At 55.8% G+C, this 115779-nt stretch overlaps 1 protein-coding gene and 1 long non-coding RNA gene across 2 annotated transcripts; both read right to left on the minus strand.

Annotated features, from left to right (window-relative positions):
• Window positions 1–20236: 20236 nt before the first annotated feature.
• NIBAN1 (niban apoptosis regulator 1) lies at window positions 20237–92915 on the minus strand. The gene is made up of 14 exons (XM_040985366.1): window positions 92791–92915; window positions 62269–62399; window positions 60488–60619; window positions 59538–59652; window positions 56419–56583; window positions 33024–33139; window positions 30960–31064; window positions 30679–30841; window positions 29747–29934; window positions 27878–28039; window positions 25065–25175; window positions 23141–23248; window positions 22632–22743; window positions 20237–21420 (listed from the first exon to the last, which is right to left on the minus strand). Exons 1-14 carry the CDS (start codon window positions 92843–92845, stop codon window positions 20609–20611), a joined length of 2475 nt encoding a protein of 824 aa, XP_040841300.1. The 5' UTR covers window positions 92846–92915; the 3' UTR covers window positions 20237–20608.
• Window positions 92916–103697: 10782 nt separating this feature from the next.
• Window positions 103698–113855, minus strand: LOC121159799. The gene is made up of 3 exons (XR_005884444.1): window positions 113761–113855; window positions 111060–111068; window positions 103698–103709 (listed from the first exon to the last, which is right to left on the minus strand). It is a non-coding gene; the product is annotated as an uncharacterized LOC121159799 (long non-coding RNA).
• Between the last annotated feature and the right edge of the window lie 1924 nt (window positions 113856–115779).

A 115779-nucleotide genomic window follows, 5' to 3' on the forward strand; every position in this document is an offset into this window, starting at 1 on the left:
GCCGGGCGAGGAGACCCCCGGGTCCTACGCTGCTGGCGCGCTCCTCCCTCCCCGCCTTCCCTTCCTGGGCTCGCGCTCCGGGAGCCGTCCGGCCCCTCCCCGCTACGCAGGCCGCTTCCCTGGGCTGCGCGGAGTGAGGCGCTCAGTGTCCACGTCACTGCCGCGCAGCCCGCGCTGCCTGGGCCGACCGAGGCCGGCGGCCCGCCACGCTTCCGGCAGGGCTGAGGCGCGCTAGGCTGCTGACTGAGCTCATCCAGGCAGGGCTGAGGAGAGCGAGGCCGGGCACGCCTCGGCAGGGCTGAGGAGAGCGAGGTTGCCAGCCTGACATACCCTGATCCCAAGTCACTGGTGAGGAGAGAGATCGCCATCCTCAGGGAAACCCCTAGAACAGTAGTAGGGGTGTGAATGGAGTTTGGGGACAATCCTGGGGGCTCGGCTCAGTCAGCTCTGCACCATTGGGGTACCTGCACCCTATTTTGTAGAAACCTAGGGCTGAGCTGCACTCCACCAGCCTGTGACTCAGACAAGCACCTGCACTTGCTCAGGACTGCGAGCTGTCGCCCGGACTGCTCCTAAGAACTTGAAGGAGTCGATGGGGTCTCGGTGGCCACGCAGGCTGCTTTTCATGTGGTCATATAACGGACAGGTGGGGGAGCCAGGGACCTTTCTGTGGCCTCCAGGACCATGATAAACCCCGGACTAGAGCCCTGGCAACCTTCACCGCTTACCTCCTGACTACAGCTGAGACTCCTGACTCCTCGCTGTGCCTCCTCAAAATGCAATTGCTAACATGTTGCTTTGCCCTTGTTCCTGCTGTACTAGGGTTTTCCTGCTTCTAAATATCTGTTTCCACCACACTCACAGGAATATCCTTATGCCTGGCCCCAGGGCAGCCCCAGTATGTTCTGTGATCTACGGTAGAGCATCACCCCCTCCTGCATCACGGGCCGTGTCTTCCCAGCTGCCAGGCTTGTGTAGATTCTGCCTCTGGTAACTGTCAGGCCACTGCCTTCTTGCTCTTACTTGCACCCAATTGGCGCCTTTGTGACTTCCTGAGCCATCACGATGGCCGCCTGGGCCCCCCTGCACATGCCCACCGGGGGGAATCCAAGGACACCAGCAGGGGCTCTGCTCTCTGTCTCTGCCTTTACCCTGCCCTACCCTCAGAACCTACTCAGCAGCCAACTTCTCAGCCTCTCTGTGCCATGGCTCTGCCCATCCCCTCTGCTACACACCACCCAGCAAGGCCCAGCTCAGATGCTTCTCCACAGAACCTTCCAGGCAGAAGTCAGCATTCTGGGCTCTCCCTGCTGTGTTTCCCTCCTGGGCCAGTTGCTGAAGACTTCGTCCGCCTGGAGGGCCCTGGCTGGCTAATCAGTACAAGAAACCCAAAGCGGCCAACGCTGTGTCTCCCGATCCCCGCGTCTACAAAGTGGGGCGTTATCTGCTTGTGTGCCCTCTGGGAAAGCACATGAAGTCATCCTGGTGCAGTGTTTATGATTTTGCCCTTTTCACAGATCTGCAATCCTACACTGGCTCCTTCCTAGATCCTCTTCGGCAGCCGACATGATGAAGTTAGCAAAATAAATACCTGCGAGTTGGCTTGGCTGGGGCACAGAGAACACAACCGAAAGGTCAGCACCAATCACCTGGTAGGCGAAAGCCAAGCGCAAACAGAACGACAGTCTGTGACCTTCAGTTATGTTGAAAGGGAGTCAAGTCAATTATTTGGACTGAGTTGTTGGCAATAGCTCAGCCTTTACCTTCTTGATGTTCCAAGACTTTATAAAAGTCAAAGTTGATTATTAACATTAAGAAGCAATATCCTAACGACAAACTGGCCTTTAATGTTTAGCATTTTCAGGCATACTTGTTTGACTCCAAACTAGCACCATTTTTAAAGGTGTAATGAGAAAGCAGAATAGATTGTTTTTGCTGATTTTCTAGATAAAAAGCACCTATTTCTCCCCTACCTTGTTGAAATGCGATTTGTACCTAGTGATCGAGTCCACGTTCCCTGACCTCTGCCACACTGAAGCAGAAGAGCCAGTTTATCAAAATGCACACTGAAGACAGACCAAGAGGAGAATTAATTCACAAAGTGCACCTCCAAAGTAGACCCTTGGTGCAAATCATTATCAGTTCATGGACATGAGGAAAAAAGATTGGAAGTTTTAAGTAGGATGATGCGGGTGCTAGTCGAGAGAGCTTGATGTTGTGTCGGTGGCCAGAGCGCAGGTGGAAGCGTATGAGGAGAAGGGTACGGGCTTGTGAAGGACGCAGAGCTGACGAGCGAGAGCTCATGTGAGGTGGCAAGAATTATGAGCCACTGAGAAAGTGCCCTTTAGCTGGCTCAGAGCTTGTTTGCACAGCCTCCCAGCTTCTGTCAATATGTGTGGTTGCCTCCCTCCCGGATGTGTCAGAAGTCAGGGCACCGTGGGAGAACTGTGTGGGTTCTCACCCAGAAGCGGGAGGCACCAGGTGCTGGCGCAGCCCAGCTGTGAGAGCCACTCCTGCACAGCAACTCCCCACAGAGACCATTCCCTACCGCAGTCCGAGGTACTCCCAGAGCCCGGCATGGATCCGGGAGAGCCCATCCCCTACCGCAGTCCGAGGTACTCCCAGAGCCCGGCATGGATCTGGAAGGGAATTTGTCATTCTGCGTATCTCTTCCCTGTGGTTTGACAGCAACCCAGTCTTGGAAATAGGGAGCTAGCAACCCACGGCATGTCAACAGCTCCGAACTTGGAGGCCCCAGAAGTCCTTTGTCAAAGGCCCCTCTGTGTCAGAGGAACTTCCTAAGTTCCAAGAAAGGGAATGCCAAGGTCAGAGTACTGAGTGGTGCGTGGGAGGTCACTGTTACAGCTCAAGTAGATGGGCTCCAGCAACCCACCACCAAGCAGACCCTGAGCGAGTTCCCTCCTTCCTCTCCAGCACGACTGTCCAGGGCATTTGGGGAGTGAACCAGTGGACATGAAGTCTTTCTGCTTATCTCTGTTTCTCAAGTCATTCTTAAATTTGAAAGTAAGCCATTTGTGTATTGATTGAGAGTTCTCTGTTATCTATCTTCAACATTCTTATTTCCCAGAAACTCCAGTTGCATACCAACATATATATACATGTATATATATACATGTATGCTATACATACATAACTTTATAGCACATATGTGTATTTGTGTATATATGCACCTAATACTGCATTTTCAAACTTTCTTCTTCCTATCCTGTATGGCTTAAACAGAGTTATCTAAATTTGTGAAATCCCATTGTTTCTTGAACAATGTGGTCTCAATCGATATAAATACTGATGATAGTCCTTAAGTCCTTAAAAATCAGTGTTTCCCAGCTAGCTTCTCTAGCTTCAAGTCGTGTGAAAACAGCGCTTTATTTCTGTCTCTTCTGCAGATACACTGGAAGGTGTGGAAGGTTTCATTGAGGGTCTGCCTGGGTGTTTTTCACAAGTAGGCCTTTCAGTATTTTCATTGATGAAGCAAGAGTGGGCAAGCTTTTTCTCAGATGAAGAGTAAGTACTTGTTGGTTGCTCTGCAGATCAGTCTGTAATGCCTCCACGTGAGTGGACAGCCTCCACGTGCACATGGAAGGCCTCCACATGATTGGTCAGCCTCCACGTGCACATGGAATCCCTCCACATGATTGGTTGGCCTCCACATGCACATGGAATGCCTCTACATGATTGGTCAGCCTCCACGTGCACATGGAATGCCTCCACATGATTGATCAGCCTCCACGTGCACATGGAATGCCTCCACGTGATTGGTCAGCCTCCACGTGCACATGGAATCCCTCCACATGATTGGTTGGCCTCCACATGCACATGGATTGCCTCCACGTGATTGGTCAGCCTCCACGTGCACATGGACTCCCTCCACATGATTGGTTGGCCTCCACGTGCACATGGAATCCCTCCACATGATTGGTCAGCCTCCACGTGCACATGGAATGCCTCCACGTGATTGGTCAGCCTCCACATGCACATGGAATGCCTCCACGTGATTGGTCAGCCTCCACGTGCACATGGAATCCCTCCACATGATTGGTTGGCCTCCACGTGCACATGGAATGCCTCTACATGATTGGTCAGCCTCCACGTGCACATGGAATGCCTCCACATGATTGGTTGGCCTCCACGTGCACATGGAATGCCTCCACGTGATTGGTCAGCCTCCACATGCACATGGAATGCCTCCACGTGATTGGTCAGCCTCCACGTGCACATGGAATGCCTCCACATGATTGGTTGGCCTCCACGTGCACATGGAATGCCTCCATATGATTGGTCAGCCTCCACATGCACATGGAATGCCTCCACATGAGTGGACAGCCTCCATGTGCACGTGACTGCCCTGGAGAGCTGTGGTTCTGGAGAGTTCTTTCCCCTTGCCTCAGTGAAGAGGCGAGTCCAGCTGCATTGTGTAGGGAACGATGCTATGGTTAGTCCACTGCTCTAGATGAATGCGCTTTGGCTGCAGAACTAGCTCTTAAGCACCCAGCACCTTCGGAACCTCCCTAGACTCTGGAGCTTGCTCCTAAGTTTAGTCCTGCTCTGAGACCACAGGGCTCCTGGCTGTAATGTCTAATGTTAGTTTCTGATATTTCTCCGCATCACCTCACATCAATTCCCGCTGCTTTTCATCCCTCACACTCATGCCTACTCGTAAACAGGACCTTGGGCTCCTGTGTGGGTTCTAAACCTAGATCGGCTACTAGCCATTCACTGTAAATCAGTTTCTATAAAACTTGGAGTTTTGTTTTGTTCCTCTCAGTTGATGTGGTTTTTTTTTTTTATTATTATTATTATTATTATTATTTTATTACATTGCATCATGAGACACAGTTTTACAGGCACTGGGATTCCCCTCTCCCCTCCCCAAAACCCGCTCCCCCCCCCCATGGTGGATTCTTCCATCTTGTTTAGAGCCTTACAATTTTACAATTCTTTGATGTAGATCAGAAGCAGTCTACTCATATTGATTATTGATTCCTTGATTACTTCACAATATCTTATTGCATGAGATACAGGTTGTTTGGGGTTGAAATAATATTACTGTTTCAGATTGACATCAATTCATAACAACCACATCAACAACAACACCAACAACATCGACAACAAAGTATATCACCCTGAAAAAAAGTAACACCACTGAATAGCCAACACATGCATGGCAAAAAGGAAACACAGAAGTCTCTCGGGAAAAATGGTGCCATCATATACTTCATAAGCACATGATGAATTCTACTAGAGAATAGAGATTATTTGGAAGCAACCAAACTGAAGTAAAAACATCAAAAAACCAGCATAGATTGGACTGTTGGAGTTACCCTTTCCATGTTGGCTTCCTTATATGAGAGAGAATATATGGTATTTGTTCTTTTGTGATTGACTCATTTCACTCAGCATAATGGTTTCTAGTTGGGACCACCTGGTTGTAAATAGAATAATTTTGTTTTTCTTAATAGCTGCATAATATTCCATGGAGTAGATATACCACAGTTTCTTTAACCACTCTTCCTTGGACGCACATCTGGTTTGCTTCCACGTCTTTGCAATTGTAGATTGTGCTGCTATAAATATAGAATTACAGATCCCCTTCTCACAGGCAGATTTCACTCCTTTTGGGAATATTCCTAGGAGCGGGATAGCTGGGTCATATGGCAGGTTTATTTGCAATTTTCCCAGCACTCTCCATACTAATTTCCATAGTGGTTGTACTAGCCTACACTCCCACCAGCAGTGAAGGAGGGTACCTTTCTCCCCACATCCACGCCAGCAGGTGTTGTTATTCGAGTTCTGGGTGTAGGCCAGCCTCACTGGAGTTAGGTGGTACCTCAACGTGGTTTTCATTTGTATCTCTCTGATGGCTAGGGAGCCTGAGCATCTTTTCATATGCCTGTTAGCCATTTGAACCTGTTCTTCTGAGAAATGTCTGTTCATTTCTTTTGCCCATTTTGTTACAGGGTTGTTGTTTTTGCTGTCCCTGGGTTTCTGAAGCTCTTTGTAGATCTTGGATATTAGTCCCCTATCACTTGTGTAGTATGCAAAAATTTTCTCCCATTCTGTTGGTTGCTTCTTCACTTTATTAATTGTTTCCTTTGCTGTACAGAAGCTTTTTAGTTTGATGTAGTCCCATTTGTTCATTTTGGATTTAATTGCCTTTGCTTTGGGTGTCTTTTCTAAGAAGTCTTTCCCTGTTCCAATATCTTGGAGTGTGTTTCCTATATTTTCCTTTAATAGTTTGATGGTTTCTGCGTGTAAATTTAGGTCCTTGAGCCAGTTAGAGCTGATTTTTGTATAATGCGACAGGTGTGGGTCTTGCTTCTTTATTCTGCAAGCTGCTATCCAGTTGTCCCAACAGCATTTGTTGAATAAACCAGGTATTTTACCTGGATTGTTTTCCGTTTTCTTGTCAAAGATTAGGTGAGTATACATGTGTGGATTTCCTTCTGGTGTTTCTATTCTGTTCCACTGATCTTCTTCTCTGTTTCTGTACCAGTACCAGACTGTTTTGATAACCACTGCTCTGTAGTATGTCTTGAGGTCTGGAATTGTGAGTCCTCCAGTTTGATTTCTATTTTTCAGGATAGCTTTAGCTATTCGTGGTCTTTTGTGATTCCAAATGAACTTTTGTATCATCTTTTCTATTTCCGAGAAGAATGTTGTTGGGATTTTGATTGGGATTGCATTGAATCTGTATATTGCTTTTGGTAATATGGTCATTTTGATAATGTTGATCCTGCCAATCCAAGAACATGGTAATGTTCTCCATTTTTCAAGGTCTGCTTCTATTTCCTTCCTAAATGATTTATAGTTTTCATCATAGAGGTCTTTCACATCTTTAGTTAGCTTAATTCCTAGGTATTTAAGATTCCTCTCCTCTATTTTAAAGGGGACAGTACTTACAATTTCCTGCTCAGCCGTGGAATTATTTGCGTACACTAGCGCCATCGATTTGTGTTCATTAATTTTGTATCCTGCCACTCTGCCAAAGTCTCTTATGAGTTCCAATAGTCTCTTGACTGAGTCTTTTGGCTCCCCTATGTAGAGAATCATGTCATCTGCGAATAGTGATAATTTCAATTCTTCATTTCCAATTTCTATACCTTTAATTGCTTTGTCTTGCCTAATAGCTCTGGCTAGGACTTCCAAAACTATATTGAAGAGTAGCGGTGACAGTGGACATCCCTGTCTAGTTCCAGAATTTAGCGAAAAAGCTTCCAATCTTTCCCCATTTAGTATGATGCTGGCATTGGGTTTCTCGTAAATTGCTTCGATTATGTTGTAGAATGTTCCTTCTATGCCTATCTTGCTTAGGGTTTTTAACATGAAGTGGTGTTGGATTTTATCAAATGCCTTCTCTGCATCTATAGAGAGGATCATATGGTTTTTATTTTTCAATTTGTTGATGTGGTGTATCACATTTATTGTTTTGCGAATGTTGAACCATCCCTGCATGCCTGGGATGAATCCCACCTGGTCCGGGTGAATGATCTGCCTGATGTGTTGTTGGATCCTATTGGCTAGTATTTTATTAAGGATCTTTGCATCAATGTTCATCAAGGATATTGGTCTGTAGTTCTCTTTTTCTGTTGTTTCTCTCTCTGGCTTTGGTATTAAGGTGATATTAGCTTCATAGAAAGAGCTTGGGAGGATTGCCTCTTTTTCTATTGCTTGAAAAAGCTTGTGTAAGATTGGGGTAAGTTCCTCTTGAAATGTTTGGTAGAATTCAGCTGTGAAGCCATCTGGTCCAGGACTTTTCTTGGTTGGGAGGGCTTTAATTACTGATTCAATCTCAGTGCATGTTATTGGGCTGTTTAGATTGTTAATTGCTTCTTGTTTCAATTTTGCTGGATTGTATGTGTTCAAGAATCTATCCATCTCCTCTAGGTTTTCTGATTTGTTTGCATATAGTTGCTTGTAATAGGTCCTGATGATTCTTTGTATTTCTGAGGTATCTGTTGTTATATCTCCTTTCTCATCTCTGATACTATTGATGCATATTTTCTCCCTCCTTTTTTTGATTAGTTGAGCTAGTGGAGAGTCTATTTTGTTGATTTTCTCAAAGAACCAGCTTTTTGATTGATTGATCTTATGTATAGTTCTCTTGGTCTCTATTTGGTTTATTTCCTCCCGTATTTTGACAATTTCGTTTTTCCTACTAATCTTGGGACTCCTTTGTTGTTGAGTTTCTAGTTCTTTCAGTTGTAGGGTTAGCTGATTTACTTGGTGCTTTTCTAGTTTCTTGACATAAGCACTGATTGAAATGAACTTTCCCCTCAGCACTGCCTTGATTGTGTCCCATAAGTTTTGATAAGTTGTGTCGATGCCTTCATTTGTTTCAAGCAATTTTTTAATTTCTCCTCTGATTTCCTCTCTAACCCATTGCTCATTTAGTAACATATTATTCAGTCTCCACATGTTTGTAATTCTTCCTTGGTGTTTCGACTGCTTGGTCTCAAGCTTCACTCCTTGGTGGTCTGAGAAGATGCATGGTATGATTTCAACTTTTTTAAATTTGCTGAGGCTTGTTTTATGGCCTATAACATGATCAATTCTGGAGAAAGTTCCATGCACTGATGAAAAAAATGTGTATTCTCTGTCTGTAGGATGAAAGGTTCGATAGATGTCAACTAAATCCATTTGCTCTAGAGTTTGGGTGAGTTCTATTGTTTCTTTGCTGAGTTTCTGGCTTTTTGATCTGTCCATTTGTGTTAATGGGGTATTCAGGTCTCCCACTATGATCGTATTGGAGTTTATTTCTCCCTTTAAGTCCGTTAATATTTGTTTCATGTAGCTAGATGCTTTGGCATTTGGAGCGTAAACATTTAGTATGCTGATCTCTTCTTGCTGCATGCATCCTTTGATCATTATGTGGTATCCTTCTTCATCTCTTTTGACGCTCTTTACGTCAAAGTCCATGTCATCTGATATAAGAATGGCTACACCTGCTCGTCTTTCCTTACCATTTGCTTGGAATATCTTTTTCCATCCTTTCACTTTCAATTTTTTCTGATCTTTGTTGGTGAGATGTGTCTCCTGTAAGCAGCAGATAGTAGGGTTTTGTTTTTTGATCCAGTCCTCCAATCTATGGCGTTTGACTGATGAGTTTAAGCCGTTTACATTCAGAGTTATTATGGATAAGGGGCAGTTTGGTCCTGTCATTATGGCGATGTGTTGTTCTATAATTGAGTCGTTTGTTAGCCTTTTAGTGGGATGTTCTCCACATTTGCCTCTGTTTCTGCCGGGATTAGAACCGGCGCCCATATAGGATCCCGGGCGTGCAAGGCGAGGACCTTTAACCACTTGCGCCACCGCGCCGGGCCCAGTTGATGTGGTTTAAGAGGAGTAGCCTAAGGTTCTGGGTGAGGAATTGGGTTTATAGTTTAAAAAAAAAAAAGAAATAAATGCTATGAACAGTTTAACAAACAGTTTAGGCTTGTTTTTAGTACATAGTGCAGCCAAATTGTAGGAACTCGTGTGAAAATTAACTACGTCCTGACAACCCCATAACAAGCTAAAAGCCGAAGCTCCATGCCACCTTCAGTCTCACACACATGAGTCATACGCAGGGCGACAGGCAGGGAGGCAGCGATATGTGTGCTCTGTTCGCCAGGTCTCCATCCTTTGGGCTTCGGTAGTCATGACGTTGCATCAGAGAGTCACTGGGGATATGTGACAGTCCTAGAACTGGGACCCTGCTACCTTACCCACACCTCGGGCAGCCCACACGCTCAGGCTTTACCCAGCTCGTCCAGGCGAGGGTGGGAGGGTCCAACATTTCAGCCACTCCACACACTGTAAGTCACTAATCTGCAGAGCCCATCCCTAACGTGCATTATGGCAACAAGCCACTCATTTCAATAGCAAAGTGTCATTTTTGACATTGGTCTCTGTATTACATAGAGATTATTAGGAAAGTTTGAGAGGTGTAGCACCCACTTCCCTAGGGGTTCCCCCATCTTGGAACCTGAGCTTCTCTTTAGGATAGCTGACTCTCCTTGAGTGCTAACCAACCACAAATGTCAAACTATGTAGAAGAATTTTAAAGTGTATAAAATATTTTCAGAAAGTTCACATAAAATGTGACTTATGAAAAAAAATTGCATGGATTTTAAAAATTCTGCACCAAAATAAACATAATTCCATCTTTTCATGTGTTCTTTGAAATGCCCTTGTGTGTACAGACAGGATCAGGAACGCGAGGCTGGCATGAGCGTTGTGCTGGGTTTACAGCTGTACGGAGTGAGGTTCAGAAAGGGCAGAGCTGGGACAGAACTGTCAGCGTTTGCTGCAAGTCCAGACGAGCACCCCGGGGGGCGGTAAGTCCTGTTTCCTGCAGCAGTCTCACTTTTCAGGGGTGTCCGAGTGGGGGTCTCATGAGCAGCCCCCTGTCCTCCACTGCAGATGATACTAGCACGCCCGGCTCCACCAGGCGCTCAGATGAGGAAACCAAGCACAATAAACTTCCCCGGCCTGGCCTCTCCCTGCCCCCTCACTCCATTCTGAATAAAGCAGGGATAAAAATAGTCTAACTGGGTGGCTTCAGTTTAAGGAAAGGCATTTCAACAGGAAATACAAGTCTCTTCCCTCACCAAGAAGGGTGAAATACTGACTCATCGTGACATTGGACAGACTAAAATCTGTCATAACCTGTGACGAAGAGAAGATCAATATTGAAATTAAGCTGTATTTTCAGCCACATTTTCCTAAGAATATTCTAGCTCATCACATTTGATGTGTTTCCATTTGCATTTACCCTGAAACACTAAAGAGAAAAGTTTTACAATCAAGTTTTTACCACATTAGGTATGATGTAAAAATCTACATCTTTTAAAAAGATGTATTTACTTATTCTGAAACAGTTATGGATTGGGGGAGAGCAGGGAGACGGAGTGAGAGAAAGCTCCCATCCTCTAGTTCACAGAGCTGGGCCAGGCTGAAGCCAGGAGCCAGGAGCTTCATCCAGGTCTCCCCTGTGGATACAGAGACCCAAGTACTTGGGCCATCCTCTACTGCTCTGCCTGACACACTAGCAGGGAGCTGGATGGGAAGAGGAGCAGCAGAGACACGAACCAGTGCCCATGTGGGATGGCAGCATCTCAGGGGCAGCTTAACCCACTGTACCACAGCTCCAGCCCTGACACGTTGTGATAGGGTGAGATTTATCAGGCAGCTGCGGGAATCATTGAAAGCTTCCTTTGGACACACCAAGAATTTCCTCAAAGAGCATTCTTTCTCTTAGGCAAATCCCAGATCCCTTATAACCATGGTGACCTTTTCTGAAACACTGAGACAGCTGTGTATAGGTGTGAACAGGCTGGCACACTGGCTTTTTCTCAGTTAGGCTGCCCCGTGACCCCCAGTGAGAAGTGCTATTGTGTGGGGCAGGGCAACCCCAAGTCATGCATTACCCCATGACTGCTAGACTTCACTTGTCCTCCTGGGGCTGGTGGCCCACTCTAGGTAAAACTTCAGCGCTGGGGCCTGGTGTGGTAGCCTAGCAGCTAAAGTCCTTGCCTTGTATGCACCAGAATCCCATGTGGGCACTGGTTCTAATCCCGGCGGCCCAGTTTCCCATCCAGCTCCCTGCGTGTGGCCTGGGAAAGTGGTTGAGGACGGCCCAGAAAGCTTTGGGACCCTGCATCCGCTTGGGAGACCTGGAAGAGGCTCCAGGCTCCTGGCTTCAGGTCGGCTGAGCTCCGGCCGATGTGGACACTTGAGGATTGAATCATCAGATGAAAAATCTTCCTCTCTGTCTCTCCTCCTCCTCTCTGTATATCTGAATTTCCATGGTGTGTTCTTTCCCCGGTCAGTGCCGCTGCCGCAGGTCCCCGTCAGCAGTAGCAGGCTGGAAACACCAGGCGACCTGGGACTCAGAATGAAGGGCAGTTGTTTGCATTGTGTCTGAGCCTTGGTTAGATCTAATCTTTGTAAATTCCAGGAAACTTTCCCCTCCCGGAGGCAAGGACAAGAAGGAGACAACGGGATTCCGGTGGGTTCCCATGGCCGTGGCAGCGAGGGAAGTCTGGAGTGAGGAGCACTACGAAGGAAGAGGAACCGTGTGTGTGGAGTTCACACTTTCAATTCCACATCCCAACTCCTGTCGGTAACCAGCCTTCCTGAGAACGGGAGGAGCAAGGGCTCCTCGCACATTTCCTGCTCCTCCCAGCAGGAACAGGTCCGTTTCAAGGAGTTGCACGCAACTACTTTAAGGCAGACTCTTCTGGAGACGCAGTGAGAACGCACCGCCATGTGGTTTGCCAAGTGGCTGCTTGTACGTGGCGAGCGGTTACCGGACGGACAGGGATTGCTGAGAGAGGGAGCTGGTGACGCCATCTCTGCAGCCGCAGCATGCGGAAAGCTGCCGGAGACCTGCCTAACCGGCGCTGAGCTCTTGCCCACGTCCCGAAAACGCCCACCAGGTGTCTGTGGTGTCTGCGACAAGGGCGGGCTCACGGGGAGGTGTTTGAGCTGGGAAGACAAGAGTGCCTTGATCACATGTCCCGAGGAAGAAGATTCCATTCCTTCCTAATCTGATAAATGGGTGTTATCCTCAAACTCCCTCTCCTCGCCAGGACTGCAAGAAACGAGGGTGGCTGATGACTCCCCGGTCCTGACGTCATGGCGACAAGGGCTGTGTGTGGACATTTCTTCTTAGCCTGCAACAGACCTAGGAGGCCGGCACAGTTACCGGAGGGGCAGAGGCGCCAGGAGGCCCTGAGCCAGCTTGGTGGCCACGTGGCAGAGGCCAGCTTCAGGGCCAGCCCGTGGTCTGGCTCGGAGGAACACTTCCCAGAGGCACCTGCGGCTTTATAGAGCAAGACAAACAGCTGTAAATTAGGTCTGCAACATTTCTGCTACCTTCAAGTCATCAGGCTTTGATGTTTAAAAACCCAGAAAGTTCTTGTCCCCATGCAGGTCACAAAGTCAGGAGCACACAGACATCGGGGGGCACCTGGTTCAGACGTACACGCGGATGACCTCAAGATTCAGTGGAAAATAAGTGCCCAGAGCAAGCAGTCACTGAAGCTTTGTTATAGAAAAATAAAAGTCTTTTAAGGAGATGGTCTCCAATCTACATGAAGCTGTTTGAAAGCCATAGACACGGATCTGAAGCCATTGCTGACATGTGGAAGCCCCTTATTTGTCTCTGTCCTAAGAAGAACATGACCTGGGAGTTGAACCCATCTCTTTTTCATGTGCCATGGGGGACTGGGGTTCATACTTCGGTCATGAGGCCTGGCGAGGCAGGCGGAGTGTCACAGGCCCAGCTGCCTCCCACTTCTGTCCCTGGACAGAGCTACAGGGTGACAAGTCCCAGGAGACAGGCTGATGACTTCGCCAACCCCTGCTTTCTTTCCAGTCATCAGATGTAGAGTGAAGTTGCAGATAACAATTTTGGTCTCTTCCTAGATTTTTTTTAAAGATTTATTTTAATTTTTATTGGAAAGTCAGATATACAGAGAGGAGGAGAGACAGAGAGGAAGATCTTCTGTCTGCTGATTCACTCTCCAAGTGGCCGCAACAACCGGAGCTGAGCCAAACTGAAGCTAGGAGCTTCCTCTGGGTTTCCCGCGTGGGTGCAGGTCCCAAGGCTTTGCCCGTCCTCGACTGTTTTCCCAGTCGCAAGCAGGGAGCTGGGTGGGAAGCGGGGACTCTAGCCCCTAGTCTACCGTGCCAGGACCTGTTCCTGGATTTCTAAAATAGATTACTTATGCAAAGCTGATCGCCACTGGGCTTTGAAGTTTGTGTTTTCCACCGCTGGTTGGTTGAGTACCTTCGTACTATAAGTAAGTGATGGGATCTCCTTGGAGAGGTGTTTCAAAACCCTCAATATTTTGACTGGGCCTTGGAGGAGATTTCTCAACAGCGGAGACAGCCCAGTTTATCTTAGCGTCAGCTGAATTTGTGCCCTCCACATAAGGTACATGGAAACAATACATTGCTGCAGAGGCTGCAGGGCGGCTCCTTCTGTGAGAGCTGCAGGCCGGTGCTGCTAAGGGACACAGCTGGCAGCAGCAGCTGCCCTGGTGACTAGGGTAGCCCATGGAGCAAAGGAACTGACAATGGAATGTGGGATCCGTTAGAAAGTGCCAGAGGGCTGACGGGTGCAGAGGTCCGTTTGGGGACATTGCTTGATTTGCCGGTCTCCTGCTTGAGAGAGCAGGGAGCTCTGAGTGCCATCCCCAAGCCCCCGGGGAGCAAGAATGTTCCAGAGACGTCTGTCTCCACTACCACCTCACCAGCGTGCCTAGGAGCCCAGGTACCAACCAGGCTTGCACACCCGTGGAGCTCTCATTGCACGCCCCGAAAGCTGGTAATACACCTCATCAGGCTCTTGGGCCCTTGAAGTGTGGCTAACACACAGGGATTTGGGGGTTTTCTTCTGGGATGCAGGGTTCCAAAGATTTGCAATGTAAAAAGAAAGTAAAATGTTGATTTTACTAATGTTGATGATGTGTTTAAATGATACTATTTTAGGTACGTTGGTTCCATAAACCACGAGAAACGTGGATGTCAATGTGTTTGCATCATTTTCTCCCCATTCCTGTTGGTGCGTGTCTGGCTACTTTACATCATCAAACTTTCCACTTAGCGACAACTCGCTTGGAAGGTCCTAATCCCTTCAGCCTATCTAAAGCAGATCTAACCCCTGCCTCAGCAAGTGCAGCTGGGCTCACATGCCCCGCTCCTCTCTCCCCAGTCCCAGGCTCTCATCCAGCACCAGGGCGTCCGTACCAGCCAGTCCGCTCTCCACCACTCTGCCATGCACATTTGCAAGGAGAGCAAGAGGCATCAGGAGAGGGGGCGCTCACTCACCAACTGGCCTCTCTAGGACTTCATCTGCATGCAATCCTCATTTGAATGCCAGGGTGTGCCAGAGACACAGGCAGACCCGTTCCAACAGACTGAGAAAGCACCACGGAAAATGGATGGCATGATTTCTGATGATGCAGGAAAATTTACATGATGTGAATTGTCTCATCATAATGGTGAGTGACTTTCGTTTTAACCAGAAGGGGTTCTTTACCAATAAAACAGCAGCCACACGTGTGATCTGGTCGTTTCACCTCCACTCACGGTGCGGCTCGTGCCGCCCTTTGAAGCTGGCCTCGTCGTGTGTCCCGTGTTGGCCCCCAGTGCTGAGGTGATAAAGCAGGAGTTAGGACTTTGGCCCCCCGGATTCCTTGAATCTGTCCCTTTTGGCTTCTTGAAATGCTGTTCCTGGAAGGGACGCTGATGTGGGACGGCCAGACGGAGTGACCAGCCCAAGCCAACAGCAACTCCCTGTGCCCTACAGGAGGTCGCCTTAGACTCCCCAACCCCGGTGGGTGGCAGCTGACCCCTGAGCTTGGGAAGTGCCAGCTGTCATTTCAGCCAGGCAGGAGATCACTGGACTCACTCTTCCTTCATCAGGAATTACTGTTACTACAGCTCCCCACTCCTATCGCTCAGGTCTCCGTCCTGGCACTCCCACTCCAACCAGAGGCCTTAGGGACTTTTCTCTAACTTTTCCTTCTGCCTGGAAAGCTATTACCTGAGATAACCACCTGCTCTCTCTCTCACCTCCTTCAGGTCAGTGACACCTGGGGGAGGCTGAGGGATTCCTAGAATGCGCATTTTACCCCCTGGCCACTAGGATGCTCTATTTTCTTCAAATGCTGTTGCCCTTTCTTTCTGAGTCTTGCATTGGTTATTGTTGGGAAATGCTAACATCGTCCTCCATCCCTCTTGGTACCTTAGGGCATCTTTACGAGGCGTTGATGGGGGTCTGAGCCAGTAGGGCCGCGGTGCAGCGGGTTAGATCACTGCTTGGGATGCCAGAGGCCCATCTGAGTGCTGCCTGGAGTCCCAGCTGCTCCACCGAGCCCCACCGGAACTCAGTGCTCTGACTTCCCGCTGATGCAGCCAGCTCAAGTAATTGGGTCCCTGGCACCCACCGGGAAGGCCAGGATGAAGTTCCTACGTCCAACCCTACTGTTGTAGGCATTTGGGGGGTAAAGCAGCAGCTGGGGGATACAGTAGATTCCATCTTCCGGACCAAAAAAAATAGGACTTATTTATTTTTATTGGAAAGTCAGTTACACAGAGAGGAAGATCTTCCGTCCACTGACTCACTCCCCTAGTGAATGCAATGGCTGGAGCTCAGCCAATCCGAAGCCAGGAGCCGGGGGCCTCTTCCTGGTCTCTGATGCAGGTGCAGGGTCCCAAGGCTTTGGACCATTCCAGACTGTTTTCCCAGACCACAAGCAGGGAGCTGCATGGGAAGTGGAGCAGCTGGGACACAAACCAGCACCCACATGGGATCACGTGTAAGGCAAGGACTTTAGCCACTAGGCTACCACACCAGGCTCCTCCAGTCAAATCTTAAAAGAAAAAAGAAACAAGACAAGTCCGTGTCTACTCCCAACCCCCATGACCTGCAAAGGTGACCTTCCCTGGGTAAAGGATCTCAAGGTGGGGAGCGCATCCTGGGCTATCTTGGGGAGACTGTGAATGAGTGACCTGATAAGGAAGAGGAGAGAAGCCAACAGAGAAGGACGTGTGCAACACACTGGCAGACACTGGAGTCACAGCACATGCCAAGGCGTGCCTGGGCCCTCGGAGCCAGGAGATGCCCCGTCTTTGCACACGCTGCCATTCTCGGGACAATCTGAGCATGTCACTTGGCCTCCTGGTCCCAGGGCTGACTCTGCCCGGAACAGAGCAGTCAATTGCATCACAACAGCCCCAAGCTAATATCTTGAGGAAGGCTTTCAAGCAATATAAATTGAGTGCGTCCTGCAACTCTCCCAGCCCCTACCTCAGCCAGAGATGGGGGATGGGGCAGTGGGTGAGCGGAGGGGGGAGACCGAGTTCTGTGTCATGTCACCTCCTGTTGTCAGTTGGACCCACATTAGTGCCCACAGATCCTCCCTGCGAGTTTGAACCAAGAGTCATATCTATTCTGACCACTTCCAAGAACCGAGCATCAGTTCCTGCAGCCCTTGATGCCTTACACCCTAATTTATCATTCAAAAAGGAAAAGAAAGAAAGAGAGTAAGACAGAGAGAGAAAGACAGAGAGAAAGAGAGAGAGAAAAGCACTGAGGGCCCTCAGGCTCAGGTCTGCGTTGGGGGGAGTCCCCTGTGGGCAGAAAAGGGGAGACTGGAGACAGCAGCTCCGACAAGGGATGACAACGGGGCAGACCTGCCGGGCGTTGTGGATAGCACAGGACAGAAGACACGAGGACGCGGCCGTGGCGTTAGCGGCCGAGATGTTCCTGTCACCATAAGCTCTCCTCATTGATTGCAGGGAGGTTTTGCTGCCGCACTGAAGGAAGCACTGAGAATGGCCAGCCAGCACGCAGCCAACATCCCACATTTAATGCACATCAGAGCAGGCGCCACAGGAGACACCGCTTCGGGTCTGGGAGTGAGGGGGGCCGAGGAGAGGAGCCCCCACATGTTACGGTCCCAGGCTCCCACACTGGCTGACAGCACACCTACAGCCAAGCCAAAGGGTGCATCCAGGTCTCCCACGTGGGACGCAGAGGCCCAAAGACGTGGACCATCTTCTGCTCTTCCCAAATCATTCGCAGGGTGCTGGATCGGAAATGGGGCAGCTAGGACAACACTGGTACCTATAGGATCTTCTGGCATTGCTTCTTATGCCACACTGCTATTCCACCAGTGGCTCAATTTTAAGTTTATTTTTTTGAGAGACAGATGTCAGAGAGAAGGACAGACCAAGAGACATCTTCCGTCTGCTGGCTCACTCCCCATACACATGAAACAGCCAGGGTGGGACCAGGCCTCCACTGCACCGCGACCCCCATCCTCACCTCAGCCTTCTCAACAAGATCTCACCTACTTGGAGACAAGGAAAATACATATGCAAGGGCTCACAGGAGCTGGGGGACCAGCAGCTGCCTAGGTGACCAGCCCAGAGAAAGTTCCAAGGTCTTGGAGGAGGAGATGGTGTGAGGAAAAGCTCAAGGACCTGGCAGGCACCAGGCTTTGGTGAAAGGCACCGGAAGCACGACGGAAGTGCCAGGACATACTTCAACAAGAGACTCAGCAGGGGCTGTCTGGGGCAAGCGCGAAACATCAAAATGTAAGCCATCCAACGCCCACCGACACCAGGGCCTGGCCTGCAGCCTGCTGCCCGACCGCAGCCATGCCAGGCTCCCGGATGGCAGGAGACTGCCCTGCCTCTCCTTGGCCACTCTCCTTGGCCAGAGGGATGTTTGCTCACAAGAGGAAGCCAGCCTGTTTCACATCAACGCCATATGGACAGCTGATCAAGGGGGAACATTTTATTGGTGGAGTCCACACATGGTTATAAAGTGCTGCTTTCAGGTTAGTGGCTTTACAAAGGCTGCAGACCAGGGCTGCCAACCCTACACACGTGCCCGTGCAGCTGCCCCCTTCTGCATGGTCAGGTGAACGAGCCCTTCCTCCTCCCGGGGTTACAGCTGCGACGTGGCACCACTCGCCTGGCAGCCTTCCTGTGGGATCCTAAACACTGTTCGAGATCTCCCCTTCCTGACAAAGCCAGCTCTGAGCCCCTTGGTGACACATCCGGGAAGGCGAGACCTACAGACCCACAGCACCCCACCCCGACCTCCACGGGAATCATGTCCCCATCGTCTCCAAATGCCTTCTTTTTGGAAGGAGAGTTGAGGCCGCAAGTTGTGAGTCACTGTGGCCTCTGCTCCAAGCTGTGAGGAAGCCATGGTGTGCCAACCTCCTCCCCTTAGTGGAAGGTCTGTGGAAACAGAACTGACTCAAAGTGCAGGGGTTGCCAGAGACCGAGTCGTGTGCGCCTCCAGTGACGGTGCCCACTGCACCAGCGGATGCCAGCTGCCCTGCTCCTGTCTGCAAACCAAGTGCAGAGGCCACACAGACTCCATGTGGGAGGAGCCAGGCCAGCTCCGGGGTGCTCGAGGCTGATCCCCTAACATGTGAAAGCAACCAGTGCCAGTGCCCTGTCCCTCTGCCAGGGCCAGCCGCCCAGCTTACCCAACACATTGTTTTGCAAACTACTGGCCTGCAGCTTTCCAGGCACATCCTGTGCTTAGTCCCTGCTGGCTCCCTGGGTGGTCACAGCAGGGTGCTGGGTGCCACCAGGGCAGTTCCCTGCCACCTTGGGACTACAAAGAGCTTAGTTTGGGGGGCTGAGAGTGGGGACAGAGCAGGGAGGCCAGCTCTTCAGGCTGGGGGCAGGCCTCATGGGGCTGGGCCCATCCCTCCCGCTCCTGCTCTGCTGGGCAGTGCACCAGGCCAGCTGCTCCATGGACTTCAGACTTGGTTTAAGGGGAGACTCCACAGGCCAAGGGCTGGGCTCAGACCTGCTCCCCACCTGGCAGCAGGCCCTGGCCCCCTGAGGGTGCGGTGTTCATAACAGCTGAGCAGCCGGCACCGTGCCAGCCCTGTGCTGGAGCCAAGGGACCAGGGCCGAGGGCTGGGCAGCACTGGGAGGTGGGGCGGGATGTTCAGCAGCTGAGGGCCAGGCAGGGTCAGGGGAGAGGTGGGGCAGGACGTGGACAGCGGAAGAGCGAGGCGACCAGAGCGAGGGCACTCTGAGGGTCGGCACCATCCTGCCATGCTCACCACAACCCAGGGGGGATGTTTTGCTTCCTGGTTCAAAGATTAAATCATGAGAACTGACTTGAGTCTGTCCGAGCGGCAGTGGTCCAAAGCAGACACAGGACCTGATATTAGCACTCGTGAGAAGACACAAGAAGACACAGGACCTAGAACTGGAGTTTTTTGAAAACAATCTGAAATTTTCTGAAGGAAAAATAGCCAGTCTTTTCAATCTCTTTAACATCGGTGGCCAGCAGTCATGTCCTCAGAAGACACACTTGTGCCCACTCTGGAGGGTGGGCCACCCCGGGCCCAGGGTGCCCAGGTGCCCAGGGTGCCCGTGGCAAGGAGCATCTTTGGGCCTCTGTGTTGCCTTCATGCACTTATTTCTGTGTTTGGTCACTGGGTGAAGGGAGAGGAAGCCGGCCATTGGAACTGGGCACTGCCACCCTTTCTTCGTCTAGGTCACTGGGGACTTCTAATCACCCTGTCTGTTGTTGTGTCTTTTTTGTGGCTGAAGCCAGCAGGGTGCAAGGGATGCAGTGGCTGTCTGAGAATAAACTTTGGGGTGAAAGTCCAGCCATGTTCTCTGTGCGTTTCTGGCTGATCTCGAAGGGGCACGCCTGCACGGCCAGTGCCCCGTGCCGCTTCCGAACTTCCTCAAGAGGCCATCTGTGGGCAGGAACCACGAGCTGGGCAGACAGTCCACAACCCTGGGCTTCTCAGCGGTGACACCTGTCTGCACGAGGCCCGCCTGAGCTGCACACCCCATTTCCTCGGGTCCCAGGGCTGCAGAGAAGCCAGCAGACTGGACAGTGATGTTCAGAAGCTCAAAGCGTGCAGGGCGTTCACCCCCGTGGCGGGCAGGGCATTCACCCCCGTGGCGGGCAGGGCGTTCTCCCCGCGGTGGGCAGAGTGGCCCAAAGCGGCTCCATTACAACGCTAAGCAATAGTTTTTACAAATGCCTCAAAATTGGTTTGGCTACCACCTTGGGGCACCCATACCTGCAGCAGGCCCCTCAGTGAGAAGGCTGCCCTGCAGAACTCTCCTGACCACCTTCCCTCTCGCCTGCATCATCCGTGGGGGTGGGGTCCACGTCTACCACCCACTGGCATGCGTGAGCACCGGCTGCCTTGGCTTCCTCTGGGCCCATGCTGCCCACAGCCGGGGTGCCCTGGCTCTCAGCGCCCAGGGCCTCTGTTCCCTCATGGGCATCCTGCGGGGAGGCCCTGGCTATGAGCTCCTGCTCAGGGGGGCTGTGGGTGAGCACTCCAGGGCCTGGCTGAGGCTCAGGTGGTGCCTCGGGGGTCTCCCAGCATTGTGGTCCGGGGAGCAGGTCAGGGGCAGTGGCCTGGTGGTGTGCTGTGTGCTCTGTGGCATTCTCTTCTTCCTGGTTTCCTGGGGAGTAAGAGGCCTCCTCTTCTGGGTCCCTGTCAGCCATCTGCACTGACTCCACCAGCAACTTTCTGAGCTCCTGCAGGGAGCCCGAGGTGGATTCTGGTGGCCTCAGGGAAGGTTCCAGGTCCTGGGGGTGCCCCGTGGACCCCGACCCTGCCCCAGCCTCTGCAGCAGCGGGAGCCTCCTGCCTATCCCCACCAGGGGCTGGGGGTCCAGGCTGCACCTCCTCCTTGGCCTGGCTGCCAGCACCCTGATCCGGGCCCTCGCTCCCGGGGACTTCCTGCGGTGTAGCTGAGGCTCGCCGGACAGGGCTGGCCTGGTTGGACCCAACTGGGGTTTTCAGATCAGTCAAGCTGGAAACACTCTCGCTGGGCAGGGCCACTCCCTGCTCAAACAGGTTGTGTTTCTTCAGTACGGCAGCTTCCCCGATCACTGGAGATCCAGACACAAAAGGCCGTATTAGTACTCCCATCACCCACGCCCCTGGCCCCTGAGAGCTCTCAGGCCCGTGGCCCAGCTCCCAGGTGGCCCCCACAGCTATGGACGCCCATAGGCACAGTCCAGACCCCTAGCCTCAGCTCTGGCCACTCAAGTACCTGCTGTGGCATGAGGGAAGTATGACCGTCATGGGCCCCCCAGGTGCCTTGGGGAGGATTCTTGGGCATCAGTGCCTGCCAAGGCACCTCCAGGCCAACCCTGACCTTGCACTCAGTACTACGCACATGGAGCTGAGAGCATTTCGACCTGCAGGGTCTAAAGTGCAGACAAAGTTCACAGGCAATGTGAGGCACCAACAGCGCCCCTTGTGGGACGTGAGAAACTTGAGTTCCGTGCAGGCACACAGTTTTCAGAAGGGTAGTAAATGAGTGACATGAGAAAACTGCCCATTTCTGGGGCGGAAATGAACTGAATTCAGTTTTGAAGCCCCTTCCTGGCACATCCAGCTTTGCTCTGGAGGCCCCAGAGGCTGATAACACTACACGGGGCGGGGTGCCACTTGTCTTCTAGACTCAGCACAGCTTTCCAGCAGCTGCTGGCACTGCCACCAGCCCTGTCGCCAACGTCAGTGCCAGGGAGCAGGAGCTGCAGGTGTCCACGTGGGCTGGCCATGCCACTGAAGTCCTTGCTGGATCCCCAGGGATTAGCTGCTGTGACCTGGGCTCTGTGCTTGGCTGGTGTCCTCTGGGGAGGGCTCTCTGGGGCCAGCTGCAACCCAGACCCACAGCACACTCTCCTCAATGCTATTCTGTAACTGTGACCCCGGCAGGGCCTGGCTGCACAGGCCCCCAGGACCCAGTCCTGGCCAGGCCAGCAGGTGCCTCCGCTGTGTGGCTGAGCTGAGGGAAATGTGGAAAAGCCTGGTCCAGGAGGGGTCACGCACTGTGTGTACAAGGAGCCCGCATCCTCTTGCCCTGCCTGGAGGAGTGCAAGGCCCATGGCTGTTCACCAGGGGCCCTGGTGAGCCTGCAATGCCAATCTCACAGAGCTTGTGCCTGTAACCAGGAGGAAACTTGATGCTGAAGGGGCCAGCCTGGGCCAGGGCAGGGTCCTGCCTGCTTCCCTCACCAGCAGCCTGGGCCAGGGCAGGGTCCTGCCCCCACCAGCAGCCTCCCCACTCCCGGGGCACCTGCTGGTCTCCTTACCTCTCAGGACTTCCCCCAGGAGGAATTGCTGCAAGACCTCCTCATAGACACTCTCCACCTGGATCATGCAGGAGTGGTCGGCAAAGATGAGCTGCTCATACTTGTGCAGCTCCTGGAGAGGAGAGGAGGGGTGTGAGGGCCGGGAGGACCCCTGGTGGGGTGAGGCCCAATGCCTGTGGCGGCTTCTGACGGCTTAGTGGTCTCCCTAAACACTGGAGCTGACGTGCTTCTGTCTTTGTGCTCCTTCAAGTCCACACGCCACAAGGAGGGCCACCTTGTTCCCTTGGGCAGTGCCATGAGTCCTGAGCCTGGCTCCAAATGCCACAGTGACCCTGCAGGACTTTGTCGACCTGGCCGCTTCCTGATTCTTATAAATTCAGTCTGGGTAGGAGTGTGGAGTAGTCTATTTGCACACTGCCTCTGGTTGCAACAGAAGCAATCATGTGTGGCTGGCTAAGGACTCCGTGGGACCCACAGAGGCAAATGGGGCAGGGGCGCCATCCCCTTACCGGTCTGCAGGTGGGTGCTAGAGCCTTCTGCACCGTGGGCAGCGCGATCTGCAGCAGGGCTTCCTGCAGGAGCTTCTTGCGGACAGAGCTGCTGTCATGGTCGTATTGCTGCCGACAGAGAAGCACACACAGCTCAGCTGGGCCCCACACCAGCCACTCAGGTCCCAGGGCTCAGAGACCTGCCCTCTCCAGGATGGACAGCACCCCATCTGCTTGTCTCTCCCACAGGCACAGCACAGCCATCTGTCTAGGCCATCAGAACCGGGTGCGGCAGGAGCGAGCTTGCCTGCCATCGCCCTATCCCAGCAGAGCCCATGGGATCCAGCCTCTCTCGGTTGTCCCTGTGTCCCGCCAGCAGGTCAGTGGCTCAGACCACTTCCGTGGGGAAGAGAGCAAGTGGGCCCCTCTCTATGGCACACTTCCCACACTGATGCAAGCCCCCCTGCACTCTGCTCTGAGCACCCCAGGCCAGCGCCAAGCTGCAGTTCATGATGCCTCTCCCCCAGGGCGCATGGGCACACATCCATGCATGGGCACTGGGGTAGAAGGGTGAGGCCCAAGGAAGGGTTGCTAATGGAACAAGACAGTTCTACTGGAGGTCATAGTTATTTTACTTTCAAATTTGTTCATTTTATTTTAACCTTTGGAGAGACAGGCAGAGGGGGAGAGAGAGAGAGAGAGAGAGAGATGCCTTCACTGGTTCAGTCCCCAGATGGCCACAGTGTCCGAGGCTGACAGGAGCCCAAGAGCCCCATCCTTATCTCCCACATGGTGCAGGGGTCCAAGGCCTAGGGCCGTCCTCCACTGCTTTCCTAGGCCACAAGCAAGGAACTGGAACAGGAGCAGAGCAGCCAGGACACCAACTCGCACCTAGATGGTCTCTGGAGGTAATGACTAGGAACAGAACTACAGCCCTAGGGGGACCAGGCAGAGTTAGCCTGAGAAGGTGGGGGCTAAGCAATAGACTGGCAACCTGTGACAGCTTGCTCTTGCGGCCCAGTGTCCAGAGAGGATATGAAGGGCAGAGGGCAGCTGGCACACCTGGAGGCCCAGCAGCAGCCTGGCACCCCCGGAGGTGAGGCCCAGCAGCAGCGAGACCAGGCCCCATCTGCTGGCACCCATGCACGTCACAAGGACACCAGCATCCACGGCACCGAGAGGCACCTGCTAGCCTCTGCCTCACTGTGGTGGTGTGGCTCCCCTGCCTGGGAGGCTCAGGGATGGCAGAGGAACTCTGAGTTTCGGGGCTCTGGGCTGCCGTGAGGCACCACGTGGGTGGAGGGAGTGGTTCTGAGATGGACCACCTGCAGAGTGTAAGCCGTCTCCACAGCTTGTGAGTGAGTGTCCTCACGTGAATGATGGGTGCGGATTCTACTCACCTTGCGAGATCTCAAGAGAGTCCCATGGCCAGGCAGGAGGGCAACTGGCTCAACCACGCCTGGGTCTGCGCAGCATCCTCCAAGCCAGCCTGCTGCAGCGTGATGCACGGAGCACAGACAATGCTCTGTTGTGTGGGACTGTTGGGTTTTTTTAAAACATGCTGGCTGGCTTCATGGATCTCAATTTTACTAAAATGTTGGCTAGTTAATTTTTCTCATAATTAACTGATGAAGTTAATTTCTTTAAGAGTATTAATATTTATTTTTAAACTAATACGCCACCCACTTTCACAGATTTTGTGCACTGCCTAACGGGATGTGCTGTGTGGCTTTTGCCACAATGCACAGAGTGAGTGGCTGATGGGTATGGATGGAGCAGGTGGCCCTCAGCCCAGCTGGGAGCATCCCGCACTGACCGGAGTCCAACACGAGCACCTGCAGTCCCCAGCGTGGCCACCAGAAGGCAGAAGAGGCCTGGGAGTGAGGGGAAGTAGCCGAGGCTCTCGCAGGAACCAGGCACAGCCATAGTCCAGGTTCAGCCCTACCTTCAGCACGCGGAGCTTCACCTTCTCGATGGCTGCTGAAGTTCTGGCGGGCTCTCCTTGCAGGTGGGGAGCAAGCAGCTGCGTGAACGTGAACACCGCGTTCTCCATCAGCTGGGGACAGAGCAGGCACAGACAGCAGCGCGTCAGGGGCCAGCTGGTCACCACAGTGGGCTTGGCAGGGGGAGCCAGCACCAGGGCCTCCCCCAGATGTCCAGGCTGTGGCTCAGACACCCACATATCTGATACATGGCCACAGCGTGATGGACGGATGGGCAGTGGGCACACACACGTTAACATGCAGCACACACTCATGTTCATACACATTCTAACACACATATACACACTCACCATACACACACAGCTCACACACATGCACAGGTATGTCGGCAGTCTCTTCTGGATGGAAATCCTCTGGGCCACGGGGGACCCAACCCAGCGCTGCCTTCTATCTGCTGGCACCTGCTGGCACACACTGTGGAAACTGTCTCTCTAGCTGTGTTCTGGCTGCTCCGGCACTGCAGCTGCTGCCAGACTTTCTGCACGCCCCCAGCCCTGTCTCCTGGCCTGGAGCTGCCTGGGGCCTGGGTCTTGCCACTCAGGGCCTGGTACTGCCACAGGACTTCTGCCACTCGGCTGCCAGTGTTTCTCTGCGCACCCTCCCTGTCCGTGTCTCAGAGGTTACGTCATGGGCTCTGTTGCCCAGCTCCGACTCCAACTTCTCAGCGAAAGGCTCCTTTGTCCCCTGGCCTGTGATCTGTCCCCTGCACCTGACACAGGCTGCCATTCCAGCCCAGCCAACGCTGTCAGGGCTTGGTGTAGGGGGTCGTCCTGCTGCAGTCTCCAGAAGCTGGGACTGGCATGACACCAACCCACAGGAAGAGACCAGAACACCTGTGAGATGCGGAACAGCCTTAAGGCGGCTACACGCTCCTCCCCCGACCAGCTAAAATCCAAGACAGGGAGAGCCGCTGCTGCTCATTCCTGCTCCTGGAGAGGTTCCAGAAATTAAACATGATGGCTGGAATTCCTCCTACCCAGGCCCGAGAGCCTCTTCCAACACTGGCAATGGAGGCACCGTTGAAAGCCACAGCCAGGACCACTGGGGAGGGCACAGGGGTGTCGGTAGGCCCCAAAGGGCAGCGGGCCTGTGGCATAGTAAGTAAAGCTGCTGCCTGCAACGTCGACAACCCCTTGGGTACTGGTTGACGTGCTGCCTGCTCCACTTCTGATCCACCTCCGTGTCAATGGCCTGGGAAAGCAGTGGCAGATGGCCCAAGTGCCTGGGCCCCTGCACCCATGTGTATGATCTAAAAAGAAGCTCCTGGCTTCAGCCTGCCACAGCCCTGGCCGTTGCAACAGACTTGGAAATGAGCCAGAGGATGGAAGATCTGTCTCTGGAACACTGATTTTCAAATGAATAAATAAAAATCTTAAGCTGAACCTCCCCAGATAATTCTAACATGCAACTAAGGTGAAACACACCGATTCGAGCAGCTACTGACCTAAGCCACCTCGTCTCCCAGAGTCCTCCTCCTGCCCCCTGCCTCTCCAGGGTCCTCCTCCCACAGTCCTCCTCCCAGAGTCCTCCTCCCCGCCCCTCCCACAGTCCTCCTCCCACAGTCCTCCTCCCACAGTCCTCCTCCCACAGTCCTCCTCCCACAGTCCTCCTCCCAGTCCTCCTCCCCCCCCCCGCCCCTCCCACAGTCCTCCTCCCACAGTCCTCCTCCCCGCCCCTCCCACAGTCCTCCTCCCACATTCCTCCTCCCCACCCCCGCCCCTCCCACAGTCCTCCTCCCACAGTCCTCCTTCCAGTCCTCCTCCCACCCCGCCCCTCCCACAGTCCTCCTCCCCGCCCCTCCCACAGTCCTCCTCCCACAGCCCCTCCCACAGTCCTCTCCCACAGTCCCTCCCAGTCCTCCTCCCACCCCCGCCCCTCCCACAGTCCTCCTCCCACAGTCCTCTCCCACAGTCCCTCCCAGTCCTCCTCCCACCCCGCCCCTCCCACAGTCCTCCTCCCCGCCCCTCCCACAATCCTCCCACAGTCCTCCTCCCAGAGTCCTCCTCGCAGAGTCCTCCTCCCACAGTCCTCCTCCCACAGTCCCCCTCCCACAGTCCTCCTCCCACAGTCCTCCCCGCCCCTCCCACAGTCCCCCTCCCACAGTCCTCCTCCCACAGTCCTCCCCGCCCCTCCCACAGTCCTCCTCCCACAGTCCTCCTCCCCGCCCCTCCCACAGTCCTCCTCCCACAGCCCTCCTCCCACAGTCCTCCTCCCACAGTCCTCCTCCCAGTCCTCCTCCCCACCCCCGCCCCTCCCACAGTCCTCCTCCCACAGCCCTCCTCCCACAGTCCTCCTCCCACAGTCCTCCTCCCAGTCCTCCTCCCCACCCCCGCCCCTCCCACAGTCCTCCTCCCACAGTCCTCCTCCCACAGTCCTCCTCCCGCCCTCCCACAGTCCTCCTCCCACAGCCCTCCTCCCACAGTCCTCCTCCCACAGTCCTCCTCCCAGTCCTCCTCCCCACCCCCGCCCCTCCCACAGTCCTCCTCCCACAGTCCTCCCCGCCCCTCCCACAGTCCTCCTCCCACAGTCCTCCTCCCCGCCCCTCCCACATCCCCCAGTCCTCCCAGTCCCCCAGTCCTCCTCCCACAGTCCTCCTCCCCACCCCCGCCTCTCCCACAGTCCTCCTCCCACCGTCCTCCCCGCCCCTCCCACAGTCCTCCTCGCACAGTCCTCCCCGCCCCTCCCACAGTCCTCCTCGCAGAGTCCTCCTCCCACAGTCCTCCTCCCCACCCTGCCCCTCCCGTTCCTGTCCCACCTCCTGCATGTGGTTCTGGGTCCTCTGCACCAGGAGGTCCACGTGGGAGAAGCAGAAGCGGCTACTGAGGTCCTGCAGGCCCTCCTGCAGCAGGCTGGCCTCGCTGTAGCACAGCTCCATCTTCACGGGGTCCAGTGGCAGGTGCAGGAGGTGATCTAAGTGCTGTGTTGGTGAAGGAGAGGTGGAGCGGCAGCAGACACGGGGACCTCACGACGCCCATGTTCCTAACAGCCCAACCCCAAGCTCTCCCTGCAAGGCTGAGGTGTCAGACAGCCCTGTCATGGCCTTACTGCTCAGGAGCCCCCGGGATGCTCTGTGATGACACCCCTTCAGGGCACCCCAGGGGAGGGTGGGCTGTTCTGGGGTGTAGGAAGGGAGCCTGAGTTCCCCACAATTCCATGAGGCACCACCAGTCCACACGGGCCTTCCTCTGCCATGGGGCTGTGTGGGGGGCTGAGTGGGGAGACATGGGAAGGGTGAGGCCCGACCCAGGGGAGGGTCCAGGTCGGAAAGCTGGGGTTGCTGCTCCTCCAGTCTACACCCATGCCAGATAGCACAGAACACCTTCTATTGCCCACGCTTGCTCCCAGACAGGCAGGCTCCATACAGAACACCAGAGGATGTGGGGAGATACAAGGGCGAGGCCCTGGGCACAGCTGGGCAGGAGGCTGGGTGGTGGGAGCTGGCAGCTACACCGCTGCTTAGTGCCCAGAGCTGTAGCGGTGCCCGTTCTGTGAGACCTGCCACTGCCCTCAGCAAGTGCTGGGTGCAGCAGCTCAAGTTCACTGATGCAGAATTAGCAGCCACAGGCACGGATTGGACGGGCCTGGTCACACCAGGTGGGGCGTTTGGGTTTTTCTAAGACACCTCGGAAGCTGGCAGGAGCAGGTGGCCTTGCTTCTCCCACACAGGAGACTGCCTGCTGGTGAGGACGTGAGGGGACAACGACCCTTCGCACCCCAGCAGTAACAGGCCCCTTCTCACCCTGTGGCATGAGCATGCAGATCCCAGAGACAGGGAGGCGTGGGGGACAGGAGGGCAAGGCGACACCTGTCTTATATGTGACCTGCGTGTGGGGCAAGCCCACACAGGCACAGACCATGCTGCAAACACTTGACTCTTGATTTTATTTGAAAGACAGAAATGGACAGACAAGGATCCAGCTCTACTTCTCTCTGTGTCTTTCAAATAAATTAAATACATTTTAGAAACAAAGTAACACAAACATGTCACACGCCAGAGGCTGTGGCGCAACAGGTCAGCTGCTGCCTGTGGTGCCAGCACCCCGTGGGGGGCTGCTTTGAGTCCTGGCTGCTTCAGTTCCAGTCCAGCTCTCTGCTAATGTGACTAGCTCATCAGGGGAGGGTGGCCCAGGTGCCTGTGAGCCTGCCATCCACACGGACACGGAGGAAGCCGGTCCTCGCCTGGCCCGCCTGGCCCGCCTGGCCCGCCCAGCTGAGCATCTGGGAGGTCTCTCTGTCTCTCCCTCTTTCTCTGTAATTCTGACCTTCAAATAAACACGTTAAATTTTTAAAATGATAAAAAAAAAACCCAGATGAACCAAGAAAAGTCCTACTAACGAGGCCATATGCTTATATGTTTGTAGAAACAAAGACAAACTAAGAAAAACACACAGGCAGGAGGGTGGGGGCTGGGCAGGAGGGGGCGGGGCTGGGCAGGAGGGTGGGGGCAGGGCAGGAGGGTAGGGGCAGGGGAGGAGGGTGGGGGGCAGGGGAGGAGGGTGGGGGGCAGGGGAGGAGGGTGGGGGCAGGGGAGGAGGGTGGGGGGGCTGGGCAGGAGGGGGCGGGGCAACAGGATGGCAGAATTTCCTGGGCAGGGCCCTTCCCCTCCTCCTGGCACCACCCTTACCTCCTGCAGCTGGCTGCTGTTTGCGCTGGTCTGAAAGCTCTGACCGAGTTCATCCACCTCCTTCTCGAAGAGAGAGCGCACCTCCCTGAAGCCTGAGCTCACGGGCCCCAGCAGCTCATCCAGGACAGACGCCAGGAACGGCCGCACGCTCCTTGCACAGATCTCCTCTGCCGGCTGCGCCAACATGGCTGGGGTAGGAGACGGCCCAGGAAAGGTGACTTACGGCAGGGTCAGACTGGAGGGCACTGGAGCCTGGCAGGCTGGCTATGGCCCTGGGAGCCCCTGAACAGCGACTTGGTAGCAAAAGGTGGAACTGTTTGCCAAGGGGATAAACGCCTTGTGAGTTAGTCAACGTGCTGAGTGGAACTGTGGAGCATTGGATGGAAACTTCAGGTTAACCCTGAGCAGTGGTGCTGGACACCTGGCTTCAGTCCTCCTGAAGTACACCTGAACACACCTGGGGGTCCTCAAAGGCTCTTCAAGCCCCCCCTGACCGCTGATGTTGGAGTGGGGGCCAGGAACCCAGATGTGTGGCTCTAAGCCAAAATGCTGGGCTCTCCTGCCAAGCAAAAGTCCTTGATTCCTGGGTCCAAAGGATCCCCAGACTGTGCCAGGCACAGAAGGGCCTTGGATTTACCCTGCTCTCCACTCTGCAAGGCAGGAAGGAGGCTGGCAGGAGTCTGCATTAGACGCTCCCCACCTGTAGGACCAAGCGGATGGACTCAGGCCCCAGTGCAAGTGGGGAGCTCCTCTGTCCGCCAGTCCTCCGGGGAGTGCCAGCTCCTGTGGCTGCTCCTGTCCCAGCCCCCACGCCCCAGCCCTTCCCTCCAGCTTCCCCTGAACTATGCTATGTCTGTGCAAGGCTGACAGGACGACAAAGCTTCGCTAACTAGAGCAAGCACCTGCCCTCCTCCCCCCCCACCCCCACCAACCTTCAAGCTTCCCAGCTAGAAAGTTCTTGGAGTTGATAATCTGGTCCATGTCGGCACGAATCTTTCCGTCCAGGCCCTCAGTCAGGGCTTGGCACTCCTCCTTCAGGGCACGCAGACCCTCTGCCACCTGTCGCTGCACCAGGAGGAAGGCCTCCTCCAGCAGCTACAATATAGACAAGGGGAGTGTGTGGGAGGCCTGTCCCAATTGTACCTGAACTGCTGGGTATGGTATTGCAGGAACACCATGGGGTGGGAGGGACCCTGGACTCCACAGAGCTTACCCCGAACCATGCCCTCTTCTTGTCATTTCTCTTCCCCTTCATGGTGGGCAGCAGGTCGGCCTGCAGGGCGGGCAGGAGCTCTTCCATCACCAGGCTGCTCAGCACCTGCACAGGGGAGACCCCAGGCAGTCAGCCAGGCATGGACCCAGAGGGTTGCTGCCTGCCCAAACCAGCCGGGGTGCTGTGCGCTGTCGGAGTGGTCCACCCTGCGTCAAAAACTCCAGGAGACACCTTGAGAGCCAAAACTCTGGAACCTTCTCATGGAACAGGAAAGTGGCTGGTGGCCCTCAAGGAACACCCCAAATATACCCTTTCCATGTCGAGACCATGGGGACATGGTGTGAGTCACAGAGAGAAGCAAACTGAGCACACCTGAGCACACCTGAGCACACCTGAGCTCACCTGAACATACCTGAGCACACCTGAGCACACCTGAACATACCTGAGCACACCTGAGCACACCTGAACACACCTGAGCACACCTGAACATACCTGAGCTCACCTGAGCACACCTGAACACACCTGAGTACACCTGAACACACCTGAGCTCACCTGAGCACACCTGAACACACCTGAGCTCACCTGAGCACACCTGAACACACCTGAGCACACCTGAGCTCACCTGAGCACACCTGAGCACACCTGAGCACACCTGAACATACCTGAACTCACCTGAGCACACCTGAGCGCACCTGAGTACCTGAGCCCACCTGAGCCCACCTGAGTACACCTGAACATACCTGAGCACACCTGAGCCCACCTGAGTACCTGAGCACACCTGAGCACACCTGAGCACACCTGAGTAGACCTGAGCTCACCTGAGCACACCTGAGTACCTGAGCACACCTGAGCACACCTGAGCTCACCTGAGCACACCTGAGTACCTGAGCTCACCTGAGCTCACCTGAACAGGGAATAGGCCTGGCTCTGGTGTCTGGGACACTGTGTGCTGTCCCCTGAAGCCCTTCCAATCATAACACTCACATGTCCCCAGTGCCACCTGGAGCACCCTCTACCTGCTCCACTGCTGAGGGTACAAGGAAGGACGACAGAGAATAGGCAACAGACGCTAGCCTCATCAAGGCCTGCTGAAGGACAAAGGGGCAAGGCTGGACTCATGGACTGCCTGGCAAGCCTGCTGGCCCATAGCCAGGGACCAAGCAGGAATGGCCCCACAGGGAAGAGGTGGAGTACCTGAAGGGAGGGAGAGAAAAACCACAGCTGCCTGGAACAGGAACATAGGAGCTGGAGATGCCAAGGAGAGCGGGAGGGTCTGGGCTCAGTGTAGCCTGGGCTCACACAGCTCCCTTTCCCGTGCAATGCCAAGCTGGACCAGAAGGGAAATGCCAGAAGCTCAGAGCTGGGCTGTGGGAGGGAGTTTGTTGCATTCCTAGTTTTGGTGCAGAGGGAAGGTTACGTACCCGCACAGCCTGAGCAGAAGGAAAAACAGTGCAAGTGGCGCTGTGGCATGCAAGGGGCCAGAGGCATAACATGCGGCCCTCTGCTCTGGCTGGGGTAGCTGCGTCATGCACCAGCAGGCCCTCTGCCCTGGCTGGGGTAGCTGCATCATGCACCAGCAGGCCCTCTGCCCTGGCTGGGGTAGCTGCATCATGCACCAGCAGCCCGCTGCCCTGGCTGGGTTAGCTGCATCATGCACCATGCAGGCCCTCTGCCCTGGCTGGGTTAGCTGCGTCATGTACCAGCAGGCAGGGTCATCAGCTCTTGGTCGTTAGCTCCAAAGCAGCTGACCGTGCAGGCAGGGGTAGGTCGAGAGTGAGTGCCACAGGACAGGGTGTGGCCCAGGATGCGCTGCTGCGTGGCAGGACAGCTGGCTGGACCATGGTTGGCTTTCCTGGGCCCTCACTTACAAATCACTGTAGTAAGTCCCTCCATGCCGACAGGCTGGCAAAAGCCAACAGACACACTGGCACTTACACATGCTAACTGGTCCCACTGGGCGTTTTCATGCTGCTCCACCCACTCCACCCTTGCCAGGCCCTTTCGCTTGGTTGCCCAACCTCCTGCCACCCGGCGGGGCAGGGCATTCATGCCCTACGCACATACCTGCACTTCGTCACCGGTGATCACTTCCTGGGCACCGTAGTGGCCCTTCTCCTGTCGGAAGAACTGCACAGCTGCCAGGAAGGCTCGCGCCTCAAACGCTGTCTGCTTCCTGTAATCTACAGGAAACAGGAAGGGGCAGCAAATGCAGCGCTTTGTTCCATGTGATCCTGGGGTCCTTAGACCCAGTGGGACCTCAAACCCACTAAGCAGGAAGTGGAACGCTCTAAGCAGGAGCTGAGGTCACAGCTCATCTGCATGCCGAGCTCAGCCCCGTCCGAGCAGGCCAGCACCCACAGGCCCTGGAGGAGTCACCCACAGGCACTCCTTCTGGGCCCCTGCCTGCAGCCTTCAGACACTGAAGAGGGCCCCACCCTGCTAGAGGACATGCCACCCGGCTCTCACTGGCCTGTCACAGTGGCCTCACCCCGACGTGGCCCTTGGAAACTGACAATGACCATGCTTCTGCGGGCATGCCAGCGCCAGCTCACCTATACCAGCGGGCCCCCGAACACAACCCCAGACATTGATGTATGCAGCAGCCTACCCAGGAAAGCTGCGTGCCAGCTGGCAGTGTAGTCCCACACACCCTGCCACCCAGACACTGCCATCACTGTCACAGCTGGAGAAGCTGCAAGGGAGCCATACATTGGAACCAAAGCCAATGGCTCTGCCATCTGATGCCCAGACACCCCAGAAAAGTGCTTTGGGTTGTATTACTTCAAAAGCCACCCTGGGAAATTGGTAGAGGCAACTGACCTCACACACGCACACACAGGGAGCGTGAGGAAACTTCCAGAAGAACATAATGGCTCCCTAGCAACACATTGCAAAGAAAAGGAAATCTACTGCGTGCTTGGCCAAGAACTTACAATTACTATTTTCAGAACATTTAATGAAGGGCTTGCGTTGTGTTACATGGCAATTTAAGTAGCACCAGCCTTTCCAACGGGAACCAGTGTGTGTTCTGGCTGCCCCGTTCCTGACCCAGGTCCCTGCTAAGGTGCCTGGGAGAAGCAGACGCTGGCCCGAGGCCTTGGGCCCTACGTCCACAGGAGAAACCTGTCTGCCGCTCCTGGCTCAGCCCGGCAAGCTGCAGCCATTGCGGCCACTGGGGGAGTAGACAAGCAGATGGGGGACTTCTCTCTCTCTCTGTAACTCTGCCTTGCAAATAAAACCAAATAAATCTTTTTAAAATTTATTTTTATTACAAAGTCAGATATACGGAGAGGAGGAGAGACAGAGAGAAAGGTCTTCCACCCGATGATTCACTCCCCAAGTGACTGCAACAGCCGGCGCTGCACCAATCCGAAGCCAGGAACCAGGAGTCTTTTCTGGGTCTCCCACGCGGGTGCCAGGTCCCAAGGCTTTGGGCCGTCCTCGACTGCTTTCCCGGGCCACAAGCAGGGAGCTGGATGGGAAGTGGAGCTGCTGGGATTAGAACCAGTGCCCATATGGGATCCCGGCGCATGCAAGGCGAGGACTTTAGCTGCTAGGCCACGCCGCTGGGCCCAAAACCAAATAAATCTTAGAAGAAGAAAACTTGGTGGGAATCAAGAGAATATAGACAGCAATTCAACAAAATTGAGAAGACAATTGAAAACACGCATGACAAATTCAACAAAGAGGTAAGTTAGAAAGCAGCAGAAGTTTAAAGAACTCGACAGAAGCCTCAACATAACGGACTAGGCAGAAGACAGCATTTCCGGGATCTTGTGAAGGAACTCGGTGAGGTGGCTGCTTTGAGATGACCACAGCCCTCTAACAGACGCAACAGCGGTCGGCTCTGGAGGCGAGAGGTCAAAGGCCAAGGAAGCTCGGTCAGTGATGTAACCACCAAAACCTCCCAAGTCATGCTGGGAAACATGAGCTTGAAGGATGTCCACTGGGGTCAGCCAGAAAAAGACCCCCGCCGAGGTGCCACACAGCTGAACTAGCAAATGTGCAGGGCAAGGGGAGAGCGGCAAGGAGGGCAAGAGAAAAGGAGGAAAGCCGAGGCCCCTGGAGAAGAGTCTGCGCTGGACCAGAGGCAGGCTTCTCGGGGGAGACCTTACAGCCCAGGAGAGGCCAGGCCCGTACAGCCAGACTCCTTCAACACACGCAGTCGGCCAGGCATCCTGCTCCCAGCAAAGTCATCCTTCAGGGCTGAAGGCGAAGCTCAACTCCAAGGCGAGTGTAGACTGAGGGCTTCATCACCCCATCTTGGAGGCCTGTCTTAAAAGTGGAAGGATAGGGCCTGACACGGTAGCCTAGCAGCTAAGTCCTCGCCTTGCATGTGCCAGGATCCCATATGGGTACCCGTTCATGTCCTGGTGGCCCTGCTTCCCACCCAGCTCCCTGCTTGTGGCCTACGAAAGCAGTCGAGGACAGCCCAAAGCCTGGGGACCCTGCACCTGTGTGGGAGTCCCAGAAGAGGCTCCTGGCTCCTGGCTTCAGCTCAGCTCAGCACCAGCCATTGCAGGGAGGAAAGGAAAACGAAGGAGGTGAGGAGGTGGGGAGGTGAGGAGGTGGGGAGGTGAGGAGGTGGGGAGGTGAGGAGGTGGGGAGGTGAGGAGGTGAGGAGGTGGGGAGGTGAGGAGGTGGGGAGGTGGGGAGGTGAGGAGGTGGGGAGGGGGGGAGGGGAGGGGGGAGGGGAGGGGGGGGGGGGGGGGGGAGGGGGGGGGGGGGGGAGGGGGGGGGGAGGGGGGAGGGGGGAGGGGGGAGGGGGGGGGGGGGGGGAGGGGGGAGGGGGGGAGGGGGGGGGGGGAGGGGGGGGGAGGTGGGGGGGGGGGGAGGGGGGAGGGGGGGGGGAGGGGAGGGGGGGGGGGGGAGGGGGGGAGGGGGGGGGGTGAGGAGGTGGGGAGGGGGGGGGAGGGGGGAGGGGGGGAGGGGGGAGGGGGGGAGGGGGGGGGGGGGAGGGAGGGGGGGGGAGGGGGGGGGAGGGGGGGGAGGGGGGGGGGGGGGAGGGGGGGAGGGGGGAGGGGGAGGAGGGGAGGGGGGGGGGAGGGAGGGGGGGGGAGGGGAGGGGGGGGGAGGGGGAGGGGGGGGGGGGGGGGAGGAGGGGGGGGGGGGGAGGGGGGGAGGGGGGAGGGGGGAGGGGGAGGGGGGGGGGGGGGGGAGGTGGGGAGGGGGGGAGGGGGAGGGGGGGGAGGGGGGGGGAGGGGGGGAGGGGGGAGGGGGGGGAGGGAGGGGGGGGAGGGAGGGGGGAGGGGGGGAGGGGGGGGGGGGAGGGGGGGGAGGGGGGGAGGGGGGGGGGGGAGGGGGGAGGGGGGAGGGAGGGGGGGGGGAGGGGGGGGGGGGGAGGGGGGAGGGAGGGGGGGGGAGGAGGGGGAGGGAGGAGGGGGGGAGGGGGGAGGGAGGAGGGGGGGAGGGGAGGGGGGGGGAGGGGGGGGGGGGAGGGGAGGGAGGGGGGGAGGGGAGGGGGGGGGGAGGGGGGGGGGGGAGGGGGGGGAGGGGGGGGGAGGGGGGAGGGGGGAGGGGGGGGGGGAGGGGGGGAGGGGGGGGGGGAGGGGGGGGGAGGGGGGGGGGGGGGGGGAGGGGGGAGGGGGGGGGGGGGGGGGAGGGGAGGGGGGGGGGGGGAGGGGGGGGAGGGGGGAGGGTGGGGAGGGGGGGGGGGGGGAGGGGGGGGGGGGGGAGGGGGGGGGGGAGGGGGGGGGGGGGGGGGAGGGGGGAGGGGGGGGGGAGGGGGGGGGGGGAGGGGGGGGAGGGGGAGGGGGGGGGGGAGGGGGGGGGAGGGGGGGGGGGGAGGGGGGGGAGGGGGGGGGGGGGGGGAGGGGGGGGGGAGGGAGGGGGGGGGGGAGGGGGGGAGGGGGGGGGGGGGAGGGGGGGGGGGGGGAGGGGAGGGGGGGGGGGGAGGGGGGGGGGGGAGGGGGGGAGGGGGGAGGGGGGGGGAGGGGGGGGGGGGAGGGGGGAGGGGGGGAGGGGGGGGGGGGGGGGGAGGGGAGGGGGGAGGGGGGGGGGGGAGGGGGGGGGGAGGGGGGGGGAGGGGGGGGGGGGGAGGGGGGGGGGGGGAGGGGGGGGGGGAGGGGGGGGGGGGGGGGGAGGGGGGGGGGGGGGGAGGGAGGGGGGGGGAGGGGGGGAGGGGGGAGGGGGGGAGGGGGGGAGGGGGGGGGGGAGGGGGGGAGGGGGGGGGAGGGGGGAGGGGAGGAGGGGGGGAGGGGAGGGGGGGGAGGGGGGGGGGGGGGGGGGGGAGGGGGGGGGGGGGGGAGGGGAGGGGGGGGGAGGGGGGGGGGGGGGGAGGGGGGGGGGGGGGGGGGAGGGGGGGGGGAGGGGGGGGGAGGGGGGGGGGGGGGAGGGGGGGAGGGAGGGGGGGGGGGGGGGGGGAGGGGGGGGGGGGAGGGGGGGGAGGGAGGGGGGGGAGGGGGGGGGGGGGGGAGGGGGGGAGGGGGGGGGGGGGGGAGGGGAGGGGGGGGGAGGGGGAGGGGGGGGGGGGGGAGGGGGGGGGGGGGGGAGGGGGGGAGGGGGGGAGGGGGGGGGGGGGAGGGGGGGGGAGGGGGGGGGGGGGGGGGAGGGGGGGAGGGGGGGGGAGGGGGGAGGGGGGGAGGGGGGAGGGGGGAGGGGGAGGGGGGGAGGGAGGGGGGGGGGGAGGGGGGGGGGGGGGGGGGAGGGGGGGGAGGGGGGAGGGGGGAGGGGGGGAGGGGGGGAGGGGGGGAGGGGAGGAGGGGGGGGGGGGGGGGGGGGAGGGGGAGGGGGGGGAGGGGGGGAGGGGGGGGGGGAGGAGGGGAGGGGGGGGAGGGGGGGGGGGGAGGGGGGGGGGGGGAGGGGGAGGGGGGGGGGGGAGGGGGGAGGGGGGGAGGGGGGGGGGGGGGGAGGGGGGGAGGGGGGGGGGGGAGGGGGGGAGGGGGGGGGAGGGGGGGGGGGAGGGGGGGGGGGAGGGGGGGGGGGAGGGGGGGGGAGGGGAGGAGGGGGGGAGGGGAGGGGGTGAGGAGGTGGGGAGGTGGGGAGGTGGGGAGGTGAGGAGGTGGGGAGGTGAGGAGGTGAGGAGGTGGGAAGGTGGGGAGGTGAGGCCCAACAAAGCAACACAGACTTCAGATCTATATCCCTAATGAACACAGATGCAAACATAATTAACAAATACTACAAATAGATTATTTGTCATTTGAAAATGGAACGCACTCCTCTGCAGGTGCGCAGCCCACACCTGCTCCCCATCCTGGCTCTCTGATGGTGTTGGGCCCTGGGCAGAGCAATCAGGACCACAAATTGGGTCTCTTTCTATCCCTTGCGCACGCTGCGGAGGCTCCTCCAGGTGCCAGGTGAGCTGACGCTGCCGACTGTGACCCCTCACCTTTGTGGGTCACCCCTTTAAGGTCCTTCCTGCATCTCAGGTTTCCCCTCACAGCCTCCTGAGCAAGACTCATTTCTCTGGGATGTGAAACCTCTTCCTGCTCCCAGGACATCGACACAGAATGCCAACCCCTGCAAGGGGAGGACCCCACGTGACCTTCACGCACTGACTGGCACAGCATGCCAACCCCTGCAAGGGGAGGGCCCCACGTGACCCTCACGCACTGACCAGCACAGCATGCCAACCCCTGCAAGGGGAGGGCCCCACGTGACCCTCACGCACTGACCGGCACAGCATGCCAACCCCTGCAAGGGGAGGGCCCCACGTGACCCTCACGCACTGACTGGCACAGCATGCCAACTCCTGCAAGGGGAGGGCCCCACGTGACCCTCACGTGGTGGCATGTTCACTGAAGCACTCTGCCTCCCCCCCCCGGAGCCCCGACACACCCCAGGAAGCCCCATCACATGCAGCAGGAGGCTGGTGATCACGGCTGGGCCACACAGGGACAGGGTGTGACCCGGGCACGCTGACACCTGAGCCGGCTTCCAACCCTGACCCAGCCTGTCTGGGAGAGAAATGTCAGAAACGACCTAACGCGCAGTAAGACACCAAGCCTGGGCCGGGGCTGTGGCACAGTGGGGAGGGCTGCCACTTACGACGACGGCATTTGGTCTTGGAGTGCACAGGTTCGGGTTTGTCATGCCTCCAGGTCAGCTCCCTGAGCACGGGCCCTCCGAGAGGCAGCAAACAGCATCCCAAGGACCAGGCCCTGACTGCTCTGGGGTTGAGCTCCAGGCTCCTAGCTGTGGCCTGGCCTTGAAGAAAAATCCATCTCTGCCTCCCCGTGTCACGATTCAACATAAATAAGCTAACATTCAAACCAAGACAGCAAGTCTTTGGGAAATAAGGTGAGCCAAGGGGCTGGATTTCTCACCTCTCTCCCTCCAGGGCCTGCACAGGGAGGTGGCTCGGGGAGAGACAGAGCCGATCCACAAGAGGGAGGTGACGACCTCAAGACACCTCTGGGTGGCCTTGGGAGCCTGGCTCTGCAGATCACTGGGGACCCAGGAAGCAGAAGATGCAGCCAGCTGTGGCCCAGATGCAGCCTGTTCCAGGGGCTAAGTCACATCATTCCACGGCAAGGAGCTCAGAGCTTCACCACAAAGCCACAGAGCAGCCAGCACCCACTCAGCCAGTGTCAACTCAGACGAGTTCAGAGCGAGCTCTCCCACCCAAGGGCTTTCTGTCTTAGCCCGGTAAGTGAGTTAGTGTTTCAACAGAGACAATGCCACTGGACGTTCTCCCCCTTGGGGCCAGGGCTCTCGGTCCAGGTCCCTCGGGCTGTTCCCACATCGATGGGCATGGTCACAGCTGCCCTGGGACCCAGGCTGACTCATGTGCTTGCTTCTGGAACATTCAGCTGTTCTCTGCCCTGGAGGAAAACGTGGCACTAGCAGTGGCCGGCCTGCAAACCTGGGAAGGCGGGATACGAACCCCAACACCCTGGAGAACACAGATTCACTCCCTCTGTCCGTTGCTAACTTCCATGACTGGAGCCAGCCTCTGGGCCCCCACCGATTGCACTGACCCCAAAGCCAACAGCATCCAGGCCACAGCATGGGCCAGTCGGTTGCATGGGTTAGACTTAGAGGCAGCCACGTAGGCATCAAAGGGAAGCGACGCAGTCTGCCGGTTTCCCGTAAGGTTTGCAGCTTGTAAACAGGGTGAGTGCACATTAAAATTTTTCTGAATGAACCGGTCACGTTGGAAGCTGCTGTAGAGGTGTTTGCCTTGAGGATGACAAGCAGCCTGGCAGCTCCCACCAGCTCACGGACCCACAGAGAATGGTAGCTGGCTCTGCTAGCCCGGGAACCACACCCACGCAGCTTGCACAAGTGCCCAGGTGCCAGCCCAGCCCAGCAACCCCACTGGCATCCTGCACGGGCCTACGGGAACAGACCCAGCAGTGGCAGTCCCCGACCCCAGGCCCAGTGTCAATCCTTCCAAAACCAACAAACCCTCGTTGGCCTCAACTTGAATGTTTCCAGAGGCAGGAAGTTCCCAGTTCGGTGAGCTAGATGTTTCCATCACTAAACTGCTCTAGCACTGGAAAAACATTCCTTCAATCAGCCAATCAGCTCCCAGGAACTCGCTCTCATTCATCCTGCCCCTCTTGGGCAAGTCGGACAAGGTGGCACGGCTCCAAGCTGCCAGGGCTGGGACACAGCGATGCAACATGCACACCTCCCCGGGTTTCCAGCTGCAAGAACTCTAAGGTCCGTCCTCCACTTCCCCTTCCTCCTCTGGTGATCCGCTGTAATTGATCACTATCATCAGACACGGTCCCTCGAACTGCACACTGCACAGCCGGCCTTGTCGGCTCGGGCAGCCTGGGTGACCGGACACGGCTCCTCTTCCTGGTCACTCCGCCCTCTTCAATGTGCTCATGTTGACATCCTAACAAAACCCCACACCATTGCACCTTCCGCCTCGAGTTACACCTGTCAGCAGCCCCGCCCCGAGTCGGCCTGATCCCTGACCAGACGGTGGTTCTTTCCCCGGCCCCTCATCACAGCAATACGAGGACACAGCATGGAAGCCACGCCTTGTGCTGACCCGTCCCATCCGAGTAGCGGTTCAAGTCCCGGCTGCTCCACTTCTGACCCAGCTCCCCGGAATGCACCTGGGAAGGCAGTGGAAGGTGACCCAAACGCCCAGGTGGCTTTGACCTGGCACAGCCCCAGATTTACTGCCATTTGTGGGAGTACCCCAGAGGGTGAGAGGCCATTCTGTGTCTGTTTTTCAAATAAGTGAGTAAGTACTCCTCAGGAAGAGAAGGGAGGGGAGCTTGGCATGTTTGCCTCCTGTGTTTCTAGCTGGCTCTCAAAACAGTGCCAGGGCAGGGACGGGCACAGGCAGCCCCAGGCAACCAGAGGCCCCCCAGGAGCCCGTGGAGGTGCCTCGATGCTCACACCCGGGGCTGAACTACGCCTCGGAAGGCACAGCAAGCCCTCACCTGCCTCACCCCAGCTGCTCAGAAACCTCACAGTGGGAGCCGGATGGAGACGCTGCGGGATGGACAGGAGGCACGGCTTGCATGCTTTCCCCAGTACGGAGCTGGGGCGTGTCTGTGAGGGCTCGCACATGGGGGCCTGCGGGCAGCCTCCAGCGTGGGCTTTGGAAGCTGCACTGCGCCCAGTCCTCAGGGCTGCCCCTGCACATCCGGGAGGTGAGTGAGTGTCACTGCACTCATTGTGACGCCCTCGGCGGAGAGCCATGGCGGAAGGATGGACAATGTCGTCACGCACGGGAGAAGCCAGGAGCAGCACACACACGTATATGTACACACTCACACACACACACGTGCATGCATTGTGTGCACACAAACATGTAAGAGCTCACTTGCAGGCACATACGTGCAAACACCTACACACAAGCATGTGCGTACCTGCTTGCACGCATGTACAAATACCTACAGCAAAGCACACATGTTAACAACCCACATGTGCACACAGGTGTCTGTTGGCTTAATTTTCCAGTTATCCTAAGGCACGCCAGGTGCCGTGCAATCCCAGTGTCTGACGGCAGGAAGGACCTCCCAGGCTGACGTCTGCCTGCTGAAGGTGAGGACTGAGAACGGAAGCAAACACGTGCCATGCAACTAAGGCCACAGAGCAACAGCCCCCAGGAAATGGCACTGCTCTACCGAGTGGCAGGGCAGAGTCTGTGCTTCTGTCCCGACGCGTGTCTACCCTCCATCAGCCTGTGAGATACTGCCACGCGGCAGGTGACGGCTCTCTGCCTGTTAGGAATTCACTCATTATCACCTGAGACATAGCTAATGCTTCCCGCTGACCCACTCCCCAGACGCTCTGCTGGGACAGCACAAGCCTGGGATTGACAAGTCCATCTAGGTCCCCGACGGGGTGACAGGGCCCAGCCACGGGGCCATGATGGCTGCCTCCTGGGGGGCCGTGGGCAGGAGGCCAGAGAATGCAGCCAGAGCTGGCCCCAGGCATGCAGACACCGAATGCAGGCGCTCTAACCAGCGTCTTTTTCTTTTGTTTAAGACTTACTTAAGGCAGATTTTACAGAGAAAAGGAGAGACAGAAAGCTCTTCCATTTGCTGCTTCATCCCAGGTGGCCGCAACAGCCAGAGCTGAGCCGATCCAAAGCCAGGAGCTTCTTCTGGGTCTCCCACGTGGGTGCGGGTCCCAAGGCCTCAGGTCACCCCCTGCTGAATTCCCAGGCCACAGGCAGGGAGCTAGATGGGAAGTGGAGCAGCCGGGACAGCCGGGACATGAGCCAGAGCCCATATGAGATTCCAGTGCTTGCAAAGCTAGGATTTGGCCATTGAGGCCCCTAAGTTGTGTCTTAATAGCTTTTTGTTTCTTTTGAACAAATGACAGCTGTCATGGCAAGTAGCCCAGGATACCAACTGTGAGGAGACCAGTACAGTCAGCTGAGGTCTCTACATCATGCCTTTGTAACTTGCAGATGTCATTATTAACCTGCAACTGACCACAGGAGGAGGAGGTGAGGGGCTGGTGCCTTCTGCGGGGACCCCAGGAGGAGGTGTGGGGCTGGTGTCTCCTGCAGGGACCTCAGGAGGAGGTGAGGGGCTGGTGCCTCCCGCAGGGACCCCAGGAGGAGGTGTGGGGCTGGTGCCTCCCACAGGGACCTCAGGAGGAGGTGAGGAGCTGGACCCCAGCAGGAGGTGAGGCGCTGGTGTCTCCTGCAGGGACCTCAGGAGGAGGTGAGGGGCTGGTGTCTCCTGCAGGGACCCCAGGAGGAGGTGAGGGGCTGGTGTCTCCTGCAGGGACCTCAGGAGGAGGTGAGGGGCTGGTGTCTCCTGCAGGGACCCCAGGAGGAGGTGAGGGGCTGGTGTCTCCCGCGGGGACCCCAGGAGGAGGTGAGGGGCTGGTGCCTCCTGCAAGGACCCCAGGAGGAGGTGTGGGGCTGGTGCCTCCCACAGGGACCTCAGGAGGAGGTGAGGGGCTGGTGTCTCCCGCGGGGACCCCAGGAGGAGGTGAGGAGCTGGACCCCAGTAGGAGGTGAGGCGCTGGTGCCTCCTGCAGGGACCTCAGGAGGAGGTGAGGGGCTGGTGTCTCCTGCAGGGACCCCAGGAGGAGGTGAGGGGCTGGTGCCTGCCGCAGGGAACCCGTGGAGTGTGGGTCACTGCAGGCAAGAGCAGATCTCTCTCCAACAGACAGCGGAGACCACGTGGTGAGAGATATCAGCCACAGAAAAGTGGTGCATGCCTCATTCAGCCGGTAGTGGGAACCTCACTGAGCCCCAGCTAGTCAACAAGCACCCCGTCTGCTTGTCCACTCAGAAGAGGAAGTGGTGCTGGCTGGAACAAGGGGACACAGGCTAACCCCCTTTCTGGCAGCCAGGGACGCTGCAGCTGGGTGGCAGTGGCTGGATCAATGTGCTGGACTTGACAGCTGACGGATGGTGCAGGTACCAGGGCTGTGCTTTCCCATGGCAGAGAACCTGCAGGACTCCAGGGGGGCCGGTGCTGTGGCAGGGCAGGCCAAGCCTCTTCCTGCAGGGTTGGCATCCCAGATGGATTCTGGTTAGAGTGTCCACTGCTCCATTTTCAATCCACTCCTTGCTAATGCACCTGGGAAAGCAGCAGAGGATGGCTCAAGTGCTTGGGCCCCTGCACCCACATGGGAGGCCCAGAAGAAGCTCCAGACTGCTGGCGTAGGCAGAGCCCAGCTCCAGCTGTTACGGCCATTTGGGGGGAAACTGTGGGTGAAAAGTCTCTCTCTGCAAGTCTGCCTTAACAAAAATAAAATTAAGATGTTTAAAAATTCCTTTAAGTTACCTGGAGAAGTAGATGACTTATCAGACTTTACTCACCTGCCACGTGACAGACACCAGGTCAGACCCTGAGTGGACAGTGCTGAGGAGAAGTTGCGGTTTTGCAAGTTCAAGTGCTTCCCAGTCTGGGGGAGGAGGAGATCAAGGCCAAAGCGAAGTCCAACAGATTTACATTAGGTGCTCCGCTTACGCCCCAGCTCCCTGCCACTGCACATGGGAAAGCAACGCAAGGTGGCTCACATGCTTCAGCCCCTGCCACGTGGGGGTCTGGGATGGGGCTTCTGGCGCCAGCATGGGGGGGCCCCGGCACCAGCGTGGAGGTCCAGGATGGGGTTCCTGGCACCAGCGTAGAGGTCCGGGATGGGGTTCCTGGCATCAGCATGGAGGTCCGGGATGGGGCTCCCGGCACCAGTGTGGAGGTCGGGATGGGGTTCCTGGCACCAGTGTGGGGTCCTGGCACCGGCATGGGGGTCTGAGATGGGGCTCCTGGTACCAGCTGGTCCACTTCTGACTGTTGTGGTTATCTGGGAGAGTGAACCAAAATGGTGGATGGATGCTCTCTCTCTCCTTCTCTCCATCCTTCCCTGCCTCCTTCCTTTTCCCTCCCTTTTTCTCCTCGTTTTCAAACAAACCAATCTGCACACACACAGTGCAGGTGAATGCAATTCTGACACCCCTAAAAAGGTGGGTGACAGCAGAACAAAGCCAGCGAATGCTGCAGCTTTGCTCCCTGCGAATTCAGCATGACCAAGGGTCCACCCAGGGGTCCACTCCCAGGTGAGGTCAGCTCGAGGGCAAGGAGACAGCTGCTGGACTCTGAGCCTGGCTGTGCACTGGAACATCTGACACAGAGTTTGACAACTCCCATGAAATTCCTTCTAATCTCAATTTCACAGCTTCAGACCTAAGCCCAGAGTTACAAAGGAGCCGGCTGTCTTTCTGGGCCCTCCCTGAGGATGGTAAGAGGTTGCCTGGGGAAGCCCTGAACCGCACCCAGTGTTTGCTGAGCCTCAGTGTCACACTGACAGCCAGGCCTGCCCGAAGCTGTGGAAGCAGCAGGCCTGCGGTGGGACCTGGGAACCTGCATCCCTCAGCAGCTCCCTGGTCCAGGACAGCCCAGCCACACCAGGGAGCAGCTGTCTGTGGTGGACAGCCCCACAGATGCTGATGCACGGAGCCGCAGGGACAAGTCGCAGCTAAGTTGCTCTCCAGGGGATTTGCTGGCACGTGGCTCAAGAGCCATGTCAGAAAATGCTAGAAGTCCTGACTGCTGACTGCCCAGGGTCTTGGGGACCTTGCTCCCCCATTAACAGAAATGTCCACTGCTCTCTCTCCCTCTCCTGCTTAACCCAAATAAACACTTGGGCTTGCTTGGGGGGAGCCTGAAAAGCAGGACTCGATGAAGCTTTATCTCCACATAGGTTTCCCTCCATTCCCATATTTGTGCCCATTTATAGCGCACCCACAGGTACAGAATGTTCAGGAATATTCACTTGTCTCTCAGTTTAGCATGAGGCAGAGATCGGTCAATCTTACAGCCTCTGGGCAGACACCTTTATCTGTCTCCTAAGTTAGACTTCCAGGTTGTAGGTTAAAACACAGTGTGCCCACATGTCAAGCTGAGAACATGGCAACCCCAGCCACTTGTGCTTGGTCCTTGCTGGGTCACAAATTTACCCCCGGGGCCTCCTGGGGGACCCTGCAGATACTTGTTTAAGGAAAAGTTTATTCTCTTGATCCTGTAACCAGGATCCCAGCAGGTGCTAGGGGAAACGTCACAGCAATGAGTGTCAAGTCTAAATAAGAAGACAGGCCTAGGAATAGTGGGGAAGACCATCGGGCGGCTGACAGCCACAGCCAAACCCCAGGTCATCAAGCTTGCAGCAACATAGGAATGAGAAAGAATGAATACATGTAGTTTAACATTTTACTTGAAAGAGAAGACCAGACAGCTTAATGCCCACTGGGCAAGGGAACCGAGGTCCTGGAGCCACTGCCTGCTGCCGCCCAGGCTGTGCCCGAGCAGGAAGGTGCAGCCAGAAGCCTGTCTGGGTAACTCACACGCAACACAGGCCACAGCTCAGTTCAACGAGAAGACGGAGTATGTGAGAAACGGGGCCGCACAGCGGGGCAGCCGTGGGAAGCGAAAGTGTTAGGACACAGACGTTGAAGAGAGAGACCAGAACATCAAAAATGCAGGAACACAAAAGCTTGAAAAAAACAAACAAACATGCAATTCCATGCATCCTTAAGGACAGCAGAAATTTCAAAGCCTTTTGATTACATAAACACTGGCACCACAGCATGACAAAATGTGTCACACCCAATGACAACAGATCAATGGTGCATTTCAGAAACCACGTTTAAGAACAGAGCAAATGTTGAGGGTTGAATTCTCAGAGAGCTCTCGTAAGTAGACAAGCAAGGGCGGACAGAGAAGGAATGAGCGAAAGGAAGAACCGACACGGAGAGGAACGCCATGTGCAGTTGCTGTGCCCGGGATGCAGAGACGCACTGCTCGTCGCAAGAGGCACACTCGCCGTCCCCTGGTCCACACGGGGAGAGCCGAGGGGCCGCAGGCATGCAGGGACCTTTCACAGCCCCCTTGAAAACGCACCCAGCAACTCCCATGACGTGAAAAACCCATTTGTCAGTAACCCCACTTCCCAGACACTGCTTACAGACCAAGGGACTGTGTTAACCATGACTGTAGCTGGAAACCAGGCGAGAGCGAGGGAAGGGCTGAGCAACATGGGCCATGTGGCATATCACACCGCTGTCAATTAGAGAATGAAGACCATCACGATTGGCCTGGGGGAGTCCCCTGAGGCCCTGTTGAGTAAGAAGAGCAGAATCTGGGCCCTGCGGTGTGGCCTAGCGGCTAAAGTCCTTGCCTTTAACGCTCCGGGATCCCATATGGGCGCTGGTTCTAATCCCAGCAGCTCTACTTCCCATCTAGCTCCCTGCCTGTGGCCTGGGAAAGCAGTTAAGGACAGCCCAAAGCTTTGGGACCCTGCACCCTTGTGGGATACCTGGAGGAGGTTCCTGGCTCCTGGCTTCGGATGGGCATAGCTCCAGCCACTGCAGTCACTTGGGGAGTAAATCATTGGATGGAAGATCTTTCTCACTGTCTCTCCTCCTCTCTGTATATCTGCCTTTCCAATAAAAATAAATTTAAAAAAAAAAAGGAAAAGCAAAATTAAAAAAGCCAGATGTCACCTGGTGCTATTTTTTGTCAGTACATAAGACCTACAATACACCAGGGCGTTTTGAAAAGCTCATGGAAGATAAAATTAAAAAGCAAGCTTGATCGCCAAATGTTTGTACCAGAATAAATGATCTTTCCCATTTTTTTAACCTACATATAAAGAACAAATATCAAAACAGGGTTTTAACTTTTGGAGAAATAAGAGACTAGAAAGAGAGGAGACAAAATAAGCTACACACACATGTAAAAGCACATGGACACACGTGTGTATGCTCCTCATCACACACCACAGAATTATGTCTCCTTCAGCGATGGACCGTGCTGGTCCCCAAGGTCACGCTGGAGTGAAGTTCCCGCACCTTGTGCCGTGGCCCATGGCATAGCATGATGCTCTGCACCAGGTGTCAACACGCCTGTGACGTGGCCAGGCCCACGCAGGGATCCCACGCCCCACACATGACCCTTCCTGGTAAGAAACTGGTGGCTGCTTGCATAGCCAGCGTCCACATGCACCTCCACAGTCACTTCAGCACATGCTCCTACTTACAACAAAAGAAGCTTCTCTGCAAAGCAGTGGCCATGCTCTGCTTCAGCCACTTCACATCCCTGTTGCTGACTGCCTCTTCTGGTGGCACCCGGGGCCACTTGCAGTGAGCGCCCTCCACGACCTGCCAGAGGACGCAGTTCACAGAGCATTGGGAAGCTTACCCCAGGGTCTGTACAAAGTTCATGAACAGTGCATATATGCTGTGAAAAAGCATGCATGAACCCCAAGACTGTTCTCATCCAAATAACCCTAGCTTCCAACAATTACCCACAGACATCTTCAAATGCCAGCATTGCTGTTCTCTAAAATCCTTCTGAAAATATGTGGGGCTGGGGGCGGGACATTGTGGCACAGACGGTTAAATTATCCCTTGTGCTGCCGGCATCCCATACAGGCACCCGTCCTTGTCCCAGATGTTCCACTTCCGATCCAGCTCCCTGCTAATAAGCCTGTGAAAGCAGCAGGAGATGACACAGTGCTTGGGCTGTTGCTCCCATGTGGGCGAGCTGGAAGAACCTCCCGGCTTCTGGCTCTGGACCAGCCCAGTCCTGGTCATTTTGGCCATTTGGGGAGTGAATCCACAGAGAGAATCTCTCTGTGCGTCTCTCTCTCCTCCTCACTCTCTCTGGAATTCTGCCTATCAAATAAATAAAACTTAAAAACAGTGTGTCAGGGAAGCTGAACGCAGCCCTCCTGAGCAGGTGTTGGGCAAACAGAACAAACCATCAGGACAGACCTCCACCTGGAGGATGGCCCAATGTGACTCACACTATACTGCAGGCAAGGGCAGCAGGCACGGGCCAGCCCCGAGAGCCACTGGGCTTAGGGTTAAGCAGATGGGTGATGACGGCCTAGAGTGATCTGCATTACAGTGCAGGCCACGACGGGGCGGAGAGCAGGGCTCCCTGGAGTCTAGGGCCTTCAGAAGGCCAAACTCCGGTGCCCCAGAGTAGGGTGCCACACCAGGATGCGAGGCTCCCCAGGCAGGACAAGGGCCACGGTGGGATGAAAGCACTGTAATGCAAGCACACGTTGTTCTGGGGAAAGTGCAGACAGGATGGGCTGCGTGAGACCACGGCTCACGGAGCACAGCTGCTGGCATGCACATGAATCAGACCCTGAGCTGCTGGGATGACTGGCCTGAGCACAGCAGGACCACTGCCATGTCTGCATGCCAAACAAGGAAGTGGACATCAGAAGGGCAGTCAGAACCGCAGACACGTTGCGCCAACTTCCTGGCCCTGGTCACTCCCTCAGACACCCCAGGAACTGCCTACTCGTTAGTGAGACCAAGCCCAGCCGCGAGTGTCAATCACAGCCCACTGCAGGATTCACCAGCAATTTCACCTGTAGCTTGTAAACGAGGGAAGCCCCCAACAACACAGCATTCATTCCCCTTCCTGAAGAGCCCTCATTGAGCACGGATGTGGGTAGACACCAACCACGAGGGCCTGTGACTGGGCAACCCCGGCACGGTCCAATGACAATGACAGCCAGGCCAGAAGGAGACAGGGCATAGCTCCCTCCACACACTGTGTGCACAGGCACGCACACACACACACAGCCATGCAAATCATGCAATGCCAAAGGCCCTTCATGAACAGCGCGTTGCAAAACCCTGCGGTTGCAAGCCAGGGCGCATGGTGCCACCGGCTCAGGCTTGCTTGCTTGGCGGGCCTTGCATTTCCCCAGACAGGAAGTGACAGCTCTTCATGTGCTCGGCAGAGGTGACTCACCATGACAGCAGGAGCTGTGGAGGGGCTTTCGGTTCTCTAATCCAATCTCCTCGAGCTTCCAGGGGAGGCCGCCCCCTGGGGTGTGACTCAGGTGGGGCACCTGAGGCCAGGCTCACTCCTGTGCAAAGTCAGACAGGTGGGCCGGGGACTCCCTGCTGCTGCTGTCCTGGTCCTTGGCACCGGCTGCTGCTGTCAGTCTGTTGGTCAGGTTCCCACCTGCTGGGCTCGCCAGCCAAGTCTGAACTCAGGAGGAATCAGACGCCCGTGTTAGGAAAAGGGCAGAGCCTCGGCCCAGCGGGGTGCCTGGCCGAGTCGGGTCCAGTGGCCTCGGAAGGTGGTTTTCAGGGCTGTCCTGCTGTCTGCTCCCAGGGCCACCGACAGTCACACCAGAAACCGAACCCAAGGGGCGCATCCCACTCAAAGGGCCCCACAAAGACAGCGATGGAAGGCCATGGCCACAGGGCTTGGGTTACCCCACCCCAGCACTCAGGACAAGGTATGGACACGTGGGCTCTCGGCCCACAAACTTGAGTCCCAACTTTCATCTTCTTTGTCACCCAACATGTCACTGGTCCGTGACATATACAGATGCATAAAACCAGGAGAAAACACCCAGGCCCAGCCTCGATGTCTGGGCAAGTCCGCCGGGGGCCCAGGAAGCCGGGCGGGACACAGAGCAGTGCACACACAGAGTGGGCACAGCCCCTCCAGAGGCTGGTGTTCCTGCAGGCTGTGCCCACGTCCCACAGGAAAGGGACCCGGCAGGGAGTGGCTGGGGCTGGTCAGTGGGACTATGACATCAGCATGGCCCTCAGCCTCCTTCTCTTTCACTTCCCTCTCCCAGTCCCTAAAAATAGGCACATCGTGCTAAGCACCGCATGCTGTGGTCTCTGCAAGGAAACACCGGAAAAAAAATCAGGTCAAGCCAGGACTTCCCCCAGCACAGCCACGATGGGGTCCCAGGGGCACCAGGAAGCAATGCTCAGTGACACTCGGGAACTGGGAGCTTGCAGGGACCCCTGCTTCTCAGCCACACCCCGCAGCCCACCCCACAAGGCACCCTCAGCTGGACGCTTGCGGCTCTGAGTGTTTTCACTGCACATGGCTCGTCACGGGAGCACCGTGAGGGTGGAGGCATAACTTCAAAGACGCCACTTTGAGGGAACATGATCTGGGGGAAATGACCCACATCACACCATCTGGTCCTGAGTCAGATCCCAGCACACAGTAGGTACTCGGCGAGGGCCTGGCATACGGGTGCCAGGCCTTTGGTGAGGGCCTGGCACACAGTAGGCCCTTGGCGAGAGCCTGGCACACAGTAAGTACCTTCCCTTGAGAGCATGGCTCTGGAACAGACTGCCTGGTGACCTATGGTGCCCTCACCTCTGAAGCAGTGCTGATGGTGGGTGCAGTGCTGCCCGCAGAGGGCCCTGGGCAAGGCCCTGGGGAGGGGCACGAGGGAGGGACAGGTGTACATGCCAGCATCACTGAGGGCATGACAGAAATGCAGTGTCCCAGGGGCTGCTCAACTGTGGGTCCCTGGTGGCAGGCAGGCCCTGCAGGACTTCTGCTGTCTGAGGTTGCACAGCCTCCAATAAGATATCCCTCTGAGAGGAACACGTGTCCACACACACACACACACACACACACACACTCACACTCAACCACTAGAACATCAAATGAAAGCCCCACTGCAAGTGCAAAGCTCAGAGCAGAAGACACGCTCTGCTCACCTGCCACTCCATCTAACACAAGTTTCGAAAAGGACACACTCCGGGTGCCCGGTGGTGACCCTGGCTGACTGTCCCAAGCGGAGCGCTGAGGCAGTGCCTGCATTGCTTCCTTTCACTATTCCTTGACTGTCCTGGGCTGTCACCCAGGATACCCCTCAAACCCCAATTTTATATTACAAAAGTCCTCATGCCTTATCAGCAACGTGACCCATGGGAAGTAAACATCAAGCAGCTTAAAGAAAACGGAGGTCTGGGGTGGCACCTGGTCTGCCTCGGAGTGGCCACCGCTGGCACCCGTATTTCTGAGGCCCTTTCTCTGGCAAAGCCCCTTTCCCCTCATCCTGTGCCCGTGTGAGGGGACTTGGAAGCAAGGGATGGATCCGACACACTTCACAGGCAAGGAAACCAGGCGCTGTTCTTAACAGAATGTGGTCTAGTGCACGCTCCTGGGAGGCCCTGGGGGGACGGTCATCCAGCCCCAGCGATTCCCTGTGTGTGCCCACCCGCGTGGCACACCCCACACCACCCTGCAGACACTGCACAAGTGCTCTCGGATGCTTGCCGACTGGGCAACCAGGCGCCCATCTGGCTGCACAGCTGACGTTCTAATTGCCGGCAGTCCCTGCTGAGGCAGCTGGGCAGACTCAGCCAGCCCGGAGCAGAGCGGGTGCCTCCTGATGGAGGGAGGAGATTTGGACAGAGCAATCCCTGTCTCCAGCCAGGACACTCTCTGAGAGGAGGGACTGCTCCCCGACCATTGCTGCCCTGCTCACCCCGGCACCTGACCCCTCTAGGTCCAGCAGCTTCACTGGGGTCCTCGCTTCTGTAACGTCCAGCACCGTATGCACACTTCTCTCCTGCTCATCTTTTGTTAGTTTCATTCAAGATCCCAGTTACAGGAACTAAGAGGGGCAGTAGTTTTTCTTTTCCTGCACGATAAAAACGCAGTGGACATTGAAACTGTATAAAGAAGCGATACTATTCGGGGAGATTGAAAGCGAGCACGTCATGCTGACTCGGGCTCAAGGCAGCTTGTTTGTGCAGCAGGTGTGGAAGGCGCAACTCACTCTCAACTGCAACCTGCATTTTTCTGAGAGAATGCTAAAGTTTGTTTATTAATTTTCATCAAGAAGATCAGAAAACTAAGAAAGCTTTTTAGGCAAATTCTGCCAGATCTTAAAAATACAACAGTTTCCATCTCATAGAAATAACTTCAGATTCTTGAAAAAAAAAATTAAAATAGGAGCGGCCAGGGCGCATACTGCCACTCACTCCATGAAGCAGGAATAGCCCGAAGAGCAAAGTCTGAAAAGGAGCAAACCTAGGGTCAAACACCCACAAGCGCAGGCGGCCGGGAAAGCTGATCAGGAGGAATCCTGTACCAGCCAGCAGATGGCACTCCTTGTGCAGCGGGCGAGGGGCGTGAGCCAGCCCAAGGAGGAACTGCGGCCAGAAGACACAGCAGAACATGGCAGGTTCATATCACTGCGGCCTGAGAGCACCGTGGGGAGACAGAGCCACGGCAACACCCTGCAGCATGGCTAAGCATGTGTGGTGGGGCACTAAAGGAAAGCCTGCGGGCAAAAAGAAGGGGGCAGGCCAGGCCAGGCAGACACAGAATTCCAGTGGTGACAGCTGTGTCCTCACGCATGCACTTGGTGTCCACAGCTCGTCTGCCGCACATCCGCCTGTCAAGGATGGCTCCTGCCCTCTTGGTGCTTCCACCACTGCCCGAGCCCTCCCAAGGGGGGACGACTTCTCCGAGCTCTGCTGCGGAGCCCCAACGTGGGCCACGTACTGAAACAACCACCCCATTACTCCTGTCACCTGAAAATCCTAACATGTCCCAACAAGCATGAAAGCCAAGTTCACAGCATGAGATGGAGGCCGCCGACTGCCAAGCCATGACTGACACCCTGGAGGTGACCCAGGGCAGGGCCGAGAGGACGCCAGCCTGCCTCTGAACAGCATCTGCCTATATCAGGATTAGGAAGGATCAAACTGGAACTCCACTCCCAGGCCCCCGCCATCTGTGCACAGGAGCATCGGCCACAGAACACACTGCTTCCAGCAGTTAGAGCGGAGCGACGCCCCAGGTTAATACCTGTCCCTTGAGCTGCGCGTGCTTCCCCAAGGGTGGGAACAGACCCTGTGATGCAGGGTGCCAGAGGCCCAAGGACACCATGCTCAGGTGGGCACACTGGCCATCACAGGCCCCAGCCGTTTTTCACTGAACTCAGCACCAGAATCAGCAAGTGCCACTACCCAGTCTGATTAGGGCGTCCGATTACCAGGGACCCTAGGCTGCAGTGGCTGTGGAAGGAGGCCCAGAGTGGCCAGCAGAATGTCCTTGCATCCCTGTGGTCTGTAGTCAAAATCCTGTGTCACGTGGTGGCCTCCCCACCCCACTTCCACCCGGCCCGATGAGGTCTTCCTGATGGCCCCAGCTGCCCTTTGCCCTGCACCCCCGATGTCATGAACACCAGCAGGAGCCAGTGGCAGGTTGGCCAGGTCCCCATCTGGCCAGAGTCCCACCTCCATTCCAGAACCAGCACTCCTCTGTGGCGGTCAGCCCTGTCCCCCCACGGGCCCACAGGCTTTCTATGATGGGTGGACAGACACCTCTGCTCACCGGCTGCAGCAAGTGCCGTGCAGGCACGTGGCCAGGCCTGATGTCCCGGAGCCAGGAGGTGGGATCCCCACTGGTAGTAACCACAGCCCCTGACACTATGTGCAGCCCCCAAACACTTGGGCAGGTGTCAGTTTGTGCTCCTGTGGCCACCAGGCCTGCATTTTGCCAACTCAGAGTTGCCGGCAGCAGGACACCTTAGTGTAACACATCCCTGGGGGGCTGGCAGCAGGCGGTTGGGACCCTGCCCTGCCCGGGCTGAGCACCGTGGGGAGCGCAGAGGCCAGCAGGTGCTACAGGCCCCCTCTGCTCACCCCCCAGGCCTGCGAGGTGGGTGGAAGATACAGCTTAAGGGCCTCTCTTACACTCGCTGCTTGAGGAGTTCTCTCACGTGCCACCCTCAATGCCCCAAGAAGGAATGAGCGTTCTAGCATCCCATACCACCCTTCGGAGAATGAAGGGGACACAGAGCTCTCCCCTTGTCCCTGCCGAGCCCAGGGGGTGGCCTCATTATATGGGAACAAGGGTTACTCAGGCCTGGCCAGGGTCCAATAAAAAGTGGTTCTGGATTCAGGATGAATGGTGCAAGCACACCCATTCAGCTGCCTCACTGCTGGGCACCCGGGGACAGCTCCCTGGAGAGACCAACTGGTGAGGAAGCCACCAAGGCCAGTTCTTGGCCAAGGTCACCTAACAACCTCGCCCTCACCTGCCCTTGTCACAGCCCCAAGCTCACAGTTGATTCCTGACTCTCCTGGCATGTTGGGAAGGGTGTAAACCAGTCACTGACTAACCCAGGACAGCCCGCGGACCAACAGATGGAGAACAGAACAAGGGGCCTGGCGCAGTGGCCTAGCAGCTTAAGTCCTCTCCTAGAACGCACTGGGATCCCATATGGATGCTGGTTCTAATCCCGGCAGCCCCGCTTCCCATCCAGATCCCTGCCTGTGGCCTGGGAAAGCAGTTGAGGATGGTCCAAATCCTTGGGACCATGTGGGAGACTTGGAAGAGCTCCTGGCTTCGGATGGGCGCAGCTCCAGCAACTGCAGTCACTTGGGGAGTGAATCATTGGATGGAAGATCTTCCTCTCTGTCTCTCCTCCACCTCCTCCTCTCTCTCTCTCTCTCTCTCTCTCTCTGTCTCTCTCTCTCTGTCTCTCTCGCTCTCCCTCTCTCTCTCTATATATATACATATAATCAGACTTTGCAATGAAAATAAATAAATCTTTAAAACAGAAAGAGAACAGAACAAGAATGATGTGGGGAGGCTGGTGCTTGGCCACAGAGTGACAGGGAGCAGCCAAGTAAGCTGATGGCCTTGTCCCTCCTGCAGCCACTGGCCACAGACCGCAGTCACAGGTCACGGACAACAATAACACGACCAGAGGCAAGTCTCTTGGCCCTAGAGCCTGGAAAACACCAGGGCCGAGAGGGGCTCTGCCTGGAGGGGAATCTTGCCCAAGTGGAGCCTTGTGAGGTCACGTAACCCCCGAGGATACCCCCAGGAAACTCGCACTACAAGCACGGAAGGGGCTCGTGTGGCCGGGCGAGGACACTGCCCCTCTGCAAGCATTGGCTCTGGGCTCAGTGCCCATCACATGTCCACACCAGACCAAGGCCCAGCAAGGGCAGACAGAGCAAAGTAGGCCGTGTCAGGAGTTTTCATCCACAAGGTGTTGTACGAACACAGGACTGTGTCTCTGCAGTCCCCGTGGAGCGCTGAGCCTGTGTTGGTACGAGTGTCTTTCATGGTTGCCACAGCAAGAGTGACATGATCTTTCTCCATTAGCACCCCGAGCCCCATGCCACTCAAGCGAAGGCCAAAAACCAGCTGGGCTGCATCCCTGGGGCTGAGAGCCCGGGGGCAGATGAAGGAATGGGGCGACTTGGCTGGAAGAAGCCAGGCCCCACCCCAGCAACAGACATTATCTCGAGGCCAGTGATGCTGAGACTGTGTGAGTCAGAAGTTGGGGGTGTGCTTGTCCTCCTGGCGGATTCAGCCTTACCAAGAGGAGCTTGGCACCCCAGAGCCTCTGCTCCTCACATCTGCACCAAGGTTGCCCAGAGTGAGCCCTTGGCACACCTGGCGGCTCAGGGAGCCCAGAATTACAGCGTTCACCGGGAGGTACAGGGCCCGCAGCAGCATCAGCTGGCCAAAAGCTAGCAAGAGGGAGGGTAGCCATGAACAGGTGTCTGGAAGAGGCAGACCAGGAGTCTGTCAGCTGGCATTTACAAGGGAGGGGAGGATGTGTTCCTTGCAAGGTGCCCTGTGTGAGCGTGGCAGCACAGCCTGCTATGCCTGGAGCCCTGATGTGCCAGGGTTGACACAGCCCGCAAGGTGCCCTGCACCTCTACCGCCTAGCTCCTGCTCACTGCACACCTCACAGGGGGTGGGCTCATCCTGCAGACCCCACGGGCGACCAGCAGCCCTGCATGGGGCGGGCATACCGTGATTGAGCCTGCGGATGCAGTCGCGCAGGGTGGCACTGAACCTCCGCTGGGCAGTGGCCTCGGCAAAGCAGAAGTAGCCGTGTCTGAGGAAGGGCTGCCACAGGAACACTGGGAACTCCCTGGGTGGGGCTGCCAGTAGCTGCGAGGAGTCCTCACTGGAGGCTAGGGAGATAGGGAAACAAACGGGGTTGTAATCCACAGTCACTGTAACATGCACAGTCGCTGTATCACAACTATTATAACACACACAGTGATAACAGTCAATGTGACACTCGCTTGCTCCAGGCGACAGGAGGCAGAGCTGGCGGGAGACCTTTTCACAGCTGTCGGCACTGTCCTCCACTGCTTCTCCTGCCTCCTCCACCAGGTGGCCTCCTGCTCCAGGGGACAGCCAAAGCTACCAGGCACACGCTGGCTCAGCTTCCTCCTGTCCTTACAGCCCGCTGTGGGTCACCTGTGTTCCTGAGGACTCACCTGGGCACCTCCGGGGGCAGCTTACTCCTAGCTCCCCTGGTTCTGTGCTGGTCCACTCTATACTCGGCCTAGCCCCCGGGGCACGTGCACCTATTCTATAACTTTCTTCCTTACGCCTGTATCCAGACCACACCTTCTTCTGCCCCGTCCGTCACTCATGGCCATGAACAATCCTCACTCATGCATCAAAGGTCATGGGAAGCCGCCCCCCAGGGCTGGCTTCACCGGCGTTCCTGCCACCAGAGACACAGCCAGCCTGCGACCTTCCTCTGCTGTTTCACATTCCAAAGCTCCTCTCCCCAGGAAGGAGACACCGCCCGCACTGCCCAGGCCATGAGTGCCGCAGGTGGGAGTTTGCTGTCTGGCGGGGTGCTATACTCCTGGCACAGTCATGGGATGTGGCACGGGCACAGCCAGGGAAAACTGCAGGACAGCAGAATGCTAACTTCCTCCGTCCAACTCAACTGCCACCTTGGTCAACCCCTAGGCATATCCCACCTTTCCAGGAACCATTGTCACACAAGATCACCATCCACTCCAGTGTCCCCAAGAAGAAACAGACAAAAAGGGGGCAAGATTGGACAGAGACTGAATCCAGGGTCAAGGCACGGACCTGCAGCACCTGCCCAGGCTTCAAGTTTGGGTACCTGGAACTTCACAGACAAGTGTGCAGCAAGTCAGATTCCAACACAATGGCCAATGAGTGAGTGACTTCAGCAAGCCCTCGGGGCATCTCTGACAGCTCACTCATGACCACAGCCCCCGTCAGGAGCACACAGGAACACGTGTGCAGCAAGTCAGATGTCAACACGGCCAACCATGGCCAACAAGGGGTGTGTCTGACAGCTCACTCATGACCATAGCCCCCGTCAGGAGCACACAGGAACACGTGTGCAGCAAGTCAGATGTCAACGCGGCCAACCATGGCCAACAAGGGGTGTGTCTGACAGCTCACTCATGACCACAGCCCCCGTCAGGAGCACACAGGAACACGTGTGCAGCAAGTCAGATGTCAACGCGGCCAACCATGGCCAACATGGGGTGTGTCTGACAGCTCACTCATGACCACAGCCCCCGTCAGGAGCACACAGGAACACGTGTGCAGCAAGTCAGATGTCAACGCGGCCAACCATGGCCAACATGGGGTGTGTCTGACAGCTCACTCATGACCACAGTTCCTGTCAGGAGCACACAGGAACACGTGTGCAGCAAGTCAGATGTCAACGCGGCCAACCATGGCCAACATGGGGTGTGTCTGACAGCTCACTCATGACCACAGTTCCTGTCAGGAGCACGCAGGAATGTGTGAATGCTGGTGCTGGCCTCTAATGACAGTGCCAGTTGGGACCCTTCTTGGCCACTCCAAGGGCTCACAACCCCACAAGGACTACCTTCATGTTGGAAAGTGTCAATTCTCATTTGCTTCCAGATAGCCCTGTCAACCTGTCAGTTTCTCTTGCACCAGGCATCTGTATTTTTTTCTGAGTTGTTACGAGAATCAAGAATGTCACAAGTGGCCTACTGTTGAATATTCTATTTTTAATGCCCCAAAGGCCACACCATGCAATCAAGAGTCGCTGCCATGTCCCTCGCCAACATCCTGAGCCAACAGGCGTTAGTCACACATGCCTCACATTCTCTATTTTCTTTCATCCCTTCTATGACTTCATTGATTCATCAATACATAGATTGTCCGTTCTCACTGAGATCTTTGGAAAGTTCTGGAACATTCTGCAACATGAACTCAGGGGCATTTCCATTGCCTGTTGCAGCCCTACAGCAAGATGGCACAACAGCAGATGTTGGAGGAAAGAGAAAAGCCCACCCTACCCCCGGGCATCTCATGTGCTGCTTTAGTTTGAGCCCCTACCCAGGACTCAGCTTCGTCTGGGTTCACTGTTGGTGTGCTAATCACAGAATCCTGTTGTTGTAAAGGCAATGCGTTCTGCACCAGAACAGCAGTGAGTAACATGGAACTAAACGATCGCGCCCATTACGCTTCCCGGGTCCGACATTGTGGTGTGGTACGTAGGGCCTCACTGCCTGGCATCATCCCATGTGGATGCAGTTTAAGACCTGGCGGTTGAGGCCTTTGGGGAAGTGAACCTGTGGATGGATGCTCTCTCTCTGCTTCCCCTCTTGCTGTATCTCAAAATAAACACATCTTCAAGAAAAAAAGAAAGAAAATACTATTCCACAGGTCCACACTTGCTGCTCACAGCTGAACACAACGTACAGGCGAGCCCTGCGTCTTCTTGTCACCCGGGCACAGCGTGCTCCCTGAGCCCATGCGTCTGATCCACCAGTACCCCCACCTGTGTGCGTGTTCCTGGGTGGGATCTAAGGCACAGGAATGGCACATATTTGCCTCGGCTGTGTCCCAAGGACCTGGCTCTCCAGCACAGGGGTTCTCACCATGAGAACACTCTGCTACTCTACCACCAGCTGTCCTGTGTCCAGTGGTGCCCGCAGTGCCCCCTTCCACTGGCAGCCTCCAGAGACCAGAGGTGACCCAGATGGGTGGGCCCAAACACTCCCTGGGGAATAGGATGGGCCAAACCCCCTTTCACACCGAGAGCTGCAGGCCCAGCCAGCACAGCCCCAGGGCAGGAACGGCCTGGGGAATGCGGTGGACAACTCACCCGTGGGATCCGGGAAGTGCCTGTCGGCCAGCAGGCTGTACTCGGCCTCTGAGGTGAACACCTTGCCATCCACCGGGAGAACTCTGCTTTTGGGAACAGCTCCTTTCTGATAGGCCTGGGAAGGGAAGGAGGGCATGAAGGATTTTGGACCTACCAGAAAGTCAGACAGCCCCCATCATACACATACCCAAAGACAGCCTGCTGCGTTCATGAACTTGAGTCACTCATTCAGACTCCGTTTTTATATGCACAAGTCTTTCGAAAAAAAGCAGAGGAGAATACATGTGCCTAACTTAGATGCCTGCTTCACTGTGCATTTTTCATTTATTTGCAAGAATGACCTTGGGGCAGCTGTAGCTGCCCACACATTGCAGCTCAGGGCACTAACCTGAGCCTAATTAGCTCAGGGGGTCCCAGTGGGAAGTGCACAGCTCTCCTGTGGAAGCTGACATCCTCCAAGACACAGACACCAGTGTCCGGTCACTCTGGCGATGACCACGACGAGACACAGTCACACAGCAGTGCCCACGATGCTGGGCATGAACCAATGGCACTGCAGGAGGGAGGGCACTCATGTCGGTCACAAACACCAGGGTGTGCCCACCTTGCTGTCCCCGGCTGCGCCGCTGCACTGCAGTGACAGGCATGGGGAAGCTGCAGGCCGGGCGAAAGGAGCAGCCCAGGGGCTGAAGGAGAACTGAAGCCAAGGGACCATGACCCCTAAAGACTGGAGCGAGGTGGCCTCAAACCTGCACTAGCAGAGGAACTGTCCCAGGCCACAAACGAGAATGGAGCTTGGGCAACGTTCAAGCCCACTTGTGATCATCTGCCCATTCGATGGCCTGCTGTGTACCCAGAACCCTGCATGCCAGCCCACCGTGGCCATCCCCTGACCATACAGGACATGCCAGGGTGCTGCCAGGACCAGTGGTGACGAGGACCCTTCTCACCTCTCTGCTCTCGTAGCTCTCCATGGCAAAGTCGTCTTTGATGACAATGTACCTCTCCTTCCATTTCTTCAAGTCTTCAGCAAACTGCATCACCTCTGCTTCATACAAAACAGTGCCTGGCTCCAAAGCGGGCTTCAAAAGACAGTGCAGATAAGGCACGGCACCCATGGCACTACTTCACTGTTCTTCTGTGTTTTGTTTTAAAGATCTATTCATTTATTTATTTGAAGGACAGAGTTAGTGATCTTCCAACTGCTGATTCACATTCCCAATTGGCCACAACAGCTGAGGCAGGATCAGGCTGAAGCCAGGAGCCAGGAGCTTCTTCCAGGTCTCCCACATGGGTACAGGGACCCAAGACCCTGGGCCATTCTCTGCTACTTCCTCAGGTTCATCAGCAGAGAGCTGGATCAGAAGTGGAGCAGCAGGACTTAAAACAACACCCTTATGGGATTCCGGCACCACAGGCAGCAGCCTGCTGTGCGCCTGCCCGCTTTCTCACATCAGCTGCACTGTGTGGTCCCGGCAGGCAACCCTCCTGGAGCTGGACAGCCATGGTTTCACCCCAGCCGTCTTGCATTGGCACCTCCAAGACAGGCCCAGAACCTGCATTCTGGATGAGTCCCCTCAAGGTTGAGTAGCGTGGTGCTAAGGGGCTGTACCTACTGGCGGCCCCTCCCTTCCTTCCAGAAAGCCCTCTGGAGTCTCTGCACCTGCTGTCCTACTTGCCTGAGTGCCCTTTCTCAAACAGATACACGGATTCCAACTGTTCATCCTTGCTGGCTGTCCTGACTGCCTGCTTCCTGGTTCTTAACTTCCCTCCACAGCACCCAATCCCCCATATGGCTTGGTGTCATCATCTTTCTTGCTGCGTTTGAATGCAGACTTCAGGAAGGCAGGGAGCCTGTTGTCTCCATTCGCACCTGGCTCTAAATGCCCACAGCAGGACTGACATTCTGACTTTCTAAAAACTGACTTTGGGGCTTGGTGTTGAGGTTTCGTGGCTAATGCTGCTTTTTGACGCAACGGCATCCCACATGGGTGCCGGTTCACATCCTGGCCGCTCCACTTCCCATCCAGCTCCCTGATGATGCACCCAGGAAAGCAGCAGAGGACGGCCCGAGTAAGTGCCTGGGCCCTGCAGCCGTGTGGGAGACCCGCAGCAGCTCCTGGCCTCAGCCTGGCCAACCCTGGCCACTGCAGCCATCTAGGGAGTGGGCCAGCACATGGAAGACTGATCTTTCTCTCTAATTCTGACTTTTAAAACAAACAAATCTCTCTTAAAAACTGCCATTCCTTATAGAAAGTCAAATCTTGCGATGTCCTAGGACCCAGAGGGAAATCTTGGACAGCTAGGCTCCCAGGAATCTTCCGGCCAGGTGGCTGCGCCCTGGGCAGGAGCTCATGTATGCCAACGCCCAGGCAGGCGATGGTTCCACGGAAGACTGCAAGCTGCGGAGACACCGCTGTCTTCCAGAAACACGCAGGCTGCATAGCCTGCTCGTGAGACCCACACATCCAAGTGTTCATCCAGCGCCCACCCCATGCCTGCCCAGTGCCCATCCACCATCTACCCCACGCCCACCCAGCACCTGCCCAGCACCCACCCAGCGCTCACCCAGTGCCCACACAGTGCCCATCCATCATCCACCCCATGCCCACCCAGCACCTGCCCAGCACCCACCCAGTGCCCATACCACACCCACCCAGTGCTCGCCCAGTGCCCAACCACACCCACCCAGCATCTGCCCAGCGCCCACATGGTGCCCGCGTGCTGTTACCTTGGTCTTCAGGAGTTGAGTCACAGTATCTCTGTGCTGCTCCACCTGGCAGTGCACATGGCTGCAGAACGCCACAGCATACTGGCGGCTGTAGTAGGGGCCAAAGTTCTTCAGTACAGCCTCTGTTTTCCCTGGAAAAGTAGGAAAATGGGATTTTTTCCTTCATTTATTTATTTTAAAATCAAAATTACAGAGAGAACTTCCATCTGCAGGCTCACTCCCCAGATGGCTGCAATGGCCAGGGTTGGCCAGGCTGAGCCCAGGGGCGGCTTGCAGGTCTCCCACGTGGGTGCAGGGCCCAGGCACTTAGGCCATCCTCTGCTGCCTTCCCAGGTGCGTTAGCAGGGAGCTGGATGGGAAGTGCAGCACCCGTCTGGGTGCCCCCCTGCCAACAGCAGCCTCTCCTCACGCCCACCCACACGCCCTCCCTGCCAACAGCAGCCTCTCCTCACACCCAATAATAAGCTGCGACCCCGTGACCAGGTCAGCTGCAAACTTCCTAACCTTATCTCAGCTATTTCTGGAAAAGGAATTTGTAAGTGCTGAAAAATATTTAAAAATCCAAACCCCATGCTTGTGTGGCAGCATACATCTAAAAGTCCAAGCTCCTTTTTTGCCTTGGTGCCCTTGGATTGCCCCATCTCTCAGAGCTGAGATCATGGCATTCTATGACCGGTTTTATTTACTTTACATTTCACCCTCTGTTTCTTCCTGCGACATTATCAAAACCATCATGGTTTCCAAATGGTCCAGACATAAGACCGTGTGTATGGGAACTGTGGCAAACTTGCCTTCGGAAAGTTGTTAAAATTGTTGAGGCGGGGGCCAGCATTGTGGTGCGTCAGGCAAAACCACTGCACCCAGCATCCCAGGTGGGCGCCAGTTCATGTGTCAGCGGCTCCTTGCGTGTGGCCTGGGCAAGCAGCAGAGGATGGCCCACGTGCTGAGAACCCCGCTAAGCAGACCCGGGTAAAGCTCCTGGCAGAGATGTCTTCCAGAACCAACATTCTTCTGAGGCCAGTTGGGAACATACAACAAATTCTCCCTGCTCCCGGGAGGGCACAGCTCTCCCGGTGTGGCTGGGAAGACCTGCATGCCCAAGCACAGGTGCACCGTCTCCTGAGCCACAATGACAGATTCCACTCCATTCGGGACAAGCACCTGGGAATTCCCGTCATGGTTCGGTCACCATTGCACTGCAGACCCCAATCTCCCACGATACACATTGACCACATCCTTGGCCCCACTTTCCTTGACAGCCGAGGGTCCCCAAGTAAGCCAGGGGAGAGAAGAAAGCAGAAAAGCAGCCCAACTTGACACAACAGGCTTGCATTTTGGAACTGTTTGTGATAACTGTGCCCCGGAAGGGACGGCGCCTTGGCCTGGTCCATGCCTCTTCCATCTGCAGGAAAAGTAGCTCCTGATGGAACTTTGGGCACACAACACAGGGCCCTGCTCTGTCCTGTCTAATGGTGTCACAGGCCTTGCCGCACACATGAACTACAGGCACGCTGCTTCAAACCTGGAACGCTCTGCACAGACTGAAGCCATGCACACTAATGAAGCACGCACGGGAAGAGAAATGAGGCCAGGCCTGAGCAAACCCGGGTGTCCAGATGAGGAAGTCACGTGGAGCCCCACCCCATACCACATCCTTCGGTGTCTGCCCCGGTTCCCCTCCCATTGTCTGGCCTTGCTCCTCTTGTCTCCCCATGCAGAAGGAAGTGAATGGCACAAGTTCCCCCTGCTTGTCTACACTGTGCCATTTCTACACAACAGGCAGGCTCTTAACCACCTGGGGTGCAGGCTCTTAACCACCTAATGTCACAGAGGGACCCAGAGAGCAGAGGAAAGGGACTAAGCAGCTGGGGAGGCTCCAGGGAGAGCTGGGGACCCACTGACATCACGGCCGTCTCCGTAAGAACTTCAGCATCCCTAGTAACAGGACCTGACCGAGCATGGGCGGGAGCAGGGGGCCACAGCTGAGGGTTCCCGCAGCCTTCCACGCGTTTCCCGCCCCTGGGCTGCTGATCGCTGCTTCAGACATTCTGTGTAATGGACTCTGGTCAGAAATTACTCAGAACCTAGTGGATGTAAGACTCTTAAAGGAGAAGAGAATTCACTAAAGGGCCAGGAGGAAGAGCCCAAGCCTACACTCTGTTCAGAAAGCCCAGGATCTTGCAGACCACACTCTGAATGGAGTGAGCTCACCACACATCAGCCAAGCTACTCGGAGCTCAGGCCTTGCCAGGGAAGTCCCCAGAGGCTGGGCTGCTGACACTAAGCTCTAGGGGGGAACCTCGGGCACCTGGGCCAGCCTGGGGTTCGCAAAGGCTCCCAGGTTTCCAGATTAGGAAGCAAACTGACCCAAGGTCATGCAGCTATCATTACAGAGCATGTATGCAAGCATGTGAAGGTCAGGGTCAACCCAAAACACTCCTCTGTGAGGCTCCTGGGTTCACTGTGGAGCACGCTGGCTAAGAAGAAGCAGGTTGTCAGCACTGTGACAGACTCGGAACTTGGTCAAAGATGTGGCAATGTGAGGAATCTCACTGGCCTATGTGTGCTGGTGTGGGGCTGGGGCAAGCCAACCTGTGACCCAGCCAGTGGAGGAAAACAGAAGCAACGCCTCGGGCAGGGCGCATGTCCATTGCAGAGGGTCAGTCAGAACCACAGGCAAGGCAGGGCATGCTCCCCGACACGGCGTCAGAAGCATGGACACAGTCCCCGCAGCCTGGGACTCAGACTGCAAGAGCCATTCCTCCTGGTCACCAGACAGGATCTGCACCCCCAGCTCAGTCAGTCTACACCTCAGCCCCCGGTCTACACCCTCAGCCCCCCAGTCTACACCCTCAGCCCCCAGTCTATACCCTCAGCCCCCCGTCTACACCCTCAGCCCCCCAGTCTACACCCTCAGCTCAATCAGTCTACACCCTCAGCCCCCCAGTCTACACCCTCAGCTCAATCAGTCTACACCCTCAGCTCAATCAGTCTACACCCTCAGCCCCCCGTCTACACCCTCAGCCCCTGGTCTACACCCTCAGCCCCCCGTCTACACCCTCAGCCCCCGGTTTACACCCTCAGCCGCCCGTCTACACCCTCAGCCCCCCGTCTACACCCTCAGCTCAATCAGTCTACACCCTCAGCCCCCCAGTCTACACCCTCAGCCTCCGGTCTACACCCTCAGCCCCCCAGTCTACACCCTCAGCTCAATCAGTCTACACCCTCAGCCCCCAGTCTACACCCTCAGCCCCCGGTCTACACCCTCAGCCCCCCAGTCTACACCCTCAGCCCCCCGTCTACACCCTCAGCCCCCCGGTCTACACCCTCAGCCCCCGGTCTACACCCTCAGCCCCCCGTCTACACCCTCAGCCCTTTAGCACTTCTTCATCCAAACTGCATTAGTTTTTCTTCTCCAGTGAATCCTGAATAATACGGTATAGTCAGCCAAAATACAAGAGACCCAGTAGGATACCAGTTTAATTCACTACATCTTAAACTGCTGGATCAATAACAAGTTAAAAACAGTGCAAATAGCTGAGTAATAGGACTCAATGTAATGAGTCCTAAAATTTGTCAGATGGGTACATCAGTGAGACTTAAAATACTGAGCGACCCATCAAAGAAATAGCAGCACTTGGTCACTCTCTCTCCACCCCAAGTGACCAGGGATGGCTCAGTTCATTCCAACTAGCCAAGGTTGGTGCGAGAAGCCAGTGGTCGGTCAGCAGCCAGGGCTCCCTGCAGCCCCTAATCCTGTCCAGGTGTTCCAATCAAGCGGCCCGCAGTCTCCAGCCTGCAGTCCCAGGCTCCCTGGGAAACGCTTTAATGAAGCAGATTTTCTCGTCCACTGATGATGAATTTGTTTTGCACAAAAACCAGGGGAGAAGGCCGTGCTGTGTGCCCAACACCTGCGTGACCCTCGTGGTCCTGTAACAGTGCCGTCTGGTCTCCTCTGCGCACCGCCATGCGACGTGTCGGGTCATGGACCAAGCGTCGCCAGGACTTCATGAGAATGCTTCTCCTCAACAAGCAACCCTCTCAGTGTGTAAGAATGCAGTAACAGCCGCTGCTGAGCGAACTGCAAAGGCTGCGTGATGTCACATCGGCCCAAAACACCACAGCTCTGCTCCGACTGTGCCGGGCCAGCAACCCCGACACACCTTCCTCCCCACCCTCCTGAGGGTGGCTGGTGGCTGGCCGGAGGGGCATCCTCCATGAGGCAGATGTTACTGCCCCTTGTGAATGGGCAAGTGGCATGGCTGGCCTGTGCTTGGCCTCCGGCCCCAGGCCTTGGTGGCCACACTCACAATCCCCTCAGCGATGCCCGTGCAGCGCCTCGGGCCTGGCTCACGTGCGGCAGTCATGCGGCGTCTTACACAGGCCTGCTCACCCGGACAGGCATAGGTTTATAAGACACATTCGCATTCTTGGAGATGCCAGGTCAGCAAGCAAGCAGGTTTACAAGTACAGTGAATGTGGGCAAACTGAGCTCTCCATCCGCCACCTAAAATACGTTCTCAGTGTCTGCTGTCCTTGCCAGGAAGAGATGCCTCTTGACACAGATGCAAAGAGTAACCAAGAACCCAAACACACCTGCCCGCCTGCTTGGGCTGGTGCCCTCACAGACCAGGCAGGCTTAACTGAGAACAGTCGGCAGTCATTTCCACATCTCAGTGCATCGGACAGTCTGGTGGAAGAGCTGTAAGCGGAGGTGACATGTAGCCGTCATCGACCATTCTGCATTAGCACACAGGTGCACCTGCTGCTTCCATGAACACTGTGGATCTGGAGAGACCCATCAAAGCAACCCCTGTAGCATCGTTTCTACAAGAGAATTCATTCCAAAACTCGGGTACCCAACTTAAACTCACAGCATGGGGCAGACGACCTGGGGACCAGAGGAAAACCTGTTATCTACCCCCTGAAGGGCAGCAGAAGGGGGAGACCCTGTGCAGGACTCCCTGAGGCCGCCTGGGCCAGGGCAGAGGCGGGCTATTCCCTGGGACTCTGCGTGACCCACATGGCAGGTGCATGGCTGTCACCTGTCTGTGTCCCCTCAGGGGCATCACCATCTGGGGCTGACCCAAGCCACCCTCAGGAGCCTCCAGGTCAGCAGAAGGACACCTGCAGAATCCAGAACATCTGAAGAGGGCAGCTTGGACCCTGGCACAGGGCAGACCCCCACCCTGCCCAGAGCCTAGGTGGCTGTGTCGGAAGGGTCTGCTCTAAAACAATGGTGCACCCAAGCCCCCTGCCCTGGGTGTGAGCTCGGCCCAGCCCTGGCTGCTGCCCAAGCCCCCTGCCCCGGGTGTCAGCCTGGACCAGCCCTGGCTGCTGCCCAAGCCCTCTGCCCCGGGTGTCAGCCTGGACCAGCCCTGGCTGCTGCCCAAGCCCCCTGCCCCGGGTGTCAGCCTGGCCCAGAGCTGGCTGCTGCCCAAGCCCCCTGCCCTGGGTGTGAACCCAGCTCAGCCCTGGCTGCTGCCCAAGCCCCCTGCCCCGGCTGTCAGCCTGGCCCTGGCTGCTGTGGTCATCTGGGGAGTGAAGCCATTGAGGGAAAATCTCTGCCATTTTGGCTTTTGAATAAATAAATACATCTTTTTAAATGAGGTTGGCTGGAAGCTTTAAAATAATATTAAAAATAAAACATCCTCATGCTTGCTTTGGCAGCGCATGTATTTAAAAGAGTCTCCTAGGATGTCTAACAGATTGGTCACTCCCTACTCCAGGCCTGCAGAATCAGTCTGAGACGGGGGAGAACTGTTTGAACACACGCCCCCAGCAGCTGCTTCCGCCTGCCTGGTTTGAGGGTCCACAGCCTCGTGTGGAGGAGTAGGCGTGGCTGTCTGTGGGCCCCAGCGGCTGCCTGGCAATGACACACTTCCCAGAAAAGGGACAGATGAAATTGCCTGCTGACATCAGCGCACAGCTGGAAGCTCTCTACAGAGAAGCCCACCCAGGGCCCCATGTACATGTGTGTATGTGTGTATGTGCATGTGTGCACACTCATCCACATGCGTGTTCCAGGTCTGCAGGCTGCCTGTGTGCAGCTGTGATGGAACAGGGCAGCACAGGGCCTGAGGGAGGAGCTGGGAGCTGGGCGATGGAGGCTCAGCATGGGGACTCGCTGGGGACGCTGGGGACGGGGAGGGGAGTGAGGAAGAAAGAAGTACTGATTCATAACTGTACCACCAAGGCAACCTGCACAACAGGTGAGGGGGACAGAGGGAGGGAGAGGAAGGAAGGAGGGAGGGAAGGGGCATGATGGCCCCCAACTCCGCCACTCCTCCTGGGCCGCACCCTCAGGCTCCGTCTGCACTCCCACTTCTGCTCAGTCCTCTTTCAGGCAGGGGCCCCTGGCTCTCCTGCCCACCTCCCATGGACCCTACCTTAGCCACCACCAAGGCACGCCCGTGGTCTCCCACTTTGCCTCCCCTTGCTCTGAGGCCACCACTGTTCTTTCCTTGCCCTGTGCTCCTGCCCCGGCTTCCACCAGCATCGTGAAGCAGCACCCCAAGTGTGCTTTTCCAGGACTCAGCCCCGTGCGTCTGGTCAGCCGCCCCTGCACACAGGGCACAGGGCGCGCTGGCTCCTGCTGTGCCTCCTCAGAGCAGCATCCGCGCCCTCCACCTCACCACTCACTCCTGGACCCCGAGGCCCAGCAGACTCCCAGCCATCGTCACCCAACATCAACCCTGAACCTGCTGCCGGACCAGAGTCAGCCGCTGGCTCTGCCCTTGCCTGGACCTGACTCGGCCCTGCCACCAGGCCATGGGCAGACCTGGTGCTTCGTACCCCTGTCCCTGCTCAGCTCAGCAGCCACAGCGAGTACGTCTCTTGCCCTCCCCAGCTCACTGCTTGACAGCCCAGGCCCAGCAGGTCGCCCTTGTACCCAGGGCTTGATCCCCCCATATCGGACCCATCGCTCCTTCACCTCCTCTGCCACAGAACCAAAGGGAAACGAGGCAGCAAGGAACATGCAAACCACCATTTCTGGAAACCTAAATTCCTGGAAAAGCCCTCACACACTGTGTTTCTCTGTCCTCAGGCAGTGAGAGAGCCCGCCGGGGACAGGGACTAGACTGTACCTGAGGCAGCGCACAAACAGCAGGAACTAACGTGCGTGAATGCATGGTACTCTAGGTCTGTCCAGGGCTGGGCGGAGGGCAGCCCCTGCAGCGGCCTGGAGCCCTGGGCCCCCTCTGCAGAGCCCCTGAGGCACAGGGCGCCCAGGAGTCTGACGTCACCACCACAGGGGCGGAGACCACGCGTGTGGGCGGCACAGAGGGACCCGGCTGACTGGATCTCAAGCAGCGTGAGTTGTCTGAAAGTTGGGTACTCACCTGGGAGCAGCCAAGCATCTGAGATGGATTTTAGAAGCAAGCTGAAAGCAGACCCACAAGACAAGCAGGCTGCTATTCCTGCTTCCCCCACAGGGTGGAGCTGGCTCTATTTGGATGTTGGCAACAGGTGAGAAACTAGGCAGGTGCGCGGGCCGCCCTGGGGGGAACTCCTGTGGCCACCGCAGACAGGAGGGTCTCTCCCGAGTGACCCACAGCTCCAGAGCGCTCTCTGAAAAGAGGATGCTCCTGAGCAGTAACCACCAAGACCTTCAAAAGTCACAGGACACAGAGCCCCATCCCAAACGGAAGGAACTGCCCTTCTGAGGGCTGCCAAGGCCTGTCCCAAAGAAAACACACAGTTACGGGGTTTGAAATGTGTAAGAGCTGCCCCCAGAGCCAGGGAATGAGGCAAGCACCCGAGGGAAGGCATTTCCAGCCTTTCACAGGATGAAGAGCGCAAGACGGATGAGAGCAGAACCAAGGCGTGTTCTGTGAGCCAGGCTTTGATTGTTCTGAGAAACGGCCCATCACACTCACCCCTCTGCTGCTTCACACCCCAGACTGAAGCCCATGGCGGCAACGGGGCTGAGCAGCGGGGTCTGCCCTGGCAGGAAGCTGGCACGGCTCCAACCCACAGCCTGACGGGGCCACCTGCTCGCTAGGCTACACACCCACCCAGAACACTGCTTGTTCTTGACAGGCTACCCAAAGTCCCACAGCTGGCCCTCAGCCATCTTCGGTGGCAAATCCAGCGGCTTATCTGCCCCCTTTAAAGCTATAATTTTAAGCGAAAGCAAAAACAAAAAATTTTCCCACCGAAAAGAAATGTATTTCTTCATGTGATCATCTTGGAGAAGGAAGGAGCACCCAAGTGTGGGGCATTTTTAATTGAAATGCATTTACTAAAAAGGTGTGTGGGCAGAGCTGCAGCACCCACAGGACACGGCTTGAGCCGCTGGCCGCTCCACTTCCAATCCAGCCTCCTGTTAATGCCCATGGGAAGGCAGCCTGGGCCCTGCCCCGTGAGGGCACACAGACCCTCCTGACTCCTGGCAGGCCCGAGCTGTGGCCGCTGCAATCTTTAGGGGGTGAACTGTGAACTGGCAAAGAGAGATTCCCTTCTCTACGACTCTTTCAAATCAGCAAATCATAAAAATAAGCAGACGTTCAATTTTAAAAAGAAGGCATGTGTAAGCGGGGGTTTATGACTCAGCCTGCAGGGCCCCCCGCCTATGACAGCAGCACCCCACGTCAGCGTGCTGCCTGGTGTCCCCGCTGCTCAGCTTCTGAGCCGGCCCCCTGCTAGTGTGCCCGGGAAGGTCGGTGAACGTGGGCCCAGTGCTGGGGCTCCTGCCATCCATGGGGGAGACCTGGCTACACACCCACCAGAACACCCCTGCTTTTACAAATAGCAACTTTGGGAAACTTTTTATTTTCACCTGAAAAAGAAGAGATGCACATTTTAAGGCATTCAGTTTGGAAGAAATAAAAAACTCACTTGCGTAAGAATTTCCCTCTGAGAGCGTACCTGCCTCCACCGTGTAGTCCGACCCGAAGGTCAAACCTGCCTCCCAGGACAAAACAAGGGCCGGGCTGCACGGTGGCAGTTCACTCGCCCAGGAATGGGGAGCTGAGGAGAAGGGGTTCCTCTGACCCCGCACGCCACTCTGCGCTGGGCTCTGGGCACTGCCGCCTTCTGTCCTCTAACCTTCACGGCCTCCCCCTGCAGCCCTCCCGGGGCTCCTGACCACGGGGCTGCCCCTCACGGACAGCGCAGGCTCCCTGCCCCTCTACACGCCCCTCTGTACCCAAGCTCAGGGTCGGAAGAGGGAAGCTGGGGCAGGGCAGCGGCATGCCGTCCGGTGTGCACGGGTACTGTGGAATGCAGACTGGCAGGCGTGCAGGCTGAGCGGAAGGAAGCCGTGGCATAGGGCATCGTCACATGGGGCATCACGCGCTCACTGCCTGGGGGCGGCACAGCAGAGCGCAGCAGCCTCCCTTGAGCAGGGCCACACTGTGGTCACCGGGCGTGTTGGACACATCAGGAAACCAGACCGCAAGGGAAAGTGGGCCAGCCCACTCAGCCCTTGATGAAAAGGAAATGCTTCAACATGGGCTGGGCTGGTCCGGGGCCACAGCGCTCACACGTCCACGCGGCGCATCGGGCGTGTGCCCCACCCCACACCTCCCCCAGCACGATCGCAATGTGGCAGCAGGTTTATAGATGTGCTCAGAGCCGTTCTCATCTCTTTAACAGAGCTGTGTAAGCGCACATGGATCTGGAATGGTAGCCCAAAAGAAAAAAATTGTGGTTGGAGCAGAACCATGTGACCACATAGCTGCTGGACCAACGTGATATTAGTGGGAAAACTGTTTGTCTTGGAAGGACTTGCTGATCCTCAGACTCCTGCAGAGCAGCCATCAGCATCCCTGGGAATAGAGCAGGAGGCCCAGCAGGCCCAGGAGGCCCAGGAGGACCAGGAGGCCCAGGAGGACCAGCAGGCCCAGCAGGCCCAGGAGGCCCAGGAGGCCCAGGAGGACCAGCAGGCCCAGCAGGCCCAGCAGGCCCAGGAGGCCCAGGAGGACCAGCAGGCCCAGCAGGCCCAGCAGGCCCAGCAGGCCCAGGTTCAGGAGGTCCAGGAGGGCCAGGAGGCCCAGGAGGACCAGGAGGCCCAGCAGGCCCAGGAGGACCAGCAGGCCCAGCAGGCCCAGGAGGCCCAGCAGGCCCAGCAGGCCCAGAAGGCCCAGGAGGACCAGGAGGACCAGCAGGCCCAGCAGGCCCAGGTTCAGGAGGTCCAGGAGGCCCAGGAGGCCCAGGAGGCCCAGCAGGCCCAGGAGGCCCAGCAGGCCCAGCAGGCCCAGCAGGCCCAGCAGGCCCAGCAGGTCCAGGAGGCCCAGGAGGCCGAGCTGCACGTTCACTTCAGAGATGTGTGGACGGGGCCACCAGGCTAGGGCAGGGCTGCTAGGAGAAGACAACCCCGGAGAAGGGAGATGACCACCATACACGTGAGCAGGACAACCGGGAGCAGAGCTGGCCCACAGCCTCATAGTGCCCTCTCTGCCAAGGCCAGGCTGCGGCTGGGAACAGCCCACACACCCTCCTCCACCCCAGGCCTCAGCATGTGAGCATTCCCGCTCTGCGGCTGGCATCCCCACCCAAAGCGGGCCAAGCAGCAGAGCTGCTTCACTGCCAGTCCTCAGTACCACCGGAAGCATGGCCCTGCCTGCCTCTCCACGCTGCCCGCCAGCGACTGGACAGCCCTTCCAGCAACAAGCAGGGAGTCACAGGTGGCTTGAATGGTGACCTCTGGCCTGCGGAGGCTGGCAAGCAAATACAGCTGCATAGAGAACAGAGTGAGAACCACCAGCTGCCCAGGCCAGCAACCCTGGGGCATCAGTCGCAGCGACACTTTCTGCCACGCCTCTCACCCCCCCACCACGCCCTCACACCCCACCACGCCCTCACACCCCCGCCACGCCCTCACACCCCCGCCACGCCCTCACCCCACCACGCCCTCACCCCACCACGCCCTCACACCCCCGCCACGCCCTCACACCCCACCACGCCCTCCACCCCACCACGCCCTCACCCCCCCACCACGCCCTCTCACCCCCACCACGCCCTCTCACACCCACCACGCCCTCTCACACCCCCCCCACGCCCTCACACCCCCCCACGCCCTCACCCCACCACGCCCTCACCCCACCACGCCCTCACACCCCCACCACGCCCTCACACCCCCACCACGCCCTCACACCCCACCACGCCCTCACACCCCCACCACGCCCTCACCCCACCACGCCCTCACACCCCCACCACCCCTCACACCCCACCACGCCCTCTCACACCCACCACACCCTCACACCCCTCGCCACGCCCTCACACCCCTCGCCACGCCCTCACCCCACCACGCCCTCACACCCCCACCACGCCCTCACCCCACCACGCCCTCACACCCCCACCACGCCCTCACACCCCCACCACGCCCTCACACCCCCACCACGCCCTCTCACCCCCCACCACGCCCTCTCACCCCCACCACGCCCTCTCACCCCCACCACGCCCTCACACCACCACCATGCCCTCACACCCCACTACTGACAAGCCTAACTGCCTGCCACGCCCCACACCTACAGATCTGCTGACAGCCGTGCCCCCTCCCGGAGCCGGGCTCTGACACCGTGCTTTGACACATGGAAATGCGACAGGGTCTTCCCCATGAACAGACACTCAACGATGCTTCAGAAAAGCTCTCCACCCAGAAAGGGACAAGGTAAAAGCAGAGGGGACAGTGTTGTGGCGTAGCATACTAAGCCTCCACCTGCAATAACAACATCCCATGGGGCGCTGGTTTGAGTCTTAGCTGCTGTATTTCTGATTCAGCTCCCTGTTAATTAACCCAGGAAAGCAGTGGAGAATGGCACAAGGGCTTGGGCCCCTGCACCCATGTGGGGAGACCTGAAAGAAGCTTTTGGTTCGTGATTTTGGACCATCTCAGCCCTGGCCATTGTGGCCATTTGGGGAACAAACCAGTGATGAAAGGATGGAAGATATTCTCTCTCTCTCTCTGTGCCATTCAAATAAGTAAATAAAAATAAATAAGTAAATCTTTCTTTAGAAAGGGTAAGAGCATCAAGAAGGTAAGCCAGATACTTTGCATATTGTGCAGAACAAGTGACAGCTCTTTGCACCCAAGCAGGGTCAAGCTTTGGGGGTTACAGAACCCTTGACTAGCCTTCCGAGAACCCGGGCTATGAGACAAACGTGCACGCTCACATGCAGTGGTGACCCCAGGTCACGGCACACTGACAGGTGTCTGAGGCCAACAAGCCCCATGTACTCAGTCACAAGGACAAATCATCCTGAGCCCCGTGGGAAGGCTGCAGTGACAGGAAACAGGCGGGGCCCGGCCAAGGCATCAATGCCCTTTCCCTGGCAGTGCAGGGGCTGCGTGGGAGCTGGCACAGAGGATGCGCACGCGCCTGGAAGCCGACCGTGCAGCTGGCAGCTGGCACACACATGCGCATTGCCGAACAGGGCAGCGCAGCAAGTGCAGGCCAACAGTCCTACGTTCGGCCACAGCTCCCAGCATCCCTGCTCATGGGCTCAATGGGCTCTGATTCAGAAGCCTAATAATACCTCTCAGATAGCTCCCGAACACCATGGTGTCCTACAGTTCACAGCAGAACAATACAGCCAAGAGGGAAAGGAGAAGGCTCAGGGCTTCAGGCTTATCAGAACAGGTGTGGTGGGCAGGAGGACCTTCTAGGAAGAAGGGCGGAGTACCAGTCCAGGCCACATCCAGTAGGTGCCTGGGAGGAGGCAGGGGAATGGTGGCCCTGTGCAGACAAGGGCTCTGCTGTCGGGCTTGCTGCTACTGCAGCCCTGACACCCAGCTTTGGAATACAATCATGCACTGAGGATGCTCACCCACATGCCAGTCCTGTGGTCTCCATGGAGATGCCCAGAACACACCAGGAGCATCACCAGGCTCTGGCCAGAGACCCAGGAGGCTCAGCCCTTCCCTCTCAGCAGGGAGGACTCTGCAAGAGGAAGGGCGTTGGAAAAGTGAGTTGTGACACCAGCCGGGCACAGTGGCTACTGGGGGATGGTTTTCATGCCTTCCTGATGGAAAATTGTGGACTGCAGATGGCCAGAGGACAAGAAAGTCCCAGGCAGGTCACAGGGCTTCAAGAGAGCGAAAGTGCTGCAAGCCACGATGCACCTGCAGGTGCGATGGCCTGCCGCGTTGCCAGGAGAGCAGCAGGGACTGTGAAGGCACACAGGACTCCCAGATAGAGCGTGACTGCAAAGGGAGGCACAGGAGCTTCACATTGGTGCCAGGAAGATGATGGAGGCGGCATGCCTGGCACGGTTGGAAACGACATGCTTCAAAAACAAAAGAAACATAAACGGTGTCTATTTCTGGACTCAAGCTCCTGTGGAACCTGTCAGGGAAACAATGGGAGCTTTGCTTTACTGAGCAGGGTCCGTTTCAGAGGGAGGGGACGCACCTGCTCGCCGCGCTTTGTGTTGGCATACAAAGGAATCGGGCATAACAGGAAGGAGCTAGTGTCCAAGAGGGAGCAGGCTCACAGCAGGAAGCACACCGGTTCTCCTGGAGAGTCCCTGGCGAGAACATGGCAGCTCCAGACCCGGGTGAGCCCCGGCTGCTCACCTCCCCATGGGGAGCCACGGCCGGCTCAGACACAGGGGCGCTGCTGCTCGCCCCCACTGCACACAGGTGCCCAGGGTGGGCACATCCAGGCACAGAGGCTGAGGGAGGCTGCCAAGGCACGTCCAGGGACAGAGGCTGGGGGAGGCTGCCAGGGCACATCCAGGCACAGAGGCTGGGGGAGGCTGCCAGGGCTGCTGGGGGAGACCCGGGGAGCCCCTGGGTTCAGAGTGCACTCTGGGGACAACGACCCATTTTGGGTCCTGCAGGTGACAGTCCCACACACTGAGAATGGATTTCACACTGCCACACTGCACACCAGCAAACAGTCAAAGTGACAAACACTATGTCAGCAGGCTTCGTCACAGTGAAATGGAGCAAGTCCAGATGTCTCCTCCCCACACCCCCATCGTCACAGGGCCTCGGGGCCAACCAGGGCCCAGTGCCGGGGACGTCAGCTAGGCCTGGGCCAGGGGGCAGACCCGGGAAGAAGTCACAGCCGAAGCCACCACCCCAACAGAGCAGCTGGCAGGAGGCAGAGCGCTTCCCGCTCCCAGGGGTTTGGAGCTGCCCACTGCGGGGGACACTCACTCCTCTCTCACCTCCTTAACCTATGCACCAGGAACACAGGCACCTCCAGCTCTGCAGGAGGTGAAAATCCCAGCTCTCAGCAGGCAGACTGGGTGTCCATGTGTATGCGACTAACAAGAGAAACCGGGAAAGAAACCATGGGAACTGCAATAGTGGGTGTAACACCAACCTGGGGGACCCCCTCCCCAGGAGTTCTGTAGGGATCCATGGTGCTTCAGACTGACTGAGGTGCACTTCTGTCCGAGAGAGGCCCAGGCTCCATGAACTCCTCAGTACAATTGCCTGGTCAGTCAACAAACAAGAACTGAGGGCAGAAATCACAGCATCACGGGGTAGGGACGGACAAAAGACTTCCAGCTTGACCTCTGCTAGCGAGCGCAGCCTGGAAGACCCTAAGCGGGCCTCTGGGTCTTTCTGTTTACAACTAGAAGTTTATGATTTGTTGACATCTATAATCACAGAGGCGCCCAGACCCTGAGGCATCAGATGTTTGTTAAAGTGTCCTTCATAACAACACGAATGCGCAGACCTCCAATGAGACTGGTTAATTACAGCACACACGGAAACTGGCATGCGCTGCAGCCATCCAAGCGGAGTCTTAGGGAGCTGGTCAGGATTGCTCCTCGGTCTCGTGGCTAAGATCAAGTAGGAGACCAGTCAGGGACAGGGAATTGTTTCAAGATGTTTACTTATTTATGTATTTTTATTTGAAAGGCAGGCTCACAGAGAGAATGAGAGAGACAATCTTCCATACACTGGTTCATTCCCCCAAATGGGCGCAAAAGCCACAGCCCGTCCGGTCTGCAGCCAGGCCCAGGAGCTCCTTCCAGGTCTCCACACAGGACTTGGGCCTCCCGCCACTGCTTTTCCAGACTATAAGCAGGGAGCTGGATGGAAGAGGAATAGCCGACACATGAACCAGCACCCACATGGGATGCAAGCATGTTAGGATGAAGATTATCCTACGATCCCACTGTGTTGCCTTCCTACGCTAACTATAAGTTTAAACTGGGGAGACATGGCATAATGCAGTGTCTCACAAGACGGAGCAGACACTAGCCAGCTAGAGACGGAGATCTCATTCCTCCAGAGCAACTACCAAGGCTGAGCTGGATGAGGGAAGGGTGAGAGTCACGTGTCCTCATGTGAGAGCCACGGGATGAGGGAAGGGTGAGAGTCACGTGTCCTTGAGTGAGAGCCACGGGATGAGGGAAGGGTGAGAGTCACGTGTCCTCATGTGAGAGCCCACGGGATGAGGGAAGGGTGAGAGTCACGTGTCCTTGAGTGAGAGCCACGGGATGAGGGAAGGGTGAGAGTCACGTGTCCTCATGTGAGAGCCACGGGATGAGGGAAGGGTGAGAGTCACGTGTCCTTGAGTGAGAGCCACGGGATGAGGGAAGGGTGAGAGTCACGTGTCCTCATGTGAGAGCCACGGGATTAGGGAAGGGCCAGAGTCACGTGTCCTTGAGTGAGAGCCACGGGATGAGGGAAGGGTGAGAGTCACGTGTCCTCATGTGAGAGCCACGGGATGAGGGAAGGGCGAGAGTCACGTGTCCTCATGTGAGAGCCACGGGATGAGGGAAGGGTGAGGGTCACGTGTCCTCATGTGAGAGCCACGGGATGAGGGAAGGGTGAGAGTCACGTGTCCTTGAGTGAGAGCCACGGGATGAGGGAAGGGCGAGAGTCACGTGTCCTCATGTGAGAGCCACGGGATGAGGGAAGGGTGAGAGTCACGTGTCCTCATGTGAGAGCCACGGGATGAGGGAAGGGTGAGAGTCACGTGTCCTTGAGTGAGAGCCACGGGATGAGGGAAGGGCGAGAGTCACGTGTCCTCATGTGAGAGCCACGGGATGAGGGAAGGGTGAGAGTCACGTGTCCTCATGTGAGAGCCACGGGATGAGGGAAGGGCGAGAGTCACGTGTCCTCATGTGAGAGCCCACGGGATGAGGGAAGGGTGAGAGTCACGTGTCCTCATGTGAGAGCCCACGGGATGAGGGAAGGGCGAGAGTCACGTGTCCTCATGTGAGAGCCCACGGGATGAGGGAAGGGTGAGTGTCACATGTCTTCAAGTAAAAGCCTGCAAGTTACCAAGGTGGGCACGTGACAACAGCTGTGCAAAGTCCAACAAAACTTGGGCAGGTCCCTTCTGCCCAGGCCAACTGTACAAATTCCCTCGTCACTAGGGATACCCAGCCATCACCACCTCTGGCACCTCCTGCCCCTTTAACGGAAGTCATGCAAGAAGAGAAGGTGGGGGTGTTCAGTAAAAACAGCTCTACTGCGACATTCCATCTTCTTTTATTGCCCAAATATCCAATGTTTAAAACCACCAAGGATTATCCGGTTAAATATCTCACCCAGCCCTGCCTGCCTGGGGTAGTCCTGTTGGCTGCACAGGAGCACCTCAGCCACTTCCCATGTGGACACTCAAGGAGACCAGCCACCTCCTTTGGAAACAGCAAGTTCAGCCTCTGGCAGGTGGGTGCCAGAAACCATCAGGCTCCCCCAGAGTGAAGACACAGAATAACGCCTTTCATTGGCTTCTCTCTGCTATTAAATCATGTGTGATGTTTCAGATATGAACTCTATGATCTTCGTGGTATCCTTGAGGACAGTGATATAAAAAGGGCCATAGAAGTGGTAGGAACCTCCCACTGTCCTGCACTGTGTGGGAGAACCATACTGGCCCAGAAGGACCACCTGTGGCCTCCTTGAGTCCCAGCCCATAACAGGGACAAACGACAACCTCACCTTCCTTCAGAGACCATCCAGACTTAACTGCAATGACGCAAGGTATGAGAATTCCACATCCACACACGGGAACCCAGGGCCTGCTCAACTAGGATTGCAATGGCTAGGGAAATTGCTGCACACTGGGCTGGTTCCCAAGGGATCCCAGGCCAGCCCAGGTGGCCCTTCTGTACCAGCATGTCCCCCCGTGAGTGTAGCCAAAGGGAGCCCTCACCATGATGTCCAGAGCCGGGATGAGGTAAGTGTGGCCCTGCAGGGAGGGCGTGGGTGACTCCCAAACACGCCTCATGAAAATGCCAAACAGCGAGATCCACAACTATGCCGTCCACAAGCCGCATCGGGAGGCATTATGTCCCATGGCCCAGCCCTGAACTCGGAGAACATTCAAAGCAAACAGGGCCACTCCAGAGGCCATGTGATGGTTCATTTCTTCTAAGGAACGCTAAGTAACAGCAAATCGTATGATTCCAGGAAACTACAGCAATCCACAATTCCCATTGGGTAAGAAATGACTACAACACATTGGATAAGCACCTTACTATGCAAGCCCTTCTCTTCGATGTTGTCTAAACACTCACAGCTCCAGTGTGATCCTGTGGAGACTGGCGAGTGGCAGGGATGTTCTGAAAGGAGAAGGTCAGCAAAGAAGTTTCCTTACATGGGGCTCACCAAGACAGACACTAAAACAAAGACCCTCGGGCTGAAAAGGGGGTGGTGTGAAACAGAGGGCTCCCCATGTTTCCATCTTAAAGGTACAAGGGTGGCTTGCCATTTCTTCATGAGCACCTTGCACCACGGGTAGGGTAGGAGAGGCAGCAGGGCGCCTTCGGGCTCCCCGGGGGCATCTGGAGGGGACAGAGCCCCAGTCTGCCTCCACAGTTCCCCAGAAGCAAGTGGACTCATACTCTGACTTTAACTTGAGAGTTGAATAAATACATCAGATCGAGGGGAGAAAGCAGACATGTCCGCTTCAGGGTCCACGTACATAGTGTGGGTCTGGGAATGATGTGGTTTGTGCTGGACGCTGACAGTGTGGAAGCTGCTGGTTCCGTTGCACTGGCTATCATGCAGGACAGTCATCTCTGAGCTGGCAGGCAGTGCTGTAAGGCACCTGGGACCCCTCACTCCAACAGCAACATCACAGAACCACAGGGGGCACCGGAGGGGGTCTTCAGCTTTCTAGTGGCCATATGAAATGGTGTAAAATTAATTCACTTAGTTTGACTAGATTTTAGCGAGTATCAAATAGCATGAAATAGCAAATAAGACTGAAATAGCATCACTTCAATGAATAATTGCTGCTAATAATATTGATGAGGCTGTCTTATTTACTAAAGAAACAGAGAGAGTAGGTATGGGGATGAGAAAGAGATAGAAAAAAACAGACCAGGAGAGGAGGCTCCCACCCACCAATTCATTCTCCAGACACCACACGACCAGGGGCCATGCCATGCCAACGTCAGCTCTCTCCAGCTCTCCCGGGGGTGGCAGGAACCCATCCCTTGAACAGGAAGCGGGATTTCAGAGCCAGAGGTAGGACCCATGCCCAGGTGCTCCAAAGGGGGGTGCAGGTGTCTCGGCCTCTAGACCAAATGCCCATGCGCTACGGAGATGCTTCTGGTTCGTAATCACATTGATGTTGACCCTGGCAGTCTCCTGGCATTGAACCTTCAGAACTGTCTCAGCCCTAAATATGCACCGGCCATGCCTGAGGGGCCCTGCTGTCACCTGTCTAATGGCCGCCACACAGGACAGCCCAGGTTTGTATGAACCCACTTTCCTGCCTGTGGGCAGAGGGCGCCTCCCTGTGAAGTGAGAGCCTGCATGGTAGACAAACACTGGAGACTGCAACGCAGGCCGAGGGGCTGAGCATGGCATAGGGGACGAGGTCCCAGCTCAGCCAGCTCTGACCGGAGTCCATGGAGAGTGCCAGGAGCACTAGCCAGAAGCGATGGGTGCCACCCCAGGTCCTCACCCACTCGTCAGCGTGAGCAAGGGAGCCACCAGGCCCGGGGTCAAGTCTGAGCTCAGGCGACCCTCATGGGGGGTGCAGATAACATCACTACTTGTATTATATCCAACTCCACTCCGTGTCTCCTTCCGTGGTGGCAGAGAGCAGACAGATGTTTGCCTCTGTCGCCGGCAGGGCTTGCCATGCCGACATGGCACACTTCCTGAAAGCAGGTCAAGGCGACATGAGCTGCCAAGCAGCCACGACACCTCATCGAGTTCGTTAAAGAAGCGGTTGTTTACATATGCTGATGATCGCATTGTGATAGAATGGGATTTTCTCAAATACTGAGCATTTTATTTTCCACTTTAAATGCTATTCTGGGTTGGCCCTGGGGTATAGCAGGTTGGGCCTTCATCCCATAGGGGCACCGGTTCAGGTCCCGGCTGCTCCACTTCCGATCCAGCTCCCTACCCGTGGGCCGAGAGTGCAGCAGCAGACGGCCCAGGTACTTGGGTCCTGCGCTCCTGTGGTGACCTGGAGGAAGCTCCTGGCTTCAGATCAGCCTAGCTCCAGCCACTGCAGCTGTTGAGGGACTGAACCAGCAGTTGAAAGATTTCTGTTTCTCCTTATTTCTCTGTAACTCTGACATCCAGATAAAAATAAATCTTTTTAAAAAAAATGTTATTCTGAGAAGGAGCCCCTGTTTCAGCAGACTGCCAGAGCAGTCCATGGCCAAGGACTAGACAGAACCTGAGTCCCCAGGGGCCGCTCCACAGCCCCTCCCCACCCCCAGCAGCTCACCCAGGTCATGTGATCCCTGTGAGCCACTGAGGCCTACAAGGTGCCACCTGGGCTCAGCCTGTTGGCTCCCATGACCACTGAAGGAAGGGCTGGGCAGCAACATGCTGGCAAGCGGGCACACCACTATGACCAGCTTGAGCAACCAGGCTGGCGGCCCCAGCTCTGAGTTAACAAGGGGCACTCAGCTTGCCCCTAGGTGTGTGGTGCTCCTGGCCTGGCACTGTGATGGGTCTGCGCTGTGACAACCGCCAAAGGGTGCCTTCCTATGGTGTATTCTGGTGCTGGCCCCCGAGAACAGCTGTTGAAGGGTGTAGGAACTCAACTTCGAGTCTATTTCATACAGCAGGATGCCTCACACACTGTAATCTTTAAGTTAAACTGCTGGAAAGCATCCAGTTGGTGCTAATTGCAGCACCAGAGTGTCCCCGCACATCAGGATGCGGCTACACATAGGTCAGAGAGCTCTCTACCTCTCTGGTGCATCATGTGGCACACTCAGAGCCCAGTGTGCAAGCCGGTGGTGTCCCGGGGAAGGCCACCCAGTAGCAGCTGTGCTCTGTTCCCCTGAGGAGAAGCTGCCTAAGACACCGCTGCCCTGAAGGAGCTGCAAAGCCTGCCCTCACCCGCCAACTTAGGAATTCCGCATGTTAGGATTACTATTCATAATCTACCACTTCACTTCAAAAACAGCCTAATCACAAGCATTTACAGTTTCAGCTCAGAGCATGGGGCACATGATGGATTCAAGTCCTTTGAAGCCGAGAAATTGGCTCCAGTCCTGTTAAACAGATAATCCTTCCACTAAAGCAGTCACGTGTGGGGAGCAGGTATCCGGCCTCTCTGTAAGACCCCTGCACCCTCCATCACAGGGCCCAATTCCACTTGTGCTGGCTCCTGCCAAGGCCCACCTTGGGTAGGGGGCATGGACGGCCCAGCGTGGCAGGAGGCCTGGGCTGCGCTCCCGGCTCCCAGCCTAAGCAGGCCCGGGCACAGCACTGCAGGCATCCGGGCTGGGAAGCAGAGGTAGAGAGCCCTCTCTGACCTACAAATAATTTTTTATATAAAAACAGAAGAAAGCAAGCGAGAGGGGTGAGCAGGCAAGCTCTGCAGACATGGGGGTTTAGACTCTACTAAACCCTTAGATTCCCCATTAGCTTTCCCTGGTGACACAGACCGGCCTGGCACCCACGGGCACACGCCGAACATTTCCTCCTGTGGCTGCGATTGTCATTGTTCCGCAGACCAGGAGCTGCACTTTCATTTTTTGTGTGTATTTAAAAGGTGTTGGGAGGAGTCAGATACAGAGAGGGGGGAGGGAGAGAGAAATCCCTGTTGTGCTAGCTTACTCCCCAGATGCCCACAGCAGCCAGGGCTGACCGTGGCTTCTGCAAAGGCCCCCAGACACCTAAGGCTCGTGCCACCTTCCCAGGCACTCGGCAGCAGTGTCGGAAGGGGACCAGCACTCAGCCAGGCCCAAGTGGCACCTCCAGCACCGTGCCAAATGCCCACCCCCAGAGCTGCTTTGCCCCAAGAGTTGGCATTTCAGGGGATACACCAAGGTCCCCATCACTCCAGTGTTCTTACCGACTTCAAGTGCCACCACTCAAGCCATTGGTACTAATTTAACCCTTCTCTCCAACAAAGGCATTTTAAATATTTATATCCCAGATGTCACACATGCCCCTGTGACCAGACAAGTTATCACTAATCTAAGTCTGTGCTTGCTTTGCTGAAGAAATTCCTCACACATCTCTCACTGGGCATGATGTACACTGGAAAGAATTCTTTCAACAAGCTCATTCGACCCAAATTTGGAAACCTCGCATTCCTGTGAGCTAAGCCTACAAGTAATGCTTCATCCTGTGTGAGTGCAGGGACACACGACCACGGTCAGCCAGTCCCTTTCGGAAAACTTCCATTCCGACCCAGCTGCAGGGAGCACCCTGTCCCATCCCTGTCCCCACAGACCATTCGCTCACACCCAGGCCTCCTGAGAATGGAGAAAGTGGTCAGGACTCCCATCCCCCAACGTGCCCTCACAGGGATCAGGGCTGGGATGGCACAGCCGCTCAATCTGCCACTTGTATGCCAGCATCCCACATCAGGGCAGGTTTCAGTCCTCGCTCCTCCCCTCCCGGTCCAGTCTCCTGCCAGGTGTCTGGGTCCCCGGTGCCCACATGTGGAACCCAGTGGAGTTCTGGGTTCCTGGCTTTGCTTGCCAGGTCCTCATGGGCACTTGGGGAGTGAATCGGAGGTTTTGTGATGATCTCTGCCTTTTGGATAAATAAATTTTGTCTTAAAAGATTAAAAAAAAAAAGAGGGGGTGACGCAACAGCCTAGTGGCTAAATCTTTGCCTTGCGAGCACTGGGATGCCATGTGGGCGCTGGTTCTCGTCCCGGCTGCTCCACTTCTCACCCAGCTCCCTGCTTGCGGCCTGGGACCCTGCACCCTCGTGGGAGACCTGGAGAAGCTCCTGGCTTTGGATCTGCTCAGTTCCGGCCGTTGTGGCCACGTGGGAAGTGAATCAGAGGATCTTTCTGTTTCTCCTCCTCTCTGTAAAGCTGCCTTTGCAATAAAACAAATAAAGAAATCTTTGAGGAGAAAAATAGAATTTACCTTATTTTAAACAAACAAACACGACAGCACTCACGGAGCCCTATCCTGAAGAGTGGGGTCTGGCGGGCAGGTTCATCTCTGACTTTTTTTTCTCTTCCTGGTCATACCACGGTTTTAACAAGTGCCCCAACACAGCTCACAGTCAGGGCAAGTTCCCAGCCTCCTCATTTACCTGCTCATTTTCAGCTGCTTACTGTGAATTCTACAGTATTGAATGGGCTGTTTGCTGAGGGCAGCAAAGAATTCAACATAGCCAGGTTCCATCAGATCAATTTGACTCATTTGAGGTTTTTTTGAGGGGCAAAAAGGCGGAGGCTCCCATCTGCTAGCTGCACCCCCAGCAGGTGGCCATGGCTGGCCGGAAGCCGGGGCCAGGCACAGGCTCCCAGGGGCCTGGCCAGCACTTAGCCCCTGGGCTGCGCCCTGCTGCCTCCAGCGTGCCCAGGAACAGAGGTGGCCCCTGAGCCCAGTTGGCCCTCACGAGCCCCAGGCCAGCCACCTAGGAGCTTCTCCCGCAGACTCAGCCAGGCCCCACTCCCCGAGACCCGGCCGCAGCCCTGGGTGGACGCCAGCCTTTGCTGGGCCTGCACAGCCACAGCCACATGACCTTTTGGTTCAGAAATGGGTTATTTCATCTCCCTGGTGCTTCTCCCGCTTTACGCCCTCCACCCTGTTTTCAGCCTCTTCAATGAGTCACACTGGAATGTGTGGACTGACCCTTCATGGTGCTAACAACGCCTCTTCTATCCCATTCTTTGATCTTTGCATTCTGTTTTCTGAAATGCTTCCTAACCTTTATTCTGCAAAGTAACAACTACATTCTTAAAATCTTGACCATCATTTTGTTTCTACTTGTGAGCGCTTCCCTGCTTCGCGATGGTTTCTCAGCACATCGTAGCTCTGTTTCTCTGAGGAATTCCTAAGGGCTTGGAAACGCTGTTCTTTCCTCCGTTCAATAAACCAACACACAGTCGTTAAAGAGGAACCACGTCTCAGACGCCGGCAGATTTGCTGTGGACATGGCAATGGGTCCCTGCACAGACCCCCTGCAGTGGGAGCCACATCCAGGGGCGCGAGGCCGGCAGCAGGGTACCACACTGCTCTCCCTGCCACCTGGATCTCTGGACAGCCCCTCACTTCAGGTCCTGTAGCCCCCACTTCCTTCCCACATGCTACCCCTGTGTCCAGAACGTTCTTCCCCGGATTCTTCCCACAGAGGATGGCCACCCGTGCCTGCTGGGCAGCCACCTGTATCCGGCTCACCTTCAGACGCTTCCCCTCTCAATGCTGATCAGTGTGGGTGACATTGGTCACCCATCACAGGCCATCCAGCCGCCCTCCTGGACCTGGGTTGAGTCTTCAGGACCCTCCCTATAGTTGAGAACTTTGGAGGAGTGGTGCCAGGGCCAGCCCCAGCCCAGGAGCACAACCAAACCCTGGCAGTCAGCCAGCAGAAGCAAAGTGAGGCTGCCTCTGCTGCCGGCCAGTGCAGGGCTCCTGGGAGAGGCTGCTCTGCCCTGGGGGACTCAGAGCCCTGACCCCCCAGGGATGCGCCTCTGTGCAACATCATGGCATTTACTACCCATGCCATCTGTACCCCAGCAGGACAGCAGTCATGGACAGGACTAAGAAACAGAAGCTGGCCTTTGGTGATGTCCCCGAGCCGGCTTCATGCACAGGTGGCTTCAGGCTACTAACAAAGCAAGTGTCAGACGGACCAGCCCAGACAGCTGCCCCCCACAGGGAACTGCCTGCATTTGTGTCCCAGAGCCGGCTCTGGGCTCCGGCGTCTGTGAGAGCAGCCACAGTCCTATCAGAGACCTGAACAGCATTGCTTGCGCCTGGCTATGGCCTGGCCCAGACACTGAGGGTAAACCAGTGCACTGGAGCTCCCACACACGCTCTCTTTCCCTCTGTCTCTCTAATAAATCAATTTAATTATTTTATTGGAAAGGTACATCGAAGTTATGGGGAGAAGGAGAGACAGAAAAATCTTGCATCTGCTGATTCACTCCCCAAATGGCTGCAATGGCCAGAGCTGAGTTAACCCAAAGCCAGGAGCTTCTTCTGTGTTTCCCAGGCTTTGGGCCATTCTCGACTGCTTTCCCAGGCCACAAGCAGGGAACTGGGTGAGAAGTGGAGCAGCTGGGATTAGAACCAGTGCTCAGATGGGATCCCCGCACTTGCAAGGTGAGGATTTAGCCACTTGAGCCACTGCATCAGGCCCATAAATCAAGTTTTTAAATAAAGTTGGAGAAGAACTGGATTGCCAAATTTTTAAATCCTGTCACTTTTAAAATTGTTTGCTCTGGGCCCAGCAGGCTGGCTCAATTTGCCAATCCTGAAGTATGCATTTGGCAGGATAATGAGAGAATCCGAGAATCTGTCCCCTGCTGTGCCCACTCCCCTCCCACAGCACCAGTCCACATCCCGGCTGCTCCCCTTCCACTCCAGCTCTCTGCTAAGACATCGGGGAAGCAGCACAGGATGGCTCGGCGTCTTGAGCCCCTGTGATGCACACGGGAGCCCAGCCGGGGGTGCTGACTTCTGCAGCCATTCGAAGAATGAGTCAGCAGGTGCAGGCTGTCTCTCTTTCCTCTCCCTCCTTGTCTCTCTCGCTCTGCCTCTCAAAGCACAAGCTCTTCCCAGACCATCTTCGTGCCTGTGGGCTCCACCAGCATGTGGGCTGCTCCCCATACTTGGCTTTAACCCCACATCGGGCAGCGTAATGCCGTGTATCTCCAGGCCTGAGCCACTCCTGCAAACCCTTACCTATTGTTTGAAAAGTCATGAGCAGGACAGGAGAGGCGGCCTCCTCAGCTAAGCTACCCACAGAAGGCAGCTGCGGGAGTGGCTGCCAGCCCAAGGGAATAGGAGCCCCTGGGTCCCAGTCCCAACTACAGCTTCCTGCTGCCACGGACCCCCAGGATCCCTGACACCCTTGTGGGCTCCCAGCTCAGTGCCGCCCAAGCCCAACAGAAGTAAGTTCCCTTGCTCTCAAACTCCATCTGCCAAATAAATGAATAAATAAATTTAAATAATAAACCCAAGGAGAACTGCCCAGCTGGATGCATTCCAGAGAAAAATTGCAGGTGGACCAAGGCCTGTGTTGAGTGCAGGGTCTCAGGGGTGCCCGGCAGGGAGCAGCACACACTGCTTGGTGAATCATGGTTGGTGCAGGGCCGGCCGAGAGCTCTGTGAGCCGGGAAGAACGTTCCTTCCGACGTTGGACACGCGGGACTCTGGCCTGGCCGCTGGCCTGGGGATGAGTCACAGAGCCACACGTTGGTTCCCCAATCCTACGTTTGGTTTTAAAATAAAAACATTCTCCAGAACAACAAAAAAACAAGTCATCCCGATGGTCTGGCACGGAGACATCGGCTGGCCTTCCGACAACGAGGGCTGCCATGAGCTGCCTTAAAACTGCCTCCAGGCACCTAGCAAAGCTGGCCGCCCACCCTGCCCACCCTGAGGCCCGGTCCTCTGCTGCTCGCACCTCTAAGGACAGGAAAACTGCAGGACCAAAAAAAGGAACGCTCGGAGCTACCCGCACTTTCTTACTGGCAGAAACTTGCTGATTTGTGTGAAAACAAATTTCTGAGTGTCGAAGGAGGGAGTCTGCACTGCACGTGTGTGTGTGTATAGTGTGTGTATATGTGCGTGGAGTGTGTGTGTGGAGTGTGTGTGTGGATCTGTGGGAGTGTGTGTGTGGAGTGTGTGTGTATTACATGGAGTGTGTGTGTGGAGTGTGCGTGTATTACATGGAGTGTGTGTGTGGAGTGCGTGTGTGGAGTGTGTGCATGTATGTGGCGTGTGTGTAGGCATGTTTGTGTATGTGTGTGCATGTGTATGTAGGTGTGCGGAGTGTGTGTGTGGATGTGTGTGCATGTGTGTGGAGTGTATATATGTGTATGAAGTGTGTGTGGAGTGTGTGTGTGCATGTGCATGGGGTTGTGGAGTGTGTGTGTTTGTGAATGTGTATGTATGTGTGTGGGGTGTGTGTGTCTGCGTATTTGTGAATCTGTGTGCATATTGTGGAGTGTGTGTGCAGTGTGTATGCATGTGTGTGGAGTACGTGCAGCATGTGTGTGTGTGCAGTGTGTGCGTGCGTTTGTGTGTGCGTGTGTGTGTGTGTGTGCACACGCGCAGCAGGCACACATCTGTCTGAACTGAAGAGCCGCAGCCCCTGGCCTGTGCTTTCCTACTGCGTTTGCGACAGACTCAAGTGACCATCCTGCTTTTACGCTTTTCTGTTCCTTTCAGCTCGCTCTTATTTTCATTCCTAACTTGACACTTCTCAGTGGAAACCATCCCACGTGCCACATGCTTAACTGCCTGTCCTTCCAGATGACAGAGGATCAAGATTTACCACAAGGGATGACGGTACTGACTCACACTGCACGGCGTGTCAGGGGCCTGGCCGCCGTGCCGCAAGCTGAGCGCTTGCAGCTTCTGCCTCTGACCGGATTCCGACTGAAACCACAGTCAGCCTGGTGCTAAAACAAAACAGCAGCAGTTACTGTGGTCACCAGCGGAGTCGCCGCTGTTTCTGGAACACCCTTAGTGCTGTGGGCGCGTCCACAGGAAGAGGAGTCCTCAGAGCAGGCCCGATTTGGCACCTGACTTGAGCGGGGTGGGTTACAAGGCTTGTGGGAGAACCCACAGAAGGGACGGTTGCATTGCTTCTGCCTGGGGCACAGGAGACTGTCTCCTTTCTCCTCTCTGCTCACAACGTCGCTTATGTCACAGTAAGGAGCTCGGCCTCCCCAGTGCCTTGGCATCCATTCACGAGGCCGGAAGGAACAAGGTCATTCCTGACACCAGACACTGCCTTTCCCGACTCAGAACTCCTGCCGGCTTGGTGGGCAGTGTGGCATGCCCAGGACCCACACCCCGGTGTGGATGCAGCCCCTGGGCCCCTGCCTTCTCCCTTTCAGCCCTGCGACTCCTGCTGCGGGAGCTGCCAGTCCTCACTCCCCAAAGGACTCCACGTACTTGTACAAATAGGGACAGCCAAGCACAAAAGGCACAGCCTTCAGCCTCCCTCCACTGTTTTTCTTACAGAGCACCTGCTGGGATTTGGGTGGGCTTAGGGTGTGTTGCACAGAGAGGCCCGTGCTAGAAGCCTGGCTCTCGTGTGGCAGAGGCTGGGCACAGGTGTCTGGAGTACCTGGGCTTAGCTCCACTCCACCTCCCGATCCCAACTCGGCACAGAGGTGTGAGATGCCAGGGCCCGGTGGCTTCTTCTCTGGCTCTGCTGAGCCAGGCACTCATTCCACCCCTGGGGGTTGCCACTGAATAGCACAGGGCCAGGAAAGTCAGGAGGCTGCAGCCACAGGCCATAGAGGCCAACCCTGTGAGTGATGGCTGTGGGGGGATCTGTCTGTAGGCAGCAGCAAAGCCCAGAGATGGGTGATCCAGGGCTGGAGTCCACAGAGACCAAGGTTCCTAGGGTCCTGAGCCCTTGCTCCTCCCGTAGCCCTGCTTTGATGGACACCTCCCTGAACAGGACCACAGCTCCGGCCACACACACAACCCAGCCAGCAGGGCGGGGGCACAGCTCGCCTCATGCTGCCTGGAGAAGGCACACGGCCCTGCTACCTGCATTCCATTGGCCAACACTCAGCCACATCACCCTGTGTGGCTGCAAGGAAGGCTAGGAACACCTTTATCACAGGACTTATTTTACTTGTGAGACAGAGAAGGGGACGCAGGCAGACACAGTGAGTCCTGTCTGCTTCTGTATTCTCCAAATGCCCACACTGGGAGCTAAGGCAGAAGCCAGGGTGCAACCCAGAGCTCCCAGGGAGTGGCAGGCACCCAATCACAGGAGCCACCACTGCCTCCAGGGTGTGCACACCACCCACACTGAGTCAGGACTCAAATCCAGATGCTACAAAGGCTTAAATGCCCCTTCCTGGGCAGTCACTGGGGCCAGCGGGTGACAGCTAGCAATCCCAACCAGGTGCAGGCATCCTTGGCCCAGGCCACCTGGGGTGGCACAGGCGGATTGCTCCCCATGGGCCAGGCTCCAGCTCTCCTCTGAGACCCCACAGCATCCTGAAGGACTCGAGTTAAAAAGTGGCCAGAGATCAAGGGCACCACAGCCCTGGAGGCCCCTGGGGTGGGGAAGGATACCAGGAGGCACCCACCAGCATCTAATGGACCTCATGTTCTAACTGTCCGTCCTGGGCCACAGCCACGGTCAGCCAGCCCATCCAGCCTCTGAGACTGCCTTAGGATGACCAGGCGAATCAGAGCAGCTCTCTGCTCCTCTCTACTGACCAAGCTCCACCAAGACAAGCCCCCCACTGGTGCAGGAGCCAGCAACCGAGCGGGGCTCTTCTGCCCCCCACCATCCCGCCTGGATGCCAGGACCAGCATGGACCTCACTTTACCCTTAGGAAACACACCAACGTGGAACCCGTGCTGATTAGAAGGTGAAACTCATTTTTTTAATTTTGCCAGCATCAGCTCACCAGAGTGTTCCAGGGGAAGCCACCTGGGCCTTTCCAGGGTGCCCACAACCAACTCCACAACAGCCAAAGTCAGCAAGTGCCCACTGGCACCCGGGCACCACACACTCTCGCCTGGGTGCCCAGCTCTGGCCCTGATGCCTCCCCTGCTGGACTTCCCAGGGCAAGGGAGAACTCTGCTTTTTCCTCTTTGGCCCATCAAAAATTCAGCAGTCCCTTTTCAAAGGAAAGCAAACACATTCTGAAAGCGACAGTTCTATTCCAGGCACACCAAATGCATTACCAGAAACAGAAACAGAGACGCGTGCCCTCAGTGCCCACTGGCGCTGTGTGCTGCCAGCATCCTGCCAGCTGGGTCAGTGCTGGCCCGGGGCGGGGGCACTGTCCTTGGGGACTCAGCTGGCTGCTGACCCCGGGAAGTGACTGAGGGGCCCCCAGACACCATGTTGAGGACACAGGAGTGCCACACCCGTCACAGAGCCAGCGTCTTGGATGGGACCTAGCTCCTCACACGTCTGGGCCCTTGAGCACAGCTCGGTGACACGCACGGACAGGTCTGCTCGGGGACAGGGGGCTTCCGCATGTCCCACGGCCCCATGTGCTCAGGCATGTCTTCCACGGGTCCTCCTTCTGGCAAGACCAGAGCTCTGACACGAAGCTACACGCCAGCTGCCTTCACCGTCCTCTGCACTGGCCCACCACACACCTTCCAGCACCCTCCCCATCCGACCAGAGGACAGCTCTGGGCAAGATGTCACGCCCTCAGCTACCACTTTACTCCAGCACAGCCCGGTGCCCTAGCTCAGCCGTGGCCAAACACACACACACAAGCCTCCTGTCCACTCATCCCACGCCAGTGGTGGCTAAACGCTTAGGACCCAGGCCAGGATCAGCTTCCTCCACTCCCACGCTCAGCAGCAGCAGAGGGACCTGGCGGGCTGGGGCCCGGCCACGCCAGCTGGAACACGTCCTGTGCTCCCAGCGCTTCAGCCCAGGAATCTGCAGACTCAATCACAGGACCTGGCTCGCCCCAAGGGTCCTGACTTATTCAGCTTCTCCAGCACTTCCGAATGCTGCTGCAATGACTGAAAATAAATACCGGCTACGACACGGAAGGCACAATTGTCTCTCCAGAAAAGACCCTAGGTGCGGCAGCAGGCCCCAGGAAGCACTTGGCCACTGCTGCAAAGAATCAGCCTGAAACCGGGGCTTGCCACCTCCGGAAACACACACATCCCACAACACAGAGTAAAGTCGTCAGACAGACGGCTGCTTGTCAAAGGAGGGGGACACAGAGGTCTGGGGGCCGCCAGGCCGCATACCCCCACAGAGGGGGCTCAACCTGCCTGCTCCCCCAGACGCTCTCCACGGCGAGTTCCTGCCCCGCGTTCCCTTCACCCGTTCTTACAAAACCTTTCAGTTCCTTCCTCCCGCCTGGCCGCACCCCTGCCAGGAGGGTACGGGACAGCACCGTTGGGCTGGCCACGCGCCCAGGGCGCGAGGAAGCGGCGGCCCACACTGCCCTCTCCCCGGACACGAAGGGAAACTCCGCTCCACGCCGGGAATCCCCAGGGAAACCAAGAAGGACGGACAGCCCCGCAGAAGCAGCTCAGCTCAACTCGCGCCAGGTGCCACGGGGCGTCTCCCAGCAACCCTGCACCTGCGCCCGCACCTGCGCCTGCCTCCCGCAGCACCTCCCAAGCCTTCCCCACCCCAGGCTCCAGGTGCGCGGACAGCTCAGGTGTCCTCCCGCCCGCACCAGCAGACGCGCCCGCGCTCCGGGCGCCCGAGCCGCAGATGGAGACCCGCGTACCTCGGATGTAGGCGCTCCGGGTCTCGTCCAGCTGGCTGGAGGCGGTGCCACCCATGGCCGAGGCTCGGTGGATGAGGTGCTGTGCGCAGAGGACTCGCTCGCTCCAGAGCTCCGACGGCGGCTCGAGGCTGAGGCGACCTCTTCAGCCGGCGCCGCCTCCTGGGCGCCTCCCCCGGCCGCGCCCCAGCGCCCAAGTGGCCGCCTCCCGCCCCTTCGCGGGCGCTCCAGGACCGCCTCTCCCAAGGCTTTCCGCCCGCTGGGCGCCAACCTGGGGCGGACCAGAAACATGGGGGGCGGGGAGAGAGGACGACTGTGGGGCTCCGGGTGGCTGCGAGCCCCGCGGGTGGACTTGAGACGTCTCATTGCTCTACGCGCGCCCCCATGGAAAAGGCAGCTCTCACCAGCTCCACCTGTGCGTCTGAGACCCTCATGCCACGCCAACACCATCCACACGCCTACAGACACACTCCCTCCACTCACATTGACATAACCCTACACACACAGCCATATCGTACACACTGAAAACACACAGTGCACACCTATGGACACACAGCCCTCCACACACACCTATATGCACCTTACACACACTCAGAACCCCCGTACACGCACATCATACACCTCTACATGTACACCGCCTGCACAGACACACCCTGTTCACAGCTCTGCAGACACACACAATGCCCAGCCTACACACACACACACACACACACACACACACACACACACACACACACACACACACACACACACACACACACACACACACACACACACACACACACACACACACACACACACACACACACACACACACACACACACACACACACACACACACACACACACACACACACACACACACACACGCTTGTCAGGTGTCGTCACTGCTCTGAGGGACTGATGACTCCCAGCTGTCAGTCTTTGCTCATTTGTGGCATCATCGCAGGCAGGTGCAGGAAGGCCGGCTGGGAGAGCAGCAGGCTGGTGAACGGCAAATTCTAAGTCCCTCCGCAGCCTGAACCTGGTCAGCCTGAACCTGGTGGAAGAGCTTAACCTCCCATCTTCACCCCTTCACTAACACCCAGGAAGGGCCATTCCCAGCGCGTGGCCATTCCCAGCGCGTGGCCATTGACAATGCTCGAGCTGTCTGCAAGCAGTGTTGCTTCCTCCCCATCACCGTGATTTGCAGGAAAAATTAAGGCGCATGTTATTTTAAGTCATGGTATTTAATATTTGCAAATCCTATGTGAGTATCATTTTATTAATCACACACTAGAAATGAGTCTCCAAGCAATTCAATAACTTCATGAGCCAGATTCAATTTCACATGATTCAAGTCAGCTAGTTCAGAAAATTCCCTACTTTGTGTTTGCTTTGTATGAAAATATTCCTAAGACCGTTTCTTTCTGGTAAATAGTGCTGAGATTTCTTTCTTTAAAGATTCATTATTTCTGTCGCGCCCACGTGTCTTATTGTCCCGCAATAAGACGCAGACGCGAGTGAAGCCTTCTGCGGTAAAGTTTATTGCGCGCACAAAGATGAGGAAGAGGAAAAGGGGGCGGACCCCGGCAGTCTTTCTGCTCTTATGTGCCGACTGGCCCCGCCTCCGCCGATGATAGGTCGGCGTCATGATCACGCAGGGTCCTGGGCGACTGGATTCGTCAGTCCCCAGTGTTCACGTGCCGGCCACGCCGCAGCTCACTGCGCATGCGCTAGGCTACGTGACACGCACGAAGGTGTGGCTTCTCCGGCCGGCGCCATTTTAGGCACAGCATGTGGCCAGTGCATACAGATGCGGCTTGCAACATCTCTCCCCTTCTTACACAATAGAAAAAATAAGCTGGTATGGGCCTGTCTTAGGTTGTAGACTCAAGGCGCACGATCCGTCATAGGGAGGCTGCGTAGCTTGACGTAGTCCCTGTCTTAGACCGATAATTGTCTGGGTCTATCTTACCCGTCATGGGCTACAACCGCGGCGGTTGTAAAGAGCAATGTCTCGACAAGGCAGTTATAAGAGTGACTACCCTCTCGCGTGCAATGGATAAGTCCTGCGAGGTGCAAGGGCTAGTCGGGTGCATCATGCTCGAACTCAGTGCAATGCCATAATGGCCTGAGGTGCAGGAGCCATGATGTCCATGCTCTTAACTAAACCCGTTGAAGCATGCTCAACCATACCATGGGGGAGTCACCATACTGCATGGCTAGTAGGGCTTGATGTATTGCCACACGATCTCGCTGAGCGCGGTGTCTCAGATGACACAGGCAAAAAAGGCATAAGGCACAGCCTGCACACAAGAGCAGAATCAGCACAACCACTCCCACCCATTCCTTAATATGGGAAGTGATGTTCCAAATCCAAGTGGCCAGGGTTTCAGCAACAACAGGATCCACCCGTGTAAAATTAATCTGGACAATGGCAATTCTCAACTCCGACTGTAAAGTATCAAATTCTCTCGTCCAATTTCCTAAAAGATAAGAAGAAAGCTGGCAAGAAAGATTAGCAGCCGTTGAAACATTTTGAAAAGGAATAACACATAAACCTTGACACTAAAATTCTCAGGAAATGCTTGAAAACAAAGCGCGTCCTGTAGGGGGAATAAAAAATTACTCACATTCTCCTTAATATCATCATAAGGGAGAAAAGGCAAATCCAAAGAAGAAAAAATCAAGGAAACACTCGGGCTGAGTGGGCGACCGGTAAGGGTCGTGGAAAAACACTCAAAACTCCTCATCGTGGCTCAGCAATCACGGTCCTCACAAGCGCCATACAGACCATTAGTTGCACCATCAGCTGTGTTTGCACTGGGCGGGGCACCATTGTCCTGTGGGATTGTAGGAGGAGTTTCTGATTGCGGGGTTGCATGAATCTTCCCCAAGTCAGATCCTCGTGCAAGCGCTCCAGCGGTTGCAGAAACGTCAGAAGGCGGTGATGGACAGGAACGAGTCAATCGAGCTGGAACCCAAACCGGAACTGGGGCGTCCTGTGGAAACACACAAATGGCTCCTCGAGCCTGCCTAATAACTGGGTCTGGGCCCTTCCATTTGGACTCCAGAACATCCTTCCACTTGACCCAAGATTGCTCTTGCGCCGTGTTAAGGGAATGACGATCTGCAGCACTGAGGCCTTGCTCATCCAGCTGTAAAAAATTGATGGTGAAGAGAGCCAGGGCTAGGGTGGCCCGAGGGCTCTGACTGGCGAGGCCAAGTGATTCCCAGGTGGTTTTTTGTTTTTGTAACAATTCCTTAATAGAGCGATGAGCACGTTCGATTATCCCCTGACCTTGTGGATTATAAGGGATGCCAGTCACTAATTTGACGCCCATCTTCATGCAAAAATCACGAAATTTGGCTGAAGTATAGGCGGGACCATTATCAGTCTTAATACATTCAGGTTTACCCCATGCGGCCCATGCTTCTAAGCAATGCTGGATTACATGGATGGCCTTCTCCCCAGTTAGAACTGATGCAAAGAGCACACCAGAAAAGGAGTCCACGGATACATGAACAAATTGGTTCCTCCCAAAGGATGGGACGTGTGTCACATCCATCTGCCACAATTGATTGGGTCTCAATCCCCTAGGATTGACCCCCTCATGTGAAGCAGGTCTAAATTCGCAGCAGGCAGGGCAATCAAGAACTATCTGGCGCGCTTCCTTTCTAGTGATCCCAAATCGGAGTCTGAGGGTCTGGGCTGAAACATGAAATTGTGAATGAAACTGGCGGGCTCTCTCCCCTGAGGATGGTGGAGACACCATCATAATCATGATTTGGGTTCTGGTGGCGGCATCGGCAAGAGCATTCCCTCGAGCTAATGGCCCTGGTAAACCTGAATGAGCTCGGATATGGGTTATATAAAAGGGGTGGCTTCTATGCCATATGGCCTGTTGAATTTGTTTAAAGAGATCCGCCACCGGGCCGGACCCTGAAATAGAGCCAGCGGCCTCCAAAACATTCACTGCATTAACAACATATTGAGAATCAGAAACAATATTTAAAGGTTCTAGAAAGGTTTGTAAGGCAAAAAGCACCATATGGCATTCTACCCTCTGAGGAGAAACCGTCGCAAAGGTCTTTTTTATTACAGTATCTCCGGCAACTAAGGCTCCGGCTCCTGTCGAGGAACCGTCAGTAAAAATTGTAAGAGCACCAGGGAGAGGACAGGCACTGGTTCTTATCGGAAAAACCACAGGATGTCGCTGTAAAAATTGTAGTAATGGATGCCTTGGAAAATGATTATCAAAAGTTCCCTGATAGACAAACATTAAGATGGACCACTCATTGCTACACCCACTCAGCACTTGTAATTGCTGGACAGTATAGGGGACTATTATGCGGTCTGGATGACGCCCAAAATGAATTAAGGCTAATTTTAATCCTTTAAACACTATTGATGCGACTGCAGATGGATACCACTGAATAGACTTAATCTGAGAAACCTGAGAATGAATCCAAAGTAACGGGCCCTGTTGCCATAATACAGCAGTGGGGAAAACTTCTGTAGGCAATACACATAGCTCAAAAGGCTGATTTTGATCTAGGCGTACTAATTGAGCCTTTTCAATAGCTTCCTGGACTTTTATTATGACCTGTTGTGCCTCAGGGGTGAGGGTTCGCCTGGAAGTGAGATCAGAATCGCCTTCAAGCAGAGCAAACAAAGGCCGTAACTCTTGAGAAGAGATCTTAAGGAAAGGTCGCAACCAATTAATATCCCCCACTAATTTCTGAAAATCATTCAAAGTTCGCAAATGAGAAATCTTGAGGCTTATCTTTTGAGGCTTAATATATGTTTCTGTAATTAAAGACCCTAAGAAGGCTTTCACCTGCTGTATTTGAACCTTCTCGGATGAAATCATAAGGCCATAATCCTGTAGAGCCCGCTTCAGATCAACGTAAATCTGTAACAACTGATCTTGCTCTTGAGTACAAATTAAAATATCGTCCATATAATGGACGATGCGGGCCGCTGGAAAACGATCTCGCAGTGGTTGTAACACTTGGGCAACATAAAGTTGACACATGGTAGGACTGTTAGCCATCCCCTGGGGCAAAACTTTCCATTGATATCGTTTATCCGGCTCTTCATGATTAATGGAGGGAATAGTAAAAGCAAACCTCTCCCTATCCTTCAATGCTAATGGTATAGAAAAAAAGCAATCCTTCAAATCAATCACTAATAACGGCCATTGCTTAGGGAGGGATGACAAAACTGGAAGGCCACGTTGAACGGGGCCAAAGTACTGCATCTGTGCATTTACAGCTCTTAAATCATGTAGGAGGCGCCACTTTCCTGATTTCTTTCTGATAACAAAGATAGGAGTATTCCAAGGAGAAACAGAGGGCTCCAGATGTCCCAAATGTAGCTGTTCCTGAACTAATTGTTGAGCAGCTTGGCATTTTTCAAGAGAAAGCGGCCATTGGGGAACCCAAACCGGCTCCGCTGTTTTCCAGGGTATGGGCAGCTGCACGCCAATGGCCGCTACTAAAAACCCAGACCTTTACGGCCTGGATTTCCCCGGGGTTCAATTGGCTGGACAATACCTTGACTCTGTTTACCTAAACCTTTTCCTTGAATATAGCCCATTTTATCCATCAACTTTTGAGAGACTTCAGAATAACCAGAGGCATTGGAGACTAGTCGTATCCCCATCTGTTGAAGAATATCTCTTCCCCAAAGGCAAACCGGTAGGTTCAGGACATATGGTGTGACTGTCCCGCAATTGCCTTCCTTATCCTTCCATTGTAGGGCTCTGGCACTTTGGGATGGAGCTTGTTCAAACCCCAGACCGCGTAGGCTATGAGAAGTTTGAATCAAAGGCCAATCACGCGGCCAATACTTGGAGGTTATGATGCTCTTATCAGCTCCTGTGTCTAAAAGTCCCATAAACGGTCTATTCTCTATTTGCAACTCAAGTATGGGTCTATCGACCATATCCATCATTAAATTTATATAAGGAACCTCTACTCGGGTCTGAACAGTCTTATCTGCACTAATTAAAGCTGGTAAAAATATGAGTTGGGCTATAGGATCACCTGGCGCAACAGCAAAAGCACCTCGTGCAACTGAGCACAGCACTGAAAAGGAGCTAGCTTCCGGATGTAAAATTCCAGGTGTTACAATAAAACCTTGAGAGCTCAAGGCTGCTCGGCCTATCACAAGCCCGACCGCACCAGGTGGTACCGTGTCTGTTAAGATGACCGGTACCGGCGTAATGCCGTCCTCTGGTTTTAAGAGGACTCCGGTGGTGGCACAGAGGTCCAGGCTTGCAGGGTGTCGCTCCTGGCAGGGTCCCCTCGTGCATGACGGAAGAGTGCCCGGTCGGTCAAGGGGACCTGGGCCTTCGGTCCCCATCTCCCGTTTTTTGACTCCTGGCTCGAGAGAGGGCGTCCTTCTATGTCCTTCACTGACTTGCACTCATTGGCCCAATGTCTACCTTTGCGGCACCGTGGGCACATCCCAGGAGGCTTATTGCTAGGCCCTGCACGGCATTCCCTTTTCATATGTCCTGGTTTTCCACACTGAAAGCACACAGGTGATATTCTCTCCCTATGATTAGACCTCAAAATGGCGGCTGCTAGTCCATGAGCTGTTAAGGGGCCTCCTGTATCCCTACAAACCTTTAGCCAATCTGAAATTCCCTTGGACTTACGATCCTTGAGTAGGGCTCTACATTCTGCATTACACTGCTCCCAAACTATCTGCTCTACCATTCTAGTGTTCTGATCTCCCTCTCCAAAGGTCCTTTCCACGGCCTGCATTACGCGTGCCACAAAATCAGCAAAGGGCTCATCCGGCTCCTGCTTAACCTGTGTAATGCCCAGTTTCTCTTGCCCTTTAAGTGAAAGGGCCTTCCAAGCCTTTATAGCTGCAGTAGAAATTTGAGTATAAACTGGCCATGGATATCTCTTTTGATCATCAGAGTATTGGCCTTGTCCAGAAAGCATATTATAAGTCCAGGTCAAAGCATCACCGCCGCGCTGTTGGTTTGCCCGGGCGGTCTCAGCCAAAAGCTCTTGCCATAGGCTCTTCCAATTTAGATATGATCCGATATTAGGGAGAACAGCCTTCACCACAAATTGCCAATCAGAGGGAGTCATATTCATTCCCCCCATACGTTCTAACAGGGACAAAGTGTAATTGGCATGAAGACCATATTGCTTTACAGACATGGCCAATTCTCGCACTAATGCTGCATCTACCTGTCTGTAAACTCTTTCCCTTTCTTCTTCTAAGACGGGGAACATATCTTGAAGTTCCCGGCGCGCGGCTGCATCGATGAAGGAGGAGCCGGCGCCACAACTCATGGGCGGGGCAGATGGCTTCACAGCAGGAGGAGCCATTAGTGTAATGGCTCCAGAGCCCTGAGGCCATGGGCCGCTCCTGGCCGGCGCAGTAGCACCGCCATTCTCTTTCTTCTCCTTTTCTGATCCTCCTCTGATTCCTGCGGGTTGTTTGCGTCCTAAGCGCCTATGCCGCTTGTACCCTTCCTCCGCGTCGGACGTCTCCGAACTTGATGAGGAAGATACTGCTTTCAATTTCACCTCTATTTTTTGCTTCAAACCGGTTCTCCTCTCCCGCTCTGTTTCTGAGAGACTATCCTGGGCAGACTGAAGGGCTTTGTCACTCTCTCTGACCGCTCCCTTACGGAGGGCATAAACCCTCTGCAAAAATTTCACCAGAGAGAACCGTGCGCCCATGTCTATAACCAGAAGCGGTGGTTCCTATACCTCCGATTTATGCTCCTAGTCACCCGAAAGTTCTCCCTCTCAGAGCTCCTTACCTGTCTTTTGGCCGCAGTTCTGACTTCCACCCGTTCGAAACGGGAGGCCCCCTCCAGGTCCCGGGTTTCGGGCACCAGTTGTCGCGCCCACGTGTCTTACCGCCCAGCAGTAAGAGGCAGACGCGATTGAAGCCTTCTGCGGTAAAGTTTATTGCGCGCACAAAGATGAGGAAGAGGAAAAGGGGCGGACCCCGGCAGTCTTTCTGCTCTTATGTGCCGACTGGCCCCGCCTCCGCCGATGATAGGTCGGCGTCATGATCACGCAGGGTCCTGGGCGACTGGATTCGTCAGTCCCCAGTGTTCACGTGCCGGCCACGCCGCAGCTCACTGCGCATGCGCTAGGCTACGTGACACGCACGAAGGTGTGGCTTCTCCGGCCGGCGCCATTTTAGGCACAGCATGTGGCCAGTGCATACAGATGCGGCTTGCAACATATTTCAAAGGCAAAAATCAGAAAGAAGCATGAGAAGGAGGATGGCTAAAACAGTGGGTGCTGGGCTAGGTGGAAGTCGGGAGCCAGGAGTGTTGTCTGGGGTGTAGGGGACCAGGGTGTGGGTGCAGGGGACCAGGGTGTGGGTGCAGGGGACCAGGGTGTGGGTGCCGGGGACCAGGGTGTGGGTGCAGGGGACCAGGGTGTGGGTGCAGGGGGCCAGGGTGTGGGTGCAGGGGACCAGGGTGTGGGTGCCGGGGACCAGGGTGTGGGTGCAGGGGACCAGGGTGTGGGTGCCGGGGACCAGGGTGTGGGTGCAGGGGACCAGGGTGTGGGTGCAGGGGGCCAGGGTGTGGATGTAGGGACCAGGGACTTGGGCCATCTTCGGTTGCTTTTCCAGGTACATTAGCAGGGAGCTGGATTGGAAATGGAGCAGCTGGGACTGGAACCGGTGTTCCAGTATGGATGCCAGGATTGCAAGCCAACTACTTCAGCTGCTGCTGCTCAACACCAGCCCCGCATCTCCTTGGAAGTTGAAAGATGTTTATTTCATGTGACTTTCAATTAGGGCCCAACTTTACATACAACCTCAGATGGGGCAGAAGCCCAAGGGTGTTAGGAAAACCAAGGCAGCTTGGGAATGTCAGTGACAGACCCCAGGACCCAAGGGCTGTCTGGCTGACTGGGCACCAGTCCTCCGACCCATGGAGACACCCTGGCACTGGTGCTTTGGTAAGCACCCAGCCACACCCCTACTGCAGATACGTGGATTCTAGGTCAGACTGCACCCAGCCTTACCAGTCTGAGACTGCCGGTTTGGTTCTGGTGTGTCCTGGGGACAGCGCCGCCTACTGGACCCCCTGCTGGCACACTGGGTGCCTTGGCAACCAGGGAGGCACTTGGGGGAGCTGTCGGGCCTGGCTTGGCCTCAGGCCACCTTTTTCTGTGGCTTTATGACGTTAGTCTGTACCTGCCACCCGTGACGCCCATTTTGACATTTGTTAATTCTCTGAATCACAGGGGGTTTTTTGTTTTGTTTTGCTTTCTGAGTCAGTTCCTTCCTTGTGCATGTCACCAACAGGTGGATTTTCCTAATCAGATGCCAGCAGCTGCTAAAGCTCCTCCGGAGGGGGCGGAGGGGTGCTGACGGTGGAACCCCGAGTGGATTCAGGAGGGGTGGGGCTGGTGCACCGAGGTGGTGGGACCACTATACACTACCATTGCTTGGATTTGCTGCACATGGGGCTAGAAAGATGTGTTGGCTCCATGGCTGCGACCCTGTGCACGCATGCCCAGAGGTTCTGTGACTCTGTCCGCATCCACAGGCTGAGGGGCCCAGCTTCCTCCGCTGTGCCTGGGGCAAGAGCACGCTTTAGGTTGGCAGGGAGTACAGTGTCTGATTAGCAATCTCTTTAATCCACACCACCTTGAATCCTGTGTCTCATTTTGCTACCCACAGTGCTGCTGGAGTGACTGCAGATGGGCAAGTACAGGACACAGTGGGCCAGGCTCCTGGGCATGCTCTTCCTGGCTCCACACAGCAGCCGCCAACAGCCTGCCCATCTTCCCTCTGGCTTCCTGTGGGGGGTGCGTCTGCAGCCAAGGAGACATTTGCACCCCCCCCCCCCACCGCGCCTGCAGGCAGAGGGCAGCACATGGTTGCACACCCAGGAAACAGCCCCGTGGCTGGCACTGCACCATCCTGTCTGCCCCGGCCTCAGTGGGACGGTCCCAGCCTCCACCCAGGGAAGGCACTACAGCAGGACCCTCTGTGCGGGGACCCCAGGGTGTGTCAGCTTGATGACACAGGGTACAAAACCCCTGGGAGGAATTGCAGCTTTTCTCAGCTGGATCCCAACCTCTGCTAAGTCCAGACTACAGCTACGCCCTGACGAAGGCTCCTGCTGGGGAGCAGACAAGTCATGCTGAGTGATGCTCAGCGGATGCCCTCCAGTGGCCACCCCGGCCACCCACAGCGACCCCCGGTGCTTGGACACTGCGTTCCTGGCACAGTGACTAAGTCAGGGCTGGAGTCCGGCACCCGCTGCTCAAGGCTGCCCCCTGGGTACTGGCTTGAGAATTTCATGGAGCACCTGCTGTGGGAACAAGTTAGTCCTGTTCATCCTTCAAAGCTGTTGTTGGAACGGTAGGAATGAGCAAGTCCTAACGTACTCAGCCTAGCTCAGCGACCTGACCTCTGCCTACACAAAGTTAACCAGCTGCCTTGAGCAAGTTTCAGTGTCAGACAAAAACAGCTCAAAAGGCAATGGCTCAACACCTGTCTAATTCCTTTGGTCAGACTCTCATTGCAATAAGCAGGCAGGAATTCTTCATGGGTCTGCCTTGCTAGGGTAGTAGTACCAAGCAGGTCTTTTCTAAGGTGATTCAAACACGACGCACGCCACTGCCTTTTGTGACACCGTTGATGAACACAGCTGCTCCAGTCATGTGAGGCTTCCGTGTCGTGGGTCACCTCAGCTAAGCCACGGGCTCCACTGCTCAGCCCGGTGGCAGTCCAGCTGTGGCTGTAAGGTTGTGCAGTCAAGTCGCACCGAAGTGTGACATCCAGTGGATGAGAAGACGTTCACCCTGCGAGGGGCCACACTCGTTGAAAGCCCCAGAAGCTGCTCTAATCCTTGCTCGTGGCTGCGACCCAGAACCCCTGCCCAAGCGTCTGCCCTCTGGCTGCCCCAGGCATGCCAGACCCGAGGCTGCTGTGCCAGCTGGTGGCCAGCCTGCCCACCTGATATCAGACTCACACTGCCACAGTGTGAGTGTGTGCCTGTAAGACACGCACAGGACATGTGCACTTCCCGTGGGGGCTCTTCATGCTGCTCAGCTGAAAGCTCTCTGCACACACCTGCAGGCGTTGTCAGACACGCGCTGACCTCACAGGGTCTTCGCAGTGAAAGCTGGCAATGTTAGCTGCATCAGCGACAGCAGGCAGGTGCCCCAGCTGGGGTAAACGTGGGCGCCTTCTCAGCAAAGCTGTTGCACACGTGGTGGTCACGCAGACCTCACATGGATGCATCCTTCGTGGGTGTGCATCCACAACTCTTATGATTGGGTCTGCTTCTCTGAGAGCCCTGCATGGGCACAGCGGCTGTGCCGCAGCAACAGATTGAAACCAGACATGGGCAGAGAAACTGGAGCAAGGTCAATTGCTGAGGGCAGCATTGCTGCTGAAACATAAATCCCTAATTTGCCTGGGAATCTCACGATTCGTACTTGTAGTAAAACCAGTGGAACATCTTCAAGTTAGGATTAATTGTGCTTCATTTTAATGTAGGAGCTCACGGAGTTGTAACCCAAGAAAGGGCTGATGAGGCATTCAACCAGATGGTGAACGGGTGCCCCAGCTGCAAACCCTCCGGAGCACTCAGTTCAGGGAGCCTTCATGAAGCCCAGCTTTAGAGGAGCCTTGAGTTCCTCTGAAATCACTAAAGCATGAAACAATGCAAGAAGCATCCAGAGCCTCCACAATGAGCAGGCACGTAGCAGGATGTGGCAGCCGGCCCCTGGAGGGCTGAGAACGCAGCAGGTCCTCCGAGGCTCAGGCTGGCAGCCCGGCTCCCTCCAGGTGCTTGCCAAGCTGGGCACTCCCCCACCTCGGGAAGCTGAGAGGCGGGGTGGGGAGGGAGAAGCCAGGGAAGCTGATAGCAGGCAATGCTGTGATTTGTTAGCGTGCAGAGCGTCATAGAAACAACTTGTAACACTGGGTCCACTGACAATGATTTAAAGGAACACCTTCTAACTGTAAAACCTAAAACACTCTTAATACCCTGTGCTACTCCGTAATGGGGAGGGAATGCAGAGAAATCTTCCATCTCCCTAAAAAGTGAGAGGAAGACGTGTAATATAGCCTATCAGGATCAAATCTGATAACTAACTCATAGACAACAGACTTGAGTCAGCACTAGGCAATAGTAAAGCTACACAGGCATAAGAGGGGAATCGGGAGCGACAGTGAAAGCCTCTTAACAGGAGGTCATGCATATGGAGCAAGGGGGAGACCCCAGAGTGGAGCAGGTGGACAGGAGGAGGCTTGTATCCCAACCCTCAAGACTCCCAAATCCTCACCGAGGACTATCAGTACGGACACCAAGGACTACATCTCAACTGCCAAAAAGACCACGGCGAATAGGAGTGCCTTCGGAGGCTGAGAACTCTGAGGTCACCCACCCCCATCTGGAGCTTTCACAGGGGATGGAAGAAGTCCAAACTTCCAAGCCGTGCAGAAACCAGCGTCATCAGAACAACGGCCAGGAGCCCTGAGTGGTCTGCAGAAACAGAAGAATAATAAACTTCCTTCAGGACTAGAGAGGCGAGCTCTCTCTGGTCCTTGCCTGGCTCCGGCTCTGGGTCCCCACTCTCCCTCACGGTGACCATTAGGATCACTCCAGAAACCCCTCAAAACAAATGAACAAACATACAAACAAACAAAAAATCTAGAATGGACAGACACAACAAGGAAAGCTTAGAATTAGACAGGAAATGGCCAGCGAGGATCCAATCATGCCTCACTAGGTGGGACACAAAGATTAGTAACGCCTCACTGGGGTATTGGGGATTTCTCTGCACACCCATCCTACAAAACAAATCTTCTGTACCTGAACTGATCACACGTCTTGCTAGAGTTATAAGCCAGTTCAGACCATCTGAAAAACAACCAAGTTCAGCAAAATCATGCTTCAACACTATAAACAGCTAAATACAAAAATAAAAATAGACGAGACAGCTGAATATAATCTATAGCCATTTTGAGGTGTATGGAATCCGGTTGTATATAAACCAGAAATTGAAATGTCTATGAAGAAGTCACAGCACGTAGCTAAGAACCCGCATTTTCCTATTAACATACTGTTAATCAATACCATGTCAATTAATGCCATAAGGTTGTAAATGGTTGTTGATGTTATGTCGGGGCTTTTAATTGACTGGGATGATACTTTGCTGGCTTTACCTTCAGACCAGAGATGGTCTCACCAAGAAATCGTTGAATTCACTAGAATAATAAGATACTGGACTTTATGCTTGGTAAATACTTCCAATGAAAGAACCTCAACTGAATTTGAACTGTGGTAATGCAGCAAGGTGGAGAAATCTACCATGAGTAGAGGGTTCGGGGAGGGATGGGGGAATCCCAGTGCCCATAACACTGTGTCACATAATGCAATATAATTAATAATAATAATAATAATAATAAAGGAACACCTTCTACAGTGGCCCAGGAGTGTGTGTGTGTGTGTGTGTGTGTGTGTTTTAGTGTATGTGAGTGTGAGTGAGTGTGTATGTGTGAGTGTGTGTGTGTGAGAGAGAGAGAGAGAGAGAGTGTGTGTGTGTGTGTGTGTGTGTGTGTGTGTGTGTGTGTGTGCACACGCATGCCAGCACTCACAGGGGAACCCTTGCCTCTCACAGTGACAGCATGGTGTGAAGGCAGGACCTGGCAGGTAGCGGGGACATGCCAGTGGAGCCCCTGAATGTGCTTAGGGGCCTTACAAACATGAGCAAAGCCAGGTCCTCGCTCCAGTGGGATACCCACCTCCCACTGCATGGGTTCAAATCCCACCTCAGCTCCTGCAAGCCCTCGGGGAGTGCAGGTGAAGGCTGAAGCGCTGGGCCCCTGTCGCTGATGTGGGAGACCCAGATGAAGTCCCTAGCTTCAGCCTGGCCCAGGCCTGACTACTGTGAGTATTTAGGGAGGAAATCATGAATGAGAACTTTTTCCCTGTCTCTTCGCCTTATATACAAACAAATCCTACAAAACAACATTTTTAGAGAGATCCTCCCATGAGGACCCTTAGGCCCTTTGCCACCACACAGGAGGGCACCAGGGGATGGCAGCCACTGCAACCTGACGAGGGCCCCATCGGGCCCTGGCCATCCTGATGCGCGGAGTTCAGGCCCCGGCCTGTGTGAGCACAAGAGATCCATGTGATGGCAGCTTGGAGGAGTTGGGATTCCTTCCTCAGACCCACAGGGAGGGCACACACAGGCATCTCAGGGAAGGATGCCCACGTCTTAGAGGGCAGGAGCAAAGAAGGTGAGCCGGGCAGTGACTGTCACTCCCACCTGCTCTTGCTGGGACTTCTGCAGAGCCCCCCTTGCTGCCAGGCCAGCAGTGTGGCTTGGGCCAGGGGGCTGCTTGAGAAAGAAGGCAGTGGTGTGCGAGAGGGTCCGACTGAGTGTCAGCAGGCAGCAAGAGGAGGAGGGAAAGGGACAGCCCAGCAGGGGGTATGGTGGCCCGGATGAACCCAGGGCAGCCTGCAGCTGATCACTGGGCAACGCTGTCACAGCGTGGGAGGAGAAAACCTGGGTGTGCCAGGCAGAAGTGCTCCATCCATCCTTCCCACCAAGCCTGGTGCTCTGCCCTCTGTCTCCCACGGCCTAAGAGAAGCTGTGCACGCATGCACACACATGCACAGTGGAATCATGAGCTGGGTGCATGTCCCTGAGTGTGCGGTCTTGGAGGGTTTGTTGTTTCATAGGAGAGTTGGTGCGAAGCTGATCTTGCAGCCTGGTGTGTACTGATCTCTCTGTTGCCAGGCGCGGCGGGGTGTTAGGCAGCTCACACCCTGGAGCTGCTGGGAGAGGAAGCAATGATGTGAGCAGCAGCGGCTGTGAGCCGACCTCGGCAGAGAGAGAAAGACAACCAGGAGAGCGGGCAGGGTGGAGGCACATCCAGACCCAACAGGGACCCTGACACGGCTGTGCCCATGTGAAGGGAAGGGCTGGTGTGAGCAGGTGTGCTTGGGTGACACACAGGAGCAGCGCAGGTGCAGGTCCCGGTCTGAGGAAGGAAACAGCATGGGCCACAGGGACACTCCGAGACCAGGACGTGGTCGGGAAGGTCGGGGCAGCTGGGTCAGGCTCCACGCTGGGGTTGGAGACAGGCACATCCACACCGAGTGAGAGGGCCACGGAGAACCTGCCACCAGAGCTGTGCCCGTGGCACTCTGTGTGAGCAGGGCCGTGGCGTCCAGAGGCTGAGAACGCAGCACAGCAGGCATGAGCCCCAGAGGATGAGACAGGAGCCGGTACTGTGCCCGTGGCACTCTGTGTGAGCAGGGCCGTGGCGTCCAGAGGCTGAGAACGCAGCACAGCAGGCATGAGCCCCAGAGGATGAGACAGGAGCCGGTACTGTGCCTGGGAGGCACCTGCCACTTAGCCCTGATGGCTTAGTGATAAAGCCTGTCTGTCCGCGCATCACCATGCTACTGGAAGATGGTTCTTGGGATGGGCATTTAGCCCTGTGGCAGGACCTACGGGTAAGATGCCAGAGGGCCTGGGTTTCCTTCCCAACTCCAGCTCCTGACTCCAGCTTCGTGCTAACGCTGACCCAGGAGGCAACGGTGACACCTGAGCTCCTGACACCCCCTCGAAAGGCCTGGCTCCCAGCTCAGGCCAGGCCTGGCTGCAGAACAGCATCTGGGATGAACCAGCAGACGGGAGTGCTCGCTCGTGCTCACGCTAAACACTGGAGTGTGATCATTTTTGAGGCTGCCATTAGGCAAAGCGTGGTGCTCTAGCAGAGGCAAGCCACCCACAGACAGGGGAGCCCTCACTAACTTAAGGACAGTTAGTCTGTAACCCCACACACCCAGCGCACAGCTGCTCATTTGACTGAATAAAATACATAGAAATGAACTCACACGGCTCTTTAAGGGAAGGAGGTGATGAAGAGAACTGCATTTCCGGCTCCAACACTAAGCCACGCTCACTCCCCCGTGAGCCCACTCCCTGTGCCCCCGCCTGCGTCTAGAGCCATTTCGCTCTTTTTTTATTCAGATTTGTTTATTTATTTATTTATTGGAAAGTCAGATATACAGAGAGGAGGAGAGAAAGACAGGAAGATCTTCCATCTGATGATTCACTCCCCAAGTGAGCGCAATGGCCGATGCTATGCCGATCCAAAGCCGGGATCCAGGAACTTCTTCCGGGTCTCCCACACGGGTGCAGGGTCCCAAAGCACCTCTTCCTTGACTGCTTTCCCAGGCCACAAGCAGGGAGCTGGATGGGAAGTGGAGCTGCTAGGATTAGAACCGGTGTCCATATGGGATCCCGGCATGGTCAAGGCTAGGACTTTAGCTACTAGGCCACGGTGTCAGGACCAGCTCTTGCTCTTAACGCTGACATGTCGGTACAGGCACAGATCCAGAAGAACTGGGGTTCTGGCTCTGCTGCGGGACGCGGGCGTCCTGTGCGGGGAGGGGCCAGGCGCTCTGCTGCGGGACACGGGCGTCCCGTGCAGTCAGGCAGTGGATTTTTTTTCTCCTTTGTTGTTTTAGAGACAGAAGAGATGGTCCATGCACTGGTTCACTCAGCAGAAACCTACAAGGACCAGGGTTGTTCCAGAATGAGGCAGGACCCCCGAGTGCCAGCTGGGACTCCCAGAGGAAGTCGAGCCATCGTCTGCTGACTCCCAGGGTGCAGGACAGCATTAAGCTGGAAGTGAAAATGGAGCCGGAAGTCCAGACCGGGCACTCCAACAGGGATCCAGGTGGCCGCTGTGCCCAGGGAAGGCGTCTTAGCCACTACGTCAAGTGCCCACCCTGTGCCACCAGTAATACTTCCAAGAAAGAGCTTGCATTATATTCAAGTAATAATCTCATTTATATTTTAGTCAAGAAACTAGACATATTTTCTAACATAATGTACTGATTCCTGGCAGGTTTTACTTCTGCTCAAACAGGAAATAACACAGAACACATTTTTTTATGACTTACTTCTTTTTAGAAAGATTTATTTACTTGAAAGGCGTAGTTACAGACAGGGTCATGCACACACACACACACACACACACACACACACACACACACACGTCCACTAGCTCACTCCCCAGATGGCCACAACACGCACAGCCGGCAGGCCAGGAGCCCAGAACTGCATGTGGCCGCCCCACGCGCGGAGCAGCAGCCCAGACCTCTTGGCAGTAAAACTCATTTCTCACTGGTGTTACTAAGAAAGCGCCCCCTGCTACCAGCACACCATCTCCCTGCAGCTCACTCGCACCACGCGACAGCGCTGGGGCCACAGACGCGCGTCAGCTGATGGCTGCCCGAGACAGACAAATACAGAGTGGGGCTTCCTGATTCTGACTGCTCCAAGTCCCCAGAGGGCTGCACCCGAGGCTGACCGGTGTGAGATAAGCTCCAGGGACTCACTTTTTTTTTAAGATTTATTTTCTTTTCGTTGGAAAGTCAGATACACAGAGAGGAGAAGAGAGAAAGATCTTCTATCCGTTGATTCACAATGGCCAGAGCTATGCCAATCCAAAGCCAGGAGCCAGGAGTCTTTTTCGGGTCCCCTACGTGGGTGCAGAGTCCCAAGGCTCCACAAGCAGGGAGCTGGATGGGAAGTGGGGCCGCCGGGATTAGAACTGGTGCACATATGGAACCCTGGTGCATGCAAAGCAAGGACTTTAGCTGCTAGGCTACTGCATTGGGCCCAGAACTTCATTTTTTTTTTAAAGATTTATTTTATTTTTATTGGAAAGGCAGATATACAGAGAGGAGAGACAGAGAGGAAGATCCTCTGTCCGATGATTCACTCCCCAAGTGAGCGCAACAGGCCGATACTATGCCGATCCAAAGCCAGGAGCCTCTTCCGGGTCTCCCACGCAGGTGCAGGGTCCCAAAGCTTTGGGTCATCCTCGACTGCTTTCTCAGGCCACAGGCAGGGAGCTGGATGGGAAGCGGGGCTGCCGGGATTAGAACCGGTGCCCATATGGGATCCCGGGCGTGCAAGGCGAGGACCTTTAACCACTGCGCCACCGCGCCGGGCCCGATTTCATTTTTATAATATAGATTTTCATCAGGGATTCAGGAGAAGGCTGAGGTGAAGTGTGAAAATGGATTGTAATTCCTTAATATAATATTTGCTTCAAAATGAAGCCAAGGCAAGTTAACAAAATGACTTGAGCAAGGTAAAGTTCTAGAACTGGGCAGCACTCCCCAGGGGAGATGGTTCGGAGGGGCCACTCCAGCCCGTGCACGTGCAGGCTGTATTTATAGCTGGGGAACAGGAAGTGCCTGCACACAGCGCCTGGCGGGCCAGCTCACCGCCCCCGGCTGACCAGCAGTGCAGCTGCTGTGCTGAGTCTCAGATGCAGGCACCAGGCTGGGCTGCAGCTCACCGCGCAGAGCCTGCTTTGGGCCACATTGTATTCCCCACACACAGTTCAAGTTCAGGTCAAACTGAGCTGAGGCAAAGAAGAATGCCAAAAGGCAGTGAGAATTCAACAAACCTAGGCAACTACTGGGGCTCGTGCCTGTGGGGGCTTGCCTTTAGACTCAAAACCGGCATTTGTAAGTTACAAGACCTACTAGACAGCAGTTGTGGCGACTGGTGGGTGTGGTTGGTGGAAGCTTTCAACTGCAAAGCTGACATGCCTTCACTCTCTGGCGACAGCGCTTGCCTTTCAGATGCGTCCAGGCTACAGCAACAGACGCGTGCAAGCGGGCATGCGAATCTTCACGTCCAGAGGCGCTCTCTGCCAATCACTGTGCTCTAGCTGTATGAAGTTGTAACTGACAGACGGCGCGTCTATGCATTTTAAGTGCACAATGCCATGATTTGATTTGCATATGCACTGTGAAACATCTACCACAACCAAGCTAATGTCCCCCTCACCTCGCACAGTCACCGTTTCTGTGAGCGACGGGGAGCACGCGAGACCTACTTACAAGTTCCTAAATGAGCTCCTTCCGTGTTCACAAACATGGAAAGAACGTTGAGGCGGCAGCGCGGTGGAGCAGCGGGTTAAGCAGGAGGCTGCTCTGCCCCTGACCTGGCTCCCTGCTAACGGCCTGCGAAAGCAGCAAGAAGGACCTGAATACTTGGGCCCTTGCCACCCATGCGGGAGACCCAGATGCAGCTCCTGGCTTCAGCCTGGACTGGCCCTGGCTGCTGCAGCCGTTGGGCAGTGACGCAGTGCGTGGAAGAGCTTTTTTCTCTGTCTCTCTATTAGTCTGCCTTTCAAATAAATAAAATAAATCTGTGATTTAAGAAGCAAAAAGAAAGGTCAAGAACAGCTTTGGAGCAGCTTCACTGTTGGGCAGCAGGTGACCCACCTGTCAGTTGGTGCCAGCTAGTGCCCTGCCGTGCCCAGCAAGGGCAGGACGGTGTAGTCCGAGACAGGCTTCAGAGCAGACCATCTCAGCTTTCACGGCAGTCAGCGGCTCCACGGCACGTGGCTTCAGCATCCCCGAGTCTTGTATACACGCCTGTTTCAGGCAGTGATAATACTGCCCAGTTCGTATAAATATTATACAAATTCAGAGAAAGAACGTGTTTTAGGTGAAAGTGTTATTTTTGTGAACCACAAATCATGTTTGAAATGTTATTTTACAATATGGAAAAATGCCAATAATGTGAGATTAACATACAGATACTGGGTACAACGATCAGTGTAGCAATATGCCCTTAGCCTACTGCTTGGAACTCTTCTGTGCCCAGTCTTTCTCCTGTGCCCCTCCTGGGTGGTAGCAGCTGTGTTCCCAGCCTTCCCCAGGTCTGGCCTCATCTGCATTCCAGGCTATTCCTGGTGGCACCTCTCTCAGAGCCAGGGGGCTGCCCTGTCCTCGGGCTATTCCAGGTGGCACCTCTCTCAGAGCCAGGGGGCTGCCCTGTCCTCGGGCTATTCCAGGTGGCACCTCTCTCAGAGCCAGGGGGCTGCCCTGTCCTCGGGTTCCCACACTGGCCCTGCTGTGGCATGGGATCTCTTCATTTCTTGGCTGCAGCCTCTGACCTCAAGCAAAAGTGCCCTGCTGCCCCGGGAGCCCAGCACTGCCTGGTGTCTGCTAACTCCCGGGAGAGACGCTGGAGCCGCACTGTAATCCATAAGAGGGAGAAATGCGATTTCATGGCGGCAACCTCCCAAGAGGTCAGGACGTGTCTGTCGGCAGCAGAGCTCGTCCTGCCCTGATCAACACAGACAATATTCAGACTACAGCCCCTGAAGAGAGGGGCACCGGCCATCAGACAGAGCGCAGTGAGCGATGCTGTGAGGCTGTGATGCCAACACAGGTGAATACCCGTGGTACAAGCCTGCAACACCTCAGCATCTCCAGACTCGCCCAGAGTAGCTGGTTACGGGACTGTGCAAGTTGCTGGTGTGTCTCAACGGGATGCGTCATGATTGGACTCACTCGGGTCTCTGTTTGGGATGCCAGTGTTATACCGTCCTTTCCTTTTCAGCTTTGCTCTTGTCATCATTCATCAATCAGTCCTGAAGCTGTTTCATTCAAGTGGATATATTCACTGGGATGATGCGCCATTTATTGAAAAGGCAGGAGGAAGTGGTTGGCTTTTGGCATGGCTCTTCTCATTCATCATTTGAATTCCTGAGTTTTCTCCCTGCAAGACAGGATAGTCACCCGGGGCAGAGACCCAGCTCTGCCAGCTCTGCCAGCTCTGCCAGGGAGCTCTAATGACAGGGAGCCAAGGAGGAAGCAGGGGCTCCCTCAACCCCAACGTGTTCATCAGAGGTGGGATTCCAAGTCCTCTCCAGTCCGCCAAGGGTGCACCACGGGCCCATCTCGCCTGCTGCGCGGGGAGGTGGGGCCTGCGCCTCTGTTAGGACCCGAATGGTGGTGAACTATACCTGGGCTGGGAGAAGCCAGAGGAAGCCCTGGTGGTCTATAGCGGTTCTGACGTGCAAATCCGCCGTCCGACCTGGGTAGAGGGGCGAAAGACTAATCGAACAATCTAGAAGCTGGTTCCCTCCGAAGTTTCCCTCCGGATAGCTGGCGCTCTCACAACCCCGCAGTTTTATCCGGTAAAGCAAATGATTAGAGGTCTTGGGGCCGAAACGATCTCAACCTATTCTCAAACTTTTAATGAGTAAGAAAGTAAATAAAAAGAAATGGCTCACACATGGGATGCTAGCACTTGCAGATGGAGGATTAGCCTGTGGAGCCCCAGTACCAAAACCTTAAGAAAATATTCTTAACACACATATCTGATTTAAAAAAAAACTTGTATCACAATATATAAAGAACCACAACTAAAAAATAGAAAAACAGCCAATTTTAAAACAAGCAAAAGATTTGAACATTTTACGAAAAATCAGCCAATCAGCACATGAGGAGGTACTCAGCATCATTTGTTATCAGCAAAACGTTCATTAAGACCATTCTGGAAGTCCACTTTCCATCCACTACAGTGGTGAAAACTAAGAGTAATAACAGCAAATGTCGGTGGGCGTGTGGGACAGGTGGAGCGCTCACACCCCAATGGCGGTAAGTGTAGGTGAGCACCTGGGACAGGTGGAGCGCTCACACCCTGCCGGTGGGAGTGCTACATGATACAGCCACTTAGGAAAACCGGCTGAGAGCCTCTTACCAATTATCTACCCAACTCACGGCCAGTACTTCCGTTCATAGCAACTTACACAAGGGTGAAAGCACGTGCTCACACACTTGGCCAAGGGTGTTAACCATGACTTTATTCCTAATATCAAAAAAGCTAGAAACACACTCAAACATCTATCAACACGATTAGAAATTTAAAATAATTGTGGCATAGCATACAAAGTCATACTAGTAATAAAACAAATGAACTGCTAATAATGCAGCAACATGAGTCTCTGAAACAGTGTGTGAACTTTTTTTAAAGATTTGTTTATTTTTAATGGAAAAGCAGATTTACAGAGAGAAGGAGAGACAAACAGAAAGATCTTCTGCCTGCTGGTCCACTCCCAAAATAGGCACAATGGCCAGAGATAGGCCAGTCTGAAGCCAGGAGCCAGAAGCTTCCTCCGGGTCTCCCACACGAATGCAGGTCCCGAGGCTTTGGGGCGTCCTTGACTGCTTCCCCAGGCCACAAGCAGGGAGCTGGATGGGAAGTGGAGCAGCCGGACACGAACTGGTATGGGAACCTGGCATGTGTAAGGCAAGGATTTATCCACTAAACCATTATGCTGGACCGAATTCATAAAATTTTTAACAAGGGATCAAAAAATATACAACATATAATCCCCTTGAAGTGGCCTTGGAGAGCAAATAAACTAATCCATGGAAATGGAAAGCGGAGCTAGGGTAATACACTGGGCTCAAGAAAACTTCCCTAGGGTGACAGGATGGTCCTCTAACTGGATTGGGGCATTGGTTACGTGTCTGTATAAATTTGCTAAAACATTTTTAGTTGTACACTTGGGGGTGTGCATTTGATCACTCATCAATTGGGTCTCAATAAAAGACATATGACCCTACAAACACATTTCACAAACTTTTTGGAACATTGAATTGAAAGTAAGTTTACTTCGATTCAAAAGTGTTTTGAAATCCATGAATGCAGTTTTTCATTACAGATGTTTTCTGGAAATATTTTATAAGCTCTTTCCACAGTCACCCTAAGCTGTTTGAATAAGACCCGTTGTTTTATACATTTTGTATCTTCTGCTCCAAACTCTAGAGGAGTGCCCAGAGCAAATGAAGAATCCAGTTAGGCGTTTAGGGGAACTGCCACGGGGCTTCAGGCAGTAGCAGGACCATGCTTAGGGTCCCGCTGCTCTTGCAAGAGACTTCCTTCCGAGCTGCCCTGTGGTTGTCAAGGACCATTCCACGTGTGTCCGTCGGTGCAACTGTCCTAAGCAATTGTCTTGGCTGTTCTGCTGTGACACAAAATGTCCAAACTGGCATTTATTTTTAAAATTTAATTTTGTTACACAAACATATTGTAAAATCAGACCTTAGAAAAAGACATGATTTTCAAGATAATCCCATTTTAGAAACAGCTGCAATTTAATTCCGTTTTGCACATTTTTGTTTCCAAGATTTT

Source organism: Ochotona curzoniae, unplaced genomic scaffold (assembly GCF_017591425.1).
Source record: "Ochotona curzoniae isolate NIBS_2020 unplaced genomic scaffold, NIBS_Ocur_1.0 contig_430, whole genome shotgun sequence".
Taxonomy (NCBI): domain Eukaryota; kingdom Metazoa; phylum Chordata; class Mammalia; order Lagomorpha; family Ochotonidae; genus Ochotona; species Ochotona curzoniae.

Bases quoted from the DNA above. Each gene is read 5' to 3' on its own strand.
- NIBAN1 (XM_040985366.1), bottom strand. From the start codon at position 92,845: ATGGGTGGCACCGCCTCCAGCCAGCTGGACGAGACCCGGAGCGCCTAC. The intron at 56,584-59,537 runs GTGAGTTGTCCA...CTATCTCCCTAG, and splicing joins GCACTTCCCGGATCCCACGG to CCTCCAGTGAGGACTCCTCG. The intron at 21,421-22,631 runs GTAAGGAGACCA...CTGGATCTCCAG, and splicing joins CCTGGGGGAAGTCCTGAGAG to TGATCGGGGAAGCTGCCGTA.